This window comes from Zea mays, chromosome 10 (genome assembly GCF_902167145.1).
Source record: "Zea mays cultivar B73 chromosome 10, Zm-B73-REFERENCE-NAM-5.0, whole genome shotgun sequence".
Taxonomy (NCBI): domain Eukaryota; kingdom Viridiplantae; phylum Streptophyta; class Magnoliopsida; order Poales; family Poaceae; genus Zea; species Zea mays.
Window position 1 is genome coordinate 47,907,172 of NC_050105.1, and position 144,179 is coordinate 48,051,350.

At 45.9% G+C, this 144,179-nt stretch overlaps 2 long non-coding RNA genes across 2 annotated transcripts; both read right to left on the minus strand.

Annotated features, from left to right (window-relative positions):
• Positions 1–136,267: 136,267 nt before the first annotated feature.
• LOC109942991 (uncharacterized) lies at positions 136,268–136,702 on the minus strand. Its single transcript, XR_002265577.1, has 3 exons — positions 136,631–136,702; positions 136,475–136,543; positions 136,268–136,371 (listed from the first exon to the last, which is right to left on the minus strand). It is a non-coding gene; the product is annotated as an uncharacterized lncRNA (long non-coding RNA).
• Positions 136,703–136,805: 103 nt separating this feature from the next.
• LOC103641066 (uncharacterized) lies at positions 136,806–137,736 on the minus strand. Its single transcript, XR_002265844.3, has 5 exons — positions 137,649–137,736; positions 137,480–137,551; positions 137,171–137,332; positions 136,988–137,059; positions 136,806–136,887 (listed from the first exon to the last, which is right to left on the minus strand). It is a non-coding gene; the product is annotated as an uncharacterized lncRNA (long non-coding RNA).
• Positions 137,737–144,179: the final 6,443 nt, after the last annotated feature.

Genomic DNA, 144,179 nt, shown 5'->3' on the forward strand with positions numbered 1-144,179 from the left:
TATATTAACATGTTTCAAACACTTGTTGCAGTTAGATACACTATGCAACAACATGGATGTAAGGACCAAATCACATTTAGGGCTCACACCAACATATAACAAAATAACTCTCCATTATTTTAGTAAAGAGAAAAGAAAAGCAAGGAAAAGAGAGAGTAACACCTGAATTTTGAGTATAGAGCAAAGAAACTTTTATACCCTAAAATTCAGGGTTTACCAAAATGCGATCTTTGGAATATCCTAAGGTCTGATTCTAATTTGATGGTATCCCGATCTGAGATCAATCTTAGAAAATACCTTAGCCTTGGCTAGTTGATCAAACAAAATGTCGATACGAGGGAAGGTGTATTTGTTCTTGATAGTTACCGCTTTGAGGGGGCATTAGTCTACACACATTCGTTGCACACTTTACCCACGAGCTATGATTCCCTTTCTGCCCGAGGAGCGCTACTCCCCATTGATCACTTCCTAGTTGGTCTGATAAGGTATCACTATGTAGCCTTTACAAAGATTCTCCTGGTGTGTAGCCGTTCGTTAGGTTTCACTAGTCGTACAAACATAATACTCCTCCCTAAGGGGTGACTAACAAAACCAAATCGAATGAACCTCGGCACCCACCCTTAGTAGAGCAAGCACTATGCCCTAGCCCCCATTGATGGCACAACGGAGAAGCAAATTAGACCCCCAGATTCCTCCAATTGATCAGCTAAGGGCGTCCCATACCATCCTCATGGTTGTACTGTTTTCACGGATGGTCTCTCAATGAACAGATCCTTACAGATAGGTACTCAGGAAAAAACCCAAGCCCCTAAAATGCCACAAGCTCATAATCATAATCAAAATGAATCATCGTATCATAAAGCAATTCTCATCATGTTCGTTGATTAAAGTAAACACTAGCATGTAGTTGATCATAATAGCCTAACCCAAAAAAAGTAATCAAGGACATGATAAATAGAATGCTAGTCAATCCTTAGGTTTCTCATAGTATGAGGGACAATGATAAGTAAATAGGACATAATAGGTTAGAGGACAGTTCCCTTCACCAAACAGCTGCTGCTCAGAGGCTTCTCCTACATCTTCCTCGGACTCCGCGGACAGAACGGTATCTAGGCGAGTGCGAACATACATTCAACATTCTTGAAATAGTAAGGAACAGTACACCATACAAGGGAAAACATTAAAAAAACGCGCAACACGAAATAGAGCTTGCTTCTACGGTCACACGAGAAAAATAAATACCGAGATCGAAGCTACGATTGAGAAGTTATCGCGTTTACGTTATACAAATACGAACTAAAACATTTAATTCCATATTTATCAAATGTAAACTAGAGCTATTACCTAGTTTTGATTAATCCGCTACACTAACAGCTATCGGTTAAATAAGTAATTTAAATTATGTGAGTGATTCTAAGCGAGACGAATTAACGACGCAAGACAAAGTGACGCACGACATCACGCGAACAGCACGCACGAACGAAGCACGGTCAAACGTGACAAGCGAGGATTATTAAATAGATGACACATTTATACTAAATAATTATTAATAAAATAATATTTCAGCTACTATTAACCATGTTGATATTTATTTATAAAAGCATAAGTGGAAAACCCTAATTTCGATTTAATTGGAACGCTAATTTAATAACTGTTGGTCAAACAAACATTTAATATTTTTAACATGTAGACAAATTTAATATGAATTTAACATGACTTGAACGAAGCGAATCAGATTTATAACACAAAAGATATCACATTTTTAAATTAAACGAACATTATTGTCGGAGGGCCATAATTAGGGGTACCCCCAAGACTCCTAATCTCATCTGGTAACCCCCATCAGCACAAAGCTGCAAAGGCCTGATGGGTACGATTAAGTCAAGGCTCGGTCCGCTCAAGGGACACGATCTCGCCTCGCCCGAGCCCAGCCCCGGGCAAGGGCAGCCGACCCCGGAGGATTTACGTCTCGCCCGAGGGCCCCCTCAAGCAACGGACACACCTTCGGCTCGCCCGAGGCCCAGCCTTCGCCAAGAAGCAACCTTGGCCAAATCGCCACGGCGACCGACCGTATCACAGGAGCATTTAATGCAAGGAAGGCCTGACACCTTTTCCTGATGCGCGCCCTTCAGTCGACAGAGCCGAAGTGACCGCAGTCACTTCGCCGCTCCACTGACCTGCCTGACAAGAGGACAGCGCCACCTGTGCCGCTCCGACTGCTGTGCCACTCGGCAGAGTGAGGCTGACAGCAGCCAAGTCCGGCCTCGGGCGCCATAGGAAACTCCGCCTCGCTGGACCCCAGGTCTCGGACTCGGCCTCGGCCCCGGAAGACGACGAACTCTGCCTCGCCCGACCCCAGGGCTCGGACTTGGCCTCGGCCCCGGAAGACGACGAACTCCGCCTCACCCGACCCCAGGGCTCAGACTCGGCCTCGGCCTCGGCCCCGGAAGACGACGAACTCCGCCTCGCCCGACCCCAGGGCTCGGACTCAGCCCTGGCCTCAGCCGACGGTCTCCGCCTCGCCCGACCCCAGGGCTCGGACTCGACCTCGACCTCGATAGACAGACTCGACCTCGACCTCGGAGGAGCCTCCACCTCGCCCTACCCAGGGCTCGGACCGACCACGTCACAGGAGGGGCCATCATTACCCTACCCCTAGCTAGCTCTGGTTACGGGGAACAAGACCGGCGTCCCATCTGGCTCGCCCCGGTAAAACAAATAATGATGGCGCCCGCGTGCTCCATGACGACGGCGGCTCTCAGTCCCCTTACGGAAGCAAGGAGACGTCAACAAGGACTCGACAGCCCTGACAGCTGTCCTTCCGCAAGGCTCCAGCGCTCCTCCGACGGCCACGACATCACACGAACAGGGTGCCAAAACCTCTCCGGCTGCCACGACGGCATGTACTTAGGGCACTAGCTTTTCTCTGCTAGACACGTTAGCACACTGCTACATCTCCCATTGTACACCTGGACCCTCTCCTTACGCATATAAAAGTAAGGTCCAGGGCCCTCTTACAGAAGGTTGCCCGCGCGGGGAAGGACGAGACGGCGCGCGCGTAAGTCTCTCGCTCCCTCCCACGCGGACGCTTGTAACCCCCTACTGCAAGCGCACCCGACCTGGGCGCGGGACAAACACGAAGGCCGCGGGTTTCCCCTTTTACGCCTGTCTCCCTCCGGTTTTCCCCCCCTTCGCGCTCCGTCTTGCGCCGACCCATCTGGGCTGGGGCACGCGGCGACAATTTACTCATCGGTCCAGGGACTCCCCGGGGTCGAAACGCCGACAGTTGGCGCGCCAGGTAGGGGCCTGCTGCGTGTTGACGAACAGCTTCCCGTCAAGCTCCAGATGGGTAGTCTCCAGCGACCTTTCCAGCCCGGGACGGTGCTCCGTTTCGGGAGTCTTGAGTTCATGTCCCTCGACAGCCGCTACGACATGATACTCCTTCCCCGCCGCGCGACAGCGACAATGGCGGCCGACAACCCGCCCGCCGGCGGCGGAATCGACGACGTCTTCCCCACGTGGCGGAAGAACAACATTCGGGTTTGTCCCGTCGCCTCCCCCGCCGACGGAGGAGGAGGCGGGGCAACCAAGGCCAAGCAGGAGGCGGCACCTCGTCGGCTGTCGAGCGAGTCGACGACGCCGGCGCCCCAACGGGGGACACGTCGGGCATCGACCTCGCGTCTGAGACGAAGACGAGCGCCGTTTCCCCGCAACGCGCCGACTCCAAGCGGACGGACGACGCCAGCACGCTCGCAAAGGACTTGCTGGGTGTCACCTTCGTACCTGAGGCGACGGTGCAGTCTGCCCCTGACGTGACTTCGTCACCGCCCGTCGACCAAGAGGTACCGACCGATTCCCATCTCGTGCCTTTTGGATTCAGCCTCGACCCACCAAGCGACTTCGCTTCGGTGGACGCTTTCACAGAGGCGAGTCCAAACCCTCCGGGGTACGGTATGCGGTCACCCTAGGACCGGCTGACAGCCGTCTCGACTTACGGGCCCTTGGGTTCCGAGGAAGATGACGAGCCCGACTTTTGTTGGGATTTCTCCGAACTTGGTAACCCCAGTGCCATGCGGGACTTCATGACCGCATGCGACTACTGCCTTTCCGATTGTTCCGACGGTAGCCGCAGCTTCGGCGATGAGGACTGCGGCCCAAGTCGTGAATGTTTCCACGTCGATCTAGGGGGTCCCGGCGAAGGCAACCATCTTGGTATACCGGGAAACGGTGATCCCCCTAGGCCTGTGCCTCGGGTTGACATCCTTCGGGAGCTAGCTGTGGTCCCAATCCCTGCGGGGGGTCAGGACTCACAGCTCGAGCAAATCCGCGAGATGCAGGCCAAGCTCGACGAGAGAGCAGGAACACTTGAGCCGTTCCGCCGAGACATCGGGCAGGCCAACCTCCGGCCGGAGAAGCGCGTCATCCATCCCAGGGCATCCAGCACCGCATCGTCGACGATGTCAGGGAAAGGCTGCCACCGGCTTCCAGCGGGGTCGGCCAGAACCTGGCTGCAGCGGCAATACTTCTCCGCACGATGCCGGAACCATCAACCACCGAGGGGAGGCGTATCCAGGGAGAGCTCAAGAATCTCCTGGAGGATGCCGCGGTCCGACGGGTCGAAAGCTCTGCCTCCCGAAGGCAGGGGTACCCCTCGGAGCATCGCGCCGCGACTTCCCGATTCATGCGGGAAGCCTCGGTCCACACCGGGCGCACGCGCAACCCAGCGCCTGCGGCCTCGGGACGCCTCGGCAATGAGCACCATCACCGCAACCGTCGAGCCCACCTCGACGAAAAGGTGCGCCGAGGCTACCACCCCAGGTGTGGGGGACGCTACGACAGCGGGGAGGATCGGAGTCCCTCGCCAGAACCACCCGGTCCGCAGGCTTTCAGCCGGGCCATACCACAGGCGTCGTTCCCGACCCGGTTCCGAACCCCGACTACTATCACAAAGTACTCGGGGGAGACGAGGCCGGAACTGTGGCTCGCGGACTACCGGCTAGCCTGCCACCTGGGTGGAACGGACGATGACAACCTCATCATCCGCAACCTCCCCCTGTTCCTCTCCGACACCGCTCGGGCCTGGCTGGAGCATTTGCCTCTGGGGCAGATCTCCAACTGGGACGACCTTGTCCAAGCCTTCGCCGGCAACTTCCAGGGCACGTACGTGCGCCCTGGGAACTCCTGGGATCTCCGAAGCTGCCGCCAGCAGCCGGGAGAGTCTCTCCGGGACTACATCCGGTGATTCTCGAAGCAGCGCGCCGAGCTGCCCAACGTCACCGACTCGCTGGCACCACCTGCCGCGACCTGGTGAGCAAGCTGGGTCGCAAGACCCCCACCAGGGCGAGCGAGCTGATGGACATCGCCACCAAGTTCGCCTCTGGCCAGGAGGCGGTTGAGGCCATCTTCCGGAAGGACAAGCAGCCCCAGGGCTGCCAGCCGGAAGATGTCCCTGAGGCGTCCACTCAGCGCGGCACCAAGAAGAAAGGCAAGAAGAAGTCGCACGCGAAACACGACGCCGCCGACGCGGACCTTGTCGCCGCCGCTGAGTACAATAACCCTCGGAAACCTCCCGGAGGCGCCAATCTCTTCGACAAGATGCTCAAGGAGCCGTGCCCCTATCATCAGGGGCCCGTCAAGCACACCCTTGAGGAATGCGCCATGCTTCGGCGCCACTTTCACAAGGCCGGGCCACCTGCGGAAGGTGGCAGGGCCCACGACGATGATAAGAAGGAGGATCGCAAGGCAGGAGAGTTCCCCGAGGTCCATGACTGCTTCATGATCTACGGTGGGCAAGTGGCGAACGCCTCGGCTCGGCACCGCAAACAAGAGCGTCGGGAGGTCTGCTCGGTAAAGGTGGCGGCGCCAGTCTAACTAGACTGGCCCGACAAGCCCATCACCTTCGACCAGGGCGACCACCCCGACCGCGTGCCGAGTCCAGGGAAATACCCGCTCGTTGTCAACCCCATCATCGACAACGTCAGGCTCACCAAAGTCCTCATGGACGGAGGCAACAGCATCAACATCATCTACGCCGAGACCCTCGGGCTCCTACGGATCGATCTGTCCTTGGTCCGGGCAGGCGCGACGCCTTTCCACAGGATCATCCCCGGGAAACGCGTCCAGCCCCTCGGACAACTTGATCTACCCGTCTGCTTCGGGACTCCCTCCAACTTCCGAAGGGAAACCCTCACGTTCGAGGTGGTCGGGTTCCGAGGAACCTACCACGCAATGTTGGGGAGGCCATGCTACGCCAAGTTCATGGCCGTCCCCAACTACACCTACCTCAAGCTCAAGATGCCGGGCCCCAACAGGGTCATCACCGTCGGCCCCACGTACCGACACGCGTACGAATGCGACGTGGAGTGCGTGGAGTACGCCGAGGCCCTCGCCAAATCCAAGGCCCTCATCGTCGACCTGGAGAGCCTCTCCAAGGAGGCGCCAGACGTGAAGCGCCATGCCGGAAACTTCGAGCCAGCGGAGACGATTAAGTCCGTCCCTCTTGACCCCAGCAACGACACCTCCAAGCAGATCCGGATCGGCTCCGAGCTCAATCCCAAATAGGAAGCAGTGCTCGTCAACTTTGTCCACGCAAACGCCGATGTTTTCGCGTGGAGTCCCTCGGACATGCCCGGCATACCGAGGGATGTCGCTGAGCACTCGCTGGATATCCGAGCTGGGGCCCGACCCATGAAGCAGCCTCTGCGCCGATTCGACGAAGAAAAGAGCAGAGCCATAGGCGAGGAGATCCACAAGCTAATGGTGGCAGGGTTCATCAAAGAGGTATTCCACCCCGAATGGCTTGCCAACCCTGTGCTTGTGAGAAAGAAAGGAGGGAAATGGCGGATGTGTGTAGACTACACTGGTCTAAACAAAGCATGTCCAAAAGTTCCCTACCCTCTGCCTCGCATCGATCAAATCGTGGATTCCACTGCTGGGTGCGAAACCCTGTCTTTCCTCGATGCCTACTCAGGGTATCACCAAATCAGGATGAAAGAGTCCGACCAGCTCGCGACTTCTTTCATCACACCTTTCGGCATGTACTGCTATGTTACCATGCCGTTTGGTTTGAGGAATGCGGGTGCGACATACCAAAGGTGCATGAACCACGTGTTCGGCGAACACATTGGTCGAACGGTCGAGGCCTACATCGATGACATCGTAGTCAAGACAAGGAAAGCCTCTGACCTCCTTTCCGACCTTGAAACGAGATTCCGGTGTCTCAAGGCGAAAGGCGTAAAGCTCAATCCCGAGAAGTGCGTCTTCGGGGTCCCCCGAGGCATGCTCTTGGGGTTCATCGTCTCCGAGCGGGGCATCAAGGCCAACCCGGAGAAAATTGCGGCCATCACCAACATGGGGCCCATCAAGAACTTGAAAGGCGTACAGAGGGTCACGGGATGCCTTGCGGCTCTGAGCCGTTTCATCTCGCGCCTCGGCGAAAGAGGCCTGCCTCTGTACTGCCTCTTAAGAAAGGCCGAGTGCTTCACTTGGACCCCTGAGGCCGAGGAAGCCCTCGGGAACTTGAAGGCGCTCCTCACGAACGCGCCCATCTTGGTGCCCCCCGCTGCCGGAGAAGCCCTCTTGATCTACTTCGCCGCTACCACTTAGGTGGTCAGCGCCGCGATCGTGGTTGAGAGACGAGAAGAGGGGCATGCATTGCCCGTCTAGAGGCCAGTCTACTTCATCAGTGAGGTACTGTCCGAGACCAAGATCCGCTACCCACAAATTCAGAAGCTGCTGTACGCGGTTATCCTGACGCGGTAGAAGTTGCGACAGTACTTCGAGTCTCATCCGGTAACTGTGGTGTCATCCTTCCCCCTAGGGGAGATCATCCAGTGCCGAGAAGCCTCGGGTAGGATTGCAAAGTGGGCAGTGGAAATCATGGGCGAGACAATCTCGTTCGCCCCTCGGAAGGCCATCAAGTCCCAAGTCTTGGCGGACTTTGTGGCTGAATGGGTCGATACCCAGCTCCCAACAGCTCCGATCCAACCAGAACTCTGGACCATGTTTTTCGACGGGTCGCTGATGAAGACAAGGGCAGGCGCGGGCCTGCTCTTCATCTTGCCCCTCGGGAAGCACCTACGCTACGTGCTGCGCCTCCATTTCTCGGCGTCCAACAATGTGGCCGAGTACGAGGCTCTGGTCAACGGGTTGCGCATCGCCATCGAGCTAGGGGTCCAACGCCTCGACACTCGCGGTGACTCGCAGCTCGTCATTGACCAAGTCATGAAGAACTCCCACTGCCGCGACCCGAAGATGGAAGCCTACTGCGATGAGGTTCGGCGCCTGGAGGACAAGTTCTGCGAGCTCGAGCTCAACCACATCGTCCGATGGTACGAGACTGCGGACGAGCTGGCTAAGATAGCCTCGGGGTGGACAACGGTTCCCCCGGACGTCTTCTCCCGAGACCTGCATCAACCCTCCATCAAGACCGACGACGCGCCCGAGCCCGAGAAGGCCTCGGCTCAGCCCGAGGCACCCTCGGCTCAGCCTGAGGCACCCTCGGCTCAGCCCGAGGCACCCTCGGCCCCCGAGGGTGAGGCACTGCGCGCCGAGTAGGAGTGGAGCGGGGTCACGCCAAATCGAAACTGGCAGACCCCGTACCTGCAATATCTCCACCGAGGAGAGCTACCCCTCGACCGAGCCAAAGCTCGGTGGTTGGCGCGGCGCGCCAAGTCGTTCGTCTTGCTGGGGGACGGGAAGGAGCTCTACTACCGCAGCCCCTCAGGCATCCTCCAGCGATGCATATCCATCGCCGAAGGCCAAAAGCTCTTATAAGAAATACACTCGGGGGCTTGCGGTCATCACGTAGCGCCTCGAGCCCTTGTTGGAAACACCTTCCGACAAGGTTTCTACTGGCCGACCGCGGTGGCCGACGCCACTAGAATTGTCCGCACCTGCCAAGAGTGTCAGTTCTATGCGAGGCAGACACACTTGCCCACTCAGGCCCTGTAGACGATACCCATCACCTGGCCGTTTGCTGTGTGGGGGCTGGACCTCGTCGGCCCCTTGCAGAAGGCACCCGGGGGCTACACGCATCTGCTGGTCGCCATCGACAAATTCTCCAAGTGGATTGAGGTCCGACCCCTAAACAGCATCAGGTCCGAACAGGCGGTGGCGTTCTTCACCAACATCATCCATCGCTTTGGGGTCCCGAACTCCATCAACACCGACAACGGCACCCAGTTCACCGGCAGGAAGTTCCTGGACTTCTGCGAGGATCACCACATCCGGGTGGACTGGGCCGCCGTGGCTCACCCCATGACGAACGAGCAAGTAGAGCATGCCAACGGCATGATTCTGCAAGGGCTCAAGCCGCGGATCTACAACGACCTCAACAAGTTCGGCAAGCGATGGATGAAGGAGCTCCCCTCGGTGGTCTGGAGTCTGAGGACAACGCCGAGCCGAGCCACGGGCTTCACACCGTTCTTTCTAGTCTATGGGGCCGAGGCCATCTTGCCCACAGACTTAGAATACAGTTCCCCGAGGACGAGGGCCTACGACGACCAAAGCAATCGAGCTAACCTAGAGGACTCACTGGACCATCTGGAAGAGGCTCGGGACATGGCCTTACTACACTCGGCGCGGTACCAGTAGTCCCTACGACGCTACCACGCCCGAGGGGTTCGGTCCCGAGACTTCCAGGTGGGCGACTTGGTGCTTCGGCTGCGGAAAGACGCCCGAGGGCGACACAAGCTCATGCCTCCCTGGGAAGGGCCGTTCGTCATCGCCAAAGTTCTGAAGCCCGGGACGTACAAGCTGGCCAACAGTCAAGGCGAGGTCTACAACAACGCTTGGAACATCCGACAGCTACGTCGCTTCTACCCTTAAGATGCTTTCAAGTCGTTCGTACACCTCGTTCACACACAAAGTCTAATCATCAAGGAAGGGTCAGCCTTGCCTCGGCAAAGCCCGACCCTCCCTCGGGGGCTAGAAGGGGGGAACCCCCTCTCGACAAAATTTTCCTCGAAAAAAGTCTTCCATCAAAAATGTTTCCGCGTCTCCCAGCTATATCAGTAACAGGACCCCAAGAAACGAATAAGGGCGCATGTAAGTGGCAAGGCCGACCGAGCCGAGGGACTCCTACGCCTCTGGGATACGGATACCTCACTCGTCACCTACCACGAAAAATGACTCTTACTTGGGCAAGCTACCCTGCTACTGACAAACGGGTCCGGATACGCAAAACGGAAGGAAAAGGAGCACAACCTTATATTACGATAATAAAGTGTTCGGGCCTCGACGGCCGCAAAAGACACATATGCATTCAAAGAAAACTGCTCCGGTAGAGTCAGGCGTCACCCAGAGAAGGAGCCGCGCCCTCGGCTTCGTCCCCACCTTCGGCAAGGTCCGCCCCGGCCTCGGACGACGGCGCAGGCGGGAGGATCTCTGCCTCGAAGATGGATGCCAGCACCGCGCTTGGGCCCGCGGCGGCCGCGTCGAGCCTCTGGACTTCGGCTAGGGCAGCTTCATCTTCATCGGGGAGGCAATACCCCTCGCTGACTCGCTCCAGATCCACGACATAGTGGGAAGCAAGCACGGCGAAGGCCCGCCTAACGCCGTGATGCGGAGCCTCGCGGAGTCTGCCACGCACATGGTCGCCCAAGGCCTGCAGGCGACTTTGAGGAGAGCTTCCCGAGGGGACGTTGTCAAAGCCAAAGACCCGGCAGAAGGCCGAGATGGCCTCGGACATGGCCGCGTGCTCGGCCTCCCTCTGCTCGGACGCTTGAGCAAGCGCCTTGGTGGACTTACCAAGGGCAGACTCGAGCTCTGCGAACAGCCAAAGCGGAAGACCTCAAACACAAGATGAGGAACCGAGCTGAAACAAAAACTTAAAACAGCCAAGACATACCTCCGGCTCGGACACGCTGCTCTGAGGATGTGGCTTGGGCCACGGCTAGGTCTGCTGCAAGGGCTCCAACCCGAGCAGACACCTCCGCTAACTGGACTCCAAGAGCCTCAGCCCGGCTTTCGGCCTCGGCGGCCCGGCCCCGAGATTGGTCCCGCTCGCCGGTGACCTGGTCAAGCTCCGACTGCTGCCGCTGCGCCTCTACGCGTGCCGCTGCTGCCTCTGCTCCCAGATCAACACAGAGCAACCGAAGGTCTGCCACCTTGGCGCTCTGTTGGGAGAGGCGCACGGTAGCCCTGGCAAGCGTGGTCCTCAGGGACCGCAGCGAACCCTAGACATCGACCTCGTGGCGGATGAACGATGACTTGGCGGCGCTCAGATCCGTCAGGTCTTGAGGGAAGGAAGCGGGGCGTCACAAAGAATGCCTTGATCACGAGCAAGGTATGCCTGAAATCTTAGCTTGAGGATCTTGGGAACGTCCCTGCAAAGGACCTCCAAGGTCGACCGGAGCGACCCCGCAGTTGCCTCGGCACACTCACGAAGCCCGTCCCAAGACTGCTCCTCCCGCTCATCGTCAAGAACGAAGAGGGGATCCGAGGCCCCACGGGTCCGGAACCGAAGCAACTGGCGCCGCCCCTCGGAACTGCGCCGCGCGGGGACAAGGCTGCCGCTCGACGGGACGGGTCGTGGTCCCACGCCCCCCTCCTCCGAGGCACCAAGTAGCGACGCCTCGGCCATCTTAGCGTCGGCGGCGACGAGTGGCTCCACGGCCAGAATGGCAACGACCTTGGCAGCAGCAGGCGCCAGCGCCGGCAGCATGTCTGGTGGGCCCGAGGCCATGGCCGCGCCAGCAGCCTCTCCTAGCGCGACGGCCGCCTCGACAGAAGAGCTAGCCTCGGGAGCTCGCTCCACGGCAACTGGTGCCGCCTGAGCCCCCCCGCTGTGGGGCGTCTTGCGAGGAGGTCAGCTGGCCGGCGAGGCCCGGCGCGACACTAGCCGCGGAACCCGACACTGTCTTGAGGACCTTCCGGTGAGCCAGATCGGTCGGACCGTGACTCCACTTGCTAAGGAGAAAAGGAAAATCAGGGTCGGGACATACGAAGGAGGAGCAAGGATGAAGATATCCTAAGATACTTACCCACTCCGGGCCATAATCAACCGTGCCTGTGGGGAGGTCTCTCGAACCTCGACCCCGGAAGGTACCACCGAGGTCTGCCTCGCTGCCAGCTTCGGTACCATCCTCGCCTTGGGCGCCCGAGGCACCCGAGGGACGGACTGCCCAGAAGCAGCCACGACGACCCGAGGATCGCCCTCCTGCGCAGCCGGCACGGGCGACGGTTCTCGGGGAACAGGCAGCCCGGTCTGACTCCCCGGGGTCACCTCAACTTCCCCGGCCGAGGGGTCAAGTACCCCCTCGGTCTGCCCCCGCTCTTCGGACCGGGACCCCGACGTCCTGGCCCCGGATACCAACGGCACCAGCCCGCTCGGGGGCTGGCTTGACGACCCCTGGCCCAGCCTCAGATCCGGGCTGAGGCCAAGGCGGGCAGCCATATCGTCGTCTTCATCGTCGTCGTCGTCGTCAGGCGTCTCCAGCGACGGCTCCCTCGGGAGCCCATCCCTCTCCTGCCGACGACGGAGCTTTTCCAAGGTGCCCCGAGCCCGCATCCGCTCGCGGGCCCGAGCCTTCTTCGCGTCCTTTTTCTCCTTCCTCTTCTCCGCGGCAACCCTCCGCGCAGCTCGGTCCACCGTGTCCTCTGGGACCGGTGGCAGGAAAGGCTTGTGATGCTCTACCTCCTGGAGACAGACGAGAAGTCTCGGCTGCGAGGACCAAGAAGAATCCGACGCAAGGAGAAAGAAGGAGCGGACACTCACCAGGGACACACATCAGCGGTCAGGACGCATCAAGGGCTGGGAAAGGGCGCCGGCGTCCGGCTTCCCCAACGTGACGGCTACCCGCCTGTGGAGGTCGTCGACGGGAAGGGGATCCGAGGACATCCGCAAACCTTCCAAGTCGGCCTCCGGCGTCATCTTCCAAAGCGGCAGCCGCCGCTCCGTCAAGGGAAGCACCCTCCGGCGATGAATGGCGGCAACCACTCCCGTAGCGGTGAGCCCTCCTTTCCGCAACTCCCCCAGGGCCTTCAGAAGGGGCTGGAGATTCTTCTGTCTGTTGTGTGGGGTCCCGTAGCGCCAGTTATCGGCGGCGGTGGTCACCACTCATTGAGAAAACGATGGGAGCCTCCCGTCGTCATTTCGGAGATAGAACCACCGGCGTTGCCACCCTTTGTTCGAGGACGCAAGGATGGCGGGGATATACTGCGGCGCCCGCGACTGCCTCAGCTGGAGGATACAGCCACCAGCCTGCACTGCCGTGCGGACCCTTCTCTCCACCGTCGGCAAGGCAAAATGTTCCGCGGAGAAGACATGAGTCCACAGGTCCCAGTGAGGGTCAATCCCCAAGTATCCTTCACAAACCACCGCGAAGATGGCGGCTTGCGAGATGGAGTTAGGACTGAGGTTATGCAGCTCCACCCCGTAGACGTGCAGAATCGCCCGCATAAAACGGCTTGCCGGCACTCCGAACCCCCGCTCGTGAAAGGAGACGAAGCTCACGACATTCCCTGGCGGCAGGGACGGGGCGGCTCCGCTCGGGAGGGCATCCACTTCGGCTGCGGGTCACCAGAGAGAGGGCGAAGTAAACCCTCAGCAACGAGGACCTCCAGGTCATCCGCCGTGACGGTGGAGAAAGGCCACGGGTCGCGCGGCGGAACAATGGTCACCCAGTCAGCCATCACCAAGCAGAAGAGGTGGCGGTGGAAAGGACTGGGTGAGCGGTTTCCTTTCTCTGGCTATTCCCTCGGGTTGCGAAAACCTAAGAAGGAGGCAAGTAGCAGAGCAAAGAACCATCACCGGTCCCTCTCCCGAATATATAAAGGCCCAGGCGAGACCCATTCAACACTTCACCCGAACCCACCGTGGGATTCAAAACTCAAAGCGAAACACCCATTCCTCGAATGGCTTGCGCACGCGCAACGGCCGCCCCGTGAACCACTCGTCCCGTCGCATTAACTCTGCGGCAGGACGGGCGGCACCTTTGGTGGGCGAAGCCGGCGACGCTTCACATCCGCCATAATGACCGTGTCAAAAAAGGTGTGCCACGTCATTCGATTTCGTATCCTTTTCCTCTTTCTCTTTCTCTCTCTTACAACAAGGACCGGGAAAGGGGATACCCCGAAAGGGATCCTTCTCCGCGAAGGAAATGGGCCCCAAGCCCCCCTACTGATCAGAGGTTCGAAGGCTGGCCCCTCGGAGGGGTTCAACAGCCGCCTCAGAGCACTCGGGCTCCGCGCCCACTACTGGTCAGAGGTTCGAAGGCCGGCCCCTCGGAAGGGTTCAACGGCCGCCTCAGGCCACTCGGGCGCCGCGCCCACTACTGATCAGGGGTTCGTAGGCTAGCCCTTGAAGAGTTCGACAGCCGCCTCAGACGCAGAGCGAGGGATGACCCTGTAACACCCGAGGTGTTACTCAGGATGTCCATCCCAGGGTTACCCCTTTTACCCATTATCACATGGAGACTGAATTGGGTAAAGTATACCAAACTTGGAATTCTAGGTCCTAAGCAAGTGTAATCCACCTTGGATGTCATGCCCTAGTTTGTAATGCACATCTAAGTGGAGATCTCCCAGAACCCTAGAGCAAAACCCCCATTGGCAATTATAACCCTAATTGAAGCCATGATCAAAAGATCATGTAAACATCATGATCATGGGTTGGGCCAAATATAAAAGTTGTAATATACTTAATAACCTACAATTAATAGTAAGGAAGTACCCCCAAAAAGTTTTCAGAAAAGTCCTAAAAAGATCACCAAAGGTTGAACACAAGGGAAAAATGCAGATTTTGTCTAAGTCAAAAACCAACCCTTGAGCAAAGATCCCTCATGTTCACCTTGATCCCCTTTTCAAAACCAGTCGACCCAATTAACAAAGTGGCGCCAAATGAACCCTAGAATGCCCTGGAAAAGTTTGAACCCAAGCCAAAACCATTTGACACGAGTTGGCACTGGTTTTGTCTCGGTTTGCACAGGGCAGACAGACAAGACTTGGCGCTACCATATCTCCTCAACCAGACCACATCTACTCTTGGAACTTACATGAACTAGGTAGCCCTAGGTGCAGGGAAGAGATCTCCCACAGGCGGTAGGGCAAGATTCGTACGCCTGGCCGCTCAGCAGAGCGAAGAGCACGGGCAGAAGTAACGCGCCACGTGTTCGACGCGCTCTGAGCTCGCCAGGGCACGCCCGCGCGCGCCCCGCGTGCCCGCGTCGCGCCAAACGGTCGAACCGACGCCCCGGCCGCGTCCGCGTCTATAAAACCCGCCCCAGCACTCGGTTGCCTTCCCCATTGCTCCCTCCGTACCTCGCCGGACTCGCCCGAGCCAGCCGTTGCCTCCGGCGACCTCCCCGCAGCCCGCCAGTGCCGACCAAGAGCCACCGCCGTGGCCAACCCCTCTCCAGTCCCCCTCCGCTCGGTTCAAGCCCCCAGATAGCTTCCTGGTGAGACCGTGAGCCTTGCTCAAGCTTGAACCGAGGGCCCGCGTCACCGGAGAAGCCAAATCGTGCTCACCGGAGTTCAAGAACTCGCCAGCGCACGTGGACCGGGTAAACCCCTTCACCATTTCCCGATTCGTTGCGCGCATGGCCTCTGTGTCATCCCGTGAAGCTCCTCGTGCCCATTAATTGAACTCTCCCGCCGTGGTTTGGCCGGAGCAGGCGCCGCCGTCGATCCCCGCCGCCTGTGTTCGTGGCCAGGGGAGCTCCGACCACCTCTGACGCCGACCCGCACATCAACGTGACCGTCGCGACCTCCTAAACATCGCTGACCACCTCGCCGGAACTCCCTCGCCGCCGGTAAGCCGCGCCACCCTTTTCTTTCCCGCGACTACTGTTTCAGTTAAGGGAAGGACTGCGGGTGAGAGGGAGAGAAATCCAGGGGGTTAAGTGAAAAGTCAGAGACTCAAGTGAATAGTGGCGTAAGGGTAGATCTGCGAGGTTTGATTCGGTTTAAACCCAGGGACCTCGGCGCAAACTGTTTTTCCAGAAAAACTTAATTAAAACCTGATTTAGATTCAAACAGAAACTTTAAAAACCCATAACTTCTGTTTGGTTTATCCAAATTTGGTCAAACTAATTTTGCCAGACTCTAAATAATGTAACCTATCTAACAAAAATATAAAACCCCATAAGGTTATGATTTAATTACAGTTTGGACCAAAAGCTTAATAATAGCAAGAAAAATGGTTGTACTATTTAACTAAGGTTAGAAAAATTTGGAGAAGTTTATATCTACCTACTGACCTAGTTAAAAATGTTAAACCCCTCTGTCCATTATATTAAGTTAGTTTTAACCCCTTATTCCATAATATGCTTAAGTTTAAGAAAAATAGAAAAAGTGACATAAATAATGAACCAGAGGGCACCCCTATTTTTGTTGAGATACTTAGTCAATATAGTTCACTGGAAAAATGTATCATACGCTGTTGTAGTGTAAAATAAGAAAGCTACCTTTTAAATTAATAAAACAAGGATAACTTAGAAAAACCCTACAAAAATAACCCCAAGGTAAAAACACCCCCACCCTTGGGATAACTGTTGTTTTATTAAAAAGAACTTAGGAAAAATATGAAATCTGCTGTTTGACATTTTTCAAATAATGATGTAGTAGAAAGAGCCTTTTTGACATTAAACTTAAGAAAATCATAACTAAATAACCACCCCTTAGTTTTCTGTGATTTTTAGCACAGAGACCTATTATTACCAGAGGATGCCAACAAAAATAACCTTTAGGACAGAACCTACCCCTAACTAAGAGGTGTAGTGTGAAGTGGCCCATTTTGCCTAACTTTTGTTATTTTTGTTTAAAGCCTAAATTTTATACTTTAAGCCTCAAATTCTCAAAACAAGCTAAAATAGCCAGTGACAACCCACTGTAATTTTTACAGAATTTTTGAAAATTATTAAAACACTGTCGTAGTTCAAACCTACACTAGAAACCCTAATTGGAAATTAAGGAAAGGAAGATAAATAATGTAAATTAATGTCATCCTAAAACCTTTATATAAAATTGTCCACTGAAATCTATAAAGACAATACCAATCCACTATGTTATCCTAAAGGAAAACCTAAACCTAAAAGGTAATAAGTCTATGTATATGTATACCATTAGAAGCCCCACATAACCAGGAAACCCTAAGTTAATTCTTAACTTAGTTTCTTTTAGATTATGTTCTTAAATCTTGCATAATCATGACATCCATGTTCATTGCATTTTGATAGACTGTAATCTTGCTGACGGAGAGTACATCCTCGTGCCAGAGCAAGGAGCTGCTCAGGAGGTAGCCCCAGATCCAGCACCAGAGCCTGCACCAGAGGACCTGCCTGCCACTGCTTTGGAAGGCAAGCCCCGGTTTTATGCATAACCTGTTATTTATACTATTTTACTTCACTTAATGATTGTAGGATTGCTTGTGCACTTAGGTGTAGGAATTGTTTGAAACCCTAGTTGCATGATCTCAGGAATCCTTTTAAGATGAATACTAGTATGACAGGTCGAGTAGTTGCTTTACTTAATTAGGATCTCGGTAGAAGACGAGTGATTTTTCTAGCACTCGCGCGAGATCAGGAAATTGATTGTACCCACTTTTATACTGTCATGATACTAGTTGGTGGACAACAATCCATGGGGATTGGATGTTTACGAGATGGAAAATGGAATAAGGATTAACGTGCGGATACCTGTGTCAAGCATTTGAACGTACTAAGCACATGCTGAGAAATATGGTAAATCGGTAAGCCTAGTACCTGAGTGAACCCGGCAGTGGACATATCCCCTCACGCGTCCTGAGACGGGGTCTCCCATTCCGGTTATGGTGGGTACAAGTGCGGTCACTGCACGACGGCCAGTCGGGGTCAGTGGGGCATTGTACGCCAAGGCGGTGAGCCCTGATCTGCTGACGGGGAATCGATGGGGACGGTTGATGTGTGTGGGGACGGAGTGCCCCTGCATGTCGTGTGTTTAGGTTTACCTTGCAAGGATAAAAACTCGATTCGAATCGTCTGCTTCTCGCAGCTAATGAGACTGCTTGATCCATTGTACTGCATTGAGTAATAAGTGGAAGTATGATGAGTTGAGATAAGATGTTGATTGTTAATAATGTTTGCTACCATGTATGAGTAGATAGTTCACCTTTAGCCTTAAGAGAGTCACACTTAACTTTGATTAAGTTAAAATCTTGATTTAGAAACTCAGCTAGTGTTTTTGGCAACCAAACCCCACAGCCAAACAGCTGCATGTCTAGAGGTAGAGGAGTAGACTCCTCACACCGGGTAAGTCTAGCTGAGTATTAGTATACTTAGCCTTGCTTGTGGCATAATTTTTTACAGGTTCTCTAGAGGACATGGTTGCTGGAGTGACTTGGCCGTCCACCTTACCACCGGGTTGGACTGTTGAGTGGGACCCTGCCTCGGCTGAGGAGGAGCATGAGGAGTGATGGGACAGGCTTCCCCATCTCTCTGTTTAATGACCGTTAGTTTTATTCCGCTGCACTTCGAACAATGATGGATACTTTTGCAAAAACTCCGATGATGATAATGATGATGTAATAATTTAACATTGTGACATGTATGGTTTTATGCTTTATTGTATTTGCTCTGTGACTCACCCTCGAGTGAGATTGTGGTACTTGATCCTGTCCGTGGCCGTGTCGGACTAGATCCGAGGGATTGACGGGTTATTCTCATTTAAGTGTGGTCTAGCCTCTAAGGCAGGGCTTAGGCACTTAAGTCGGAATAATTCGGGCAGTTCCGCCACAGACCCTGGGTACGTTCGATACATAACCAAGGCTCGGGCTGCGCTCCCGAGGTACCCTAGGATATTTCTGAGACCAACGAGAACGATTTTGTAACGGAATCCCATCAGAGGGAGGCATCGAGCCCTCGGACCCCGTCAAAAGGGGACCGGGCCCGGCAAATCACCCGCAGGTACTTTTGGAGCGCGCCTCCGGGCCAGTAGCCGACCCCTAACAAACGGGGCACGGGCGTCCACTCGGATTACCCGTTAGCAGCTCACTGGAGACACCATGTTCGACGCCCTCCAAGGGCAACATGGCGCTTTTCCCCCCTCCTCCTTGAGGAAAGGCGACGCAGGGGCGTATGTAAAAAAGTCGAGTCTGTCCTTGACCGTCCTCTCGCTCTGTGCGGAGGCTCGGGGGCTGCTCTCGCAAACTCGGCTCCGGCCAAACCGTTGACAGCGTCAACATACCAGCCCGAGAACTTGGGACCCGATCGTGCACCCAGGCTACGACCAGCTCGCATGAGGGAACATCCAAACCGGCCGAAGCATCACGAAACGCGTTAAGACCTCGAAGGAGTCAAACCGCTCCTCCAAGGCCTCGAGGGCTACACCCGGCGGGTGCGCTCGCGCGCACCCACCGGAAAAAAACGCAACCGAGAAAGGTCGGTCCCCTTGCAAAAAAGTGCGACAAAAGCCTCCAAGCGAGTATTAACACTCCCTTCGAGGCTCGGGGGCTACTGTCGGGGACCATAATTAAGGGTACCCCCAAGACTCCTAATCTCAGCTGGTAACCCCCATCAGCACAAAGCTGCAAAGGACTGATGGGTACGATTAAGTCAAGGCTCGGTCCGCTCAAGGGACACGATCTCACCTCGCCTGAGCCCAGCCTTGGGCAAGGGCAGCCGACCCCGGAGGATTTACGTCTTGCCCGAGGGCCCCCTCAAGCAACGGACACACCTTCGGCTCGCCCGAGGTCCAGCCTTCGCCAAGAAGCAACCTTGGCCAAATCGCCACGGCGACCGACCGTATCACAAGAGCATTTAATGCAAGGAAGGCCTGACACCTTTTCCTGACGCGCGCCCTTCAGTCGACAGAGCCGAAGTGACCGCAGTCACTTCGCTGCTCTACTGACTGGTCTGACAAGAGGACAGCGCCGCCTGCGCCGCTCCGACTGCTGCGCCACTCGGCAGAGTGAGGCTGACAGCAGCCAAGTCTAGCCTCGGGCGCCATAGGAAACTCCGCCTCGCCCGACCCCAGGGCTCGGACTCGGCCTCAGCCCCGGAAGACGACGAACTCCGCCTCGCCCGACCCCAGGGCTCGGACTCGGCCTCGGCCCCGGAAGACGACGAACTCTGCCTCGCCCGACCCCAGGGCTTGGACTCAGCCCTGGCCTCAGCCGACGGTCTCCGCCTCGCCCGACCCCAGGGCTCGGACTCGACCTCAACCTCGGAAGACAGACTCGACCTCAACCTCGGAGGAGCCTCCGCCTCGCCCTACCCAGGGCTCGGACCGACCACGTCACAGGAGGGGCCATCATTACCCTACCCCTAGCTAGCTCTGGCTATGGGGAACAAGACCGGCGTCCCATCTGGCTCGCCCCGGTAAAACAAATAATGATGCTGCCTCGCGTGCTCCATGACGACGGCGGCTCTCAGCCCCTTACGGAAGCAAGGAGACGTCAGCAAGGACTCGACAGCCCCGACAGCTGTCCTTCCGCAAGGCTCCAGCGCTCCTCCGACGGCCACGACATCACACGAACAGGGTGCCAAAACCTCTCCGGCTGCCACAACGGCATGTACTTAGGGCACTAGCTTTTCTCTGCTAGACACGTTAGCACACTTCTACATCTCCCATTGTAGACCTGGACCCTCTCCTTACGCCTATAAAAGGAAGGTCCAGGGCCCTCTTACAGAAGGTTGGCCGCGCGGGGAAGGATGGGACGGCGCGCGCGTAAGCCTCTCGCTCCCTCCCACGCGGACGCTTGTAACCCCCTACTGCAAGCGCACCCGACCTGGGCGCGGGACAAACATGAAGGCCGCGGGTTTCCCCTTTTACGCCTGTCTCCCTCCGGTTTTCCCCCCCTTTGCGCTCCGTCTCGCGCTGACCCATCTGGGTTGGGGCACGAGGCGACAATTTACTCGTCGGTCCAGGGACCCCCCGGGGTCGAAACGCCGACAATTATGCGCCCAGTTTCCCAAAATCCCACGGGTTATTTTGCAAAAACTCCATCTCCAACCTCCTCTACAGCCGCCATGGGTAAGAGAGGAGGGAGGCTCGGCCACCGGCCATGGGCAGGACGAGGCGAGAAGGCAGGGTAGGGCCGCGGCATGGCCGTTGGCCGCCGGATGTTGCCACCCCACCGCTGAGTGGGAGGGAGCGCGAGGGAGAGAGAGGGGAAGAGAAGGAGAGGGGCGCGTGGGGGAGAGAGAGAGGGGACGGGAGAGAGAGAGAGGGCTGTGACCTTGCCACGGAAAAAACAAAGAACGAGGAGGGAAACAATGGTGTTTGTTCACCGGAGGGGACGAAGTTCGCCGGAGTCAAGAAGAAAATCGTCGATTGATGGCGAATCAGAGGTCCGATCGACGAACCGAAAGCACCAGGACGAAGCCCTCGATGAGGCAAACACAACTGTACTCTTGGATTTTGCCAATGACGCACGAATTGAAAGTAATTGCTCGCCGGAGTTGTCACCGGATATGGAACCGCCCCGAACTTTGGCGAGCAATTCCGGGAATTGTGTATCGAATCTGGGGAAACGGTTTCGAGATTTCGAAAGGGCTCATCGTGAGGCTTCCAGCCAAATATATATTGCAAGGGTTTGAAGATATTTTATTTTATCGTAATAAAATCAATTTTAAAATTAAAATAATTTTAGAAAAAGGATGAAATCGTATTTAATGTCTGAAAAATATCTCGAAGGCTCCAAAAATTCTAGGAAAATTCCTAGAAATGATTTGGCACCCAATTAACTCAAAAACATTTTTAGTGCTTTTGAAAATGTTTTTGAGTGCCTCAAATAAATAGATTTTAGTTCTCGGAAAATAAAAAAATATTAAAAAATATATGAAAATTTCTCGAAAACTTCTACAAGGTATATTAACATGTTTCAAACACTTTTTGCACTTAGATACATTATGCAACAACATGGATGTAACGACCAAATCACATTTAGGGCTCACACCAACATATAACAAAATAACTCTCCATTATTTTAGTAAAGAGAAAAGAAAAACAAGGAAAAGAGAGAGTAACACCTGAATTTTGAGTATAGAGCAAAGAAATTTTTATACCTAAAATTCAAGGTGTTACCAAAATGCGGTCTTTGGAATATCCTAAGGTCTGATTCTAATTTGATGATATCCCGATTCGAGATCAATCTTAGAAAATACCTTAGCCTTAGCTAGTTGATCAAACAGAATGTCGATACGAGGCAAGGGGTATTTGTTCTTGATAGTTACTGCATTGAGGGGGCATTAGTCTACACATATTCGTAAGGATTGATTCTTCTTTACAAATAAAGCCAGATGTTGGGGGCCTTCTTCTGCGCCGAAGGTCCTCTAAGTAAAAACACCTTCGACAGGACAATATGCACGCAAACATAACACGAAGGTATATGCTGAAGCTACAACCAAGAAATCTTCAGCATAACGACGCGCCTTGAGACGAAGGGCGGCACCGACTTAAAGAGGAAATGACCGTTCAGTCCCTGATAATTTGTGTCATGTTTGTAATTTGTTATCAAGGACATAAATATAATTTCTAACGGGCTGCGTCCCGCGCCTATAAATAGGTGAACAGTAACCCTGTACTGTTCATGCTAACTTGTATTTGCTCGCACGTCATATGTGGATTCTCACCTTCTGTCAAGCCAAAGGTATAAATATAATTCAATATTGTTCATGTCTATTCATGATGATATAATAAAAATATCTTAATGATGCCATATGATTATCCATGTTGTTTTCCATGTTTCATATATTTCTACTTTCATTATGATATACTGAGATGATGAAGGTACGTCCTTCATGACCTTCGTCTGAAGATCATTATATCCTAAGGGAGATAATTCTTCGAAGGATGAAGGTCTTTAACCATTAATATTTTGTGTTGCATTGTTCTTATCTCATAGCATTTGAGAACAAGTCCCCAACATTGGCGCCCATCTCCGGTGAACTCACTTCCATTGTTGAGATGATGGCTTCATTCAACAACCAAGCTGTAGCACCTTCGGTCACAAAGCTGGTGCTCCCAATCACGGGCGATTCAAGTTCAGAGCCAGCCAACAAGAAGCAGAAGAAGGAAGTGCAGAGAAGAGTACACCATGTTGGGGTGCAAGGACCCTTCGTTCCAAGTGGTCCCACATCCCAATTACCTTCTCCCAGGAGGATCTTCAGCTAAAAGACTATCCTCACAATGATGCTATGGTTATATCTTGTGTCATCAAGGGATTTCTGGTCCACAATGTCCTTGTTGACACAGGCAGTGCAGCGGACATTATATTTGCAAAGGCTTTCAAGCAGATGCAAGAACCAGAGGACAAGATTCATGATGCTACACACCCTCTTTGTGGCTTCGGAGGACGGCAGATTGTGGCACTTGGAAAAAATCACAATGTTAGTCACCTTTGGTTATGTCCACAACACAAGAACTGAGCAAGTTGTTTTTGACATTGTCGATATGGAATACCCGTACAATGCAATCATTGGTCGAGGAACACTTAATGCCTTTGAAGCAATACTTCATCCAACATACTTATGCATGAAGATACCTTCGGAGCAAGGGCCCATTGCCATCCATGGAAGTCAAGAAGCTGCCAGAAGGGCCGAAGGGAGCTGGACAGATTCAAAGGCAATCCACAACATAGATGGGGCCGAAGCTTGTCAATAATATAAGCACAAAAGAGAGAAGGCTGCTTCGGCAGATCAGCCGAAGCCTATGCTTCTATGTGAAGATATAGCAGATCAAAGGGTAATGCTGGGATCTCAGCTATCTGATGAGCAAGAAAAAAAACTCTGATAAGGTTTTTGTTCAACAACAAAGCTGTCTTTGCTTGGACAGCCAATGATCTTTGTGGTGTCAACAGAGATGTCATTGAGCATTCACTTAATGTGGATCCATCTTTCAGGCCAAGGAAACAAAGACTTCGGAAGATGTCTGATGATAAAGTTGAAGGTGCTCGGAATGAAGTAAAGAGACTTCTCAGTGCTGGTGTTATCAGAGAAGTAACATATCCAGAATGGCTAGCTAACATTGTTATGGTGAAGAAGGCTAATGGCAAATGGAGAATGTGTATTGATTTCACAGATCTCAACAAAGCATGCCCAAAGGACGAGTTCCCATTACCAAGAATAGACTCCCTTGTAGATGCAGCAGCTTCTTCAGAGCTCATGAGTCTATTGGACTGCTACTCAGGCTATCATCAAATTTGGATGAAGAAGGAATATGAGCCAAAACTAGCTTCAAAACTCCTAGTGGCACTTATTGCTACCTTCGGATGCCTGAGGGGCTCAAGAATGCTGGAGAAAGCTTCAGTAAGAATGACAGCCAAGGTCCTTCACTCTCAAATAGGCAGGAATGTGCTGACTTATGTTACTGACATCATAGTAAAAAGCACGAAGCAGGCGAATCATATTGCTGACTTACAGGAGACATTTGCCAATTTCAGGCAAGCTGGTCTAAAATTAAATCCATAAAAGTGTGTTTTTGGAGTAAAGAAGGGCAATTTCCTTGGCTATCTGGTATCAACGAAGGGAATCGAAGCTAACCCAAATAAGATCGAAGCTATCCTTCGGATGGAGCCACCAAATACAAAGAAGGGGACCCAAAGAATGGCAGGAAGGCTGGCATCATGAAATAGATTCATATCTAGATCAGCAGAAAGGAATCTACCATTCTTTAAAATATTTAAGTCAGCCGAAGTTTTCCAATGGGGACTGGCTCAGCAAAAGGCTTTCGAAGAGTTAAAGCAATACTTGATAGACTTGACAACTCTAACTCCACCTTCGCCAGGGGCTCCATTATTCTTATATGTAGCAGCCTCCCACTCTGCAGTCAGTGCGGCGCTTGTACAGGAGAAGCAAGATGGCCAGGTCAAGAAACAAGCACTAGTATATTTTGTCTCCGAAGTTCTAAGCTTATCAAAGAAAAATCATACAGAATTGGAGAAGGTGTTATATGCTGTTTTGATGGCCTCCAGGAAGCTTCAGCATTATTTTCAAGCATATCATATAATTGTTCCTTCATCGCAATCTTTGAAAGACATAATGAGGAATGGAGAAGCTACTGGGAGGATCGGAAAATGGGCTATTGAGCTCAATGAATTCTCTATTGACTATGTACACAGATCCTCAATTCAGTCTCAGGCCTTAGCGGACTTCATCGCTGATTGGACGCCAGGGGCTCAGGAAGAAGAAGTAACAAAAGACACCAAAGCCTGGACAGTCTTCTGTGACGGTTCTTGGGGAACCTTCGACGCAGGAGCGGCCGCTGTCTTAATAGCGCCCTCTAAAGTCAGAACATGCTATGCAGCAAGGCTGTATTTTAGTTGTACAAATAACATTGCTGAATATGAAGCCCTTCTATTGGGGCTTCGGAAGCTAACGGTGATTGGAATAAGAAGGGCGATCCTTAAACCTGACTCCCAAGTCATCTCTGGCCATGTAGATAAAAGCAGCAAGGCAAGGGATCCGAAGCTTGAAAAATATTTGGACACAGTCCGAAGGCTGGAGGCCTCTTTCGAAGGTTTTTTTTGTAAAAAATATTCCAAGAGGGGAAAATGAGCATGCAGACCTACTAGCCAAGTCAGCAGCACAGGGGCTCCCTTTACCTTCGGAAGTATTCTTTGAAACAATAAAAGCACCTTCGGTTGAACTTATGGAAAGAGCAGTGCTCATAATATCACCTGTACACAGTGAAGATTGGAGGACTGAAATCATATCTTTCCTCTAAGGTAATTGTCTTTCGGATGACGAAGTTTATAATAAAAAAATGGAAGCAAGGACAAGACCATATGTCATAATAGAAGGGGAGCTGTACAAACATGGAGTTTGCTCTCCACTTCTCAAGTGTTTATCCAGAACCGAAGGTGTAGAGCTAATGAAGGAGATACATGCAGGTTTGTGTGGAGGCCTTTGCTTGGAAAGGTTTTTAGACAAGGATTTTATTGGTCGAAGGCAGCTTCGGATGCAGCAGATCTTGCTCAAAAATGCGAAAATTGTCAAAAATGTGCAAGAGATCAGAAACAACCTTCGTCGCTAACTCAGTTAATACAGCCAACCTGGCCATTGCAAAGATGGGGCCTAGATTTGTTGGGTCCACTCCCACCAGCACAAGGCAACTCGAAGTATGTTGTAGTGGCAGTGGAATATTTTTCCAAGTGGATTGAGGCGAAGCCCTTGGCAACAATAACTTTGGCTACGGTCCAAAAATTCTTCTGGCCGAATATAGTTTGTCGCTTCGGTGTGTCAAAGGCAATAACCATGGACAATGGTACACAATTTGATGCCGAAACATTCAAAGATTTCTGTGACCAAATTGGTACGAAGATCCATTTTGCATCAGTTAGGCATCCAGAGTCAAATGGGCTGGTAGAAAGAGCAAATGGTATTATAATGACAGGAATAATGAAGTTAGTCTTCAACCAGCCCAGAGGAAAGTGGCCAGACGAGCTGATTAAAGTGGTGTGGAGCCACAACAAGATTGTGTCAAGGTCAACAGGATTTACACCCTTCAAGCTCTTATTTGGCGACGAAGCAATAACTCAAGAAGAAGCAAAAGCAGGGTCAATAAGAATAATAGCTTCGGTAGAAGACAAAGCTAATTATCAAGTAACAAAAGATACTATAGAGGGGACCAGACTTCAGGCAATAGAGCACATCAATAAATATCAGGACAAAACAATAAAATGGCGTGACAGAAAAGTTCGATTGAAAAATATCAGGCCAGGGCATCTGGTGCGTCGGAGAGTGGCCAACCCAGACACAGTGGGCAAGTTGCAACAGAAGTGGGAAGGTCCTTTTCTGGTAGTATCTTCGTCAAGGTCCGGTTCTTATAGATTGAAGGATATGAACAGCAACGACATACCCAGATCTTGGAATGCAGATGAGCTTCGGCGATATTATGTGTAATACGATGTAATCTTTTTCAGTTTTTCTATGGCACCCTTTTCCTTTCAAGAGGGGAGAAATGTTTTTAATGGGGCCATAGTTTGTAATTTTTCATTCTTATTTAGCCCTACAAGGGCAGAATCCCCCAAAAAGATGTAATATATAAAATCTGAGTATGCACTATCGAGTGCAAAAAGAAAAACAAGGAGAAGCTCAAAAGACGTCCCCAAGGGGATGCAGAGCATGATAAAGCTGCAAAAAGTCGTTCCTAAGGGAGCGCAGCGTAAGTTTTCTGCTCAAAAGTCGTTCATAAGGGAATGCAGAGCCAAAAGCATGATAGAGCTGCAAGAAAGTCATTCCTAAGGGAGCGCAGAGTAAGTTTTCTGCTCAAAAGTCGTTCCAAAGGGAATGCAGAGCCAAATACCACCAAAATAAAAGGTGAAGAATTTCAAAAGTCGTTCCTAAGGGGATGCAGAACTTAAATGCCACCGAAATAGAAGGTGAAGAAGCTCAAAAGTCGTTCCTAAGGGGATGCAGAGCTTAAGACTCAAAAGTCGTTCCTAAGGGAATGCATAGTCTGGGTGTGAATTTGTGTGTGTTTGGACATTCATTTGCACGTTACATTACATCATTCATTGCATTCATATACATTCATGTAGACATTTGTAGGATCATCATCATCATAACATAAAGCACAAACATAAAGCAAAGATATGCTTCGTTGTGTACAAAAAGAAGGGAAGGTGTTTTTCACCTTCGGCTCAAAATATACAAGTTTCGTCCACAGCAAAGCAATTTATACACGGATGGAAAGGTAATAATATATTACAAGGTATGGACAAATATACAGAATAATGTTTAATTCTCGATTACAATGTTTTTTACAAAGATAATACAAATACTTCTAAGATCTATGCAGGCAGGCCTAAAAACAGCTTCAGCGGCCTTCGGAATCTGCTTCGGATTATTAATCTTCGGCATCATCATCCTACACACAATAAAGCCGTTTAAGGTAAAAGGTAATCACAAGAAAAGGTAAGCAACAACTATAAGTTTTATACCGGCTTAAGTAAGCTTCGGGCCTCGTCACCAGCCAAATCCCGACCACCCTTCGCCCAAATTTGTGTTATAAATCTGCTTCCTATGCTTCGGGCTTCGCCGGGAATATCATCCAAATCTGTCGAAGATAGGCTGAAGGTAGGTCTGTTCACTATCTTCGCGTGCGTACAACCAGCTTTTAGAAATGCTGCAGCTGTACAACGAGAAGCTAGCAGGACACAAAAGTCGCCATGCCCCGCTATTACTTCGTCAAGCGCCTCGACTTTGCCTTCAATGTGTTCGAAGGTAATCGATATGTTTTTGGCTGAAGGAGTAAACTTTTCAGCACTGGCTCCAACTGAGTTGAAAACCTTCTTCAATCGCTGTACGCAGCGACTGCCAAAATCTAGACACATGTTCTGAAGCTCTTTCAAAGATTGTTTTAGCTTCGTATTTTCGACAACTTCAGCTTCGAATTTTGTCTGCTAATTTTTTCTTTCTTGTTCGAAGCTATCTGATTTTTGGAGAAGCTCCCTGTTTAATCTAGCATTTTCCGTTTGTGCTTCTGCCAGGGAACCTTCCATTGCTTGTAGTAGGAAATCTTTCTTTTCAAGAGAAGCTTCGTATTCTTTAATCTTGTTCTCTAGACCCTCGATTATAATTTCGTTCTTTTTATCCTCGAGGTCTTGTTGCATTTGCAGCGCTTTGCTCAGCAGCATACTCTGTACAAATAGACCTTCATCAGCAAACTTGCTTCGTTGCAAAAATAAGTAAAATTTTGCTTCATCACAAGAATTTTACCTTAATGTTGGAATAAAACAAACTACCGACGATATGTTGTCGTCGGTAGATGCTAATATTGGCTTCGAGCTTCGGAAAACCGACACTCTTCGATAGAGTGCCGATTACCTTCGCCCCGGTACGGTCGCGAACGCATCCCAAGGCGTCTTCATCGATTCCGCCAAAGAGCATGGCTCCTGGCTGGTAGCCACAGGAAATGTCGTATTCTTGTAGCTCCTTCTTTTCGGCCTCAGATAGTTCTTGTCCGATCAGGTTCCGAAGCTCGAAATCTTTTTCTTCCAAAGCAGCTTCGGCAATTTTCTTTCCTTTGTCAGGCACTTGGGTCATGACCTATTTTGCAGCTGCAACTGTTTCTTCTGTAGGGATATCCAATAGTGAAAGGGAAATGTGCCTTTGGGCCATTTCTAAGTATTTTGGTGATTTAGTGTCCAACACAAGTGCCTAAGTGTAAAATGGTGGACAAAGTACAAATCAAGGATAAAGGTATGTTTCTCAGACTTAGTACATTGTTTTAGAGACTAATGTATTGTGTCTAAGTGCTGGAAATAGGAAAAATCGAATTGGAAATGAGATGGCTTTGTTCAGCCAAGTCTGCTCAGTCGGGAGCACCGGACTGTCCGGTGGTGCACCGGACAGTGTCCGGTGCGCCAGGCTGGCTCGAGCAGAGTGGCCGCTCTCGGGAATTCACCAGCGACGTACGGCTATAATTCACCGGACTGTCCGGTGTGCACCGGACTGTCCGGTGAGTCAACGGTCGGCCGGGCCAACGGTCGGCCGCGCGATCTGCGCGGGACACGTGGCCGAGCCAACGACTAGAAGGGGGCACCGGACTGTCCGGTGTGCACCGGACATGTCCGGTGTGCCAATGGCTCTCTGGCTGCCAACGGTCGGCTGCGCCGTTTTAGGAAAGAAATCGGGCACCGGACAGTGTCCGGTGTGCACCGGACTGTCCGGTGCGCCAGACGGCAGAAGGCAAGAATTGCCTTCCCAGATTGCTCTCAACGGCTCCTAGCTGCCTTGGGGCTATAAAAGGGACCCCTAGGCGCATGGAGGAGTACACCAAGCATTCCTACAACATTCCTAAGCTCCAAGACATCGATTCCGCGCCTTTGATTCTTTGCGATAGCAATTAGAGCTCTAGTTGAGTAGTGAACTCTTTGAGTTGTGTTGTGAGCTCTCGTTGCGACTTGTGTGCGTGGTGTTGCTGTGATTTCTCGTCTTGAGTGCGTTGCTAATCCCTCCCTTGCTCCGTGCTTCTTTGTGAATTTCAAGTGTAAGGGCGAGAGGCTCCAAGTTGTGGAGATTCCTCGCAAACGGGATTGAGAAAAAGCAAGCAAAACACCATGGTATTCAAGTGGGTCTTTGGACCGCTTGAGAGGGGTTGATTGCAACCCTCGTCCGTTGGGACGCCACAACGTGGAGTAGGCAAGCATTGGTCTTGGCCGAACCACGGGATAACCACCGTGCCATCTCTGTGATTGATTTCTTGTGGTTATTGTGTTTTGACTCCTCTCCAGCCACTTGGCAATTATTGTGCTAACGATTAACCAAGTTTTGTGGCTTAAGTTTTCAAGTTTCACAGGATCACCTATTCACCCCCCCTCTAGGTGCTCTCAATTGGTATCAAAGCCGTTCTCTTCACAAAGGGACTAACCGCCCGAAGAGATGGATCCTAAGGGAAAGGGGATGTTGGTCAACAACAACGAGAAGGAGTCTATTTTCAACGAGCCGAAGGATGACAAACCTACCGACTCGGGCTCAAGCCACAAGCGCAAAGACGGGAATAAGAAGAAGACAAGGCGCATCAAGGAGATCATCTACTACGACAGCGACGAATCTTCCTCTTCCCAAAAGGACGACGACGACTACGAGAAAAGGAAAACGGTCAATTCAAACTTTTCTTTTGATTACTCTCGTATTCCTCAAAGTACAAATGCTCATTTATTATCTATTCCACTTGGTAAACCTCCTCATTTTGATGGAGAGGACTACGGATTTTGGAGTCACAAAATGCGTAGTCACTTGTTCTCTCTCCATCCTAGTATATGGGAGATTGTAGAGAGTGGAATGCACTTTGATAGTTCGGATAGTCCCATGTTCATTAATGAGCAAATTCATAAGAATGCACAAGCTAATACTGTTCTTCTAGCTTCATTGTGCAGGGATGAATATCACAAAGTGAGTGGCTTGGATAACGCCAAGCAGATCTGGGACACCCTCAAGATTTCACATGAGGGGAACGACGTCACCTTGCTCACCAAGATGGAGTTGGTGGAGGGCGAGCTTGGACGATTCGCGATGATAAGGGGCGAGGAGCCGACACAAACATACAACCGGCTCAAGACCCTTATCAACAAAATAAGGAGCTACGGAAGCACGCGATGGACGGACCACGACGTCGTCCGATTGATGCTAAGGTCCTTTACCGTTCTTGATCCTCATTTGGTGAATAACATTCGTGAGAATCCCAGGTACACCAAAATGTCGCCCGAAGAAGTCCTTGGAAAATTCGTAAGCGGGCGAATGATGATCAAGGAAGCGAGGTACGTGGACGACGCTCTAAACGGTCCAATCAATGAGCCTCAACCCGTTGCTCTCAAGGCAACAAGGAGCAAGGAGACGTTACCCAGCAAGATAGCACAAATTGAGGCCACCGAACTTAATGATGAAGAGATGGCCCTCATCATCAAGAGATTCAAGACGGCGCTTAAGGGTCGCAAGGGATAGCCAAGCAAGACCAAAGCCAAGGGGAAGCGCTCATGCTTCAAATGCGGTAAGATTGGTCATTTTATTGCTAACTGTCCCGATAATGAAAGTGACCAGGAACACGGGAGCAAGAGGGAAAAGAAGAAAAATTACAAGAAGGCTAAGGGCGAGGCACATCTAGGAAAGGAGTGGGACTCGGATTGCTCCTCCTCCGACTCCGACAATGAAGGACTCGCCGCCACCGCCTTCAACAAGTCATCCCTCTTCCCCAACGAGCGTCACACATGCCTTATGGCAAGGGAGAAGAAGGTATGTAGTCGAAACTCTACTTATGCTTCTTCAAGTGAGGACGAATCTAGTGATGAGGATGAAATAGATTATTCATGTTTGTTTAAGGGCCTAGATAGAACCAAGGTAGATAAAATTAATGAACTAATTGATGCCTTGAATGATAAGAATAGGCTTTTAGAAAAACAAGAAGATTTGTTGTATGAAGAACATGACAAATTTGTAGAGGCACAAAAATCTCATGCTTTAGAAGTTAAAAGAAATGAAATGCTTTCTTGTGAATTATCTTCTTGCCATGAGACGATTTCTAGCTTAAGGAGCATTAATGATGATTTGAATGTTAAGATAGAAATAGCTAGTAAATCAACAACTTGTGTAGAAAATGTTGTTATTTGCAATAGATGTAAAGACTTTGATATTGATGCTTGTAGTGAACACATAGCTTCTATTGCAAAGTTAAATGATGAAATGGCTAGTCTTAATGCCCAACTTAAGGCTAGCAAAAGTGATTTTGATAAACTAAGATTTGCTAGGGATGCCTACACGATTGGTAGACACCCCTCAATTAAGGATGGGCTTGGCTTCAAGAGGGAAGCCAAGAACTTAACAAGCCATAAGGCTCCCATCTCCGCCAAGGAGAAAGGGAAGGCCCCTATGGCAAGTAGTACTAAAAAGAACCATGCTTTTATGTACAATGATAGAAGACAGTCTCATAGGAGTTGTAATACTTTTGATTCACATGCCTATGACTCTTATGCTATGTATGCTTCCAGTTCTTCCTATATGCATGGTAGAGATATGCCTAGGAAAAATATTCATCATGTGCGTAGGAAGAATATTGTTCATGTTCCTAGAAAAGTTATGAATGGTCCCTCTACAGTTTATCATGCTTTAAATGCTTCCTTTGCTATTTGTAGAAAGGATAGGAAGATAGTTGCTAGGAAATTAGGGGCAAAATGCAAGAGTGATAAAGCTTGCATTTGGGTCCCTAAGGAAATTGTGACTAACATTGTAGGACCCAACAAGAGTTGGGTACCTAAGACCCAAGCCTAAATTTGTCTTGCAGGTTTATGCATCCGGGGGCTCAAGCTGGATTATCGACAGCGGATGCACAAACCATATGACGGGGGAGAAGAAGATGTTCACCTCCTACGTCAAGAATAAGGATTCCCAAGATTCAATCATATTCGGTGATGGGAACCAAGGCAAGGTGAAAGGTTTAGGCAAGATTGCAATATCCAATGAGCACTCTATCTCTAATGTGTTTTTAGTTGAGTCTCTTGGATATAATTTACTATCTGTCAGTCAATTATGCAATATGGGATATAATTGTCTATTTACAAATGTAGATGTGTCTGTCTTTAGAAGAAGTGATGGTTCGCTAGCATTTAAGGGTGTACTAGACGGCAAACTTTATTTAGTTGATTTTGCAAAAGAGGAGGCCGGTCTAGATGCATGCTTAATCGCTAAGACTAGCATGGGCTGGCTGTGGCATCGCCGCTTAGCACATGTGGGGATGAAGAACCTTCACAAGCTTCTAAAGGGAGAACACGTGATAGGTTTGACTAACGTGCAATTCAAAAAAGATAGACCTTGTGCAGCTTGTCAAGCAGGTAAACAAGTGGGAGGAGCACATCACAGCAAGAATGTGATGACCACTTCAAGACCTCTGGAGCTGCTGCATATGGACCTCTTCGGACCCGTCGCCTATCTGAGCATAGGAAGTAGTAAGTATGGTCTAGTTATTGTTGATGACTTTTCCCGCTTCACTTGGGTGTTCTTTTTGCAGGATAAGTCTGAAACCCAAGGGACCCTCAAGCGCTTCCTCAGGAGAGCTCAAAATGAGTTTGAGCTCAAGGTGAAGAAGATAAGGAGCGACAACGGGTCCGAATTCAAGAATCTTCAAGTGGAGGAGTTTCTTGAGGAGGAGGGGATCAAGCACGAGTTCTCCGCTCCCTACACACCTCAGCAAAATGGTGTGGTAGAGAGGAAGAACAGGACGCTCATTGATATGGCGAGGACTATGCTTGGAGAGTTCAAGACCCCCGAGTGTTTTTGGTCAGAAGCCATAAACACGGCTTGCCACGCCATCAACAGGGTCTATCTTCACCGCCTCCTCAAGAAGACCTCATACGAGCTGCTAACTGGTAACAAACCCAATGTATCGTACTTTCGTGTATTTGGGAGTAAATGCTACATTCTAGTGAAGAAGGGTAGGAATTCCAAATTTGCTCCCAAAGCTGTAGAAGGGTTTTTATTAGGTTATGACTCAAATACAAAGGCGTATAGGGTCTTCAACAAATCATCGGGTTTGGTTGAAGTCTCTAGCAACGTTGTATTTGATGTGACTAATGGCTCTCCAAGAGAGCAAGTTGTTGATCTTGATGATGTAGATGAAGAAGACGTTCCAACGGCCGCGATACGCACCATGACGATTGGAGATGTACAGCCTCGGGAACAATTGGAGCAAGATCAACCGTCTTCCTCAACTATGGTGCATCCCCCAACCCAAGATGACGAACAGGCACCTCAAATGGAGGCGCATGATCAAGGGGGAGCACAAGATGGTCAAGTTGAAGAGGAAGAAGCACCTCAGGCACCTCCAACCCAAGTTCGAGCGACGATCCAAAGGGATCATCCCGTCGATCAGATATTGGGTGATATTAGCAAGGGAGTAACTACTCGTTCAAGATTAGTTAATTTTTGTGAGCATTACTCCTTTGTCTCTTCTATTGAGCCTTTCAGGGTAGAAGAGGCCTTGCTAGATCCGGACTGGGTGTTGGCCATGCACGAGGAGCTCAACAACTTCAAGAGAAATGAAGTTTGGACACTGGTGCCTCGTCCCAAGCAAAACGTTGTGGGAACCAAGTGGGTGTTCCGCAACAAACAGGACGAGCACGGGGTGGTGACGAGGAACAAGGCTCGACTTGTGGCAAAAGGTTATGCCCAAGTCGTAGGTTTGGACTTTGAGGAGACTTTTGCTCCTGTGGCTAGGCTAGAGTCCATTCGTATTTTGCTAGCATATGCCGCTCACCATTCTTTCAGGTTGTTCCAAATGGATGTGAAGAGCGCTTTCCTCAATGGGCCAATCAAGGAGGAGGTGTACGTGGAGCAACCCCCTGGCTTCGAGGATGAACTGTACCCCGACCATGTGTGTAAGCTCTCTAAGGCGCTCTATGGACTTAAGCAAGCTCCAAGAGCATGGTATGAATGCCTTAGAGACTTTTTAATTGCTAATGCTTTCAAGGTTGGGAAAGCCGATCCAACTCTTTTCACTAAGACTTGCGATGGTGATCTTTTTGTGTGCCAAATTTATGTCGATGACATAATATTTGGTTCTACTAATAAAAAGTCTTGTGAAGAATTTAGCAGGGTGATGACGCAGAAATTCGAGATGTCAATGATGGGCGAGTTGAACTACTTCCTTGGGTTCCAAGTGAAGCAACTCAAGGACGGCACCTTCATCTCCCAAACGAAGTATACGCAAGACTTGCTAAAGCAGTTTGGGATGAAGGATGCCAAGCCCGCAAAGACCCCGATGGGGACCGACGGACACACCGACCTCAACAAAGGAGGTAAGTCCGTTGATCAAAAGGCATACCGGTCAATGATAGGGTCATTACTTTAGTTATGTGCTAGTAGACTGGATATTATGCTTAGCGTATGCATGTGTGCTAGATTTCAATCCGATCCTAAGGAGTGACACTTAGTGGCGGTGAAGCGAATCCTTAGATATTTAGTTGCTACGCCCTGCTTCGGGCTCTGGTATCCAAAGGGGTCTACCTTTGACTTAATTGGATATTCAGATTCCGACTATGTTGGATGTAAGGTCGATAGGAAGAGTACATCGGGGACGTGCCAATTCTTAGGAAGGTCCCTAGTGTCATGGAACTCTAAGAAACAAACTTCTGTTGCCCTATCCACCGCTGAGGCCGAGTATGTTGCCGCAGGATAGTGTTGCGCGCAACTACTTTGGATGAGGCAAACCCTCAGGGACTTTGGCTACAATCTAAGCAAAGTCCCACTCCTATGTGATAATGAGAGTGCTATCCGCATGGCGGAAAATCCTGTTGAACACAGCCGCACAAAGCACATAGACATCCGGCATCACTTTTTGAGAGACCACCATCAAAAGGGAGATATCGAAGTGTTTCATGTTAGCACCGAGAACCAGCTAGCCGATATCTTTACCAAGCCTCTAGATGAGAAGACCTTTTGCAGGTTGCGTAGTGAGCTAAATGTCCTAGATTCACGGAACTTGGATTGATTTATAGCATACATGTGTTTATGCTTGTGATCATGTTCCTTCTGCATTTTGTTGCTTAATAATGGTGCTCAAGTTGTACAAACACTCCCTGGACCTCACAAGTCCGTTGCAAAGTGATGCACATGTTTAGGGGGAGATGTGTTACAACTTGACCCTTTGAGACTAACCATGTGCTTGAGTTTGCTTGTTTTAGTCTCAAAGGAGGTTTGAAAGGGAAAAGGTGGACTTGGACCATGAAAGACTTCCACTGCACTCCGATGAGAGGGTAACTTATTCCAAGTTCATCTCATGTACTCTTATTGCTTTTGTATTCTTATTGAAGATTTTGGTGAGGCAATGGGGTTCTATGGCCACGATTGATCCCGTTTTGGTGCTTGATGCCAAAGGGGGAGAAAATAAAGTCCAAAGCAATAGATGGATCAGCTACCACTTGAGAAATTTTGAAAATAGTAGATCCACTTGAGAAATTTTGAAAATAGTAGATTAGAGCTTTTGGTTTGTCAAAACTCTTTTGTTGTCTCTTATGTCAAAAGTTGGCCTCTTGTGGGGAGAAATGTTGATTATGGGAAAAAGGGGGAGTTTTTGAATCTTGACTCAATTTCTCTTGGAATGACACTCCTTATGTTTTAACTAGTGTGTTTGACTTAGAGATAGAAATTTGAGGTTGATTTGCAAAAAACAAACCAAGTGGTGGCATAGAGTGATCCATATATGTCAAATTTGATTCAAAACGATTTGAGTTCTTACTTGAATTGATTTTGTAGTTGTTCTACTTGCTTTATATTGTGTTGGCATAAATCACCAAAAAGGGGGAGATTGAAAGGGAAATGTGCCTTTGGGCCATTTCTAAGTATTTTGGTGATTTAGTGTCCAACACAAGTGCCTAAGTGTAAAATGGTGGACAAAGTACAAATCAAGGATAAAGGTATGTTTCTCAGACTTAGTACATTGTTTTAGAGACTAATGTATTGTGTCTAAGTGCTGGAAACAGGAAAAATCGAATTGGAAATGAGATGGCTTTGTTCAGCCAAGTCTGCTCAGTCTGGGAGCACCGGACTGTCCGGTGGTGCACTGGACAGTGTCCGGTGCGCCAGGCTGGCTCGAGCAGAGTGGCCGCTCTCGGGAATTCACCGGCGACATATGGCTATAATTCACCGGACTGTCCGGTGTGCACCGGACTGTCCGGTGAGCCAACGGTCGGCCGGGCCAACGGTCGGCCGCGCGATCTGCGCGGGACACGTGGCCGAGCCAACGGCTAGAAGGGGGCACCGGACTGTCCGATGTGCACCGGACATGTCCGGTGTGCCAACGGCTCTCTGGCTGCCAACGGTCGGCTGCGCCGTTTTTGGAAAGAAATCGGGCACCGGACAGTGTCCGGTGTGCACCGGACTATCCGGTGCGCCAGACGGCAGAAGGCAAGAATTGCCTTCCTAGATTGCTCTCAACGGCTCCTAGCTGCCTTGGGGCTATAAAAGGGACCCTTAGGCGCATGAAGGAGTACACCAAACATTCCTACAACATTTCTAAGCACCAAGACATTGATTCCGCGCCTTTGATTCTTTGCGATAGCAATTAGAGCTCTAGTTGAGTAGTGAACTCTTTGAGTTGTGTTGTGAGCTCTCGTTGCGACTTGTGTGCGTGGTGTTGCTGTGATTTCTCGTCTTGAGTGCATTGCTAATCCCTCCCTTGCTCCGTGCTTCTTTGTGAATTTCAAGTGTAAGGGCGAGAGGCTCCAAGTTGTGGAGATTCCTCGCAAACGGGATTGAGAAAAAGCAAGCAAAACACCGTGGTATTCAAGTGGGTCTTTGGACCGCTTGAGAGGGGTTGATTGCAACCCTCGTCCGTTGGGACGCCACAACGTGGAGTAGGCAAGCATTGGTCTTGGCTGAACCACGGGATAACCACCGTGCCATCTCTGTGATTGATTTCTTGTGGTTATTGTGTTTTGACTCCTCTCCAGCCACTTGGCAATTATTGTGTTAACGATTAACCAAGTTTTGTGGCTTAAGTTTTCAAGTTTCACAGGATCACCTATTCACCCCCCCCTCTAGGTGCTCTCAAATAGCAATTTATCAATTCCAGATAAGGGACCTCCAAGTTGGTAGTTTCGGTGGCAGCTGCAGCTTCGGCCGATATGTTTGCTTCGGCAGAGGCCTCGGCGCTTACAATAGGTGCTATCTTAGATGCCGAGGCCAATGGTGGCGTCTTTTCTATGGCTTGCATTACACTACCAATTCATCGCTTCTTCAGCCCATCTGCCTTCTTTGTAGCCGAAGGTTATTCTTTCTTCTGAAAAAGCTTTGTTAGTTCCGGTCTCAGAGGGCTTAGCAGCTTGATAGGTAGAGATTCAGTCATTACCTTTAAAATTTCTGCCACTTTGTCAGCTGGAGGTGTTGAGGGAGTCTCTTCTTCCTCTTCAGTCATCTTCGGTTCTGGGGATTTAGTTTTTCTTTTCTTTAAAGTTGCTACCTTCGGCTCAGGAGAGGATTTTCTCTTCTTTAAAATCTTCTCATCGTCCTTCACCATCCTGGCATCTTGTCTGCTCAGAACGCTAACAATCCTTTTTCTTTTTGCCCCTTCAGCACCCTTGTTGAGCCGTTCATAATCAGGGTTTTCAAATTTTAGAGCGTCCATTACCCGGTTTAACCTTCGTTTTGGCCGGGTGCCGAAGGCTGCTGTCATTAATTGGTCTTCTTTTTTAGTGTAGTTCCCCAAAATTTCATTGCACATAGTTTCAATCATTTCCAGCCATTCTTGGCAAGGCTGCTTGAACTGTTTCTCAAACTTAAAACGATAAGGTAATCGAACAAGTTCATATTTCTTCTTTGTTCCCTTTAGCTTCGGCATGCCCCAATCACTTGACGTTGGAGATGTCCTGTTGGCCAGGTATTCTTGTACTAGGTCTCTAGTGCTGATCTGTTCAGCCACCACCCTGAATTCTACTGCGGCCAGTTGGCATGGTGACCCTAGCTGCATGTTGCACAGGGGACGGGTCATTCCGAAGTTTAGAGATAGCGGGCACATAACCATCGTCTCAGTTCCCCCTTTTCTTCTCATCAGCCTTGATATAGAACCATTCACCTTTCCAGTCAGTTGGCCATTTGGTGCGATAGCTGAGAACTGGAGCCTTCGTATCCTTGCGATACGCAAAATTGTAGCAACCAAAATTTTCATGTAAACCGTCTGCCCTGGCCTTCGTCTGGTAGTGTAACTCGTGCACTCGGTAGAATGCTTCGGCATCTGGGTCCATCCCTTGGCTTCGGAGGGCCTAGATGAAGATGCTGAGCCTAACGATAGTGTTAGGGGTCAGCTCATGAAGATAAATTTCAAAAAATTTCAAAACTTCTCCTATCATCTTGTTCAGTTGAAACCGTAATCCTGCTCTGAAAAAACTTTTGAAAACCACTACTTCATCATCCTTCGGTGCAGGGGTGGTTTCTTCTCCGCCAAAACAAACAAGTTTCCTTTCAGCTTCTCCAATGTAGCCCAGCTTCATCATCATGGGCACGTCAGCTTCAGATACAGTAGATTTCTCAAAATCTAGGTGGTTGGGTTTTGATGGGATCAAAATGCTATAATCCTCCTCTTTTTCATCAGCATTTTCTTCTACAATATTAGCTTGTTCAGCTTCGGCAGCAGGTGTACCTTCGTCAATGGTTCCCCATGTCGCAACTAAACCCGACTGTCTCATGACTTCGGAAATTGGAGCTGTCTCGGTGGCCTCGGTCTCCTCTCCTTCATGAGTCACCCTTGCAGTCGAGCGCACTCTGGCCATTTGATGGATTTTTTCTCGGTTTATATGAAGATTGATGGTTCTTGTGTAGTTTTGACGAAGCTCACTCTTCTGACGAAGTTAACTTTAAACGATGAAGTGATTGCTTGAGAGTGCAGTAAAAAAGCTTCGGCTATGGTTAAATTTTTTAACAGCACAACAGTGCAATGGCAATGAATGCTGTGGTAACTCTGCACCAACCCATCTGTTTATATAGTGCTGCAGGTGGGAAGGTGAACCATCAAACCTCCCATACTCGCTGAACGGTGGACCACTCGGCACTCGGAACGCGAACCGCCAGATCGTCTGCATTCGCTGAGCGGTGGACCACTTGACGCCTGCAGTATTTTAATCGTTTCTCGGCAACGAGCTCAGGGAAGGTGTTTTTCGGACCTTCGGCATTCTGAAGCCTTTGAGATTTTTCATGGATCGAGCTTGTTATGAAAAACGATCCAGCACCGTAAAGGGGCTACTATTGGGGGCCTTCTTCTGCGCCGAAGGTCCTCTAAGCAAAAACAACTTCAGTAGGACGATATGCACGCAAACATAACACGAAGGTATATGCCAAAGCTACAACCCAGAAAGCTTCGGTATAACGACGCGCCTTGAGACGAAGGGCGGCACCGACTTAAAGAGGAAAAGACCGTTCAGTCCCTGATAATTTGTGTCATGTTTGTAATTTGTTATCAAGGACATAAATGTAATTTCTACTGGGCTGCGTCCCGCGCCTATAAATAGGTGAACAGTAACCATGTACTGTTCATGCTAACTTGTATTCGCTCGCACGTCATATCTGGATTCTCACCTTCTCTCAAGCCGAAGGTATAAATGTAATTCAATATTGTTCATGTTTATTCATGATGATATAATAAAAATATCTTAATGATGCCATATGATTGATTATCCATGTTGTTTTCCATGTTTCATATGTTTCTACTTTCATTATGATATACTGAGATGATGAAGGTACATCCTTCATGACCTTCGTCTGAAGATCATTATATCCTAAGGGAGATAATGCTTCGAAGGACGAAGGTCTTTAACCATTAATATTTTGTGTTGCCTTGTTCTTATCTCATAGCATTTGAGAACAAGTCCCCAACACCAGACTACCCCATTCCGAGGTGCTGGGTTTGATCAAACCCTTATCCGACAATTCCTTTAGTTGGACTTTCAATTCTACCAGTTCATTGAGTGGCATCTTATAGGGTCTTCGAGAGATTGGTGCGGTGCCGGGTACCAATTATATGGCAAATTTCACATCTCACTTACGTGGGAGTCCCAGTAAATCTTTAAGAAAAGCGTCAGGAAATTCACATACTACTGGGATTTCTACTATGGTGGTCACATGGGTTGCAAAAGATACACTAGTCAACTCGAGGCGACGAGGTAAGGTTACCCAAAACAATTCGGTTTGTGGTGTCGAGGATGACATCCCAATTCCTCATCCAATTAATTCCCATGATTACTGTGACACCCCAAGTGTCTGTTTCGTGTTATGTCGGTAGATTTATCCTAGTCTCATATGCTCAGTGAAAATTTATATTTCTCGATCGCATCTATCTCTTTTTATCAAATTACTTGTGAAGGTTTCACCGATTGTTGAAGTTATTCGCTCGTGAGAAACAACTCAATTTGGAGCATGTTAAAACTTTTTTTGTTTCTCGAAGAAAACGCAAATTCGAAAGTCAATCTTGTCTCGCAAGTCCCATCCACACTCATTTATTCGAACTATTGACCGTTGTTATCCAGTCTATGTCCAAATACGTAGTCCGAATCCGCATGCTCCAGCGGAATCTCTGTTGTGCAAACCTCTAATTAATTCTTACACAAATCGACTTGTTATATCTATATCATCATTCATCTCTATCTATCAAGTGTATCTAAAGATTTCTAGAAGTTTGAACCAAATACACACATGAAAGGACAAATCTTATACATGCTTGAAACTGCTCAATTAAGTAAAAGCAAATTTAGAAATTCAAAAAAGTTATGCCAACTTTCCCAAAACACTCTATATCAACTCTACAACAACAATTATTAAGGATTCATGTAGATAAAACGCCAAGGAAATGTCGAGAAAGTATCCTGATTGTCTTAAAAATATAAATTGAAGCTTTATAATGATACTACTTTGACCAAAGTGAAACTTCGATTTATATTTAAGATATGAGGTTTGACCTTTAATAAACATTGTAGAACCTGTGTTATATAACAAAGTTTATATTTAAACTAAGCCTTGATTCAATCTCTAAGTATCTCAAACAGTGCCATCAAGATAGAATAAAAATATGATTTCAGGATTCGAATTCTTCCAAGTCTGGAATCAGTGTCATTCGGGTCGACGTCTCACGTTCCCTAAAATTTGTTAAACAACTTGAGTTTCCCCAAATATAAAAGTTCTTAATAACTAATGGAGGCACATCATATCAAAAGATGGCATTCATCCGAACCATTTTGACAAGGTTTGACATCCATTCTTTAGGTGAAATTAACCCTCTAACAATAGCAACTTTGGACTTAATCTTGTTGGCAAATGGCTGAGAACCCTTAATCAAACTTGTAGTGTATCGCGTGGGAAATATCTTTGCTACAGTGACCCATGTCCGAATCCAAGCAGAAGATGCCAAAAATGGCCGCCCAATGTTGCTACTTTAGCACTCGCCACGTGTTCGACGAATTGCTGCAATAGAGAAACGTGACAGCCATGCTCTGGAGCTCTCTCTCCATTTATACAGCTCCCTGCCTCACCAATAGTCCAGCAGCAAGCTCGCCCAGTTCCTTTCCTGCTCGCCCCCTCCTCCTCGGTGCGAGCTCGGCACCTCTCTGATGCGGAGGCCGCGCCCAGGGACAGCAGCGCCATGCGCCACCGACATCTCTCCCCGCCGAGCATGGCTCTGTGTGTGCTGCTCCATTCATCACCGTCGAGTCCTCGAAGGCTGCCCCCTTCCTTCCTCTCCACCACCTCCCTCCTCCACCTCCCATTTGACGCCCTTGTCTGGTTTTGGACAGCAGCCGCAGCCACATGCAGCAGCGGCAAATCTGCTATGCGTGCACATTCCAGAGATAGAAGAAGATAACTCTCTGAGCCAATGACAGGTGGGCCCAAGGCGAGATGTGAGTACACAATTTGCAGATTTTTGTGTTGTGTTCAAAAATTCATATCTTGAGTTTTAGAGCTCCTAAAATTGTGAAATTTGTTTTGTTGGCTTCCTTATGAAATGCTCTAACTATTGGATCTATATGTTGGTATGTTTTAGTGGAAAAGTTTTTCTGTAGAAATTCGTATTTAAAACTAGTTTAAAAAATAAATGAACGTGCTTCTCTCTGTAGTTTTATTTATAAAAATCCAAAAATGATGAAACTTATTTTTTTTGTTAGATGTTGTCATACTCCATCTAAGAAAAATATAAAACTTATATGTTGTTTACTGTTTTCTTGGTGTGTTAATTAAAACAAGTTAAATAGAGAAAAGAATATTGATTTTCTTGTTATTTTTGGATCTGTAGCTCTATTGCTCCAAATGAATTCAAAATTTTACAGTAGACTCTTGGTGTCATGCCTGGTGACTGGTAGAAATATCATCAATTTTGGTGCATGTATGATTATGTTAGTTATTTAACTTGTTTGATGCATATTTTGTAGTTTTAAATAGTCTAAATATAATGTATAGATGTAAAAATGGAAAATGGTGTTCCACTGTACTTGCATGATATTATAGTAGCCTAAGAAAATTTAATATAGTCATGCATCCACAGAAAATAATTAGTTTTAGATTTAACTTGCTCTCACATGCTTTATTGCATTAACAATTTGTTATTTTTGTAGTAAATACTATATAAAATCTGAGCATGTGAAATTTATACATTATTCATCATCTGTCATTACCTATGCCTCATAAAAATTCCATCCCAAATTAGATAGTTTCGTATGGTGCTAAATTAACATCCATTTTATAATTACAAGACTTAGTGAAAAATTAGGAGTAAACGAAATCATGCATGTTCATGGAATTCTTGGGTTACACCTTAAAACCAATTAGAGGTTAAATGGTTATATCATGGTGGTCTAAAGCTAAATATTAGTAGTGCTTCATCATAATTTTGTGTGATGTCGGACATGTGTGCCGAAGTGCTTTATTTTGGGGAATGCGTTTGTTAATTGTGTGGTAATTCTAGCGCACGAAATGACTTGGATAAAATTTATAAGTCGACTTGTTGGTCCTCTTTTGTTTGTTTTCACTCTAACCAATGGTAAAGTGTTAGGGCAATTCAAGTCTCTAGAACATGACAATTCTTGAAGTAAATAGGAGCTAAAATTTATTAGTTGTTGTATTAGGCTGCGCGCACTATTTTTTCTGTGCTGTGGCCTACGTGTTTAATGAACTAAATCATGTTTTCTGTAGAAAACGTCATGTAGAAGAGTTGTAGATAACTTTATTAACTTATTTGTGTTAAAATCTGACCGTCATAAACCTGATCGATTAGAAGTTATGCTTTTTATAAGTTCAGTAACTGAATATGTCCAATTTCGGTACATATTTCAGAGATTGCATTGTTTGTTTAAGTTTAGTTTAGAATCAGTCGTTGTCAATTATAAGGAAGTTGTAGATAATTTCATTATCTTGCTTGTGTTAAATGTTCATGACAATAAACCTGATAGTTTGAGAGTTATAAATTTTATAAGATGATTGTTGTATTCTATCCACTGCCTGAACAAATTTCGAAAACTATATTGTTTGATTTGGTTAAATATAGAATCACTTCTTGGTGATTATATAAGTTATGTAGTGCTTTTACTAAGCTTTCCGAAAAGTCTTAGATCATTCTTTTTGGTGGTCTAGAGCTCAGGTTATAGATGTTTAAAGTGTGAAGACTGAATCTATCCAAATCTGGACAGCAAAGCCTTCTAGTGTCTTTTATCCTAAATTGCATATTGAATCACCTTGAGATGTCCATAAATGATTTGTAGATAATTTCATTATCTTTTCAGAAAGTCTAGGTTCACTTTGTTTGGATGTCTAAATCTCTAGTTATGAATTTTTGAATTCGCAAGTCTGAATCTGTCCAAATCTGAATAAAGCTGTCGTTTATCACTATTTAACCTTGTTAAGTGTCTAATCACCTTGAGATGACAATACCAAAGTTGTAAAGACTTTTTAGACTTTCCAAAAAGTCTTTGATCACTATTTTAGATGAATATCTTGTGAGTTACGACTGAAACAAGTAAATGTTGTGCTGCTGTCCTAATCTTGTTGATTGTGATTGATTGCTCTACTCTCTTATCTTGCTTGAGTATGATTGATAGTGTTATCTCATGATCCCTATATTAGTAGATTATATAATTGGAGATAGACAAGTAACTAGTGCAGTAGTAAATTAAATGGTTGACGTCTAGTAAGAAATTAGCTTCGATCAACATCAATTTAGCAAGTGTCACTATATGGGCGAGAAACAAAATTAATGATATGTTACCATTTCTAATAATTGTGCTGCTAATCTGAGTATTACTAAATAACCAACCTCAATAGATTACTATAATAAGCAGTGTGATTAGGCTATCACTTTCTTGTGTGCCCTTGGATGTATGCTTGCATTAGAGTATTGCGAACAATTATAAAACCCGATTAAGTGACTATTCCTTTTTAACTATGTTTGTCTATATATAAGTCCTAGCAAATTGATGTGTACTTAACTAGTATAATAATAAAGGAACCAATAAAAAATTAGAGCGAATGTGATAAATTCTTGCACGTGTGATGCCGTGTTGCGCTGATTAATTCTAGAAAGTAATTGTCGTCTTTCTAATGATATTGATTATGTATGCCCGATGACGTGTAGATAACTAATGCTAGCGTGTGGTTGTTTACCGTGTATTTGTATATCTTGTGATATTTTTTATTATATTCATACATATGCATCTTGCATCTCATTTAGGACCGAGAGATGATGATCGTGCAAGTGATGTGGTGCCAACTACAAGATGCAGTTGGTGGACGACCCAAAGAAGGATGGACTTAACAGTGGATGCTCGCCAAGCGAGTGTCATCTAGAAAACACTATCTAGTGTTGAATTCCAGGCAAGCCCCGGTTTTATGCATAACCGTTATATATGCTATTTTACCGCACTTAATGTTTGTAGGCTTGTACTATGCACTTAAGTGTAGGAGTTGGTTGAAACCCTAGTTGCATGAACTCAGGATTCCTTTTGAAATGGATACTAGTATGCTAGGTCGAGTAGCTGCTTTACTAGTTAGGGATCTCGGTAGAAGTCGAGTGATTTTTCTAGCACTCACGTGAGGTTAGGAATTGGTTGTATCCATTTTGATAACAGAATTACGATGGTCTATGGACACGGATCCATGGGGATGAGCTGTCTACAAGACGAAATTGGAATAAGGATTAACGTGTGGATACCTGTGTCAAGCGTTTGAACGTACTAAACACGTGTCGAGAAATATGGTAACCGGTAAGCCTAGTACCTGAGTGAAGCCGGGCGCAGACTTTCCTCCTCACTTGTCCTGAGACGTGGTCTCCCATTCTGGATATGGTGGGTACAAGTGTGGTCACTGCGCGGCGGCAGCCGGGGTCAGTGGAGCATTGTATGCCAAGGCGGTGAGCCCTGGCCGCGAATGGGGGATCGATGGGGATGGTTGATGTGTGTGGGGATGGAGTGCCCCTAAATGTCGTGTGTTTAGGTTTACCTTGCAAGGTTAAAACTCGATTCGAATCGTCTGCTTCTCGCAGCTAATGAGACTGCTTGATCCATTGTACTGCATTGAGTAATAAGTGGAAATGAGGTTACATTCAAAAGATGTTGATTGATGTAATGTTTCATACCATGTATGAATAGCTAGGTACTCATCTAGTCTAAATTATTATTCTACAAATTGAAAAGCTAAAACTTGTTTTTAGACTCAGCTAGTGCTTTTGGGAAATCAAATCCCTTAGCCAAACAACTTCATGGTCTAGAGGTAGAGGAGTAGACTCCTCACACCGGGTAAGTCTAGCTGAGTATTAGTATACTTAGCCTTGCTTGTGGCATAAATTTTGCAGGTACTACTTGGATGATTTGATTGCTGGTGTGACTTGGCCTTCATCCCTGCCACCGGGATACATGGTTGAGAGGGGTACTGCTTCCGCAGGAGAGGACCAGGAGGAGTAGCGTGGCTAGGCTTCGCCATGTTACTCAATTTTCTCCGTTAGTTATTTCCGCTGCATTAAAAACTATGGTTACTGCTTTTGAAACTCCGATAATGTAATCACTTTTGATACTTCTTAAATTTGTGGTATTATGCTTTATTGTATTTTTCTGTGCCTCACCTTCAAGTGAGCTAGTGGTATTCGATCCTTGGTAAGTGGCTTTATCAGACTAGATCCGAGGAATTGTCAGTTTATTCCGATTTAAGTGTGTCGTTGCCTCTAAGGCGTGACATGGGCACTTAAGCTGGAATAATCTGGCGATACCGCCTATGAATCTTCTAGGCCCCTTAGTGATGTTTTGGTAATTAATGACTACTGTTTGTGGACTAACGGTTCTTGGAGAAATAAGAATGCCGGGTTGGACCACATAGAACAAAAAATCTTGGAGATTTATAAGCATTGGTTGTGGATCAAGTGAAGGCAAAGGTATAACATAGGTTTTGTTTTTGCCGGTCTCCAGGAGTTTAGAGAAGTTATTTGACCGGATTAGTAGGCTAGATGGTCGTACTATTAAGAGGGGTCAATGACGTTTGTCTGTGTCAAACTTAGTGCCTCATAGAGCATCTATGGTTGCATTTGCATGAGGACTAATAGCGTTTCCAATTTCAAGAGTTAAAAATCTTTTCAAAAGCGTGTTTGAAAATTGATAAGTCTTGGGATAGGCGGACCATCCGGGCCATGTGGGCGGACCGTCCGCGATCCTCCAGTGGGGTCCCAAGTATGTTTACTTCGGACTGGTCCTGTTCATTTGTACTGCGGACCGTCCGGGCCTTGGGACCGGACCGTTTGCTGTCCTGACCAGAGAAGGCTGCTCTCGACACAATCCCTGTATTATTGTGCGGACCGTCCGGCCTTGTAGGGCGGACTGTCCGCAGGAGCCAAATTGGTTTGGGCAGGGACTGTGTGGTTTTTGGGATTTGTACTACAGACTGTCTGGAGGATAAGCCCAGACAGTACAGTCTCCCAGGTCACGGACCGTCCAACCTTGTAGGGCGGACAGTCCACATGTGTTAACTCCTCTTGGTCAGAGCTCTGGTGCTCCAAGTTGCCAGGTCGCGGACGGTCCGACCATGGTTGGCGGACTGTCCGGACCTCACTTTTCTAACAGCTCTGACAGATTTCAAACGAGAAAAATAGTCGTTATGTGTACGGCGGACCGTCCGGCCTTAGGGCGCGGACCGTCCGCGTGTGCGCAGAAAATGTGCAAGTTGTACATAACGGTTGGATTTGAGTGGTGTGCTATAAATAGAAGGGGAGCTCGTGTGTGAGGTCCCTCTTGGCCATTCCTTGCACACATTGATCTCATTTGTGATCCTCCCACTCACTCTCTCACACTCTTTGCTTGAGATTGCATTCTAGTGAGAGATTGAGAGTTCCTAGTTCATTTGCATCCATTGGTGATTCTTGAGGCACTAGGTGGTACACTGAGCAAGCGTCATCGGGTTGTTACTCTTGGAGGTTGCCGCCTCCTAGACGGCTTGGGTGTTGTCTCCGTCGAGCTCTCCAAGAAGATTGTGGAGGAGCCGCGGTGTCGATTGTGGGGGGTTCACGCCTACCTCACCGGAGCGGCAAAGGTGACATTAATGGAAACGAGGTATTGAGTGATTTCTTGTCCACTTGGCTCAAAGATCAAGCCGTGTCTTGATAGAGGAGCAAGTGAGAGCTTGAAGTCCACCTCAACGTGGATTAGGGGTGATCGGCAAATCAACGATACCACGGGATAAAATCCGGTGTCTTTATTTTCTTGCATTACTTATTACCTTGCAAGTGATTAATATTTTGCATATTGTTCTTCAAGTATACTATCACCTTAGTTGATTCTCATAGATTGTTTACTTGTTATCACTAGAGAATTTATACCTCTTATCGTATTGATTAAATTTCTCTAGTGTTTTTTTATTTTAGTCAAAACCGTCTATTCACCCCCCCTCTAGTCGGTGTCCTAGATCCTACAAGTGGTATCAGAGTCGAGGACTCAATTGTTTGTGGATCTAATCATCCTAGAGTGGGACAAAATGGCTAGTAACAACAATGTGCACATTGGGAAGCCACCGCATTTTGATGGGAATAACTACGACTATTGGAAAATAAGAATGTCAATGCATCTTAGAGCAATGGGTGGAAAAATTTGGCCAATTGTCAAGGATGGATTTGTTGTGTTGAAAGAAGATGAACTGTCGGCTAGTGACAACGAAAACATTCTTACAAATGATAAAGTCATGAATGTATTCTATGATGCTCTTGATATAAATGAGTTCAACCGTATCAAGAATCTCACAACCGCTCATGAGATTTGGATTAAGCTAATGAAAATTCATGAAGGAACTACAATTGTGAAGAGTGCTAAGCTATATGTGTGCAAAGGAAAATTCGAGCAATTCATTATGAAAGAAGATGAAAGTGTATCCGATATGTTCAACCAGTTAAATGAGATAGTGAATGAACTCAAGGGACTTGGTTTTAATGTACCGGATGTGGATTTCACTCATAAGTTTCTTAGATCTCTTCCGGAGAAGTATGAGACCATTGTGACCATGTTAGTAAGAAGTGATCTATCTACAACTTCTCCAACCAAAGTATTGGGGGAAATTCTTACTCAAGATATATTCAAGAAATCTCAAGTTGATGCTATAAGTTTGGCAAAGAAAGTGAAGAATGAATCAATCGCTCTCAAAGCTAAAGCCTCTAAGGCAATTGAAAAAGAAGATAGTGATGATGAAGAAAATGAAAGTGAGAGTGATGGAGATATGGCTCTATTTGTAACGAAATTCAACAAATTCATGAAGATGAAGAGAGGTCAACCTAGAAGAGGCCAAACATCAAGAAGAAATGCTTTCAATGATAGAAAATGTTTTGAGTGTGGGGAACCCGGTCACATTGCCATGAATTGCCCTAACAAGAAGAAGAAGGGCAAAGATGGAGATGATAAGAAGAATTAGAGATTCTACAACAAGAAGAAATATGGCAAAGCCTACCTAGTTGAATGGGATTCAGATGATAGCTCGGATGATGATGATGAAGACACCTCATTCAAGCTTAATGCCGAAATTGCCATCAAGGAAGCTCCTTCACTTTTCTCATCCCCTCATTGTCTCATGGTAAAGGGAGATGCTAAGGTAAAAATCATCACTGATTTAAATGATATAAATGATGATGATGATGTTGATGATGATGGCTATTCATATGATGATCTTGTTAGAATGTTAGGTGAGGCCGATGACTACATGCACAAAGAAAAAGAAAAATTTAAGACCTTGAAGGAATTGTATAAAAACCTCCAAGTGTCTTTTGAGGAGCTCAAGACCTCTCACAACAATCTAAAAGAGAATTGTGAGAAGCTTGCGGAAGCTCAAAACTCATCTATTGTGCATGAAGTTGTGGTGGTCACCGAGGATGTTGGAGTCACTTGTGACTTACTTGATAGTCCTACAAGTGAACCACTACCTACTAACTCTATTTGTGATAAATGCAAAATTTCTTTTATGAATGATAATATTGCTCTTGATGAATCACAAATCATTGTTGAGAATGAAGTGTTAGTAGATAGAGTAAATGCTCTAACTCATGATCTAGAGAAGGCATATGGTGGAAAGGCTAAATTGGATTTCATATTGGGAAGTCAACGGTGCTCATTTAACCGTGAGGGTCTTGGATATGTTCCCAAGAAAGGAAATAATGCTTTTATAAAGCAAAAGACATTGTTTGTGAAAGAATGTGACAAAGTGTGTCACAAATGTCACAAGAAGGGACATATCAAGAAGAATTGTCCTAAGCTCAAGAATGTATCCTCTACTTGTTTTGAGCATTGTTATATTTTTTCTCATAATGAAAAATGTGTTCATGCTAAATTTGTTGGTACTTCAATTGTTGGCAACAAAAAGAAAGCTATTTGGGTGCCAAAGACCTTAGTCACTAACATCCAAGGACCCAAGCGAGTTTGGTACCTAAAAGAGATATTTCCTTTTGTAGGTGAACTACAAGGCGGGAGGGAATCATTGGGTGTTGGATAGTGGATGCACTCAACACATGACCGGAGATATGAAAATGTTCACCCAAATGAGTGAGGAAGATTGCTCAAATTATGATAGTATCACATTTGGAGATAATCGCAAAGGAAAGGTTAAAGGTTTGGGTGCTATTTCAAATGATCATTCCATATCAAATGTGCTTTTAGTTGAGTCTTTGAATTTTAATTTACTATCCGTAGCTCAATTATGTGATTTAGGATTTAGTTGCAATTTCACCGTTGATGATGTTGTTATCTCTAGTGTTGATGGTAGCAATCTTAAGTTTAAAGGTTTTAGATATAAAAATCTTTACCTTGTTGATTTCTCATCTAGTGAGGCAAAGCTCACAACTTGCTTATTCTCAAAGGCTTCACTAGGTTGGTTATGGCATATAAGACTTGGTCATGTTGGAATGAAGCAACTCAATCATTTAACCAAACATAATTTAGTATGTGGCTTGAAAGATGTGAAATTTGAGAAGAACAAATTGTGTAGCTCTTGTCAAGCCGGGAAGCAAGTGGCAAATACTCATCCAAATAAAAGTCAAATGTTTACTCATTGGCCTTTGGAATTACTTCACATGGATTTATTTGGGCCAACATCGTTTGTGAGTATCGGTGGTAATTCCTATTGCCTTGTGATTGTGGATGATTATTCTAGATTCACTTGGGTTTACTTTCTTCGAGATAAATCTAATGTGTTTGAAACATTCAAGTCATTTGCTATATTGGCTCAAAACCAATTTGATTTTGATATCAAGAAAGTTAGAAGTGATAATGGGTCGGAATTCAAAAATTCAAGAATTGATGAATATTGTGATGACAAGGGTATTAAACATGAATTTTCTTCCAAATATAATCTGGAACAAAATGGTATTGTTGAAAGAAAGAATAGGACTCTCATTGATATGGCTAGGTCTATGTTAGCGGAATATAATGTGTCGGATTCTTATTGGGCCGAAGCAATAAACACCGCATGTAACTCATCAAATAGGCTATATTGTCACAAGCTTTTGAAGAAAACTCCCTATGAATTGCTCATTGGTAGAAAGCCAAACATCTCATATTTTAGAGTATTCTGTTGCAAATGCTATATTTTGAGAAAGGGAAGTCGGCTCTCTAAATTTGAGAAGAAATGTGATGAGGGTTTTCTACTTGGATATTCATCAAATAGTAAGGCTTATATAGTTTTCAACAAGACTCATGGTATTATTGAAGAAGCATACGATGTTGAGTTTGATGAAACTAATGGGTCTCAAGATGAAAGTGATAATCTTGATGATGTTGGTGGAACTCAATTGAAAAATGCGATGAAGACAATGGCCATTTGTGAAATAAAGCCAAAGGAAGATGATGATGAAAATAGTGTGGTTGTCATTCCATCCTCTTCAACCCTAAATGAAGAAGATCACCAAAGCCAACAAAATGATGAAATTATGGATACTCATGATCAAGATACTTCAAGTCATTCGGTTCCTCCTCATGCTTCAACTAGCAATTATCAAACGGTATCAAGAATTCATCATTCTATTGTGAAGGATCACCTGTGTTGGAACTTGCTCTCTGCTGCAAGTAGGCCAACGAGGGTGAACAATGGGGACAACAGGGTTACGTGCACGGGGGCAATAGCTCTGTTCATCTAGCCTCTCACGGGCACTGTGCGGGGGTATTTATAGGTGTCTGAGTGCCCAGCGTCTTGTGTTAAGGACGCATGTGCCCTCAGACGCCTAGTTTATCCCCGGAATATTCCCATAAAGCAGGGTTACAAGCTGTAATTACAAGTATGCCTTTACAAGTTGGGCCCGTAATACAGAGGCGGCCACGCGGGGCCCGTTACAATGGGCCAGATCACACGTGGGCCTTGGGGCTGAACGAGGCCGCGCCGTGTGAGGACGTCGCCGCAGGCCTTCGTCAAAGTGCCGAGTCCTGCGAAGGGTGTCCCTGTCCGCTTTGCCTCCGTCGGACCAGCGGCTGCAGCGAAGGCCTCGAGAGAAGGGTGGCATCTTTGCCTTCGCCCCAACATTTGCCCTCCGAGGGACCAGTTCGACAAAGTCACCTGGTGCCGAAGACGTCGCTAGATGGCGGAGACGCTGCCCTCGCTCGAAGTGGTTCCGCGGGGGTTTTTGATGTGACCGTTGATGGACGGCGTACTGTTGGATTGCGGGTTTCCCGAAGCGTCGCGGCCTGTCGGGTTGTGGGTTTCCCGAGGAGCCGCGCCCTGCCTATAAAAGGGGGCGGGGGCGGCGCTGTTTGAATTCTGCTTTCCGCGCTCCGTAAAACCCTAGCCGCCCGCCGTCTTGCTGCTCCTTTTCCTCCGCTGCTCCCTTTGCTCGCCGTCGTTCTGGCTCGAGTGAAGCAAACCGCCCGCCGCCGCCGACGGTACGTAGCAATGCCATCCTCTTCTTCTTCCGCCACCGCCACGCCGCCGGCCGCCGCCTCGTCTGAGGAGACGTTGAGTAACGTGATGGTGGAAGAGTTGCGCGCCGGCGACTCTGTTGAATTCGGTGTGTCACGGATGACGTCAGGCCGTATTGAAGATATGCAGCGATTGGGCTACTTTGGCGGCGGAGTCGCTCGTGCTCCGGGGACGGAGGAAGTCCCCGAGCCGGAGGGCGAGTTGGTTGTTTTCGAGGCGTTCTTCGCCGCCGGACTCCGCTTGCCTGCGCACCGGTTTGTCGGCGAAGTCCTGCGCAGATTCAGCGTTCAAATACATCAGCTTACACCGAACGCCATAGTGGCGCTGGCGAAGTATGTCTGGGCGACGACTTCGTACGGCGGGCAGCCGTCGGTTGAAGTTTTCGCGAAGAATTATTGCTTGCATTGGCAGAAAAGGGTGGTTGAGGGCGGAGTTGCGCAGTTCGGGTCGTGCACTTTCACGCCGAAGACCGGCAAGACCACGATGCCAGTAGTGGAGTTGGTCCCGTGCGCCCGCAACAAGTGGGGCAGTTGGAATGAGTTTTGGTTTTATGTTGCTGAGGCTACTGTCGAAGGCCATCAAGGGCTCCCCGTGTCCGAAATGTGCTCTCACTATTACTCTGCGTATCCGCCTTTCGAAGTGGCAGAAGAGGATACAGACGAAGGGGCCCTTCGGTACGCGGCCGGTCAGAGCAGCGGGCGTGATTTGGTTGAGGAGTTTGCGGCGTACGGGGTCTGGCCCTTGGCGCACGGCTGGGCGCTGGGCGAAGTATGCCCTCGCCAGATGCCCTTTCACGGAGGAAGGGAGGTGCGAAGTCCTGCCTTCGCACTGAGTTTGCGGAACCGTGACCCGGCCGCCTTTGTGCGTGATGCAGAAGACTTGGCGGTGCGACTCGTGGGGCGCTACGTGCCGAAGACGGAGGGCCAGCGCAGTTTTGATATCCATGGGTCAAACGATCGCTTGAACAGGGTCTTTGAATTAAATCAACTGCCGTACGACGGCTACCCTGGTCAGGACGAAGCAGACCGCCGCGGGAAGAAACCGGCGGTGGAGGCCGGAGGCGACCCTGCGCCGGCGGCCGCCACCTCTTCGAAAAAGAGAAAATTAGGTACTGCGATGGGAGGGCTTGGGGTGTCTGATAGTTTCGCTAGAGAGTTAATGAGGACGTGTGCGGCCCCGGGGGAGAGGATGTCTTCGCCCGAGCTCCGGGAGTCTTCGGCTCGGATGCTGAGGGTTACCGGGGGTTGTTGGCCTAAAAGCATTCCTATCCCCTGGGATGAAGAGGACTGTTTTACATCTCGTATGGCTCGTCGGTGGAAAGTTTTTCCTTATGGGCGAAATATCGGTCATGTTGTGTGGGCAGTGATGGACAAGGATCGCCAAGTGGCGGCGCGGAAACGCCAGGCGACCGTGAGGGTTCACGAAGCCCGGCCGAAAAGGCAGCGGGGAGCATCGAAGGCTGAGGCCTCCGGCGGAGGCAAGCCGCCATTGCCGGCGAAGGCGGGCGCCTCCGCGCCTGGCAAGGCGCCGGAGGCGACGGTGGGCGCCGGAGGCCCCAAGCTGTCGAAGGTGGTGCCGTCCGCCAGCGGAGTGGCGGAGGCTGCGAAGGCGGCCCGATCGCTACCGCCGCCCGGCAAACGCGTTGCCGACTTCGGCACCGAGATTGACGTGGAGGATTATCTTGGGGGTGAGTCTATATGTATACACACATTTTTTTTTTAAAAATCTGTTGATGCGTTGCAGGGTTGGACGAGGGCCCACTTGCTCTAGTTGTGCCTGGCGCGGCGGTCGCGACGGCTGCGCCAGCGCCGAAGGCGGGGGTAGAGACCCTTGGCGCTGGAGGCGAGGTGACTGCCCTCGCGCTGGTCAGAGACGAGGCGGACGCGGCGACCCGCCGGCTGAAAGGAGCGATGGAGGCGCTGAGTCAGGTCTGCCGAGCTATACTTTTTTTTTTAACACGGGCCTTATGTGTGTTCTGCAGGTGGCTGACTTCACCAGCCGTACTGCGTCGGGGGCCCTTACGGCGGCGTTGTCTGCCGAGGTCGAGAGACTTCGGACGCAACATGCGGACGCTGTCCGTGAGAAGTCGGCCTCCGACAGCAAGTGCCGCAAGCTGGCGGAGAAGGTGGCCGCCCTTGAGAAGGAGAAGGCAGACCTCCGGCGCCAGCTGATGGAGGAGAGAAGGGAGGCCAACGAAGCCATCGCCAAGGAGCAGTCTGCGCAGGCGGAGGCCAGGCTGGCGCGGGCGGAGGGTAATATCGCCAAGGAGCTCGCCGGGGAGCTGCAGCGGCGGCTTGCTGCCTTCGAGAGCCGCGCGGAGGGGGCCGAGGCCGCGGCGCGAGCGGAGGCCGAACGGACGCGCACGCAGCTCATGACTTCATATCGCGAGCTGGGTGTGCGGACGAGCGACTTCGAGGTGCCGGAGCAAGAGGCCGGACTTCGCTGTCTGGAGTGGGTGCAGGAGGAACTGCAGGAGCTCCCCACTGTCTTGGCGGGGTTGATGTCGTTCACCTCCCTGGTCACCTGCGAGGCAGCGATGAACGCGCTCTCTCGCGAAGGCTGCCGGCACTTTGAGGCCCTCGACCAGGTGGATGAGGATTTTGGGCGAGATATCTTTGAGGTCGAAGACCCCGTGGTGAAGGAGTCCGCCGGGGCCCTCTATGACCGGATGTGGGGTTCATACGGTCGAGAGGTGGTCCGGGCGCGGGCCGAGGCTGCGAGGGCTCAGGTAACGTTGTCGTTTACTCGGTGCTTGCTGGATGCGGTCTGTGCGTGTGTTTGCTGAATTTTTGTGCGTTTTGTCTTAGGCGGAGCGCGGCGAGCGGGTGGACGATTTTGGGGCGCTGAACAGCGCGCCGCCTGAGCCGGAGACCACCCCTGCGGAGGCCGCCACTGGAGTCGCCCCGGGACTGACCCCGGTGACCGCGGAAGATGCACCAGGCGCCCTTGTACCTGCTGCGGCCGGCGAAGGCCTTCTCCCAAGGGTGGCCGAAGGCGCGCCTGATGCCCCCGCAGCTGCTGTGCCGGGCGCTGAAGATCCAGCGGAGGCAACGGCGGAGGCGGCGGCGGAGGCTCCCGCAGCAGCAGGGCCTTCGCAGGTGGCGTAGGTGGTGTTTAGGGTTGAGGGATTTTTGGATGATGTACTGAATTTTGGTTGCTGCGCAGGTTCAAGATTTTGGGCCTGCGCACGCAACCGCTACTACTGGGTTTTTGGCGGCTTCGACCGCGGAAGGTGGAAATGAATGTGGTGGGTCTGTTTCTGAGTTTTTTGATTTTACTGACTCTGGGAGCTCGGTTGAATGGACCGAGGAGTCGTCGGAGGAGGACTTGGACTATTTTGCGGCCCTGGACGTGGCTGCGGCGGAGGCTGCGCTACATGCTGCGGACGCGCCAGGCGTGCCCGGTCCTAGCACCGGGCACCGACGACGAAGGGCGGTTGCGAAGCGTAGGATTAGTGCGGAGGAAGGGGCTCGGCTTCGCGTTAGTAGGGTTGGTCGGCAGGAGCTGCTGTCTTTGCCGGCCGTCTCGGGTGTGGGGGAAGGGGAGCTGCGAAGCCTTTTTGCGGGTGAGGAGCTTAGGATAATGTTATTTAATTATAGAGAGATGGGGATTATTCCTAAGGTTGAGCCGATGTAGGGCGTGGTGCCCTCGCTTGTGTATGTGCAAGGGTTTGTAAAATGGAGTAGTGTGCCCTCGCGTGCTTGTGCCTGCGAGGGCGCTGTGTACTTTGACTGGTGTGATTGATTGTGGTGTGCCAGTGTGATTATAATTGGTCTTGCTGTCGTTTCTGCTTTTGCCATACTGGGTCGGCTGCGCCCTTGGGCGGTTTTTGCGATAGGCTCCGGCTGCGCCTTTTAGGCGACTTCTGCGCGAAAAGCCTTCGCGATAGACTTTGATTTTTGCGCACTTGTGGTGCTAAGTCCGGCTGCACCCTTGGGCGACTTCTGCGTGGTTAGTCTTCGCGATAGACTTCGATTCTTGCGCACTTGTTGTGCTAAGTCCGGCTGCACCCTTAGGCGACTTCTGCGCGGATAGTCTTCGCGATAGACTTCGGATTTTTTCCGCACTTGTTGTGCTAAGTCCGGCTGCACCCTTAGGCGACTTCTGCGCGGATAGTCTTCGCGATAGACTTTGATTTTTGCGCACTTGTTGTGCTAAGTCCGGCTGCACCCTTAGGCGACTTCTGCGCGGATAGTCTTCGCGATAGACTTCGGATTTTTTCCGCACTTGTTGTGCTAAGTCCGGCTGCACCCTTAGGCGACTTCTGCGCGGATAGTCTTCGCGATAGACTTTGATTTTTGCGCACTTGTTGTGCTAAGTCCGGCTGCACCCTTAGGCGACTTCTGCGCGGATAGTCTTCGCGATAGACTTTGATTTTTGCGCACTTGTTGTGCTAAGTCCGGCTGCACCCTTAGGCGACTTCTGCGCGGATAGTCTTCGCGATAGACTTTGATTTTTGCGCACTTGTTGTGCTAAGTCCGGCTGCACCCTTAGGCGACTTCTGCGCGGATTGGTCGCACGCGAGGGTTGCTAGTGCTTAGCCTCGCGGTGACTTCGAATTGGTCGAATGCCGAAGACCGTTGTCGCGGTCTTTTTTCGACACATGCTTTTGCGGGGGATTTTTCTCACATATATTACATGGCTCCGCCTCGTTAAAAACCTCACCCCCCGGGAGGAAAAGAGTGCGGGCCGGTACAAGATTGTTTGCGGTGAATTACAAGGGCGAACTCAGCCCTAGGAATTAAACAAAAAATTTACGAAGGTTGTCAATGTTCCAGGAGTGCTCCAGGTCCTCGCCATCTGGCGTTGCGAGCCTGTAAGCGCTGGGGGAAGCTTTTGTTTTGACTATGAAGGGGCCCTCCCATTTGGGCTCCAACTTGCCCTTGGACTCCGTCCGAGCTGTTCGGATGAGTACGAGGTCCCCCGCGCTGAACTCCTTTGGGATGACTGCGCGGTCGCGCCATGCTTTGGTCTGGGCTTGGTATTTGTTTAAGGCCTGCAGGGCGAAGACCCGGTCTCCGTCAATGAGATCTTTGGAGGTTGGCTCATCCACGTCAGGGGTGGCTGACGGAGCTGTGCGCGGAGACCCATGTTTTATTTCTTGCGGGGTCATTGCCTCTGATCCGTATAGAAGGCGGAAAGGAGTGAACCCGGTCGCCCTGCACTCGGTTGTGTTTAGCGCCCAGACTGCCTCCGGTAATAAGTCGGTCCATCTGCCTTTTTTCTCGTCGAGGAGCATCTTCTTGATGGCTGTGAAGATTTTCCCATTGGCACGCTCCACGACTCCGTTGGACTGCGGATGATAGACTGAAGCGAAGGCAAGCTTGGTGCCGATGGAAAAACAGAAATCCTTGAAATCTTGATTGTCAAACTGCTTGCCGTTGTCAACTGTTAGCTCGGACGGTACTCCGAAGCGGCAAACAATGTTCTGCCAAAAGAATTTTTGGGCAGTCTTTGATGTGATTGTGGACACAGCCCTCGCTTCAATCCACTTGGTGAAGTATTCGACGGCTACGAAGGCGAACTTGAGGTTCCCCTGAGCGGTGGGCAAGGGCCCGACAATGTCCAGGCCCCAGCGCTGAAGAGGCCATGTATGGGCGATCAGCTTTGTGTATTGCGAGGGGTTGCCTGACCGAGGAGAGAACTTCTGGCAGGCTTCGCAGGACCTTGTGACTCGATTTGCGGCGCAGATCATTGCAGGCCAGTAAAACCCTTGTCGGATCACCTTAGCAGCCAGGGCCCTTGGCCCCGCGTGCGAGCCGCACGTGCCACTGTGGACCTCGCGCAAGATTTGGATGCCTTCGGTCTTGGTGACGCATTTAAGCATTGGCTGACTGACCCCCTTCTTGTATAATTGGCCCTCGATTAGTGCGAAGTCCCGGCTTCGATGTTCGAGGCGCTTCGCCTCACTGACGTCGGTTGGGTGATAGTATCCCTGTAGAAACAGGGTTATTGGGGCCCGCCAGTCTTCGGTCATGATTAGGTGGACTATACGGTGGCCCTCGCTGTCATTGGTTATTTGGAGCCCTTCGGGGCTCCGGACGGCTGGCGTGCCGATGGTGTGAAAGAATACGTCGGAGGGCAAGGGCTCGCCCCTGGCGGCAGCCTTGGCTAATGCATCGGCCTCCTCATTCTTGGCCCTGTCCACATGCTGTAGGGTGAATCCCTTGAACTGCCTCTCGAGACTTCGGATAGCCGCAAGGTATTGCATGAGCGCGGGGTCTTTTGCTGCATAGTCTTTTTCGACCTGACCGGCGACTATCTTGGAGTCTGTTTTGATGATGCATGTGGTGACTCCGAGGGCCCTTAGCTTGCGGAGGCCGAGGATGACTGCTTCATACTCTGCTATGTTGTTTGTACATTTGTCGGATTCCAGAGCGAAGCTGAGGCGTGCTGCATATCTGTGTTTGACTCCGGCTGGTGAGGTGATTACTGCAGCGACGCCTGCCCCCGCATGACACCATGCACCGTCGCAATGGATAGACCAGACCTTTTCTGCGGATGGGTCCGGCTGTGTTACTGGCCCGGTCCAGTCGACGACGAAGTCTGCCAGGACTTGCGATTTGATGGCTGTCCTGGGCTCGAAGCTAATGTGGTAGCCGGAGAGCTCGGCTGCCCACTTGGCAATTCTCACTGATGCCTCCGGGTTCCTGAATAGCTCGCCGAGCCCCCTGTCTGAGGTGACTCGGACCTTGAATGCTTCAAAATAATGGCGCAGCTTGCGCGAGGACATAACAACTGCGTAAGCAATCTTCTCCAGCTCTGTCATGTTGCATTTGGATGGTGTTAGGACTTCGGAGACATAGTAAACAGGGCACTGTCTGACTGCGCCTTCGACTGTCTGCTCCTGTACCAGTGCCGCGCTGACCGCGTGCGGCGAAGCCGCGACGTAGAGCAATAAGGGGAGCGAGGAGTCTGGGCTTGTGAGGATGGCCAGCTCCGCCAGGTACTGTTTTAATGAGGCGAAGGCCGCTGCTTGCTCCGGTCCCCAAGCGAAGTCCTTCGCGCCGCGGAGTGTTTTGAGGAAGGGGAGACTTCGCTCGGCGGACCTGGAGATGAATCTATTGAGGGCGGCCATCCTGCCTGTCAGGCGCTGGACGTCCCTGGCGGACTGCGGAGGCGACATATCGACGATGGCCTGGATCTTGGTTGGGTTGGCCTCGATGCCTCGGCGGGACACCAGGTAGCCCAACATCTTGCCCTGGCAAACACCGAAAACGCACTTTTCCGGGTTTAGGCGGAGTCGTGCATCTCGCATGTTCGCGAATGTTTCCGCCAGGTCGGCGAGGTGGTCCTCCTTATTTTTGCTGGCGACGATGATGTCGTCCACATATGTGAATACATTTCTGCCGACCTGCCCTTCGAGCACCGTTTTGGTGAGTCTGGAGAAGGTGGACCCGGCATTCTTGAGACCCTCCGGCATTCTGACAAAGCAATAAGTGCCGAAGGGTGTTATAAAGCTGGTGCTAGCCTTGTCTTCCTCCTTCATGTATATCTGGTGATAGCCGGAGAAGCAGTCGAGGAGGGACATGACCTCGCATCCGGCCGCGCTATCGACTATTTTGTCGATCCGTGGCAACGGGAAATTGTCCTTTGGGCAGGACTTATTGAGACTGGTGAAGTCTATGCACATGCGCCATTTTCCGCTTTTCTTCTGCACCATCACAACATTGGAGAGCCACGTGGGGTAAGCCACTGGCTCGATGAATTTAGCCTCCAGGAGGCGATGCACCTCCGCCTTGGCGGCTTCTGTCTTTTCGTCTGACATCTTGCGAAGCTTCTGCTTTTTGGGTCGCACCGAAGGGTCAATCCCCAAGCTGTGTTCAATTATGGCTCGGCTGACTCCGACCAGATCGAGGGCAGACCAGGCGAAGACATCTTTATTCTTGGCCAGGCAGCAGAGAAGTTTCTCTTCTTCAAGTGAGGTGAGGTCTTCGCTGATAGTTACAGTCTGCTTGGGCGTGGCCTGATCGAGGGGGACAGTCTTGGTCCCGTCTTGGCACTGCAACTGTGCCTTGTCGTGCTGCTTGTCGGTTGGGCTGGCCGGCGCAGGGACTTCGCGCTGGGTCGTGAGACAGTGTACATTTCTTTGACCGGGCACGAAGTCCCGCTCTATGTTGCGCGCCGTCTGCTGGTTGCCGTAGATTGTGATGGCGCCCAGCGGGCCTGGTATCTTCATACATAGGTACAACCCGTGGATGGCGGCTTCGAATTTGTTGATGGAGCCTCGGCCCATGATGGCGTTGTATGGATATACCATGTCGACAATGTCGAAGGTTATTTGCTCACTTCGGGCATTGGGTGCTACACCGAAGGAGAGGGGCAACTCTATCTTGCCAACTGGAAAGGTGCCCTTGCCGCCGAAACCATACAACGGGTTGTCCGAAGGCTTCAGCAAGCTGTGGCTTATACCCATGCGGTCGAAGGCGTGGAGGAAGATGATGTCCGCCTGACTGCCGTTGTCGACTAGGACTTTGTGTAAGTCCCAACCTGCCACGCTGCAGTTGATGACCATTGCGTCGATGTGGGGGGCGCTGCGCAGGTCGACGTCTCGCGCGTCGAAGGTTAGCGGTATGTGGGACCACTTCGTCTGCACGACTGGGCCAGTGACGGCGACATGGTTGATGCTGCGGTAGTGGTCCCGCTTCTGCCGCTTGGTGTCGAAGTCGGTGCTCGACCCCCCTGTTATCATGTGAATGACTCCGCGATATGGTTGATCGGCGAAGTCTTCTTGCTTTGGGGCATGGGGAATGTTTTGGTGTTGCTGGTGTGGTGGTGGGGGTGGAGGAGGTACGATTTGTACTTCCTGATGATGTTGGTAAGCGTGGTGCGGTGGATGCGGAGCGGGGGCGTGGATGTATGGTGGAGGGGGTGGCTGGTAATTATGCGCGACAATTCTGGGATTGTCGGCTGGCTGCGCCCTTGCCATTCTGTCTCTGGTGGCCTTCGTCTCGGGGCAGTCTTTGGTCTGGTGGGCACAGTCTTCGCCGTGGAAGAGGCAATAGAACCGGCGCGGCGGCTGCGGCGCCCGCCCTCGTCCCCTGCCGCGAGTTCCATTTCCGCGGCCCTGGGGGGGATATTCCTGGCGGCAAGGGGGGTCAGCAGCAGGCTGTTGGTTGACGATGTTGTGGACTTGCTGCTGACTGCGGCCGTCTCGACTGGAGTCTGGCTGCGAAGTCCTTGTCCACGTGCGGCTGGACTGCGGAGTCTGACTGTTGGGTTTCCGTTGTGACTCGACCTTGCGCTGGTGGAGCTCTTCGGATTTGGCATATTTTTCGAAGAGCTGATATAGCTCCTGCAAGCTCTTGGGTGGATCTCTGATACAATGGCTGTAGAGGACGCCGGCCCGAAGGCCATTGATGGCGTAGTGGATAGCGATCTGATCGTCGACAGAGGGCAGCTGTGACTTGAGTGTTAAGAACTTGCGGTAATATTCCCGCAGGGTCTCCTTTTCCAGCTGTTTGCAAAGCGAGAGCTCGGCCAAAGCGTCGGTGTCTGGACGGTACCCTTGAAAGTTGAGGAGGAACTTGTCCCTGAGACTTCTCCACGAATCAATGGACAGCGGGGGCAATCTGGTGAACCAGGTGAGTGCTGGGCCCTCTAGGGCGATGATGAAAGACTTTGCCATTGTGGCGTCGTCCCCTCCGGCTGATGCAATGGCGACTTGGTAACTCATGATGTATTGCGCCGGGTCAGTGCTGCCGTTGTACTTGGGGTATGCCCCTGCTCGAAAGTTGGCTGGCCAAGGCGTCACCTGCAGGTGTGGCGCCAGGGGACTTCGCTCGTCGAGGTAGTTGACCCCTTGGAATGGCGCGCCGTGCTGGGGGGCGTAGTCATGCTGGGGGAAACGCGGGTTCTCCGGCTGCGCCCGGTGCTGCAGGGGTTGGCCATGCTGCCGGCCGAGGTAGCCTTCGCGCATGTCCTCCGGCTGAGCGCGTTGTTGGAGGGGTGGCTCTTGCTGTAAACCGAGGTGGCCTTCGCGCTGCATCAGCGCGATCTCGCGCTCGAGGTCTTGGGCTTTCTGCTCCTCGTCGCGTATCATTTGCCGCACTTTGGCTAATGCGGAAACACGCTGGCGCTTGGCCTCCAGTATCTCTTTCTGCCTCTGGAGATTGCGGTTCCTGAGGCGCAGGGCGCGCAGCTGCAGCTGTTCTTCTGTTGAGACGCCGAGGGCCTCACCGTCCTCGGTGAGGTCGGCGCCTTCCAGTGGGGCGAAGCCTGGGGGCGGCTGCGACTGTCCTTCGGTTCCGCAGGTGCGGAAGGTGTCGTCTTCGCCGGTGTGGGGAACATTGTCTTCAATGGGCTCTTGGTGGGTGGATTGGGTGAGGGCGAGGGCCTTGCCCTTTCTTGCGGCCAGCAGTGCTGCCTTCGCAGCCTCGTCAGCCTTGGGGTTAGCTCTCTTGGGTGCCATCGCGGGTGGTTTAGTCGTAGCACGAACGGTGGGCGCCAAATGTTGGAACTTGCTCTCTGCTGCAAGTAGGCCAACGAGGGTGAACAATGGGGACAACAGGGTTACGTGCACGGGGGCAATAGCTCTGTTCATCTAGCCTCTCACGGGCACTGTGCGGGGGTATTTATAGGTGTCTGAGTGCCCAGCGTCTTGTGTTAAGGACGCATGTGCCCTCAGACGCCTAGTTTATCCCCGGAATATTCCCATAAAGCAGGGTTACAAGCTGTAATTACAAGTATGCCTTTACAAGTTGGGCCCGTAATACAGAGGCGGCCACGCGGGGCCCGTTACAATGGGCCAGATCACACGTGGGCCTTGGGGCTGAACGAGGCCGCGCCGTGTGAGGACGTCGCCGCAGGCCTTCGTCAAAGTGCCGAGTCCTGCGAAGGGTGTCCCTGTCCGCTTTGCCTCCGTCGGACCAGCGGCTGCAGCGAAGGCCTCGAGAGAAGGGTGGCGTCTTTGCCTTCGCCCCAACAACCTGGTTGATCAAATTGTGGGTGATATTAGTAAGGGTGTTCAAACTCGCTCTCGTATAGCTTCATTTTGTGAACATTTCTCTTTTGTATCTTGTATGGAACCTAACTGTGTAGATGAAGCTCTACTTGATGTTGATTGGGTGAATGCAATGCATGAAGAATTAAATAACTTCACTCAAAATGAAGTTTGGGAGCTTGTTGAGAGACCAAAGAACCACAATGTTATTGGTACAAAATGGGTGTTTCGCAACAAGCACAATGAAGATGAATTAGTAGTAAGGAACAAGGCAAGATTAGTTGCACAAGGGTCTACTCAAATAGAGGGATTGGATTTTGGTGAGACATTTGCTCCCGTGGCAAGATTGGAAGCAATTCGGATCCTTCTTGCTTATGCTTGTGCTCATAATATCAAGCTCTATCAAATGGATGTAAAGAGTGCCTTTCTAAATTGTAAGATTAGTGAACTAGTGTATGTTGAACATCCTCCCGGTTTTGAGGACCCCAAAAGACCTAACCACGTGTTCAAGCTTTCTAAAGCTCTCTATGGGCTTAAGCAAGCCCCACGCGCTTGGTACGAAAGGCTTAGGGATTTCTTGCTTTCCAAAGACTTTAAAATTGAGAAGGCTGACACTATCCTATTCACTAAAAGAACTGACAAAGATTTATTTGTTTGTCAAATTTATGTTGATGATATTATTTTTGGATCTACTAATGAATTGTTTTGTGAGGAATTTGGAAAAATGATGTCAAAAGAATTTAAAATGTCTATGATAGGAGAATTGAACTTCTTCCATGGTCTTCAAATCAAACAATTGAAATATGGAATCTTCATAAGTCAATCAAAATATTTGAAGGATATGCTCAAGAAGTTTGGCTTAGAGAATGCAAAGTCTATCAAGACTCCTATGGCAACAAATGGTCATCTAGACTTAGATGAGGGAGGTACTATGGTTGATCAAAAACTTTTTCGCTCAATAATTGGTAGTTTACTTTATATTACTGCATCTAGGCCCGATGTTATGTTTAGTGTTTGCATGTGTGCTCGATTTCAAGCTTCACCTAGAGAGATTCACATGAAGGCCGCAAAAACAATTCTAAGATATTTAAAGTATACTCCCAATATTGGTCTATGGTATCCCAAAGGTGCTCAATTTTAACTAATTGGATATTCGGATTCGGATTACGCGGGTTGCAAAGTTGATAGGAAGAGCACCTCCGGTTGTTGTCAATTTCTTGGAAGATCTCTTGTTTCATGGTCTTCTAAAAAGCAAAATTCCGTTGCTCTCTATACCGCCGAGGCGGAATATATATCTGCCAATAATTGTTGTGCTCAATTATTATGGATGAAACAAACTCTATTGGATTATGGGATCATTTTTAAGAATGTGCCTCTCATGTGTGATAATGAGAGTGCGGTAAAATTGGCTACAAATCTAGTCCAACACTCAAGAACTAAGCATATTGATATAAGGCATCACTTTTTGAGGGATCATGTTGGAAAGGGAGACATCTCTATATATTCAATTGGCACGGATGATCAATTGGCCGATATATTTACAAAGCCATTGGATGAAACAAGATTTTGCACATTAAGAAGTGAAATGAATGTGATAGATCTCTCAAATGTGGCTTGAGGTTGAACACACATGTTTAGTATTGCATTTCGCTTCTAAATATGCTCTCTAGGCTATTTATTGGCTATTTTTGATGAATTTTTCATTCTCGTTTGATCTAAGTAGTTTGATATGAAAATGTGTATTCCTCAAATACATAATGTGTATATGCATGCATACTAACCCTTGGATTGGTCGAAATGTCCATATATGAGCATCAAATCAGATTTGAAATTCAAAATCAGAAAGTGAACAAAGTTTGAAGATTTGAGTATTAGGCCGCGGACCGTCCACCTATGGACTGCGGACCGTCCGCCGTATCAGGATCTGGACAGTCCGAGTCAGCAGAGCAGGCAGTCTGAGTTACCAGGGCATGGACCGTCCGCCGCCCCTGCACGGACCGTTTGCTATAGGCAGTTAAATCGGGCAGAGGCAGTCAACTTGTCACTTTCATCTGATGCCTCTCCTCTCACACTCTCCACGCGCCTAAAGGTCACTTTTGTCGATTGTGAGCGGACGATGAAGTGAAGTTGCGCACGGACTGTCCGGAAGCTTGTGGGAAATTCATCAATCATGTCTTCATCCCAGTATTTCATAATCTCATGGATTTCATCTGATTTCTTCAAATTTGGGGATTCTTCGCATTTTCTCTCTGATCTAGAATTAAGCAATGGATTCACAAATCTGATTGGTGGAATTGCTAGTGCTACTCATTGTGAATGTTGTGCAAAAATTTGAACAAGTTTGGATGGTTATTTTCTGCCGAATCGTTGACTGAATGATCGGGGCGGCTAGAGTTCTAGAGAATTGCCCCTGGGTGGTCGCGGACTGTCCGCCATGTTGGCGCAGACAGTCCGGCCCTCTAGCGTGGACGGTCTGGCCCCTGACAGAGAGTTACACTTACTTTCTCTATGTTATGGCGTTATCAACAATTCACCTATGGTTATTTCTCACATATATTGCAGTGGTCTGGGTGGTCTTCGGAAGAAGATTGCCGGTCGTTTCAAATCAAAGCGCGCTCATGGAGACGATGCAGACTATAATCCAACCACAGACTCAGAGGCCCAATCTTCAGCTAGGGGTAGTGTCTCTATGGACACAGAAGATGTTCTGCATGCTCATCCTGACTATCCGATTGACATCATAGGGTGGACTTATCCAAAGAGGAGATTCTCTATGGCAGAATATTGCTCCAGGAGGACTATCAATCAATATGCTCTGCCCTTAGACACCAATATTTAGTTCTTTCACACTATCAATCAATTTGATGTTTTCTGGGGCACACTGAAGGATACCAACTTTCACAAGCATCAAGTGATAGATTGGACTTTTATGCTGGGTCAATCAGTTATGAAAGACCTGATTCCAAAATTTGAGGCATGTGTGTGACAGAACCTCCCAAGTCATTAGGCCCACCTACAATTGTTCATGTCCATCGGACCTCGGACAACCCTACAGGTGCACCTGATCACTTGACAAGTTCGGTATCTGAATTCTTTACCTTGCCCAAGAGCATTTCACCCATCACGCAAACATTACAACACATCGGAGGTACGAGAATGCGGAAGCAGTTATAATAACTTACTTTATTTTAAAGTAAGAAAGAGTAGAATTATTACAGACCAGAGCAAATATAGGAGTGCTGAAGTAATATTATTACATAACCTGGGAGGCAAAAACCCCTCCCGATAAACAGTAAAAAGTTTTTCTTAAAGGAGGACACTTGCTCCCGTGGCTTTAGTCTTGATTTTCTTCTTTAGGCACCACCTTTGAACAGAAGCAACAAAAATTTGCTGCTTCTTCACCTAAAACAACATGGGACAAAGCCCTAAGTACGAAGTGTACTTTCATAAGTCTTACCCATCAAAATAAAAGACTTTGAAGGATATGCTGGCCTTTGGGAGTCAAGGTATGGCTTATCAATAATCAAAGACTCTATTTGCAGAAATGCTTACTAATAGCGGATCCTTAAAAGTCCAGTTTTATTAGCAAGTTAAGTCATTACCTGAGTTCTAGAGTTCTTTCTACCCTAGTTCAATCACTTGACCTATACTAGCAAATTTCTTATCAACCCTTCTTATTCACTATAATGCTACGTGAAAGTCAGTGACCAAGTCTTCATGTCCGTGAAGTTACGACGATCCGAATCGATTATACTCAGCTAAGGATCTCCAATCACACGACATATGTAGCACTTAAACCTTGCATATGTCAACTCGCCACCGGGGTTCTTAAGACCAGATCAGGTTCACGCCAACCGAGAGCACAGATACACCACCGTCCAGCCTCTTGCCACAGAGGGTACACACTATACTCGCCATCTCTCCACTCCCATTGCGTGTTATCTTATTTTGGTATTAGTCTGCCCGAGGCAAAGCTTACCCATGACAAGGCATGTGACCAGTTAAAGGGTCCTCGGTCAGCAGGCCTCCATCGACAAGGTCCTTAATCGACTCTGATGGAGACACTACACCGAGACTCCCTTCTCGTGCAAGTCACTCGCCCAGTCTCAGCTTTATCATTTCAAACCCAAAGTTTGGTACCTGGCAGAGGTACATCTTTTCCGATGTCGAACCCATCATGGCCATGATGGATTCACCATCAATTTTTTTTAAACATCCCACCCACCTTGAAGCATCATCTTTTGTCAAAACAAAACATTTTGTTTTCTAGAGCAAAGCTAAGCAGAAGAAAAACCTTTTTGTAAATCAAGGGATTAAGGAGAAGTAATCAAATCAAAGGAAGGAAATGCAGCAACTGGTTTAGCACACAACTCCTATCACCTAATGCATCAAGTAAGTGAGAAAGATTTTAAAATAGCAAGGAGGTGGCAAATGCACCGGGGCTTGCCTTGTGTGATAGGTGAGTGAGGCTCTGCTCCACAGATATCAAAGTAAAAGCAGTTTCCTGCCTGAGGTTCTTCAGGTGGTGGTGTAGTCCTTGCTTCTTCAACTTCTATCTCTTCCTCGTTTTCTATATATAGCCATATATAATCATGAATGCTCATGTAATGCTCATGGAAGTGCAAAGATAACAAAAATACATTATCTAATGTCTTGAATATAATTTTCCTTCACGGATCTCCGGGAAACTAGAGTTTTTGGAGTTTATAGTGAAGTTCATAGGGCAAGGGACTAGGGTTTTGGGTTCTAGATACCAAACATGGTCCAAATCATGCCAAATTTTACCCAAGGCTTTTAAATAATATTTGAAGCTTATCTAAAAAGTTTGGTGATTTTTGGGTTTATTAATAACTCTCTAAAATTCCAGAAGTATGGGTTTTGGCTATTTTAAATATCCCATAATTCTCTATTGGAACTAAAAATCATGAAACTATTTTTATTAAATACTATAGAAAATTGGAGGCCTAGCAAAATTGGTCTTGTATTTTTAGCATTTTTCTGTAATTTTCTAGAAATTATTTAGTCCTGGTAGAAAAAGAAAAGAAGAAAGATGCTATAGTTTTGGGCTAAATCTGGCCCGAGCCGGCCCATACACTGGCGAAAACACGCCCGCGCGCGCCCACGCTGTTGGTTTTGCAGAAACGCCCCTACCGATTGAAAAATCAGAACGACAGTCCTTGGCACTATTCACACGTCTCACTAACACTTTATATTGAGGTCCTCCACTTTCTATTTCTTCTCCAGAACAAACCCTGGCCACGATGCGCACGCTGTCGGTCACCCTGTTGCTCGGACTGACCATGACCGGCGGTGGCTGCTCAAATTAACTAATGGGCAAGCATTACTGACCCAAGACGAACCTAGAACAAGCTTTAATTGGGTTATTATGACCCCGGCTAAGCCCGATCATGGTGACCGCGGATACCGGATACAATTTCAAGCGTTCCGATTGATTGAGTGTGGTTAAGCGTAAAAGGGTTGAACCGATAAGTATCACGAGTATGCACTGGTGCTAAAACACAATTAAAAAGAGCAGGAGTAGACCTGGGATCGGCTGGCCACGGAGCGCGGAGGATTATGCTCACCGGCGTCTGAGAAGGGGGAAATTTGGTGTCGCGACGGGCTCTAGTGAAATTAGGAGGTGAGATTGGGGCTACACGGTCGCAAAGTGCTACTGATTCACTGGGTACACTTAATTTGGGGAGAGGAGGAGGAGGCAGTGCGAATTTTGGCTTCAATCATGCTCACTGATGAAGTTGTGAGTGCCTCGCCGTGGTTCATGGTGCTATTTATAGGCACGGTCATCCGGCTAACGATCCACGGCCGCGGATTGCATTGTTCATGCATGGTTACCACGTAAAGAAGAGGCACAGTAAGGGGGAAGCGAGGCATGAGCGACACGGCGGCGGAAGTGATCGAGCCACGGCGACCGCCAGTGGAATATCTCCGGCCACGCACGGCTAGGTTTGTGGGATGGTGCCACGTCTGAAGTTATCTCCCCGCGATCGATTCCCTTCACCAGATCACTCAAACATATCAAGTTCTACAGTGCCTCAGATCTTTATCAGCGTTCTTTAGATATTTACATTGTTTTGATCTTCAGTGTTTTACTGAACCGACCACCTTTCACCCTCCCATACTCTTGATTCTTGTTAAGAACAGGGTAATCTCCATTAATAAAGTTTGTTCACTAAACAACAGTCTTCAAACCTAGTATAGGGTCCTTGGGTCAAAACTGAATGAATTCAAAGATATGGCGCATCCAATTAGGCCCCATTCCACTGTGACCATTCCTGTTCTAGAATTTAGTTTTAGTTTCTCAACACAGTTCTGACAGAGCAACTTTGGGCTATTGTTTCTTCGATTTTTGTACAACAACCGAAGAAGATGACTATACCAAAGTTACTCTCCTATAATCCAAGTTTAATCTTGCTACAAGGGTCATAGACAAATACCCACTAAATTGAGCTCCAACAAATCTTGAAGTTGGCCCAGTACCACTGGCTTTTCTGAACCACACAGATTTTCACCCTGACAGTCATACTTTGGTTCCAATTATCTCCAAATTTCTCATGACATCTGGGCTCAATTCCTATAGCAAAGTTGTTCTCCATACATAGCTCTACAAATTTGATGTGCTGACCTAGGGAAAATCCTTATAGTTTTGAAGGTACAGGGCTTCAAAGTTGATACCATTCACTGAAATTCAGACTTAGTCTTATTAAAGGAATTGAATGGCTTTTTGCAAATAAGCCCAATTCACACCTTTTGGCTTGTAAATCTTCAAACATGTGAACCATTTGACATGAGGTACTCTATTTCCATGATTTTTGTACTTAGGTCCAAAATGTGCACAATTTTACAGATAACCCCCTAAGGTTTCAGTCCAGGGTTTTGCAGGGTCTATTTGGGGTTTTTGGTACTTCTAGGGTTTGGATGCTACTTAAGTCCATCCATTGTGACATTTTATGATCATTACAAATAAGTTTTGAAGTTTTATGTTATTTAGACTTTGTTTGCTCTTTTAAGCCTAGTTTAGGGTTAAGTACTGTATCCTAGGGTTTTACTCATGACATGTCACATCAATAGAACTTATTTGAAATTTTTGCCTAGTGAATGCATTCAAGTGTGACAAACACATGATATGCTGATGCTCATGATGTTATGCTCAAGTTTTAGTGATAGTAACACCAGGGGTGTTACATCCTTCCCCCCATAAAAGAATCTCGTCCCGAGATTAAAAGTCCTAGGGCAAGTAGTGGAAAAGGAAACGCGACATATTTTTATTTCCTTCTTTCTTGTACAAGGCAGGGATGGCGGGGTTTATTCCTCCTTTACAACAATTGTACATATTTCATAATTTACATGAAGCTAAAAAGTCTGGGAAATTCTTTTCTAGAAAATCTTGAGTTTCCCAAGTAGCCTCATCTTCCGTGTGTTGGTTCCACTGTATCTTATACAACTTGAGAGTTCTCCTTCGGGTAATCCTGTCCTTTTAGTCCAAGACTCGAATAGGATGTTCGGAATATGTCAAGTCTGGTTCTAAGGCAACCTTCGTTACTTCAACAGCTCGATCTGGAACCCGAAGACACTTCTTCAATTGAGATACGTGGAACACATTATGCACAACAGACAATGTTTCGGGTAACTGGAGTCGGTAAGCCACTGGTCCGCATTGTTCAAGAACAGGAAAAGGACCAATGCACCGGGGTGCAAGCTTCCCTTTTACCCCGAAACGTGATACACCCTTCATTGGTGAGACTTTCAGGTAGACATAATCTTCGACTTGAAAGTACAAGGGTTTACGTTGCTTGTCTGCATAACTTTTTTGGCGAGCTTGAGCTTCTTTCAAATTATGTATTATTCGTTGAACCTTTTCTTCTGTTTCTTTTACCATATCGGGCCTGAAAAACCATCGCTCTCCTGGTTCAGACCAAATTAACGGAGTATGACACCGTCGTCCATACAAGGCTTCAAAGGGTGCCATTTTGATGCTCTCTTGATAGCTATTATTGTATGAGAACTTCGCTAATGGTAAACAGTCATCCCATTTATGTGGAAATTCCAAAACACATGCTCGCAACATATCTTCAAGTATCTGATTTACCCTCTCAGTCTGCCCACTGGTTTGGGGATGGTAGGCCGAACTGTGAAGCAACTTGGTACCCAGGGATTTATGAAGTGCTTCCCAAAACTTGGCTACAAATTGCGGTCCACGATCCGGCACTATGGTCTTTGGGACCCCATGCAGGCTAAGAATATGAGCAATATATAATTGGGCATAGACAACAACTGGATGATCTGGCTTGACTGGTAGAAAATGGGCTATCTTGGTAAGTCGATCAATTATAACCCAAATAGAATCATATCCTTTTGCTGTCCTGGGCAATCCCACAATAAAGTCCATGCTGATATCCTCCCATTTCCATGTTGGGATAGGTAAAGATTGCAATGGACCAGCAGTTTTCATATGTATGGCCTTGACACGTCTGCAAGTGTCACATCTTGCCACATAACATGCAATTTCAATCTTCATCTTCGTCCACCAATAATGCTGTTTTAGATCATGATACATCTTAGTGCTTCCAGGATGAATAGAATAGCGACTAAGATGTGCTTCATCTAGAATTTGCTGGTGGATCTCATCATTCTTGGGCACCACTATGCGGTTGTTAAACCATACAACGCCTTGATCATCTTTTCTGAAGCAGTTGGCTTTACCGGCCTCCATTTTCTCATGAATTTGTTTCATACCCTCCTCATTTCTTTGTGCATCAATTATCCTTTGTAGGAAGACTGACTCAAGCTTCAAGTGATTTGAAGTTCCATGTTGAATCATTCCTAGGTTCAACTTCTCCATTTCTTGGCATAACATAATGTCAGAAGTCTTCATTGTAAGACGATGACAGAAAGCCTTGCGACTTAACGCATGTGCCACTACATTAGCCTTGCCTGGGTGATAATGAATTTCCAATTCATAATCTTTAATCAGTTCAAGCCATCTCCTCTGCCTCATATTCAGCTCTGACTGGGTAAAGATGTACTTCAAGCTTTTATGATCTGTATAAATATGACAGATATTCCCCAGCAGATAATGACACCATATTTTCAGGGCATGAACCATAGCAGCTAATTCCAGGTCATGAGTTGGATAATGTTCCTCATGCCGTCGTAACTGCCTTGAAGCGTAAGCTATCACTCGGCCTTCTTGCATTAGAACACAGCCTAGACCACTGCCTGATGCGTCACAAAACACATCAAAGGGCTTTTCAATGTCCGGTTGAGCTAATACCGGAGCAGTGGTCAATAACACTTTCAGCTGCTCGAAGGCTTCATTGCATCTTAAAGACCAATTAAATTTGGTATCATTCTTTAATAAACTTGTGATTGGCTTCACAAGCTTGGAAAAATCTGGAATAAATCGGCGGTAATAACCAGCCAGTCTAAGGAAACTTCAGACTTGATGTACCGTGGTTGGTGGTTTCCATTCCAAAATATCCTTGACTTTGCTGGGATCCACCTCAATTCCCTTGGCAGATAATATGTGTCCCAGAAATTGAATTTCCTCCAGCTAGAACGCGCATTTACTAAATTTGGCATATAGTTGATGCTCCCTTAAGCGCGTTAATACGACCCGCAAATGTCGAGCATGCTCCTCTTCATTCTTGGAATATATCAAAATATCATCAATGAAGACCACCACGAATTTATCCAACTCGGGCATGAATACTGAGTTCATCAGATATGTGAAGTGGGCAGGAGCATTTGTTAATCCAAAAGACATAACCAGATATTCAAATAATCCATACTGCGTAGTGAATGCGGTCTTGGGTATATCTTCGGGTCGGATACAGATCTAATGGTAACCCGACCTGAGGTCAATCTTGGAAAATATCCGAGCTCCGGTAGTTGATCAAATAAGATATCAATCCGGGGAAGAGGGTACTTATTTTTTACTGTGACCTCGTTAAGGGGTCTATAATCCACGCACATCCGAAGTGTTTGGTCCTTCTTTTTGACAAAGATGGCTGGACAACCCCAAGGTGATGAGCTTGGTCGCATGAATCCCTTTTCTAGTAGATCTTGTAATTGGGTCTTGAGTTCTGCCAACTCATTCGGAGGCATTCGGTACGACCTTCTAGAAAAAGGAGCCGTACCGGGCTTCAACTCAATCACAAATTCTACGTCTCTCTCTGGAGGCAATCCAGGCAGATCTTCCTGAAAGACGTCCAGGAATTCACATACTACCGGAATATCTTGGATCTCCGGTATAATGGCTTCATATACTCTGCCAAATGGTTTAGCTGTAGTAGCTACGGGAATGGACAAGAGAACCTCTTTCTAGCCATAACTCAACCTGATGGTTCTCAGATCAGTGTTGAGGATAGCTTTATGCTGGGCTAACCAATTCATGCCCAGAATTACATCTATATCTTGGCCTTTCAGAACAATCATATTTGTGGGAAAGTCCCGTCCAGCCAATGTTACGGGCACATGGAAAGCCACTTCTTTAGTGAATTTTTGTCCCCCAGGCGAATGAATTATAAACCCTTCCCTTGATTCATTGTATGGAATGTAATGCTTCTCCACAAACTTCTTGCTTATGAATGTATGTGAAGCACCAGAATAAAAAAGAATGACTGCAGGGTGATTGGCCATGAGAAACATACCCATCATGACCGGCTCTCCTTCCGGCGTCGTGGCCACTTGCGTATAATAAATTCGCCCAGTTTTCTTCATATTTTTGCCCGTTGTATTATTCGCCGGGTTTCCCTTGCCTTGGATGGAACTCCCAGAACTCTACTGATTATTTGATCTATTCTACTTTGGATATGGGCAGTCGTTGATAAAATGTCCGGACTTCCCATAATTAAAGCAGCCTGTTGAGGAGCTTGGGAGGGCGGGGAAACGAGTACCAGGGGCACTCGGCTGAGTTTTTGAGGTGGGGGCAGTGGCGGGGCGTATAAAGACAGGTTGTTTAAAGGGATAGGAGGGTGGACATGGTGAAGAACAGTTTTGATTAAAAGGTCAGATCACCAACCTTTGTCTCTTCTCAGGCCCCTGGTTAGACCTGTCACCTCCATAGCCCTTTGACTTTCCTGGGCCTGCATATTTGGCTTCAACTGCCAGCGCCGTGCTGACAGCCCTGCTATAGGAGAGGTCGAGGCAGGTGGCCATTTTCCGCTGCAGTTTGTCATTAAAGCCCCTCATAAAACAATTTCTCTTCTTTAGATCAGTGTTGACCTGATCAATGGCATACTCGGACAAATGGTTGAACTTGTTGAGATACTGTGTAACAGTATCTCCACCTTGTTTAAGCTTCATAAATTCTTCTTGTTTCATATGGAGCACCCCTTCTAGAATGTAGTGCTCCCAAAATGCCAATTTAAATTCATCCGAGGTAACTTGATGACCAGCAGGTTGGATAGCCACATAATTTCCCCACCAGGTACTGGCAGGGCCTCTTAACTGTTGTGCCGCAAACAAGGGCTTCTGAGTCTCCATGCATCGGAGAAGCCCAAACTTTTGCTCAATAACCCGGATCCACTCGTCCGCTTCAAGGGGATCTTCAGCCTTGACAAATAGCGGGGGACGCGTTTCTGAGAAATCCAAATAAGAAGTTTCGCGGGGTCCTTGCCGATAAGCTCGCCCGCCTTGTTGCTGATATTGCTGTCCCGCCATTTCGTGAAGGAAGCGGGTGTTATCGGCTATTGCATTGACTAAGGTAGCGATAGCCTCAGCCAAGGTTGGGGGTACTGGTGGTGGATTAGGAGTAGTCTCCTGTCCACGGGAGGTTCCCGCACCATCCTGTCCACGAGTTCTAGACGGCATCTGAGGCAAAGAAACATTTGGAAAATATAATATGCCAAAGCACACCATCTTTTTACATTACTTAAAAGGTAATGATACAGACTCGAATTTACAACAGGACTACATTACCTATTATACATCATCACATCTAAACTACACTACTCTAGCTTCTTATCACTTTTGGTAGCTTCACTGTCGGGTGTAGGGGACCATTCATCAGCCAGATTCATTGAAGGAGGGGGCCTAAAAAGGTCTAGTTCCCCACCAAGGGCTTCTCCCGCTGTTCCAGAAGGTCTGGCTCCCATTCCCACAGGATCTGCAGGTACGTTAGGGTGCAGTCGCGAATACAATACATGAACTTCCTCATGTAGTGTATTACAGTACACCTGCAAGTTGTCCACGACTGTGCTAAGCTCCTCCACACGGGCTCGAGCTTTGGCTTCCTTGGCCCAAGCAAGTGAACGTGAGTTAATAGCTCAATCGAGTGCTAAATCTCGTTCAGCAAGTTGGTCTTGCAGATGTCGGATGTCAGTTCTTAACTCATTTATTCGCTGACCATCCTCGACCCACACATTGTTCCTATCACGGTGCTCCGTTCGAAGCTGCTCTACCTGAGCTTCCAGATCTCCGATGGGATCATTGATACCACTACTACTATCCTCATGCCTTGGAGCTAGTTGATGGCAAGGCACGCCAATTGGTCCGGTAGACTTGCACGCGATTTTCCTTGTACGCGGCGGCATATCTCCATAAGGGGGAAATCTTATTAGTATAGTTTTTCGTATGATGCATGCATAATTACAAAATCAAACTTAGTTGATTCACAAACTTCTATACATTGCACTCTACTATCTGGTCTTTAAAATAAGTACTTCAGAAGGTAGTTAGATAAGAAGGAAAGAAATTTTCTAGATAAGCCTTTGAAAATTCTTATTCAAAATGTCTCATAACATCTACAGAGATGGGCTTTGCTCTGATACCAGCTGTGACAGAACCTCCCAAGTCATTAGGCCCACCTACAAATGTCCTTGTCCATCGGACCTCGGACATCCCTACAGGTGCACCTGATCACTTGACAAGTTTGGTATCTGAATTCTTTACCTTGCCTAAGAGCGTTTCACCCGTCACGCAGACATTAAAACACATCGGACGTACGAGAATGCGGAAGCATTTACAATAACTTACTTTATTTTAAAGTAAGAAAGAGTAGAATTATTACAGACCAGAGCAAATATAGAAGTGTTGAAGTAATATTATTACATAACGTGGGAGGCAAAAACCCCTCCCGATAAACAGTAAAAAGTTTTTTTGAAAGGAGGACACTTCCTCCCACGACTTTAGTCTTGATTTTCTTCTTTAGGCACCACCTTGGAATAGAAGCAACAAAAATTTGCTGCTTCTTCACCTAAAATAACATGGGACAAAGCCCTGAGTACGAAGTGTACTTTCGATAGTCTTACCCGTCAAAATAAAAGACTCTCAAGGATATGCTGGCCTTTGGGAGTCAAGGTATGGCTTATCAATAATCAAAGACTCTGTTTGCAGAAATGCTTACTAATAGTGGATCCTTAAAAGTCCAGTTTTATTAGCAAGTTAAGTCATTACTTGAGTTCTAGAGTTCTTTCTACCCTAGTTCAATCACTTGACCTATACTAGCCAATTTCTTATCAATCCTTCTTATTCACTAGAATGCTACGTGTAAGTCAGTGACCAAGTCTTCATGTCCTCGAAGTTACGACAATCCGAATCGATTATACTCAGCTAAGGATCTCCAATCACATGACATATGTAGCACTTAACCCTTGCATATGTCAACTCGCCACCGGGGTTCTTAAGACCAGATCAGGTTCACGCCAACCGAGAGCAAAGATACACCACCGTCCAGCCTCTTGCCACGGAGGGTACACACTACTCTCGCCATCTCTCCACTCCCATTGCGTGTTATCTTATTCTGGTATTAGTCTGCCCGAGGCAAAGCTTACCCATGATGAGGCATGTGATCAGTTAAAGGGTCCTCGGTCAGCAGGCCTACATCGACTCAGACGGAGACACTACACCGAGACTCTCTTCTCGTGCAAGTCACCCGCCCTGTCTCAGCTTTATCATTTCAAACCCAAAGTTTAGTACCTGGTAGAGGTACATCTTTTCCGATGTTGAACCCATCATGGCCATGATGGATTCACCATCAAATTTTATTTTTTTAAAAAAACATCCCACCCACCTTGAAGCATCATCTTTTGTCAAAACAAAACATTTTGTTTTCTAGAGCAAAGCTAAGCAGAAGAAAAATCTTTTTGTAAATCAGGGGAATAAGGAGAAGTAATCAAATCCAAGGAAGGAAATGCAACAACTGGTTTAGCACACAACTCCTATCACCGAATGCATCAAGTAAGTGAGAAAGATTTTAAAATAGCAAGGAGGTGGCAAATGCACCGGGGCTTGCCTTGTGTGATAGGTGAGTCAGGCTCTGCTCCACAGATATCAAAGTAAAAGCAGTTTACTGCATGAGGTTCTTCAGGTGGTGGTGTAGTCCTTACTTCTTCAACTTCCATCTCTTCCTCGTTTTATATATATAGCCATATATAATCATGAATGCTCATGTAATGCTCATGGAAGTGCAAAGATAATAAAAGTACATTATCTAATGTCTTGAATATAATTTTCCTTCACGGATCTCTGGGAAACTAGAGTTTTTGGAGTTTATAGTGAGGTTCATAGGGCAGGGGACTAGGGTTTTGGGTTCTAGATACCAAACATGGTCCAAATCATGCCAAATTTTACCCAAGGCTTTTAAATAATATTTAAAGCTTATCTAAAAAGTTTGGTGATTTTTTGGTTTATTAATTACTCTCTAAAATTCCAGAAGTATGGGTTTTGGCTATTTTAAATATCCCATAATTCTCTATTGGAACTAAAAATCATGAAACTATTTTTATTAAATACTATAGAAAATTGGGGGCCTAGCAAAATTGGACTTGTATTTTTAGCATTTTTTGTAATTTTCTAGAAATTATTTAGTCCTGGTAGAAAAAGAAAAGAAGAAAGATGCTATAGTTTTGGGCTAAATCTGGCCCGAGCAGGCCCATACACTGGTGAAAACGCGCCCACACGCGCCCTCGCTGGTGGTTTTGCAGAAACGCCCCTACCGGTTCAAAAATCAAAACGACAGTCCTCGACACTATTCACACTTCTCACTTACACTTTATATTCAGGTCCTCCACTCTCTATTTCTTCTCCACAACAGACCCTGGCCACGATGCACACGCCGTCGGTCACCCTGTTGCTCGGACCGGCCATGACCGGCGGTGGCTGCTCAAATTAACTAATGGGCAAGCATTACTGACCCAATATGGACCTAGAACAAGCTTTAATTGGGTTATTATGACCCCGGCTAAGCCTGACCATGGTGACGGCGGATACAAGATACAATTTCAAGCGTTCCGGTTGATTGAGTGTGGTTAAGCGTAAAGGGTTGAACCGATAAGTATCATGAGTATGCACTGGTGCTAAAACACGATTAAAAAGAGCAGGAGTGGACCTAGGATCGGCTGGCCACGGAGCACGATGGATTCTGCTCACCGGTGTCTGAGAAGGGGGAAATTTGGTGCCGCGACGGGATCTAGTGAAATTAGGAGGTGAGATTGGGGCTACATGGTCGCAAAGTGCTACTGATTCACCGGGTACACTTAATTTGGGGAGAGGAGGAGGCAGTGCGAATTTTGGCTTCAATCGTGCTCACTGATGAAGTTGTGAGTGCCTCGCCGTGGTTCATGGTGCTATTTATAAGCACGGTGATCCGGCTAACGATCCATAGCCGCGGATTGCATTGTTCACGCATGGTTACCACGTAAAGAAGAGGCACAGTAAGGGGGAAGCGAGGCATGAGCGACACCGCGGCGGAAGTGATCGAGCCACGGCGATCACTGGTGGAATATCTCCGGACACGCATGGCTAGGTTCGCGGGATGGTGCCACGTTTGAAGTTATCTCCCCGTGATCGATTCCCTTCACCAGATCACTCGAACACATCCAGTTCTACAGTGCCTCAAATCTTTATCTGCGTTCTTCAGATATTTACAGTGTTTTGATCTTCAGTGTTTTACTGAACCGACCACCTTTCACCCTCCCATTCTCTTGATTCTTGTTAAGAACTGGGTAATCTCCATTAATAAAGTTTGTTCACTAAACAATAGTCTTCAATCTTAATATAGGGTCCTCGGGTCAAAACCGAATGAATTCAAAGATATGGCGCATCCAATTCGGCCCCATTCCTCTGTGACCATTCCTGTTCTAGAATTTAGTTTGAGTTTCTCAACACAGTTCTCACAGAGCAACTTTGGGCTGCTGTTTCTTCGATTTTTGTACAACAACCGAAGAAGATGACTGTACCAAAGTTACTCTCCTATAATCCAAGTTTAATCCTGCTACAAGGGTCTTAGCCAAATACCCAGTAAATTGAGCTCCACAAAATCTTGAAGTTGGACCAGTACCACTGGCTTTTCTGAACCACACAGATTTTCAGCCTAACAGTCATAGTTTGGTTCCAATTATCTCCAAATTTCTTATGACATCAAGGCTCAATTCCTATAGCAAAGTTGTTCTCCTTACATAGCTCTACAAATTTGATGTGCTGACCTAGGGCAAAATCCTTATAGTTTTGAATGTACAGGGCTTCAAAGTTGATCCCATTCACTGAAATTCAGACTTAGTCTTATTAAAGGAATTGAATGGCTTTTTGCAAATAAGCCTAATTCACACCTTTTGGCTTGTAAATCTTCAAACATGTGAACCATTTGACATGAGGTACTCTATTTCCATGATTTTTGTACTTAGGTCCAAAATGTGCACATTTTTATAGATAACCCCCTAAGGTTTCAGTCCAGGGTTTTCCAGGGGTCTATTTGGGGTTTTTGTACTTCTAGGGTTTGGATGCTACTTAAGTCCATCCATGGTGACATTTTATGATCATTACAAATAAGTTTTGAAGTTTTCTGTTATTTAGACTTTGTTTGCTCTTTTAAGCCTAGTTTAGGGTTAAGTACTGTACCCTAGGGTTTTACTCATGACATGTCACATCAATAGAACTTATTTGAAATTTTTGCCTAGTGAATGCATTCTAAGTGTGACAGATACATGATATGCTGATGCTCATGATGTTATGCTCAAGTTATAGTGATAGTAACACCAGGGGTGTTACAATGCGGTCTATATCACTTTATGGGTTAGAGGACTGATTTCAGTGAGATGGTTGTAAAGCAATTCCTAGCCACTGCTGAGATTGATATCGATGAGCAATCCATCACATGGATGATTGGTTTCAAGAGATATTCTGTAACTTTTGCTGAATTTGCTACTGCCAACAGTCTGGATTATGATACAATTTCAGCTGGGATTGATTTGTACACTGAAGATAACTTTGAAGAATTTGTGCAATTCTATGAGCCAACAAGGCTGGGAATTCCTAGGAGGTTTGGTGAGACAACAGGACTGAGGCATCATCCTGCTGTGATTAACAAAATTGCCAGAGTCACAATACTTCCCAAGAGTGGAGACAAGAGCAAAATTAGAGACAAGTTCTGGAACATTATCCACCATGTCATGAATGGTGAGGTAATGAATGTTGTGCTATTCATGATGAGACAATTAAATGACCTCAAAATGGACAAGAACCAGAACTTAGCCTATGCTCCATACATTATGGCTCTCATTAAAGCCAAGACCAGATTTGAGGGGCACTATGAGATAGTTCACACACCTTTTAGGCCCTTCAAGAATGAGACTGGGTTCCTCACCAGGCCTCTTACTCCCTTTCCAGATGATGAGGAAGAAGCTGGTGATGATGCAGGAGAAGCTCCTGATGCTGATGCAGAGCAGATGCCTCCTCTTCCACCTCCTCCTCAGCCTCAGCAGTACTGGCAGCCTGGTCCAGGCTATTTTGACCCTTACTTTCAGAACATGCAGCAAGGGCTCCAGACCCACAAGGATGGCCGCTTCCAGGGCATGATATCTCATATGGACCGGCGCATGGATAGGATGCAGGCTCGCTTTGATGATAACTTGGATGTGATAAACTCTGAGCTTTCGGAATTTCGCAGTCACATCCAAGACCATGTCACTGATCCCATCATGACCAGACTAAACAACATGCAGCAGAGTTTTCAGGACAATATGGGGGCTCTGTCTAGTCAGTTTGATAATCTATCTACCAATGAAAGCATTCAAGATATAAGTCAGAGGCAGCAGCAGCTCCAGCAGGACTTTGGGCAGTTCTCATCTCTCTTTGACACCTTCAGCACTCACTATTATAGCATGTATCCTCCACCTGGTGGTCAGTGGGGCCCCTCCTTTGTGGCAATTGATGCCAAAGGGGGAGAGAAGAGAGAGAAGTTGGAAATATCATATTCAGGGGGAGCTCGCTCATGTGGACATTAAGACTATGCTTATGCATGTTTACTATGTTATGTCTTATGCACTTGGTTACAATTTGAACTTTATGTCTCATGCGATTGGTGAACTACGTCTTATGGTTGTGGACAAATATTTGTAATATTCTGTGGGTTGAACTATGTGTGTTGAATCTTATGTTTAAATCAGTTTGAATTATTCTGTGAATGGTTGATCGAGGAGTGATTAAATTTGTTGCGCTTACTTTACATATTTCTTCTTGTATGCCTCGATAACCATGACTGTAGGAAGATCTCCATCAAAACTCCGATCGATTATGTGTGTTGTATCTTCAACTAGAAATATCATGCACACACATAGGGGGAGCTATTCCTACATTCTGAGTTTTATTGGGATTTATCCATCTCTCGGACGGAACTTCAAATCAAGATAAGTCTTATGAAACTCATCTCTAAATTCCTTCTTATACCTAAGGTATGAGGGAAATTTGAAAAACAAAACTTCTCTTGGATATAATGTGTAGTGTTGTCAACAATTACCAAAAAGGGAGAGATTCTGAATCATCTAGGCCCCTTAGTGATGTTTTGGTAATTAATGACTACTGTTTGTGGACTAACGGTTCTTGGAGAAATAAGAATGCAGGGTTGGACCACATAGAACAGAAAATCTTGGAGATTTATAAGCATTGGTTGTGGATCAAGTGAAGGCAAAGGTATAACATAGGTTTTGTTTTTGTCGGTCTCCAGGAGTTTAGAGAAGTTATTTGACCGGATTAGTAGGCTAGATGGCCGTACTATTAAGAGGGGTCAATGACGTTTGTCTGTGTCAAACTTAGTGCCTCATAGAGCATCTAGTGGTTGCATTTGCATGAGGACTAACAGTGTTTCCAATTTCAAGAGTTAAAAATCTTTTCAAAAGCTTGTTTCAAAATTGATAAGTCTTGGGATAGGCGGACCGTCCGGGCCATGTGGGCGAACCATCCGTGATCCTCCAGTGGGGTCCCAAGTATGTTTACTTCGGACTGGTCCTGTTCATTTGTACTGCAGACCGTCCGGGCCTTGGGGCCGGACCGTCCCCGGTCCTGACCAGAGAAGGCTACTCTCGGCACAGTCCCTGTATTATTATGTGGACCGTCCGACCTTGTAGGGCGGACTATCCGCAGGAGCCAAATTGGTTTGGACAGGGACTGTGTGGTTTTTGGGATTTGTACTATGGACTATCCGGAGGATAAGCCCGGACAGTACAGTCTCCCAGGTCACGGACCGTCCGGCCTTGTAGGGCGGACGGTCCGCATGTGTTAACTCCTCTTGGTCAGAGTTCTGGTGCTCCAAGTTTCCAGGTCGCGGACGGTCCGCCAAGGTTGGCGGACTGTCCGGACCTCACTTTTCTGACAGCTCTAGCAGATTTCAAACGCGAAAAATTGTCGTTATGTGTACGGCGGACCGTCCGGCCTTAGGGCGCGGACCATCCGCGTGTGCGCAGAAAATGTGCAAGTTGCACATAACGGTTGGATTTGAGTGGTGTGCTATAAATAGAAGGGGAGCTCATGTGTGAGGGCCCTCTTGACCATTCCTTGCACACATTGAGCTCATTTGTGATCCTCCCACTCACTCTCTCACACTCTTTGCTTCAGATTGCATTCTAGTGACAGATTGAGAGTTCCTAGTGCATTTGCATCCATTGGTGATTCTTGAGGCACTAGGTGGTACTCCGAGCAAGCGTCATCGGCTTGTTACTCTTGGAGGTTGTCGCCTCCTAGACGGCTCGGGTGTTGTCTCCGTCGAGCTCTCCAAGAAGATTGTGGAGGAGCCACGGTGTCGATTGTGAGGGGTTCGCGCCTACCTCGCCGGAGCGGCAAAGGTGACATTAGTGGAAACGAGGTATTGAGTGATTTTTTGTCCACTTGGCTCAAAGATCAAGTCGTGTCTTGATAGAGGAGCAAGTGAGAGCTTGAAGTCCACCTCAACGTGGATTAGGGGTGATCGGCAAATCACCGATACCACGGGATAAAATCCGGTGTCTTTATTTTCTTGCATTACTTATTGTCCTGCAAGTGATTAATATTTTGCATATTGTTCTTCAAGTATACTATCACCTTAGTTGATTCTCATAGATTGTTTACTTGTTATCACTAGAGAATTTATACCTCTTGTCGTATTGATTAAATTTCTCTGGTGCTTTTGATTTTAGTCAAAACCGTCTATTCACCCCCCTCTAGCCAGTGTCCTAGATCCTACACCGCCACAATTACATCCAAGGAAAATTCTGACATAACTATCAAATGTGCTCAGAAATCTCTTCCTTCAATCCTAAGGGTTGCCCCTCGGACTACACAATTGGTGAAAACTTCAGCCCCAGCTTCTACTGATGATTGGTTAAATCGATGAGCAAAAGTAGTACTCATAAAAGAATGAGAAGATCTGGAATCAAACAATACAACTGCAGGGTGATTATTCACAAGAAACGTACCAGCCATAATAGGTTCTCCATCAATGGCCTCATATGATGTGGTAAGATGCCCATGAGCGGGATAAACATCGTTCTTCTTAGGACAAGGGCAGAACTTTGCAAAGTTACCCATTTGTCCATAGTTGTAGCATGGTCATTTGACTTGGGTTGTACTTCCAGTTGAGCTTCCTTGTCTAGTCTTTACACAAGGTAAAGCCACTTTAAAAGTTTTCTGACACCTGAATCCCTGTTGTTGGGTCTTCTTTTGAGGAGGGCAAAATCTTGCTCCTGGTAGCATTGCCTTGAAATTTTCTTTAGCCATCACTATGGTTCTAGGCTACGACATTCCAGACTCCAAGGTTCTCTTATGCCGCTTTGATACAGTGTAGGGTTTGTTGTTGTTCTCCTGAGTCAAACAATCACTGACGAAATCATTGAAAGATGTACAAGACGAGATTTCCATACTCTTCATCATCTTTGGGCTTATGCCCCTCTTGAAACTAGCAAATATTTTGGCCTCCGTGTACACATAGTCAAGCGCGTAGCGAGACAAGCTGTTGAAAGCATGTAGATACTCTATCACTAACTGGGTGTCCTAAGTTAATCTCATGAATTCCGACACCTTCATTGCCATTAGACCAGGCGGAATATAACTCCCTCAGAAGCTGTAGTGAACTATTGCCAAGCGATGGGTGCATTTTCAGGGTAGGCGGTGTGGTAATGAGACCATTACATTCCTGCGGGTCCCTATAACTGATGTGTTGCATACTCGATCTTAAGATCTCCCATAAGTCTCAACAAATGAAACTTCTGCTCCATAGTCTTAATCCACTCATCTTCCTCTAAGGGTTCTGCTACCCCTTGAATATAGGCGGTCTAGTGCCCATGAAATCCTTGAAAATGCTATACTGAATGACTCCATATGCGTCCTGAGGCTGCCCATGGCTAGTGTTGTCAACAATGTTGTGAAGCTTTACTTCCATGTTTTGCTGCAAGTTCTCCATATTCCTTTGAGCTCCCATAAATTGCGCAAAACATTGCTCAGACGTGTATGGTGGAGGTGGAGGAAGAGGTACTTCTTGATTACCCTTCTGGTTATCACCACCAGATGTCCCAGCGGCTCCCGGGTTGATATGGTGGGTAGTCACCATCTGCACATTTTTATTATGGGTAGGTGGTGAGACATGTTGGAACTTTATGTGAAAGAAGTAAACTATGCCATGTAAGATCTCCTAGAAGAAAGCTTCATGTGAAAATCATAAAGGCCAGAATCACATTCCAAGCACACTCAACACTTTCATCAAATACTTCATAATATAAAATGCACATATAATCCAAATGTTTTTGCCCACATACACATACAAAACAAAATAGTGTTCTCCACACACACATCAGAAGCCATGACATTACAGGCCTTACACCATATGTCACGTTCCTACTCCTAGGAATGATAACCATATTAGTCTAGCACCTAACGACGGGCTAATTGACTAATTCTGCGCACTGCCGACCTCAGAGACTGCACTTCTGTTGCCTGTTGCTGCTGCATCTGCTTCCTCAAGTTCTGGTAGGTTAACTGGGTTTAGCTGAGCATGTAACTGATGGACCTCTTCATGCAGGTTAGCATTCCATGCCTTTGCATTGTTCAGCTGTTGCATCAGGTTGACTTGGGTTGCCCTAAGCTGAGTTGTCTCGGACCAGGCTGCATTCCTTTCCATGATGATATCTACTACCATGTCCTGGTAGTCCTGGCATTCACCAATCCACAACACATTATCAATCACACCCACATCCCTGACCTAAATTGCCTCATCCTTCTCTAAGGTGACCTGGGCTAGCTCTGCCTGGGCTTGAGCCAATTCTATAGCATGTGCCTCACGAGTCTAGTGCAACTCGTTCTAAGACACAACAAGAGAGCTGTTGACCAACCCCAAGTTGCGCTCAGAGTTGTTATATAGTTGCATAACTGCAAACATAGTACTTGAGGCTACAGTGTGCTACTGCTCACTGTCACCTCCTGCCAGAGCACTACCCTTAGGCTGGTCCCACTTAGGGTTGAAGGGATCACCCCTAGGAAAGTCCCTAGGCATGGCAATAATGCTCTCTTTAGGAAAACGACCCATCAAGTCCCGAAGTATATTGTATGCTGTTGTGCTTGTCCCTTCCTTGGCTGTGCGGCCTGACGATCCAAAGTGCCAGCCACCCATAGTTGAATCTTCACCTCAAGGCTTCACCATAGCTGTCACCCCAGATGCCTTCCCCATCAGAGTGTGGTCTTCTCTCCTAGAAGTAACGTGGTTTCTCTCCCTCGAGGTACCCCAAAGTGAAGAGAACACGCCACAACAGGGTGGACAAACATAGGTCAATTTAGTCAGATCAAAGTATTACATTATTTATATTCAGAAAAGCTAATCCCATAAACATAGGTTAAATAAATATCTAATTATAAAAACATGTGGTACGTCTAATTAATGTGTGTTACTGCATGGTAAATATCCATACGAATCCAATGCAACTTGAACGGGTCAAATCAGAGCTAAAATGAGGGAGATATGATTTCCAAGGTTTTTAGAATTATTTTCACATTAAAAATCTATTTCTGGTGTTATTTTATATAATTCGAATATACCTTAGGTTGCGAGCGATATTTATAAATTCCTCGGGGTCCAACATGTAAATTTCAGTACCTTCTTACTCTACTCTTTGAACTAAGGGTACGACAGGTTGGTTCTAGGGATCTTTAGGGTTTTTCTGCAATTTTGGTACGACAGCGAAGGCGGGATCACCTTCGGCTAACCAGATCAGATCTAATGGCTCAAAATAAAAGGTGAACCGGTATACGTTATGAGACCTTAGATCACAAATTAATGGCCAGGAAACACCCAATCCTCGACCAAACTCTGTCCGATCGCTCGCCGATTAGCGGCTCTAACTTAAATTACGAAGGGGTACGTAGGTGTTCTAATCTCCGTTGTCCAACTCAAATCGGACAACATACACCATTCCTGCTTCCTTGCGCCTGCTTGGGCGGCGCCGCCCGCCCATGACGGCGGTAACCACACCGGTGCCAGCCGAAACGGACCCCCTGTGTCCATTACTTGACCCAAAACGGTCCTATTCCTAGGGGTGACATAGGCGGACGTAGAGGAGATTGCCTTACCTCAAATTATGGCGTCCAGAGTCCTACCCACGGTACGGTACGGCTTGGCAGCACTTCATCAAGTCCGGCGAGTAATCCCGGATACACCAGCCTCCAATCTTCCCTGGCGAGGCCATAACCATCACGCATGGGACTCCATGGAGCCTCTAGACCGACGCTCGTGTCCTGAATAGGCTAGGTTCCATGGCGGTAGATCTTGTCTCCCTTCTTCTCTGTTTCTTCATGCGGCGGCTTTAGTTCATGCTACCCGGCCGTGAGAAGATAGCCTGGCTTCGATTGGATGAGTCAAGGGGATTGCGGGGATTCCTATTTATACCCCAACGACGCCCTGAGAACGAGCGAGGGACGACTGGCGGGGTCTCTGGGTGAGCTATTGTGGCGGTTTCGGTTTGTTACCGAGAAGCAAGGAGGACCTGACGAGGCAAACCCATGGTACTGCGAGGTGGCTGCATTGCGCGGAGGGGCAGTGGGGGCTGACGAGCAGACCCTACGGGTCAGAGGGGGAGCAATGCCCTCCAACACACGCAGCTGAAGATGTGGGCCCACATGTCGGCGCCAGTTGAGTGCGCTGGGCTGGTATTGCTGTGAAGTAGGGCTGGCGGGGCTCAGTTGGGCCGAGGTCGAGGGATTTGGCCCATAAACAGGTTTGCCCATCTCATTTTCTTTTTCTATTCCTAGATTTCAGTTTTGAAAACTCAATTTCAATTTTCATCCAAAGGTTGAACATAAGACTTCAAAATGCACAAAAATAAACTCTAGCATGAAGAGTAGATTTTTTTATATTATTTATTTATTTATTAATGCATCCATGAAATGCTCTTAAATAGATAATTCATACACCGTAAAATAGTTGCTTAAGAAAACAATTCCTAGTCTATATCCATTATTAAAAGAGGACTTAACTAAAATTCTTAGGTAGTACTTATAATTATATAATTCAACATAGGGATAACTAAACTCATACAGAGATGCTTTATTTAACATTTTCATCTATGCAAATGCTCTTTAAGCATACAGAAACAATAATTTATTTACTATAGGCAATTAATCCATGAGGTGTAGTATTCATTAAAGGATACTTGAATCCATACTTTATAGAGAATGACTCCAAATGTATCATTTACTATTCTACACAAGGATCCCCTCATATTTCCTACTTCCTTTGATCACAAAAGAAAGTTCTGACTTAAGTTTCATCTATATTTTTTCCCTGAGAGCAACTTTGATAGAAAATTCTTATTAGAATGTTAAAATTTCCCAAAAGGAAATTTTGGGTGTTACAACAAGCCACTTGAACACTTTGCTAAGATACAAACAATATTTAGAAATACCATGGCCACAGGTAAGTTTGCAAAAGAAGAGGTTATGGCACATGCTTCCACTAAAAGGCAATTCGGTTGTGATGATTGAAAGGGAAATAGGCTTACACCTTTTCCTATATGAATTTTGGTGGTTGAATTGCCCAACACAAATTAATTGGGCTAACTAGTTTGCTCTAGATTATAAGTTTTACAGGCGCCAAAGGTTCACAACAAACCAATAAAAAGACCAAGAAAGGGTTCAAACAAAAAGAGCAAAAGACAACCCAAAGGCAGCCCTGGTCTGGCGAAGTGTCCGGTGTGCCACCGGACAGTGTCCGGTGCACCAGGGAACCCAGCTCCAAACTTGCCACCTTCGGGAATTCTGGGAGCCACTCCGCTATAATTCACCGGACTGTCTGGTGTAGCACTGGACAGTCCGGTGCACCAAACGGAGCAATGGCTCCAAGCGCCAACGGTAGTCTGCAACGGTACAGGAATAGTGAACAGTGTTCACTGCGCGTGTAGAAGTCAGAGCAGACGTCAGAAGGTGCACCAGACAGTGAATAGGACCTGTCCGGTGCACCACTGGGTTGTCCGGTGACCCAGTTGTCAGAAGCTCCAACGGTCAGAACCCAACGGCCTGGTGACGTGGCTGGCGCACCAGACTGTCCGGTGTGCCATACGACAGAAGCCTTCACCAACGGTCAACTTGGTGGTTGGGGCTATAAATACCCCCCAACCACCACACTTCAAGGCATCCAAGTTTTCAGCCATCAAACCTCATACAAGAGCTCTAGACTTCATTCAAAGACACAACCAAAGAGATCAAATCCTCTCCCAAGTTCGGAATCACTCCTAACAAATTAGTGACTAGAGAGAGAGAGACATTTGTGTTCATTTGAGCTCTTGCGCTTGGATTGCTTTTCTTCTTCCTTCTTTCTTGTTTCCAACTCAATTGTAATCAAGGCAAGAGACACCAATTGTGTGGTGGTCCTTGTGGGGACTTAGTGTCCCGATTGATTGAGAAGAGAAGCTCACTCGGTCTAGGTGACTGTTTGAGAGAGGGAAAGGGTTGAAAGAGACCCGGTCTTTGTGACCACCTCAACGGGGAGTAGGTTTGCAAGAACCGAACCTCGGTAAAACAAATCACCGTGTCATTCTCTCTTATTCGCTTGTGATTTGTTTTCGCCCTCTCTTTCGGACTCGATTATATTTCTAACGCTAACCCCAGCTTGTAGTTGTGCTTAAACTTTATAAATTTCAGATTCGCCTATTCACCCCCCCCCCTCTAGGCGACTTTGAATTGGTATCAGAACTGGTACTTCATTAGAGCCTAACCGCTCGAAGTGATGTCGGGAGCATCCGCCATGAGGGAGATTGGGACCGGTGACAAGTCCGCAAGCTCGGGGTGAACGCACTCAAGGGAGTCCGCCCACAAGCACAAGGAGGAATCCTCTTCCTCCATCAAGTCCCAACGGAAGGGTGACAAGAAGAAAAAGATGAAGAAAGTGGTCTACTACGAGACCGACTCTTCGTCACCCTCCACCTCCGGCTCGGAATCGGCATCCGCCACTTCTAAGCGCCATGAGCGCAAGAAGTATAGTAAGATGACCCTTCGCTATCCTCGTATTTCAAAACGCACTCCATTACTTTCCGTCCCATTAGGCAAACCACCTATGTTTGATGGTGAAGATTATTCTATGTGGAGTGATAAAATGAGACATCACCTTACCTCACTCCACAAAAGTATATGGGATATTGTTGAGTATGGAGCGCATGTACCGAAGAAGGGGGACAAGGATTATGATTCGAAGGAGGTCGAACAAATCCAACACTTCAACTCCCAAGCCACCACTATACTCCTCGCCTCTCTAAGTCGAGAGGAGTATAATAAGGTGCAAGGGTTGAAGAGTGCAAAGGAGATTTGGGACGTGCTCAAGACCGCGCACGAAGGAGACGAGGTGACCAAGATCACCAAGAGGGAAACGATCGAGGGGGAGCTCGGTCGATTCATGCTTCACCAAGGGGAGGAGCCACAAGCAATGTACAACCGGCTCAAGACCTTGGTGAACCAAGTGCGCAACCTCGGGAGCACCAAATGGGATGACCATGAAATGGTCAAGGTTATTCTTAGATCACTCGTATTTCTTAACCCCACTCAAGTTCAATTAATTCGTGGTGATCCTAGATATAAACTAATGTCTCCCGAGGAAGTGATAGGAAAATTTGTGAGCTTTGAATTGATGATCAAAGGCTCCAAGAAAATCATCGAGCAAGGCACCACCTCAACACCCGAGGTGCAACCCGTCGCATTCAAGGCGACTGAAGAAGAAAAGAAGGATTCTACACCAAGTAGGATTCCCATCGATGCCTCCAAGCTCGACAACGAGAAAATGGCACTCATCATCAAGAGCTTCCGCCAAATCCTCAAGCAAAGGAGGGGGAAGGATTACAAACCCCGCTCCAAGAAGGTTTGCTACAAATGTGTTAAGCCCGATCATTTTATCGTTAAATGTCCTTTGTCTAGTGATAGTGACAGGGGCGATGACAAGAAGGGAAAGAGAAGAGAAAAGAAGAGGTACTACAAGAAGAAGGGCGGCGATGCCCATGTTTGCCGGGAGTGGGACTCCGACGAGAGCTCCACCGACTCCTCCTCCGACGAGGACGCCGCAAACATCGCCATCACCAAAGGCCTTCTCTTCCCAACGTCGGCCACAAGTGTCTCATGGCAAAGGACGGCAAGAAGAAGAAGGTAAAATCTAGATCCTCCACTAAGTATGCAACTTCTAGTGATGAGGATAATTCTAGTGATGATGAGGATAACTTGCTCACTCTTTTTGCCAATCTTAACATGCAACAAAAGGAAAAATTAAATGAATTGATTAGTGCTATTCATGAGAAGGATGAACTCTTGGATAGCCAAGAGGACTTCCTTATTAAGGAAAACAAAAAGCATGTTAAGACTAAAAATGCTTATGCTCAGGAGGTAGAGAAAAAAGAAAAATTAACTAGTGAGCTAAGTACTTGCCATGACACTATCTCCAACCTTAGAATTGAGATTGCTAATTTGATTGCTAAGGTTGAGAAGTCAAACATTAGTGATGATTCAATTACAAATCTTAGAAATGATAATGTTAGTCTAATTGCTAAGATTCAAAAATTGAATGCCTCTCTTTTTCTAGCCTTAAGTTTGAGAATGATAAATTAATTGCTAAGGCTAAGGAATTATATGTTTGCAATGTTTCTATTTCCAATCTTAAAGATGAAAATGCTATTTTACATGCTAAGATTGTAGAATCAAATACTTGCAAACCCTCTACATCTACCGTTGAGCATGTTACTATTTGCACTAGATGTAAAGATATTAATGTTGATGCTATCCATGATCACCTAGCTTTAATTAAGAAACAAAATGATCACATAGCTCAACTTAGTGCCAAAATTAATGAGCATGACTTAGAAAATGAAAAATTTAAATTTGCTAGAAGCATGCTCTATAGCGGGAGACGCCCTGGCATTAAGGATGGCATTGGCTTCCAATAGGGAGGCAATGTCAAACTCAATGCCCCTAAAAAATTGTCCAACTTTGTTAAGGGCAAGGCTCCTGTGGTTCAGGATAACGAGGGTTACATTTTATACCCTGCCGGTTATCCTGAACACAAAATTAGGAGAATTCACTCTAGGAAGTCTCACTCTGGCTCTCATCATGGTTTCATGTATAAGAGTGAGGCATCTAGTTCTAGGCAATCAACTCATACCAAATTGCCTAAGAAGAAAACTCCTATTGCATCAAATGAACCTAATATTTCATTTAAAACTTTTGATGCTTCTTATGTGCTCACTAACAAATCAGGCAAAGTAGTTGCCAAATATGTTGGGGGCAAACACAAGGGGTCAAAGACTTGTGTTTGGGTACCCAAGGTGCTTGTTTCTAATGTGAAAGGACCCAAGACCATTTGGGTACCTAAGAACAAGGCCTAAAATTGTTTTTGTAGGTTTATGCATCCGGGGGCTCAAGTTCGATCATCGACAGCGGGTGCACAAACCACATGACAGGGGAGAAAAGGATGTTCTCCTCCTATGAGAAAAACCAAGATCCCCAACAAGCTATCACATTCGGGGATGGAAATCAAGGTTTGGTCAAAGGACTTGGTAAAATTGCAATATCACTTGACCATTCTGTTTCCAATGTTTTTCTTGTAGATTCTTTAGATTACAACTTGCTTTCTTTTTCTCAATTATGTAAAATGGGTTACAACTGTCTTTTTACGGATATAGGTGTTATTGTCTTTAGAAGAAGTGATGATTCAGTAGCATTTAAGGGAGTGTTAGAGGGTCAGCTATACTTAGTTGATTTTAATAGAGCTAAACTCGACACTTACTTAATTGCTAAGACTAACATGGGTCGGCTCTGGCATCGCCGACTAGCCCATGTTGGGATGAAGAATCTTCATAAGCTTCTAAAGAGAGAGGACATTTTGGGACTAACCAATGTTCATTTTGAGAAAGACAGGGTTTGTAGTGCATGTCAAGCAGGGAAGCAAGTTGGTGTTCATCATCCACACAAGAACATCATGACGACCGATAGGCCGCTTGAGTTACGCCACATGGATCTATTCGGCCCGATCGCTTACATAAGCATCGGCGGGAGTAAGTATTGTCTTGTAATTATGGATGGTTATTCTCGATTCACTTGGGTGTTATTTTTGCAGGAAAAATCACAAACCCAAGAGACATTAAAGGGATTCTTGAGACAGGCTCAAAATGAGTTCGGCTTAAGGATCAAAAAGATTAGAAGCGACAATGGGACAGAGTTCAAGAACTCACAAATCGAAGGCTTTCTTGAGGAGGAGGGCATCAAGCATGAGTTCTCTTCTCCCTACACGCCACAACAAAATGGTGTAGTGGAGAGGAAGAATAGAACTCTATTGGACATGGCAAGGACCATGCTTGATGAATACAAGACTTTGTATCGGTTTTGGGCCGAGGCAGTCAACACCGCTTGCTACGCCATCAACCGGTTATATCTTCACTGAATCCTCAAGAAGACATCTTATGAACTCCTAACTGGTAAAAAGCCAAATGTTTCATATTTTATAGTCTTTGGTAGCAAATGTTTTATTATTGTTAAAAGAGGTAGAAAATCTAAATTTGCTCCTAAGGCTGTAGAAGGCTTTTTACTAGGATATGATTCAAACACAAGGGCATATAGAGTCTTTAACAAGTCCACTGGACTAGTTGAAGTTTCTTGTGACATTGTGTTTGATGAGACTAACGACTCTCAAGTAGAGCAAGTGGATCTTGATGAGCTAGATGATGAAGAGGCTTCGTGCGTCGTGCTAAGGAACATGTCCATTGGGGATGTGTGTCCTAAGGAATCTGAAGAGCCTCCACAAGCACAAGATCAACCATCTTCCTCCATGCAAGCATCTCCACCAACTCAAGATGAGGATGGGTTTCAAAATGATGAAGGAGACAATCAAGAAGATGAGCCACCTCAAGAAGAGGACAATGATCAAGGGGGAGATGCCCATAATCAAGACAAGGAAGATGAACAAGATACAAGACCGCCTCACCCAAGAGTCCACCAAGCAATACAACGAGATCACCCGTGAACACCATCCTCGGCGATATTCATAAGGGGGTAACCACTCGATCTCGTGTTGCTCATTTTTGTGAACATTACTCTTTTGTTTCCTCTATTGAACCACACAGGGTAGAGGAGGCACTTCAAGATTCGGATTGGGTGCTGGCAATGCAAGAGGAGCTCAACAACTTCACGGGGAATGAGGTATGGCATTTAGTTCCACGTCCTAACCAAAATGTTGTAGGAACCAAGTGGGTCTTCCGCAACAAACAAGATGAGCATGGTGTGGTGACAAGGAACAAAGCCTGACTTGTGGCCAAGGGGTATTCACAAGTCGAAGGTTTGGATTTCGGTGAAACCTATGCACCCGTAGCTAGGCTTGAGTCAATTCGTATATTACTTGCCTATGCTACTTACCATGGCTTTAAGCTTTATCAAATGGACGTGAAAAGTGCCTTCCTCAATGGACCAATCAAGGAGGAGGTCTATGTTGAGCAACCTCCCGGCTTTGAAGATAGTGAGTATCCTAACCATGTCTATAAACTCTCTAAGGCGCTTTATAGGCTCAAGCAAGCCCCAAGAGCATGGTATGAATGCCTAAGAGATTTTCTTATCGCTAATGGCTTCAAAGTCGGAAAAGACGATCCCACTCTCTTTACTAAAACAATTGGCAATGATTTGTTTGTATGCCAAATTTATGTTGATGATATTATATTTGGGTCTACTAACAAATCTACTTGTGAAGAGTTTAGTAGGATCATGGTGCAAAAATTCGAGATGTCAATGATGGGGGAGTTGAAGTATTTTCTAGTCTTTCAAGTCAAGCAACTCCAAGAAGGCACCTTCATTAGCCAAACGAAGTACATTCAAGACATTCATGCAAAGTTTGGGATGAAGGATGCGAAGCCCATCAAGACACCCATGGGAACCAATGGGCATCTCAACCTCGACACGGGAGGTAAATCTGTAGATCAAAAGGTATACCGGTCGATGATAGGATCTTTACTCTATTTATGTGCTTCACGACTGGATATTATGCTTTTCGTATGCATGTGTGCAAGATTCCAAGCCGATCCTAAGGAAGTTCACCTTAGGGCTGTAAAACAAATCTTGAGATATTTAGCTTATACTCCTAAGTTTCGCCTTTGGTACCCAGGGGATCCACTTTTCATTTACTTGGTTATTCAGATGCTGATTGGGCAGGGTGTAAAATTGATAGAAAGAGCACATCAGGGACTTGCCAGTTCTTGGGAAGATCTCTGGTGTCTTGGGCTTCTAGGAAACAAAATTTTGTAGCTCTTTCTACCGCCGAAGCCGAGTATATTGCCGCAGGCCACTGTTGCGCTCAATTGCTTTGGATGAGGCAAACCCTTAGGGACTATGGTTACAAATTAACCAAAGTTCCTCTCCTATGTGATAATGAGAGTGCAATACGCATGGCGGATAATCCCGTTGAGCATAGCCGCACTAAACACATAGCCATTCAGTATCACTTTTTGAGGGATCACCAACAACGGGGGGATATCGAGATCGCTTATATTAACACCAAAGAACAATTAGCCGATATCTTCACCAAGACACTAGATGAGAAAACTTTTACCAAACTTAGGCATGAGCTAAATATTCTTGATTCTAGGAATTTTGATTGATATTTTGCACACATAGCTCATTGATATACCTTTGATCATGTCTCTTTCATGTGCTATTACTAATGTGTTTTCAAGTGAATATTATGTTAAGTCGTAGATTGAAAGGGAAATGGAGTCCTCGGCAAAGACATCAAATTATTCATCCTTCACCGTCGCTCCACAACACTCTCCAATTTGGTATAATCTTCACTCCTATATTATTTACCAAAAGGGGAGAAAGTTTGAAAAAGGGCTTCTATTTCACTCCCAAGTATCCGTTTTTGGCGATTCATGCCAAAGGGGGAGAAAGTATTAGCCCAAAGCAAAAGGACCGCAACCGCACCACCACCAATTTCAAAAATGTAGTCTTTCAAATTTGGGTTAAGAAAATATTTTTCAATTGGTATCTTATTTTTGATATAATTTCAAACTGGTATACCCTCTTCAAAAAATTAACATCTAAAACCCTCTTGAACACTAAGAGGAGGATTTCATTAAGGGGGAGTTTTGTTTAGTCAAAGGAAAAGCATTTGAAACAGGGGGAGAAAATTTCAAATCTTGAAAATGCTTCTCAAAATCTTATTCATATACCTTTGACTATTTGCAAAAGATTTTGAAAAAGAATTTCCAAAACATTGCAAAACAAAACAAGTGGTGCAAGCGTGGTCCAAAATTTTAATAAGAAGAAAACCATCCATGCATATCTAGTAGAAATAATAATTGGTTTCATTCCAAGCAACCTTTGCACTTACCTTATGCAAACTAGTTCAATTTTGCACTTTTATATTTGCTTTGGTTTGTGTTGGCATCAATCACCAAAAAGGGGGAGATTGAAAGGGAAACAGGCTTACACCTTTTCCTATATGAATTTTGGTGGTTTAATTGCCCAACACAAATTAATTGGACTAACTAGTTTGCTCTAGATTATAAGTTTTATAGACGCCAAAGGTTCACAACAAACCAATAAAAAGACCAAGAAAGGGTTCAAACAAAGAGAGCAAAAGACAACCCAAAGGCAGCCCTGGTCTGGTTCACCGGACTGTCCGGTGTGCCACCGGACAGTGTCCAGTGCACCATCGGACAGTGTCCGGTGCACTAGGGAACCCAGCTCCAAACTTGCCACCTTCGGGAATTCTGGGAGCCACTCCGCTATAATTCACCGGACTGTTCGGTGTAGCACCGGAATGTCCGGTGCACCAAATGGAGCAACGACTCCAAGCGCCAACGGTCGTCTGCAACGGTACAGGAACAGTGAACAGTGTTCACTGCGCGCGCAGAAGTCAGAGCAGGCGTCAGAAGGGGCACCGGACAGTGAACAGGACCTGTCCGATGCACCACCGGACTGTCCGGTGGCCCAGTTGTCAGAAGCTCCAACGGTCGGAACCCAACAGCCTGGTGACGTGGCTGGCGCACCGGACTGTCCGGTGCGCCATACGACAGAAGCCTTCACCAACGGTCAACTTGGTGGTTGGGGCTATAAATACCCCCCAACCACCACACTTCAAGGCATCCAAGTTTTCAGCCATCAAACCTCATACAAGAGCTCTAGACTTCATTCAAAGACACAATCAAAGAGATCAAATCCTCTCCCAAGTCCGGAATCACTCCAAACAAATTAGTGACTAGAGAGAGAGCCATTTGTGTTCATTTGAGCTCTTGCGCTTGGATTGCTTTTCTTCTTCCTTCTTTCTTGTTTCCAACTCAATTGTAATCAAGGCAAGAGACACCAATTGTGTGGTGGTCCTTGTGGGGACTTAGTGTCCCGATTGATTGAGAAGAGAAGCTCACTCGGTCTAGGTGACCGTTTGAGAGAGGGAAAGGGTTGAAAGAGACCCGGTCTTTGTGACCACCTCAACGGGAAGTAGGTTTGCAAGAACCGAACCTCGGTAAAACAAATCACCATGTCATTCTCTCTTATTCGCTTGTGATTTGTTTTCGCCCCCTCTTTCGGACTCGATTATAATTCTAACGCTAACCCGGGCTTGTAGTTGTGCTTAAACTTTATAAATTTCTGATTCGCCTATTCACCCCCCCTCTAGGCGACTTTCAATGATAATGCCCCAACATCTTCATCTAGAACGACCAACAAGAAGGCAAAAAACGTCACAATGAAGATGAGGGATTGATTACTACATTCAAAAGTGTCGGGGATAAACTATCCAATGCTATTGAGAAGGTTGCCACATAGAAACTGATGTGCCAAATGACCTTTTTGACAATTTGCTAAACCTTCCAAGTGTGTGTGCTCTGCTGCTCTTATTAAGACTTTAAAATTTCTAGTTGACCAAACAATATGTTTTAACAAAAATTCAAAGCTAGCTGAACACAATTCAGTAATGCTACCATCCTTCAGTAAAGTTACTAATCTGCACTCGATTGTGCATATCTAGCAAGAGTTCACATTCTGTTTCCTAGGCTATTTTTTCTACATATATGATTGTAGTCACGGCTAATGGGCTCATCAATGGTAACATGTGAACTAAAAATTGATGTTATACTTGAAGATTCAGTGGTTTGTTATGAGGAGACAAAAGTTTAGGTTTTCAGGAGACCCATATGTCGCTGTATTTCAATTATCTGGTTGGGAACCCTCATATTGCTAGAGCCTTCAACAAGTGGCGTTTGACCACAAGTTAGTTTGGGCTCACAATTTTGTCATTGAGAAGTTCCTAGGAGTGTGAGGGTAATTAGTATGAAGACTTGGATGGATACTGGTTTTGTGTCTCAGCTGATAGTGCTTTTGTGTCTCAGTTGTTAGTGCTTTTGTGTCTCAGCTACAAGTGCTTTTTTGTCCGAACTAGTAGTGCTTTTGTGTCTCAGCTATTTCTTTTAAGAAGACAAATATTTCTATCCTAACTATTTTGTGCTAAGCAGACAAATATTTCTATCTCAGCTATTTGTGTTAAGAAAACAAATGAGTAAAGTGCGCTGGTGGTCCTAAACTTGTTCAGGTGTGTCAAGTCGGTCTCTAAACTCTCAAAACAACCGATTAGAGCCCTAAGCTTTGTTCTAGTGTCATTTTGGTCCAATCGGACCTGAACATAACCTGGTTAGCGGACGTGGCCTTGCCACCATGTAATCCACGTGGCATGGCCTTACCACAAGGCCGCCTCCTTGTCCTTGTCATGTCCTGCTTCGACGATGCCATGCCACGTGGACGCCATGGTTGCAAGGCCACATCAGCTAAGCAGGTCTTGTTCATAGTTGATTGGACTAAAATGACACTAGAACAAAGTTTAGGGGCCTAATCGGTTGTTATGAGAGTTTAGGGACTGACTTGACATACCTGAACAAGTTTAGAGACCACCATTGCACTTTACTCAAAACAAATATTTGTATCATCTATTTGTGCTAGGAAAACAAAATTTTCTGTCTCAACAACAGCGTCAAGTTTTGGATAATGGTTTGCCTCCATTTTTTTCTTCACTAGCATGGTTTCTAAAAAAAGAATTAACTTTTTGTTTCCACTAAGCTCGGTGGCATCATAATGATTCAAGAACAACAAGCGAAAATACCAAAATCTGGACACTCTATTCTCCAACCAAACAGAAGACATGTTCAATCAATCCACATTTATCTCTTAAACCAAACAAAAAACAAGGGCCATCATGTCCCTCCAACCAAACATTATTAGGGATCATTCTATCTATCAAACTAGGGACCATCCTATTCTGTTCTAATGTGTCCCGCAACCAAACACTACCTAAGTTTCCATGGGAGTACCTACTGGAGCCTCTCAGTCGATACTCTAGTAGGAGACACATCGTGCTACATGTTCACAGCAGACACCTCATTTTTTAATAATTGTTCTACAATAAAGTTGGTGGAGGAGTATAGTTAGCGGTGAGAATGGATGACGATGCAAATATTTCTTCACGGTTCGTTTGAGCCTTTATTAATTTTATTTCAAAAATAAATAGAGATAGGGTCTGATTTTAATAGGATCTAATACTTAAATTTTATAGGGTAAATTTAGAGTCTATTGCCACCCTAAGTGCAGTGCAGGCTAGGGGCGAATACAAACCAGGGCCAGGTGGCCCAGGACATGATCCATACATCTCTATATACCTGAATTACTTTTAGATAAAAATTTATTAAAACTAAGTACATTAAATGATAGGGCCTAGGACGTGAACAGATCCGGGGTCCGCCCCTAGGGAAGGCCTTATATAGCACTCCGAGCGAAGCCATGTAAACACTGTGTTATGCTACCGTTGGAAATAATAGCAATTTAGTGATGAACAAATTGATTTCGATAATAATAAATGAACAACAACATATTTTGCATATCTATAATTCACTAGCAGTTCATAAACTAGTGCTAGTGATTGAATGAATACAAATATACACATGCATGTGCTTACAGTGGAGTTGTCGACGCTAGAGTAGCGCAATAGTAGACGACCAGTCGTGACGGCGCTTCTCAAAAACCTTATACGACCCCTATCTCGTGCACGGACACGAGGGGACATAGGCTTCAAAGATCCTGCTTCTCTCAACCCCGATAACACCTCGGCAGCGGGATGAGAAAGACGAAGGCAGAGCAACAATTTGGAACGGGGAGGAGTCTGTGTTATGATCACAGCACTAACATGATTGACTCACAATCAATTAAATCAATCACAATTAATACGAGAATAATGTAGTCGCACACCCGCAAGGGCAGAGACGAGAAATCATCGGACCATTCATACGTTATCCGGCGCCCATTGGCGGCCTGGCCCGGCTTGGCGAGACGAGCGAGCGCGTGTGTGCTACCTACCTTTACTCCTCCTTAATAGCTTCAACTAGATGGAGATAACTCAACTATTTAAGTTAGCTTCACTCCACCTAAGGGCTTGTTCGGTTAGCTCTCAATCCATGTGGATTGAGCGGGATTTGATGAGTTTGAATCCCAAACAAGTCAAACTTCTTCACAATTTTTTCCAATCTCATCCAATCCATGTGTATTGGGAATAACCGAACAAGCCCTAAAGTAACAACGTAATATTAATGCTACTATCATACTATGCATGTGTGAGTGGATCTTTAGGATCCACTGAATTTATTATTTTGGCCAGACCCAAATTCTCTAACAGCTACTACACAGCCTGGAGAAATGAAAGGCGAAGTAAGCCGACGAACAGAGCACTGTACTGTTCATGCATTCTTTGCATGTAGCCGCGATACGCGTGTTGCACAGTGCCATCGTTGGAGTCACGGGACAGGCAACGACACTGGACTACTGGAGCAAGGCGTTCCGGGACCAAGACACGACGACGACAACCTACCCCGGCACGAGCTATCCGCCTGTAACAAATGGAATGGCGCTCTGCTTGTCGTCATCCGCCGGAAGCCACAGTACTTGCCAGACGACACGATCAAGATTGATGAATGGATCTGTTGTGAACCAGTCCATCCATCGTAATATCGTACGTGTATGTGTAATGCGTTGTCCGACACTCACACTGTCACACACTGGCACACGTCACACTGCACATGATAATCGATGCTAGTACGGTACTACTATGCCGTATGCGCACGAGATGATGCATTGATGGATATAGTTGCTTGTTCAGTGCTGTCTGGCACTGGATTATTATTAGCTTCTACTCCTTCTATTCCAAATTAGTATTCATTTTAGGTCATTATTTTTATATCTGTAATTAAATAAATAATGATAAATCTAGACACATATACAAAACATATATATATCAATTATTATATGAATTGATTAATATTCTAAAACAAATTTTAATTTGTGACATAGGGAGTACATTTTATGGTATATATATATATATTTATATATATATATATATATGTGTGTGAATCTTTAATGCATTAGTTAAACTTGCATGCCATTGGAGCATCTTGAGCAGTTCTCCAATAATTTATCTCTAGTATGTATGTATTGAAGTAGTTATTTATGCCAATGTTAGGGAATTTGCTCTAGCATTATTCCAATATATCTCTTATAATACTTATATGAAAGATGGTTCTCGTAGAAGTATAATAGAAAACATGGCTGGAAAATGGTAGTTGGGATGGTTCTCATAGTATTGGGGGAGATACGTACAAAACTCATTTATTTAGGCTATGTTTGGATATTCTAGTATTCACTCCAATACACATGGATTGAGGGAGATTGTGGTGTAAAACCCATGTGTATTAGGGTATACTAAAGTATCCAAAGAAGCCCTTAAGACCTATTTTGGATACTTTAGTATTGACCTCAATCCACATGTATTGAGATGGATTGAGTGTAACTTACAACAACAACAACAAAGCATTTTTGTCCCAAGCACATTGGGGTAGGCTAGTGATGAAACCCCATATGAAAACCTTAGAGCTCAACCCCTAAAGAAAAGAAAAGGGAGACAAAGGCAAAGGAGAACCGAAAAACGACGAAACAGGGGAACACATAAAAAGAGATAAAATCCACAAAAACCAGCAAGATCTAAAGGGGCACAAGAAAAGGTCAAACGATTAAGGAGAAAAAGCGAAACTACAAATCAGGGTTCTGGCACGTGAAATTGCACACTTCCATCCCTTCCTATCCACGGCGAGCTCTTTATCAATATTCCACTCCTTCAGGTCTCTCTTCACAGCCTCTGTCCACGTCAAGGTTGGTCGACCTCTACCTCTCTTCACATTCTCGGGACACCTAATTATTCTGATATGCACTGGTGCCTCTTCAGGTCTTCGTTGGATATGTCCAAACCATCTCAAACGATGTTGCATAAGCTTCTCCTCAATTGGCGCCACTCCTACTCTCTCTCGTATATCATCATTCCGGACTCGATCTCTCCTTTTGTGGCCACATATCCAGCGCAACATACGCATCTCAGCCACACATAGTTGGGTGTAACTTAAACTCATTTATACTCTAATCCACCTCAACACATGTGAATTGAGATTGATACTAGAGTACCTAAACAAAACCTAAGGAGATATGAATGAAATATTGACAACCACTAAAAACCAAGAGGTATTCAGAAACCAAACTCGTGCATCAAGAAAAAAATATATAATTTTAGAGGTAATTCAGAAACCAAACTCGTGCATCAACAAAACCTAAGGGTGTGTTTGGTTGCAATGACAGGACGGGTTGGGACGGGACGATCCCTCAAATATGGTTGTTTGGTTCAGGATCAGGGGTTGGGACAGGACTATCCCAGTGTTGTCCCCAGTTATCCCTCAAAATTAGAGGGACGAGAGAGGACGACAGGGGACATCCCTGTCCTGGTTGTCCCGCAACCAAACACACCTTAGAGGATCAGAGAAGATATTGTTGATCTACTCGAGATGCAAAGGTAACCTAATACTTCCTCCTATCCCCGTAAAATTACTATATTAAGGATAACTATATATACTTTTTCTCTCTAGTAATTCTCCAATCTCATTGATTTTTTGTGGCCACCAATATTTCACGTATCTATCCTCAAAAGGAAATTGTATCCCCCAACAGAATGGGGAATATCTCAACTACATTTTCAGCTATCTTTTTTTTCTACGTAGTTGTTGGACCAAACGTTCATATAGGTGTTATATAGGGAGATATATTGGGTACTTCTCAAGTAACTTCCCCAATGATCATAGAAATAATACTACCCCCATTCTCGAATATTTGTCGCCGACTAGTTTATTTTGAACTAAAACGCGACAAATAAAAAAACGGAGGTAGTATTTAGTAATCTTGTTAGAAATTTAGATATTTTCATTTTATACTTAATCCAGAAATGCATGCAAGATTTATGATGATGTTGGGGTCTTGTTCTCAAATGCTATGAAATAAGAACAAGAAAACACAAAATATTAATGGTTAAAGCTCTTCGTCCTTCGAAGCATTATCTCCCTTAGAATATAATGATCTTCAGACGAAGGTCATGAAGGACGTACCTTCATCGTTGCAGTATATGTTTACGACAGAAGAAGCATATGAAGCATAAGAAATAACATGAATATTCACATGGTATTATTGATATATCTTTATTATATCATTATGAATGAACACGAACAATATTGAATTACATTTGTACCTTCGGCTTGACAGAAGGCAAAAGATCAAGCGTGATGCACGAGCGAATAGGTCAGCGTGAACAGTACACGGGTACTGTTCACCTATTTATAGGCATGGGGCGCAGGTCGGTCACAATTACATTTATGTCCTTTATAACTAGTTACAATCATGACACAAACTATAATGGACTGATCGATCTTTTCCTTTTTAAGTCGGTGCAGACCTTCGTCTCAAGACACGCCACTATGCCGAAGCTCCTTGGATGGTAGCTTCGCGCTATATTTGATTATACGCTGATCTTACATAGGTGTTTCTTCTTAAATGACCTTCGGCGCTGAAGCAGGCCCCCAACAGTAGCCCCTTCGCAGTGCTAGATCGTTTTTCGTAATGAGCTTGATCCGTGAAAAATCTTCAAGGCTTCGGAATACCGAAGGTCCGAAAAACACCTTCCCTGAGCTCGTTGCCGAGAAACGATTAAAGTATTTCGGGCACGAGGTGACCCACCACGCGGTGGGGTAATGGTCCACCGTTTTACAGGTGCGAGCGACTGTTCAGCGGGTGCGGGCGGCTTGGTGGTTCACCTTCCCACCTGCAGCACTATATAAACAGACGGGTAGATGTGAAGTTACCACAACATTCATTGACATTGCACTGTTGTGCTGTTGAAAAATTTAACCATAGCCGAAGCTTTTTTTACTGTATTCTCGAGCGAATCGCCACTTTGAATTAGCTTCGTCAAAAGAAAGAGCTTCGTCAAAATTGTAAAAAAACATCAGCTTCGTAAAAACCACACAAGATTCATCATCAGATGGCCAGAGTACGCTCGACTACGAGGGTTAGCCGTGAAGGAGAGGAGACTGAAGCCACTGAGACAGCTCCGATCTCCGAAGTCATGAGACAATCTAGATTAGTTGTGACGGAGGGAGCCATTAACGAAGGTACTTCTGGTGTTGAAGCTGAGCAAGCTGATATTGAGGAAGAAGAAAATGCTGATGAGGAAGAAGAAGATTATAGCACCATGATCCCATCAAAACCCAGCCACCTGGATTTTGAGAAATCTACTATATCTGAAGCCGATGTGCCCATGATGATGAAGTTGGGCTACTTCAGAGAAGCTGAAAGAAAACTTATTCGTTTTGCCAGGAAACCACTCTGATGCCGAAGGATGATGAAGTGATAGTTTTCAAAAGCTTTTTCAGAGCAGGACTACGGTTTCCTCTGAACGAGATGATTGGAGAAGTTTTGGATAATTATGAAATTTACCTTCATCAGCTGACTCCTAATGCTATCGTTAGGCTCAGTATCTACATTTGGGCCTTCGAAGCCATGGGATGGACCCAAATGCCGAAGCATTCTGTCGAGTGCACGAATTGCACTATCAAACGAAGGCCAGAGCTGACGAGCTGCATGAGAATTTTGCCTGCTATAACTTTGCGTATCACAAGGATATGAAGGCTCCGGTTCTTAGCTACCGTACGAAGTGGCCGACCGGCTGCAAGAGTGAATGGTTTTATTTCAAGGCCGATGAGAAGAAGAGAGAGAAGTTGATGCAAATGGTTGAGTCCGCTAACTCTAAGCTTCGGACTGACAAGGCCCCTGTGCCGCATGACGTCGGGGTCATCATGCCAACGAGCTGTGGCAGAATTTAGGGTGGTGGCTGAACAGATCAGCACTAGAGATCTAGTTCAATAATACCTGGCCAACAGGGTATCTCCAACGCTGAGTGAATGGAGTATGCCGAAGCTAAAAGGAACAAAGAAGGAGGATGAGCTTGTTCGATTACCCTATCGTTTCAAGTTTGAGAAACAGTTTAAAAAGCCTTGCCAAGAATGGCTGGAGATGATTGAGACTATATGCTATGAAATTTTGGGTAATTATACCAAAAAAGAAGATCAGCTAATGACTGCAGCCTTTTGCACCCGACAAAAACGAAGGTTGAATCGGGTAATGGTCGCTTTAAACTTTGACTACCCTGATTTTGAACGATTAAGCAAGGGTGCTAAAGGGACAAAGAGAAAAAGGGTTGTCAGTGTTCTGAGCAGACAGGCTGCTAGGATGGTGAAAGAGGACGAAAAAATTCTGAAGAAGAAAAACCCGGTCCTGAGCCGAAGGTGGCGACTTCGAAGAAGAGAAAAACTGCAACTCCAGAGCCGAAGATGGCTGAGATAGGAGAAGAAGCTCCTTCAACGCCTTATGTTGCCAAAGTAGAAGAAAATTTAAAGGTAATGACTGAATCCTTACTTATCAAGCTGTTAAGTCCTCTGGGGACGCATCTGACGAAGCTTTTATAGAAAAAGGACGATCCTTCGGCAGATCCTTCGGCAGCGAAAAATGTGGTTGGACCGAAAAAGCGAAGAATTGTTACTGTTATGCAAGCTATTGAGGAAACGCCACCGCCGACTTCGGCATCAAAGATGACACCAGCTGCCGAAGCAGACACTTTTGCCGAAGCTGCAAACGCCGAAGCCACCAATCTGGAGAGTACATTATCTGCTATTGACAAAGTGCTATTGGATATAGCCGTAGAGGAGACTGCTGCGACTACAGAAGAAGTTACGGCCGCAGTGCCTAAGAAAGAAAAAGAAATTGTCGAAGACACTTTGGAAGGGAAAGACTTCAGCTTCCTAAATCTAGTTGGTCAAGAATTATCCAAGGCCGAGAAGGAGGAGCTACAGGAGTATGCTATATCCTGTGGCTACCAGCCAAGAGCCATGCTCTTTAGCGGAATTAATGAAGAAGCCTTAGGATGTATTCGAGATCGCACTGGGGCGAAGATTATCAGCACTCTGTCGAAGAGTGTTGGTTTTCCGAAGCTTGAAGCTGACATTAGCAGCTACCGGCGATAGCATATCGTCGGCAGCTTATTCTATTCCAATTTTAAGGTAAAGTTTTTTTCCTCAGCTTTTTATTCTTTTGATGAAGCGAAGGTTTCTGATGAAGGTTATTTTGCACAGAGTATGCTACTAAGCAAAGCCTTGAGAATGCAACAAGACTTCGAAGATAAAAAGAATGAGATTATAATCGAGGGCTTGGAAAAGAAAATCAAAGATCATGAAGCTTCTCTAGAAAAGAAAGACTTCCTTCTTCAAACAATGAAGGGCTCATTGGCAGAAACCCAAGCCGAAGTTGCCAGATTAAACGATGACCTCCTCCGAAAAACAGAAATCTTCGAACAAGAAAGGAAAAGCTCTGATGCAAGGCTTGAAGCCGAACTCGAGAAAAATTCAAAATTGCAAGAATCCCTAAAAGAGCTTCGGAATATTTCCTTAAACCTCGGCAACCGCTGCGTGCAACGGCTAAAGCAGGTCTTCAACTCGGTGGGAGCCAGCTCTGAGAAATTTGAACCTTTGGTTGAAGACTTGGCAAGCACCTTCGAGCATATTGAAAGCGAAGTTGAGGCGCTTGACGAAGTCATAGCTTGGCATGGCGACTTCTGTGCCCTGCTGGCTTCTCGCGGCACAGCTGTAGCTTTTATGAAGGCTGGTTGCACGCACGGAAAGATTGTAAACAGACCAAACTTCAGTCTATCACCGGCGAACCTAGCTGATATCCCCAGCCTAGCCCGAAGTATTGGGAATAGGTTTATAACACAAATTTGGACGAAGGGTGGGCGGGACTTAGCTGGTGATGAAGCACAAAGTCATCTTAAACCGGTATAAAACTTATACCTGTTGTTTACCTTCTCTTGTAGTTGCTTTTTACCTTATACTACTTTGTTGTGTACAGGATGACGATGCCGAAGGTCAGTAATCTGAAGCTCAACGAAGATTGATGAAGGTGTTGCATAAAGCTTTAGAGACATTTGAACTATCTTTGTAAAAGATATTGTAATTTAAGAATCAAACACTACTCTGTAAATTTGTTCATACCTTGTAATATATTTTTACCTTTTCATCTGTGTGTGAATTGCTTTGATGTGGACGAAACTTGTATTTTTTGAGCGGAAGGCGAAAAGCACCTTCCCTTCTTTTCGTACACAACGAAGCATATCTTTGCTTCTTTATACTTATCGAAGCATTGTCATCAAAGCCGAAGCATCTGTTTGTACTCTATGGTATGATGATGATGATCCTACGAATGTCTACATGAATGTGTATGAATGCAATGAATGATGTAATGTAATATGAAAATGAATGTCCAAACACACGCACACGAAGCCACACCCAGACTCTGCATCCCCTTAGGAACGTCTTTTGAGGCTTAAGCTCTACATCCCCTTAGGAACGTCTTTGGAGCTTTTCCACCTTCTATTTCGGTGGTATAAGTTCTGCATCCCCTTAGGAACGACTTTGGAACTTCTTCGCCTTATATTTCGGCGGTATAAGCTCTTCATCCCCTTAGGAACGACTTTGGAGCTTCTTCGCCTTATATTTCGGCGGTATTTGGCTCTGCATTCCCTTAGGAACGACTTTTGAGCAGAAAACTTACGCTGCACTCCCTTAGGAACGACTTTTTGTAGCTTCGTCATGCTCTGCATCCCCTTGGGGACGACTTTTGAGCTTCTCCCTTCTTTTCCCCCTTGTTTCTCTATTTGCACTCGATGGTGCATGCTCAAGTTTTACATTTTACATCCTTTTGGGGGATTTGGCTCTCATGGAGCTAAATAAGAAAGGAAAAATTACAAGCTATGGCCCATTAAAAACCTTTCTCCCCCTTTTGAAAGGAAAAGGGTGCCATAGAAAAAAATGAAAAAAGATTACATCAAATTATACATAATATCGCCGCAGCTCATCCGCATTCCAGGATCTAGGAATGTCGTTGCCGTCCATATCCTTCAACCTGTATGAACCGGGCCTTGACAAAGATACAACCAGAAAAGGACCTTCCCACTTCAGCTGTAATTTTCCCACTGTGTCTGGATTGGCCACTCTTCGAAGTACCAAATGTCCTGGCCTGATATTTTTCAGTCAAACTTTTCTGTCATGCCATTTTATTGTTTCGGCTTGATATTTATTGATGTTCTCCACAGCCTGAAGTCTGGTCCCCACTATAGTATCTTTTGCTACGTGATAATCAGCTTCGTCTTCTGCCGAAGCTACTGTTCTTATTGATCCTTCTTTAGCTTCTTCTGGGGTTATAGCTTCGTCACCAAATAATAGTTTGAAAGGTGTGAATCCTGTTGATCTTGAAATGGTTGTATTGTGGCTCCATACCACCTTAATCAAATCATCTGGCCACTTTCCTCTGGGCTGATTGAAGATTAGCTTCATTATTCCTGTCATTATAATACCATTTGCTCTTTCTACCAATCCGTTTGATTCTGGGTGCCTTACTGATGCAAAATGAATCTTCGTGCCAATTTGGTCACAGAAATCTTTGAACGTTTTAGCATCAAACTGTGTTCCATTGTCCACAGTTATAGCCTTCAGCACGCCGAAGCGACAAACAATATTTTGCCAAAAGAATTTTTGGACTGTGGCCGAAGTTATTGTAGCCAAAGGCTTTGCTTCAATCCACTTAGAAAAGTATTCTACAACCACCACAACATACTTCAAATTACCTTGTGTCGGTGGAAGTGGACCCAACAAATCCAGGCCCCATCTTTGTAATGGCCAACTAGGCTGTATCAGCTGTGTGAGAGATGAATGTTGCTTCTTATCTCTTGCACATTTTTGACAATTCTTGCACTTTTGAACTAACTCCGCTGCATCCGAAGCTGCCTTCGGCTAATAAAATTCTTGCCTAAACACTTTTCCCAGCAAGGGCCTAGACCCAATATGAGATCCACACCGACCTGCATGTATCTCCTTCATTAACTCTATACCTTCGGTTCTAGATAAACACTTGAGGAGTGGAGAACAGACTCCATGTTTGTATAATTCCCCTTCTATTATCACATACGGTCTTGTCCTTGCCTGCATTCTCTTATTATAGGCTTCGTCATCCGAAAGGCAACTACCTTGGAGGAAAGATATAATTTCAGTCCTCCAATCTTCGCTATGCACAGGGGATATTGCAAGCACTTCTCTCTCCATGAGTTCAACCGAATGTGCTTTTAATGTTTCAAAAAATACTTCCGAAGGTAGAGGGAGCCCCTGTGCCGCTGACTTGGCTAGCAGATCTGCATGCTCATTTTCTCCCCTTGGAATATTCTTGACAGAAAAACCTTCGAAAGAAGCCTCCAGCCTTTGAACTGTATCCAGATATTTTTCAAGCTTTGGGTCTCTTGCCTTACTACTTTTGTCTACATGGCTAGAAATGACTTGAGAATCGGTTTTTAGGATGGCCCTTCTTATTCCCATTGCCCTTAACTTCCGAAGCCCCAACAGAAGTGCTTCGTATTCAGCAATATTATTTGTACAACTGAAATCAAGCTTTGCTGCATAACATGTTCTGATTTTGGAAGGCGCAACTAGGACAGCTGCTGCTCCTGCACCGAAGGTTCCCCAAGAACCATCGCAGAACACTGTCCAAGCTTCGATGTCTTTATTTGTTTCTTCTTCCTGAGCCCCTGACGTCCAATCAACAATGAAGTCTGCTAACGCCTAGGACTGAATTGAGGATCTATGTACATAATCAATGCTAAACTCATTGAGCTCCGCAGCCTATTTTCCAATCCTTCTAGTAACTTCTCTGTTCCTCATTATGTCCTTCAGAGGCTGTGACGAAGGAACAATTATGTGATATGCTTGAAAATAATGACGAAGCTTTCTGGAGGCCATTAACACAACATACAACACCTTCTCCAATTCCGTGTAATTTTTCTTTGATAAACTTATAACTTCGGAGACGAAGTATACTGGGGCCTGCTTTTTGATTTGGCCATCTAGCTTCTCCTGTACAAGCACCAAGCTGCCACATATAAAAGCAATGGAGCCCCTAGCGAAGGTGGAGTTAGTGTTGTTAGATCGATCAAATATTGCTTCAACTCTTCGAAAGCTTTTTGCTAAGCCGGACCCCATTGAAAAACTTCGGCTGACTTTAGTATTTCAAAGAATGGCAGATTTCTTTCTGCTGATCTAGATATGAATCTGTTTAATGATGCTAGTCTTCCTGCCAGCCGTTGGGCTCCCTTCTTTGTGCTTGGCGGCTCCATCCGAAGGATAGCTTTAATCTTGCTCGGGATGGCTTCAATTCCCTTCGTTGATACCAAACAGCCAAGGAACTTGCCCTTCTTCACCCCAAAGACACTTTTCTGGATTTAACTTCAGGCCAGCTTGCCTGAAATTGGCAAATGTCTCTTGCAAATCAGCGATGTGATTTTCTTGCTTCGTGCTTTTCACTATGATATTGTCAACATAGGTCAGTACATTCCTACCTATTTGAGAATGCAGGACCTTGGTTGTCATTATGTTGAAGCTTCCTCTAACATTCTTGAGCCCCTCAGGCATCCAAAGATAGCAATACGTGCCATTGGGAGTTATGAAGCTAATCTTTGGCTCGTCATTCTTCTTCATCCAAATTTGATGATAGCCTGAGTAACAATCCAGTAGACTCATGAGCTCTGAAGAAGCTGCTGCATCTACTAGAGAGTCTATTCTTGACAATGGGAACTTGTCCTTTGGGCATGCCTTGTTTAGATCTATGAAATCAATACACATTCTCCATTTGCCATTGGCCTTCTTCACCATAACAGTGTTTGCTAGCCATTCTGGGTATTTCACCTCTCTAATGACACCGACACAAAGAAGTCTCTTTACTTCGTTCCGAGCACCTTCAACTTTGTCTTCAGACATCTTCCGAAGCCTTTGTTTTCTTGGCCTGAAAGACGAATCCACATTGAGTGAATGTTCAATAACATCTCTGTTGACACCATAGAGATCATTAGCTGACAAGGCAAAAACATCTTTGTTGTTGAATAGAAATCTTAACAAAGTCTTCTCTTGTTCATCAAATAACTAAGACCCCAACAATACCCTTTGTTCTTCTATGTCTTCACATAGAAGCATAGGCTTCGGCTGATCCGCCGAAGCAGCCTTCTCTCTTTTGTATTTATACTACTGACAGGCTTTGACTCCATATATGTTATGGATTGCCTTTGAATCTGTCCAGCTTCCTTCAGCCCTTCTGGCAGCTTCTTGACTCCCATGAATAGCAATGGGCCCTTGTTCCGAAGGTATCTTCATGCATAAATATGCTGGATGAAGTATTGCTTCGAAGGCGTTGAGTGTCCCTCGACCAATGATTGCATTGTAGGGGTACTCCATGTCAACAATGTCAAAGACAACCTGTTCAGCCCTTGTGTTGTGGACAAAGCCGAAGGTCACTGGCATTGTGATTTTGCCGAGTGCCACAATCTGCCGTCCTCCGAAGCCACAAAGAGGATGTGTAGAATCATGAATTTTGTCTTCTGGCTCTTGCATCTCTCTGAAGGCCTTAGCAAATATGATATCCACTGCACTACCCGTGTCAAACAAAACATTATGGACTAGAAATCCCTTGATGACACAAGATATGACCATAGCATCATTGTGAGGGTAATCTTTAAGTTGAAGGTCCTCCTAGGAGAAGGTGATTGCAATGTGGGACAACTTAGACTTGATGAAGGGTCCCTGCACTCCAACATGATGCACCCTTCTCTGCGCTTCCTTCTTCTGCTTCTTGTTGGCTGGTTCTGCAGTTGAACCACCCGTGATTGAGAGCACCAGCTTCGTAGCCGAAGGTGCTACAACTTGGTTGTTGAACGAAGCCATCAGCTCAATTGTGGAAGTGAGTTCACCGGAGGTAGGTGCCAATGTTGGGGTCTTGTTCTCAAATGCTATGAATTAAGAACAAGGCAACACAAAATGTTAATGGTTAAAGCCCTTCGTCCTTCGAAGCATTATCTCCCTTAGGATATAATGATCTTCAGACAAAGGTCATGAAGGACGTACCATCATCATCGCAGTATATGTTAACGATAGAAGAAGCTTATGAAATATAAGAAATAACATGAATATTCACATAACATTATTGATATATCTTTATTATATCATTATGAATGAACATGAGCAATATTGAATTACATTTGTACCTTCGGCTTGACAGAAGGCAAAAGATCAAGCGTGATGCACGAGCGAATACAGGTCCGCGTGAACAGTAGAGGGGTACTGTTCACTTATTTATAGGAACGGGACACAGCCCGGTCACAATTACATTTATGTCCTTGATAACTAGTTACAATCATGACACAAACTATCATGGACTGATCGGTCGTTTCCTCTTTAAGTCGGTGCAGACCTTCGTCTCAAGACGCGCCACTATGCCGAAGCTCCTTGGATGGTAGCTTCGCGCTGTGTTTGATTATATGCTGATCTTTCGAAGGTGTTTCTTCTTAAATGACCTTCGGCGCCGAAGCAGGCCCCCAACAAAAAGCATTGCATTCCTTGCACTGAATCAAGGGAAGGATTTATTATTCATTCACCTAGGGGACAAATATTTACTAAGGAAGTAGCCTTCCATGTGCCAGTAACATTGGCTGAACGGGAATTTCCCACCAACATGATTGTTTTAAAAGGCCAAGACATAGATGTAATTCTGGGTATGAATTGGTTAGCCCAGCATAAAGCTATCCTCAACACTGACTTAAGGACTATTAAGTTGAGCCATGGCCATGAAGAGGTTCTCTTGTCCATCCCTGTAGCTATTCCAGCCAAACCATTTGGACAGGTCTATGAAGCTGTCGTGCCAGAACTCCAGGATATTCCGGTAGTATGTGAATTCTCGGATGTCTTTCCTGAAGTTTTGCCTGGATTGCCTCCAGAAAGGGATGTAGAATTAGTGATCGAACTGAATCCCGGTACAGCTCCTATTTCTAGAAGGTCGTACCGGATGCCACCAAATGAATTAGCAGAGCTCAAGACTCAATTACAAGACTTGCTTGAGAAGGGATTCATTCGGCCCAGTTCATCACCTTGGGGATGTCCCGCAATTTTTGTCAAGAAGAAGGATCAAACACTTCGAATGTGCGTGGACTATAGACCCCTTAATGAGGTCACTATCAAGAACAAGTACCCTCTTCCCCGGATCGATATCTTGTTCGATCAACTTACTGGAGCTCAGGTATTCTCCAAGATTGACCTCAGATAAGGTTATCACCAGATCCGTATTCGACCCAAAGATATACCCAAGACCGCATTTACTACGCGGTATGGATTATTTGAATATCTGGTTATGTCCTTCGGATTGACAAATGCTCCAGCCCACTTCACGTATTTAATTAACTCGGTGTTTATGCCCGAGTTGGATAAATTTGTGGTGGTCTTCATTGATGACATCTTAATCTATTCCAAAAATGAAAAGGAGCATGCTAAACACTTACGGATCATATTAATGCGCTTAATAGAACACCAGTTATATGCTAAATTCAGCAAATGCGCGTTCTGGTTGGAGGAAATCCAAATTTTAGGGCATGTATTGTCTACAAATGGGATTGTGGTTGACCCCAGCAAGGTCAAGGATATTCTAGAGTGGAAACCGCCGACCACAGTACATCATGTTTGAAGCTTCCTTGGACTAGTTGGCTATTACCGCAGATTCATTCCAGATTTCTCCAAGATTGTGAAACCAATCACAAGTTTGTTAAAGAATGATACAAAGTTTGACTGGTCCTCAAAATGCAATGAAGCCTTCGAGCAGCTAAAGATATTATTGACCACTGCTCCAGTATTGGCTCAACCGGACATTGAAAAGCCTTTTGATGTGTACAGTGACACATCCGGCAGTTGACTTGGGTGTGCCTTAATGCAGGAGGGCCGAGTCATAGCCTATGCTTCAAGATAGTTACGCCGGCATGAGGAACACTATCCAACTCATGACTTGGAATTAGCTGTTGTGGTTCACGCCCTTAAATATGGCATCATTATCTGCTGGGAAATATCTGCCACTTGTATACAGATCATAAAAGTCTGAAGTATATTTTTACCCTGTTAGAACTAAACATGAGGCAGAGAAGATGGCTTGAGCTGATTAAGGATTACGCTTTAGAAATCCATTATCACCCAGGAAAGGCCAATGTGGTGGCAGATGCACTAAGTCGCAAGGCTTCCTGCCATTGTCTTACAGTAAAGACCTCTGACATCACATTATGTCAAGAAATGGAGAAGTTAAATCTGGGAATGATACAACTTGGAACCTTGACCCAATTAAAGCTTGAGTCAGTTCTTCTGCAAAATATTATTGATGCTCAAAGAAGTGACAAGGGTATGAAACATATTCATGAGAAAATAGAAGCCGGCAAAGCTAATTGCATCAGAAAGGATGATCAAGGCATAGTATGGTTTAATAATTGCATAGTTGTGCCTAAAGTTACTGATGTCCGCCAACAAACTTTGGATGAAGCTCATCTTAGTCGATATTCCATTCATCCCGGAAGCACTAAGATGTATCAAGATTTAAAGCAACACTATTGGTGGACAAAAATGAAGATTGAGATTGCACGCTATGTGGTGAGGTGTGACACCTGTAGACGTGTCAAAGCAATACATATGAAGACTGCAGGACCATTGCAATCTTTGCCCATCCCAACTTGGAAATGGGAGGACATTAGCATGGACTTCATTGTAGGATTACCCAGGACAACAAAAGGATTTGATTCTATCTGGGTTATAATTGATCGGCTTACCAAGATAGCCCATTTTCTACCCGTCAAGATAGATCAGCCAGTTGCTGTCTATGCCCAGATATATATTGCTCGTATTCTTAGTCTGCACGGAGTTCCAAAGACAATAGTGTCGGATCGCGGACCGCAATTTGTATCCAAGTTTTGGGAAGAACTACATAAGTCCATGGGTACTAAGTTGCTCCACAGTTCGGCATATCATCCTCAAACAAGTGGACAGACTGAGAGAGTAAATCAAATACTTGAAGACATGTTGCGGGCATGCGTTCTGGAATTTCCACAGAAATGGGATGGTTGTCTGCCATTGGCAAAATTCTCGTATAATAACAGTTATCAAGAGAGCATCAAGATGGCACCATTTGAAGCCTTGTATGGGTGACGATGTCGGACACCCTTAAATTGGTCAGAACCTAGAGAAAGGTGGTTTTTTAGGCCATGGTTAAAGAGATGGAATAGACCCCATACCACTCCCTGCTTTGTACGACAAACAAGGAAATAAAGATATGACGTGTTTCCTTTTCCACTACTCACCCTGACCTTAAATCTCGGGACGAGATTCTTTTATGGGGGGAAAGATGTAACACCCCTGGTGTTACTAGTACTAAAATTTGAGCATAACATCATGTGAATTAACATTTCATTTGTTTGATACACCTAGAATCCATTTACTAGGTAAAAATTTCAAAGGAGTTGTGATGATAGGGCTTGGTGTGCTATAAACCCTAGGGTAGGGTACTTAACCCTGAATTAGGACTTATGGGTGAAAGTGAAACCTAAATGAGTAAAAATCTCATGAGACATGAGAAATGATCACAAGGTATCACATTTGATGGACTTGAGTGGCACCAAAACCCTAATGTGCCTAAAACACTAAAAGCAAGCTCTAGAAACCCTAATTAAAACCCTAGGGGGTAGATGCAAATTTTGTGCACTTTTGGACCAAAGTGCAAAAACCAAAGTAATAGAACATCACAGATCATATGTTTTTCATATTTGAGGATTTTCAAGTTTAATAGTGGGATTTGGACTTATTTGCAAAAAGTACCCCATGAGCCCCATATGTTTAAGTCTGAATTCATTTGAATGGGGTCAACTTTGGAGCTCTACATCTCAGAATTCTTGAGGATTTTGCTCTTGGTCAATATAGCAAACCTGTAGAGCTATGTAAGGAGAATACATTTGATTAAGTGAGTAAGCCCTAGTGTTACATAAAAGTGGTAGAAAAATAGACCTGAAGTTGGTTTGTCAGTCGAGTGTAGCTCTGAAATTGAACTGACAGTGAACCAGAACCAAGTTTAGGAGCTATTTTGGGTATGAATCAGTGAGAATTTAAGTATAGTTGCTATAGCAAGATAAAAGTTGGATTGTAGATCAACAACTTTGTTACAGGAGGCTTAACAAGTTGTCATATAAAAATCTGAGATCTGGGCCCTGCAAATCGGTCTGTCAAACGCTCTGATGAAGGTCTGATAGTATAGTAAACTGAATAAGATCTCAGGTTCAGCCCCCCTTGCCGCCGATGATCTCGCGCCCGGATTCGCGCCAGCATCGCGATTCATGCCTAGTTAAACGCAGATAACGATCCTCGGGTGAAAAATCTGGCGCTAGGGAAGAGCTTGGGACACTGTTTCGCCCTGGCCGTCGTACCCACTCGCCTTACGGCCGGTCCAGATAACCTCGCCGGAGTTGGCCGCCTGCTGCTCGGGTGCCACGTGTCTAGGTGCTCTACCACGTCTCAGTGAATTGCCATAGTATGTCCGTTCATCGCTGGTGGTCATGCCACGGTGAAAGCCACGAATCACTTGCGCCAGTGACCTCCCTTCTCTCCGGCCGCAACGCGCCATTCCAAAATTGGGTGCCACCGCCCATGGACGCTATAAATTGGTGCCCCAGCCTGCTCCACTAAGTACTTGTGCACCCAGTGAACCAGCCCTCACCTCCAATCGTCCCCCACAGCTCCCCAATTTGGGACTTCCCTCAATTATGTTCTCTGCGCCGCCGTGAGTGAGCTCGCCATGGCCAGCTTTCTGTAGGTCCGTTCACACCCTCCTCGCTCTTGTTTCAGCACTCTTGTGTGCTCTTGATGCTTCTTGACCTAGCCAATTGAGCTAGACCACGTAGGATCACCGGGAACACCTTGAATTGTCCTCGGTTGGCGCCATCACCGTGAACAGAAAGATTTCATGCTCAAATCGTGCAATTAGTTGAGGGATTAGTGTCACCGAGAGTGGAATTAGGTGTCAGCCAAACTAGGGGTCCGGTCTTTGCGTTTTCTGGCCGGTATAAGCTCGCCGGAGCCACTGCTCCGCCGTCCACGGTCGAGGATTACACCTTGCGAAGGAATAGAAAGGGAAGGGCCTATCTGCGAATGTTAGTGACACAGAGAAATAGTGCAATGGCCTCTTTAAGGTTTTTTTTCAAATAACCAGGGTCCTCTGTGTATACCTGACACCGCGGGCATGCACGGGCGCGCTTTCGCCTGTACGTGGGCCGACTTGGGCTAGTTTCAGCCAATTGCAAGTCACCTTTTTCCTTTTTCTTTTTCTACTAGACTTAGGAAATTCATAGAAAATTATAGAAAAACTATAAAAATATGAGATCAATTTTGTTGGACTCATAAATTTATCTAGTATTTAATAAAAATAGTTCCAAGAATTTTAGTCCAAACTAGGAATTATGTAGTATTTAAGAAGGCAAAAACATAAACTTTTGGAATTTTAGAAATTATTTGAAGACTCCAAAAATCATAAAACTTTTTGGATAAACTTAATTTGATAATTAGAACCCATGGGTGAAATTTGAAATGTGTTGGACATTGGTTGATTCCCAAACCCAAAACCCTAGCTCCTTAGGGTAAAACTGTCTAACCCTACTAGGGTGTTGACCTAGAAGACCATAGTTTCCCTCGTGCACCGTGAAGGAAAGTTGTATTCAAGATACAACTTGATGTATCTCTTCTATCATTGCATTTTCATAAGCATTACATGAGCATTCATGGTTATATGGTTATGTATAGAGAACGAGGAAGAAATAAATGTTGAAGAAGAGGAGACTGCTCCATCAACAGAAAATCCACCTGCCGGGAACTGTTTTTATTTTGATATCTGTGGAATAGAGCCTGACTCCCCTACAACACAAGGCAAGCCCCAGTGCATTTGCCACCTCCTTGCTGTTTAAAATCTTTTATCACCTTGTTTGATGCATTAGGTGATAGGAGTTGGGTGATAAACAATTGATGCATTTCCTTCCTTGAAAGTTGATTACCATTCATTGATTACCTGTTTATTTAAAAGGGTTTTCTAATGCTTAGTTCGGCTTTAGACAAACAAATGTTTTGTTTTAAAACAAAAGGTGATGCTTCATAGTGGATGGGATGTTTTTTTAAAAATAAAACTTGATGGTGGATCCATCATGGCCATGATGGGTTCAACATCGGATAAGATGTACCTCTGCCAGGTGCCAAACTTTGGGTTTTTAAATGATAAAGCTGAGACCGGGCGGGTGACTTGCACGAGAAGAGAGTCTCGATGTAGTGTCTCCATCTGAGTCGACTAAGGACCATGTCGATGTAGGCCTGCTGACCGAGGACCCTTTAACTGGTCACATGCCTCGTCATGGGTAAGCTTTGCCTCGGGCAGACTAATACCAGAAAGGCCAACATGCAATGGGAGTGGAGTGATGGCGAGAGTAGCGTGTACCCTCCGTGGCAAGAGGCTGGACGGTGGTGTATCTGTGCTCTCGGTTGGCGTGAACCAGGTCTGGTCTTAAGAAACCCGGTGGCGAGTTGACATATGGAAGGGTTAAGTGCTACATATGTCGTGTTATTGGAAATCCTTAGCTGAGTATTAATCGATTCGAATCGCCGTTACTTCTGGGACATGAAGACTTGGTCACTGACTTACACGTAGCATTCCAGTGAACTAAAGGGGTTGATAAAAGACTACTAGTGTAGGTCAAGTGCTTAAACTAGGGTAGAAAGAACTCTAGTTATAGGTAATAACTTAACTTGCTAATAAAACTGGATTTTTAAGGATCCACTTTTAGTAAGCATTTCTGCAAAACAGAGTCTTTGATACTTGATCAGCCTTACCTTGACTCCCTCAAACCAGCATGTCCTTGAGAGTCTTTTCTTTTGATGGCTAAGACTTGCGAAAGTACACTCCGTACTCAGGGTTTTCAAACCCATGTTGTTGTAGGTGAGGAAACGACAGACTTTTGCTGTCTTTGCTCTAAGGTGGTGCCCAAAGAAGAACCTCAGCAGTGAAGCCGTGGGAGGATGTTGGCCTCCCACTTGAAAAACAATGTACTTTTATGCGGGAGGGGTTTTTGCCTCCCAAGTCTGTAATAATAATATTCTATGCACTCTTATAACCTGGTAGTGTAATAATAACACTCTCTTTATATTTTGATGAATGTAAATTGAGTTATTGTAATTTGCTTCCGCTTATTTGTTCCTCCGATGTGTTGTAATATCTGCGTGACAGGTGAAACGCTCTTGGGCGAGGAAATAAGGATACAGATACCGAACTTGTCGAGTGATTATGTGCATCTACAGGGTTGTCCAAGGTCCGTTGGACAAGAACAACTGTAGGTGGGCCTAATAACTTGGGAGGTTCTGTCACAGTCGATCCAGCTATGGAGGGCTAAGATTAGGAGCTAGGTACCGTTTCGGTGTGAATGCTGCCGAACCGTCCGATTCGAATCGTGCGCCTAGATCTCGACCCTAGATATTTTAAATCTTGTCCATTGGTTTTGATCTAGCAATCACGGGCGCATGTTGTATTATTTCGGCCCAGACCTAATATGGCGCATCCATATCTGATCGGCGGCCGAGAGCTACGGTTACCTCTTCGCTGCGCCAATTTTACAAAAGAAACCATATATTTTTTGGATATCAACCCGCAGTCCTGGCGACTAAGGATTTGAGTCTAGTAAATTTTGCTCCAGAGACCCTGGCCTTCCCGGTAATTGACGCATAGTATGGGGAGTTAGAAAATCAGAGAAATTGATATATAAATTGATTTTAATGTAAAAATAATTGCTAGAATTTGTATAATCCCTAGAAAATTCATGTTAAGTCCAAATTGACCCATACCAGTTCCTATAATTTTGTAATAATATTGTTCATCACATAGTGTCTCTGTTTTGACATGAAAACAGTATTAAAATTTATCTCTCAATTGATCTTGTATCAGATACCTAAAACCTTTAGAAATTCATAACTTAAAATCCATAAATCCAAATTTAATAATTCTTTTTCATATGATCTTATTTTAATGTGTGGATTATTAATATATATTTTGTATACATGTTTCGTATGATGTTAATTTATCCTTGTACTATGCTTGTTTGCATTGTGGTGAGTAGAATGGGGAGTAGATGCCTAAAATCAACAAGTCATCCTATAGTCAACATTTCCTCTGATACCACTTCTGTCACACCCGGATTTAAGGGATAAAGCCAGATGCATCTCATATATTAGCCAAAGAAGACAACACATATAATAACAGAGTGTATAGAGATAAATGTCACAATATCATAAAAGTATTTATTACATAGAGGAAGTTTACATAGAGGAAGTTTACATAGAGGAAGTCTTACAAATGGGGAGTAGATGCCTAAAATCAACAAGTCGTCCTATAGTCAACATTTCCTCTGATACCACTTCTGTCACACCCGGATTTAAGGGATAAAGCCAGGTGCATCTCATATATGAGCCAAAGAAGACAACACATATAATAACAGAGTGAATAGAGATAAATGACACAATATCATAAAAGTACTATGCTTGTTTGCATTGTGGCGAGTAGAAGAGCCAGTGGCCGAGGATCCCAGTGTTCAACAGGTAGAAGTTGCTGAGCAGGAGCTCATTGAAGGCAAGTTGTACCCTTGACCACTTTTTACCCAATAATGTTCTTTAATATCACTTATTCATGCATAGGTTTAATTTTGATGGGAAACAATAGGTCACCCTAGTCTGCTTATCTTTTACCTTGTTCACTAGGAATCATTTGGGTAGTATTGCTATTGCTCTATATGGTTTTGGGTTAAATATTACATTATCTTCATGTTCCAATTATACTGTTATTTTATTTATGTTCATGTCAAAATCATTATTTTCAATTGGAACATGGAGCTTAACTTGAGAAATAGGTGCCACCACAAGGGTGGAATGGGACGCCCTTGGCTGACTAACTAGGAAAGCTAGTGGAGGACTACCTTACCTGATAGGGGCAAGGGCAGTAGGGGAGTAGGCGTGTAGGGAGGTTCTTGGGTTGATTTTGCTACGATAGCGGTTAGACGGGGGATTCCTGTATTGCTCTTCCTAGAAACTGTAGCGGGTTTTCTGAAGCTAGTGGAACTAGGTAAAGACCTCGTAGTGTTACCCTGTCTCGCTTCCTTGGTAGAGGTGTATGGGGCCCGTACAACCCCGTGGCAGATGGGTAACATGACTTGTGGGTACATGGTACAACCTCTGCAAAGTGTAAAACTGGTATACTAGTCGTGCTCGCGGTCATGAGCGGCTCAGGACTCACGCATGTTTAATTTATGGAACTAAATTCAATTTTTCATTTGCATTACATTGGATTATTTATTAATTTTGTTCTAATCTTATTATGGTTTGGTATTTACTTACATCTAGTAATTGCTAATAAAATTTGACCAACTTATTAAAAGCAATGCTCAGCTTTAACCCCTGTTGTTGATTAGCCTTACACTTCACATGAACTCCCACCTTTGGTGACTTCATGCACATTATTCCCCACGACTTGTTGAGTTATGATCTTTTGTGATCTCACACTTGTGATATATAAACCCCCCACAGGAGAAGAACAGGTGGCCCAGGAGGAGCCGCATAACGAGGAGTTTGACTTGATCTAGGTGGTGTCTCCCAGTCGACTTTATGGCGCCAAGGATGGACTTTAGTTTGCTTTATGTTTATCTTTTATTTTGTAAGACTTCCTCTATGTAATAAATACTTTTATGATATTGTGACATTTATCTCTATACACTCTGTTATTATATGTGTTGTCTTCTTTGGCTCATATATGAGATGCACCTGGCTTTATCCCTTAAATCCGGGTGTGACAGAAGTGGTATCAGAGGAAATGTTGAATATAGGACGAAACCTAGATAGAAATGGACAAAACCCTTACCCACTTATCTTACTCTGATTCTTTCTATACTTATCTTGATCATGTCTCACCTTTTGCTGTTATACTCTGATTACTCTTATCTTTTCTACTCTAAGGCAACATGGATTTCACACCTTGGAATCCTACATTTATGACCTTTTTAAGAGATAGGACACCTAAGACAAAATCAAAACTATTTTCTCAATTTAAAAATGTTGGTTTATTGTTCTGATGATAAATGCCTGATTTGCTTCTTTGATTAATTGAAACATTATAGTTGGGCATCTTAGCATGTTTCACCATAAGGTAATGTATTAGCTTTAGTAGGTGACACACTAATCTACTTAGCTAATAAATCCACCCAAAGTAACATACCTCGTAATTAACCACCTCGTCTACAATTCTTTCTTACCATATGTTTCTAACTCAGATGGTCAATACCAGGAAGCGAGGAGGAATTGATCTACCCCCAATCGACACAATCGGAGGGTACTTAGACAACAACAACAACAAGCAGAGATGGATCCTCCAAATCCTCCACCAGTCGGGGCTGATCCAGCAGTTGCAGCCCAGATGTAGATAATGCAACAGATGGCTGATACTATGTGTTGGAACTTGCTCTCAGCAGCAAGGAAGCCAACAAGGGTGAACGGTGGCGACAACAGGGTTACGTGCACGGGGGCAATAGCTCTGTTGATCTAGCCTCTCACGGGCACTGTGCGGGGGTATTTATAGGTATCTGAGTGCCCAGCGCCTTGTGTTAAGGACGCATGTGCCCTCAGACACCTAGTTTATCCCTAGAATATTCCCATAAAGCGGGGTTACAAGCCGTAATTACAAGAATGCCTTTACAAACTAGGCCCGTAACACAAAGGCGGCCACGCGGGGCCTGTTACAATGGGCCAGATCACACGTGGGCCTCAGAGCAGGACGAGGCCGTGCTACGGGGAGACGTCACCGCAGGCCTTCGTCTGGTGCTGAATGAAGCGAAGGGTGTCCCTGCCCGTTTTGTCTTCGTCAAACCAGCGACTGCAGCGAGAGACGACGAGCGAAGGGTGGCGTCTTTGCCTTCGCCCCAACATTTGCCCTCCGAGGGACCAGTTCGACAAAGTCACCTGGTGCCGAAGACGTCGCTAGATGGCGGAGACGCTGCCCTCGCTCGAAGTGGTTCCGCGGGGGTTTTCGACATGACCGTTGATGGACGGCGTACTGTTGGATTGCGGGTTTCCCGAAGCGCCGCGCCTTGTCGGATTGCGGGTTTCCCGAAGAGCCGCGCCCTGCCTATAAAAGGGGGCAGGGGTCGGTGCTTTTTGAACTTTGCCTTCCGCGCACCACGAAAACCCTAGCCGCCCGCCGACTTGCTGTTCGTCTGCCCGCCGACTCTTGATCGCCGGAGATCTGGCTCGAGTGAAGCAGACCGCCCGCCGCCGCCGACGGTACGTAGCAATGTCGTCCTCTTCTTCTTCCGCCGACACCACGCCGCCGGCGGCCGCCTCGTCTGAGGAGACGTTGAGTAGCTTGGTGGTGGAGGAGTTGCGCGCCGGCGACTCTGTTGATTTTGGTGTGTCACGGATGACGTCAGCCCGCGTTGAAGATATGCAGCGGTTGGGCTACTTTGGCGGCGGAGTTGCTCGTGCTCCGGGGACGGAGGAAGTCCCCGAGCTGGAGGGTGAGTTGGTCGTTTTCGAGGCGTTCTTCGCCGCCGGTCTCCGCTTGCCTGCGCACCGGTTTGTTGGCGAAGTCCTGCGTAGATTCAATGTTCAAATACATCAGCTGACACCGAATGCCATGGTGGCGCTGGCGAAGTATGTCTGGGCGACGACTTCGTACGGCAGGCAGCCGTCTGTTGAAGTTTTTGCGAAGAATTATTGTCTGCATTGGCAGAAGAGGATGGTTGGGGACGGAGTTGCCCAGTTCGGGTCATGCACATTCACGCCGAAGACCGGCAAGACCACAATGCCAGTAGTGGAGTTGGTTCCGTGCGCCCGTAACAAGTGGGGCAGTTGGAATGAATTTTGGTTTTACGTTGCTGAGGGTACTGTCGAAGGCCATCAGGGACTCCCCGTGTCTGAGATGTGCTCTCATTATTATTCTGCGTATCCGCCTTTTGAAGTGGCAGAAGAGGATGCAGACGAAGGGGCCCTCCGATGCGCCGCCGGTCAGAGCAGTGGGCGTGATTTAGTTGAAGAGTTCGTGGCATACGGGGTCTGGCCCTTGGCGCACGGCTGGGCGTTGGGCGAAGTGTGCCCTCGCCAGATGCCCTTTCACGGTGGAAGGGTGGTGCGAAGTCCTGCCTTCGCACTGAACTTGCGAAATCGTGACCCGGCCGCCTTTGTGCGTGATGCGGAGGACTTGGCGGTGCGGCTCGTGGGACGTTACGTGCCGAGGACTGAAGGCCAGCGCAGCTTTGATATCCGCGGGTCAAATGAGCGCTTGAACAGGGTCTTCGAATTAAATCAATTGTCGTACGACGGCTATCCTGGTCAAGACGAAGCGGACCGCCGTGGGAAGAAACCGGCGGTGGAGACTGGAGGCGACCCTGCGCTGGCGGCCGCCCCCTCCTCAAAAAAGAGAAAATTAGGAACTGCGATGGGGGGACTTGGGGTGTCTGATAGTTTTGCTAGAGAGTTAATTAGGACGTGTGCGGCCCCGGGGGAAAGGATGTCTTCGCCCGAGCTCCGGGAGTCTTCGGCTCGGATGCTGAGGGTTACCGGGGGTTGCTGGCCGAAAAATGTTCCTATCCCCTGCGCGGCTGAGGAGGACTGTTTTACATCTCGTATGGTTCATCGGTGGAGAGTTTTTCCTTACGGGCGAAATATTGTGGCGGAACCGCCCGAATTATTCCAGCTTAAGTGCCCAAGTCACACCCTTAAGGGCAGCAACACACTTAAACAGGAATAACCCGTCAGTCACTCGGATCTAGTCCGATAAAGCCACTTATCCAGGATCGAATACCACTAGCTCACTCGAAGGTGAGGCACAGAGAAATACAATAAAACATAATACCACAATTTAATAAGTATCATTAGTGATTACATTATCGGAGTTTCAAAAATGATAAACATAAATTTGTTGCAGCGGAAATAACTAACGGAGAAAACCGAGTAACATGGCGAAGCCTGGCCACGCTACTCCTCCTGGTCCTCTCCCGCAGAAGCAATAACCCACTCGGCCGTCTATCCCGGTGGCTGGGATGAAGGCCAAGTCACACCATCAACAAATCAACCTAAGAAGTACCTGCAAAAATTATGCCACAAGCAAGGCTGAGTATACTAATACTCAGCTAGACTTACCCGGTGTGAGGAGTCTACTCCTCTACCTCTAGACATGCAGCTGTTTGGCTGTGGGGTTTGGTTGCCAAAAGCACTAGCTGAGTCTAAAAATCAAGTTTTAGCTTTGTCAAGTTTAAGTGTGACTCTCTTAAGACTAGAGGTGTACTATCTACTCATTCATGGTATCAAGCAAATTTAGCAATCAACATCTTTTGTCAACTCATCACATTTCCACTTGTTACTCAATGCAGTACAATGGATCAAGCAGTCTCATTAGCTGCGAGAAGCAGACGATTCGAATCGAGTTTTTATCCTTGCAAGGTAAACCTAAACACACGACATGTAGGGGCACTCCGTCCCCACACACATCAACCGTCCCCATCGATTCCCTGGCAACAGATCAGGGCTCACCGCCTTGGCGTACAATGCCCCACTGACCCCGACTGGCCGTCGTGCAGTGACCGCACTTGTACCCACCATAACCGGAATGGGAGACCTCGTCTCAGGTCGCGTGAGGGGATATGTCTGCGGGCAGGTTCACTCAGGTACTAGGCTTACCGATTTACCATATTTCTCGGTATGTGTTTAGTACGTTCAAACGCTTGACACAGGTATCCGCACGTTAATCCTTATTCCAATTTTCCTCTCGTAGACCACGCGTCCCCATGGACCCGTGTCCACAGACCATCACCATTCTGTTATCAAAGTGGATACAACCAATTCCTGACCTCGCGCGAGTGCTAGAAAAATCACTCGACTTCTACCGAGATCCCTAATTAGTAAAGCAGCTACTCGACCTAGCATACTAGTATCCATCTCAAAGGTATCCTGAGTTCATGCAACTAGGGTTTCAGGCAACTCCTACACTTAAGTGCACAGTACAAGCCTACAAACATTAAGTGCAGTAAAATAGCATATATAACGGTTATGCATAAAACCGGGGCTTGCCTTTATTTTAACACTTAGATAGTGTTTGCTGGGGAGGTACTCGCTTGGCGAGCATCCACTGGATAAGTCCATTCTTCAGGTCGTCCACCAACTGCATCTTGTGGTTGGTACCACATCAGTTGCTCGATCATCATCTCTCGGTCCTATATGAGATGCAAGATGCATATATATGACTATAATGGAATATCACAAGATACTTTAAGTACACGCTAGCGAATTAAACACTAAGTAGCGAGACTTCACAAGCAACCGCACTCACTAGTGTTAGCTAACTACATATCGTCGAGCGCACAACATTACACCACTAAAAAGACGACAAACATTTTGGATATTTACGCCACAATACTACATCACAATTAACTAGAGAAAGAAACGTATAAAAACATGACACATATGTTATCTCAAGCTTAGCCAATGACAATTCTATATTACTTAGGTGTTTACCAAACATTTTTAGCAAATAGGGTGAACTAAACAATCAAATGAGTGCTTGCAGATTTTTGGGACAGCAGCACAACAGTTACTTGTTTTTCTCATAACTTTTCAAATATTAATGCAAACATAGCAAACTAGGACTTTCTGGAAAGCTTAAAATGTTCTCTACAACTTTGGTATTTTCATCTCAACAAGATTCCACACTTAGCAAGGTTAAAAATGCTAACACAACAGATCTGTCCAGATTTGGACAGATTCAGACTTGCAACTTCAAAAATTCACAACTGAAGATTCAGACATCCAAACAAAGTGATCTTGGACTTTCTGGAAAGGTAATAAAATTTTCTACATATCATTTATAAACATCTCAAGGTGATCCAATGTTTTACTAAGGATAAACACCACTAAAAGACTTTGCTGTCCAGAACTGGACAGATTCAGTCCTCATATTTGAAGCATTCATAACTTAAGTTTCAGACCACCAAAAAGAGTGATCTAAGACTTTTTGGAAAGCTCAGCAAAAGTACTAAATAACTTTTATAATCACTAAGAAGTGATTCAATGTTTAATTAAATCAAACAACACAGTTTTCAAAATCTATTCTGACGGTGGACAGAACACAGCAAGCAGTTTGTAAAATTCATAACTCTTAAACCGTCAGGCCTATAGTTATGAAATTCTAACACAAGCAAGATAAGAAAAGCATCTACAACTTTCTTATAACGACCATAAACAGATTGCAACATTAAATTAGGCAAACAATGCAGTTTCTGAAATCTGTACAGAATTTGGACAGATTCAGTTACTGAACTTGTAAACAGCATAACTCCTAAACTGTCAGACCTATGGCTGTCAAATTTTAACACCAGCAAGATAATAAAGTTATCTACCACTTTTCTATAGCACATATCTACAGAAAACACAACTTAGTTCATCAAACATATAGCACACCGAAAACAGTACGTGCAGCCCAAAACAGCAATCAACACATTTCATCTCTATACAATTTAAGAATTGTCGCGTTCTAGAGACTTGAATTATTCTAACACTTTACCATTTGTTAGAGTTAAATAAATCAAATAAGGACTAACAAGTAGACTTACTAATTTTTATCAAGTCATTTCGTGCACTAAAACTAACATACACATTTAATCACGCATTCACCACAATCATCAATTTCGGCATATATGTATATCAACGCGCTTTTCACCCACTAGTTCGCATTTTAATTTAGACACCACATGAGCACTACAGATTTTTACCCGCGATCATAACCATGCGCATTTAGACTACAACAAGTAATTTAAAGTGACTACAAGCTTAACTAAAGTCATCTAACGAGTCGGCTAGCTAGAGCAACGACACAGCCCGCTAGACAGCATACACGTCGGCTTGCCTATTATTATCACAATTAGTGACACAACATATATATAACAATCACTTAACACAATCAACTCCTACCTGACATGAGTTGGCTAGTGACGTGACTATTTCCCAATTACCATCACACACCACCTTTCGCCATTTTTGGATGACCGGCACGACACACAACTATTGTAATACATTTCAAGTTCGTTCAACCCATTTTAGGCATTGCGACTCAAAACATGGGTGGGAGCAAATTAATTGGCTTCTCTTAATCATTGCCCGACTTAAATTGGTTAACACACAAGTCACTTAACACACCATATTTTAGGAGACCTCACATGTCGAGCATCAATTTATAACCCAAGTGACTCAACCTCTATCATGTTGGACACCTACCACATCACTCGATTTATCTATTTGAAACACCGCCTGCTTAGCGTACTACTAGTATCCTGCATTTTGGCTCGACTTATAAACATAGAGGAGGCGATGACTACTTCGACATGTCACCACCTCTCTATTTAAGCAAAGACAATTTCCACCTACAACGACTGAACATTTATGTCGAGCACACTTTATTTTACCCTGTCTCGCATACAACCATGTTGTGGCGTGCACTCGAGACTCTTCGATTCAACTTAACGAAATCACTACTACAACGCAATTCGACATACACGTTTGATAATATCGTGCTCAGACAACCCACACTTCCAGTCTACTTATCGCAGCCAACCACACCACGTGACCACTGCATTCTTATAACCAATTTTAGCACAATTATCTATGACAACACTTAGCGACTAGACGAGTGAAACACCAACTGATTATTCGTACATCCGCCTTTAAAACACTAATCATATGTGACATAATTTTATATTTTCAACCCACTCTAACCTACACCATGATGAATACATAAAATATATTTACATAGACTAACTCATTAGCCGACTGCGAAAATCACCAAACATGCTTTACGTTTTATTAGATTTACCACGACTAACACACTGCTTTATGACGAAGTATTTTAACAAACGACTAATACCATCCACGAACCATCCTCGTGACACATAAATGAATCATCGCAGCCACATATATTCAAACACCAATACACACCACATCGACCAAAACGTATTTAGACAAACTACAAATCGCACACAGCAAACAACTTCTTGTTCTCCAACCGCAAATGCGAACCTACTAATGCGTATAACCAAAACATTTTACACACATCCACACATATACGTGCACTGCATGACATCAACCAAATCATACGTATGGTAAACTATAAATCAATCAACCTGAATGGGATCGGATTTGAGTTGTGCATGCATGTGGTTCACCCGACCGGTCTTGTATCGAACACGCGTGCGCGACGAATGGCATTGACGGCTAGCTGCGATTAGACATACACACAACCGTTCAACAGTTTTACCGAGCACAAAAATACAAATATAATAGCAGCAAGGGCAGCGAGGGTTTTCTCACCACGGGTTTTGACGGCGTCGCGGAGGGGGCTGCGCAAAAACAGCGAACACACGGCGGCACACGGCGTGCTGTAACAACACATCTCCCTCGACATTATGCCGAACACTTGGCATGCGCGCAGCGGTGGCAGCGAGACGAAACAAGATCGGCATAGGGTCTGCTGTTTTGTGGGGAAGAGAGGAGGAGGTTGGGGCTGTCCACGGGAAAGGGGCTCGGCCTACAGCCACCATGGCTGGGCGCTGCGGCGTCGAGCAGATCCCTGCGCGCTCACGCCCTTGGAGTAGGGGGCTGGACAACCATGGGAGAGAGGGCAGAGCTGCTGCGTTCCAGGGATCCAAGCGCCAGGGGGTGAGCTCGGGCTTGAGCTATGGAGCAGGGAGGGCGCTGCTTGGGGGCTCGGCTGGGGGAGTTTGGCTGTGGGATTTTTCTGGGCGCCATGGCTGCCAGCGGCCGAGAGCAGAGAGCTCGCCGGGAGAAACACAGCAGGGGCGCGCACCGGCCATGGGGACCTCCTGCTCAGCAAATCCCGCGCACGAGCAGAGAGGGTCACGGCGCTCTGCAGAGGAAGAAGCACCGGCGTTGGGGAGGAGCGGTGCCACGGAGGAGAGCAGAGGCATCGTGGATCCAGGCGTCTAGGAGGGGTCGCCGGTCCTGGGACCTAGCGCCGAGCAGGAAGACCAAGGAATGGAGCTCGGGCGCCATGGTGAAGGTCGCGTGGCCTAGTGGTTAAAGACGAACCGAGCAGGGGAATGGAGGCTAGGGGATAAAGAGCTACTGCTCCCCTGCGCCATGGGCAGTCGAGGGAGTTCGGGCGTTTCCTGGCGTGCATACACAGCCTACTGCATGGACCTCGGTGAAGGAGCAGAAGAGCTGTGATCCAAGGAGGCCGAGCGCCATGGAGGGAGCTCGGATGGGGAGGTTTCCTGCGCCATGAACAGGGGAAAAGGGGATGAGTGGCGTGTGGGAGGGGAGGAAGAAGGCTGTGGCGGCTAGGGAAAATGCAGGGGTGGGAGTGAAAAACTGCCAAGTGAGCACCCCTATTTATAGAAGCAGCCCTAGGGTTAGGGTTTCTTAGTGGGCCTATTGGGCTGGGCTGGATTTGGCCCAAAACGCGAAATCGAGTTGCGCTAAATATTTTCCGGAATAAAAATGCTCCTGCGGAATTTGTTTCAACGGAGAACAGAGCGAATTAGAATTTCGGCGAACGGACGATTGAGCGATTAATTCGGCCGAGAGTTGGATTTGATTTCGCTCGAAAATAATTTTCTACGCGTGATTCGAAATTAAATTGCCCTGAGATTTTAGTCGGAGAAATCGGATCGTGACATTTTAAAATTGTCGTCGATACGGGGTTTTGAGTTCGGTTCGGACATGAGATATTTGGCCGAGTCGGATAAAATTGATTAGAGGATGATATGTTGAGTATTCCGTTTGTGAATACGGATCCAAATAAAATAGTCGTACATAGATCGAAGTTCGAGGAATTGGATTCGAGCACAGCTCGACTAGCAAATGTCGAGTGTTTGATTAAATGAGCTTTTGACAGGATTTATAAATCGAGAATGATTAACGAGTTGGCATTCGAGCCGAGAAATAAAAAGTTTTAACAGGCTCCAAAATTGGTTGTTTCTCGTGATCGAATAACTCTGAATTCTGTGAACTTCCAAGAGAAAGCCTGATAAACAGAGATAGGCACGATCGAGAATAGAAATTTTTACTAAGCATTCGCGTTCAGGACAAATCTCCCGACGTAGCACGAAACTGACACCTGGGGTGTCACAGCCTTCCCCCCTTAAAAAGAATCTCGTCCCGAGATTCGAATGAGGATCTTTAAGGGTGGAGAAGCAAGTGACTCCCAGACTGAAGATAGATGCAAATTCATGAGATGAGATCTGACAAGATACTGTCGATAGCTTTGGATAGATTATCGCGATATGTCGAGACAAAATGCAGCGATCACTTTGAGAGAATATCCACAAAAGATAGCACACCAATATAGTCTCATAATGGATCACGACTATTAACCGCGATACCAGCGCGTGCCGAGCAGCTCAACCATGTGTGCACCATAGTAGGCTCTCGGTCTCGTCGCGGCACCATCAGTCGTTAGTCATGACATCATTACCAAACGCAACCAATATGAAATTCACATAGCACAGATAGATGGAGCCCATGAGAGTATGGCTCAGAAAATAAGAATGTGATCGGAGTTGAAACAGAGATTGCTGGCAAAAGAGCATCACATGAGAATTTTCTTTAACTCAGAGAAATATTTTATGATCATCACGAGGATTATTAGCCAACGATCAATACGATATTTAATATGAGGATGAACTAACCATGAGATCGAGATTGATAAGCTTTTAGAGACATGAGTGATCCAAAGATAACAGCAACATCAATTAATCCACATGGATATGTCATTTAGAGATAAGTTGATAAAATGACGTCATGATCCTTGGAGAAAGAGTATGAGAATAATTAGAATGAGAGATTTAGGCAAGATCAACATTCAATACTTGAGAACGGGTTATAGCAGATAACCAGCTAACGGGGCCGAGTCGATAGGGGATCCCGAGATTCGGATGACAAAGCCAACATGATTCACAAGAAAAAGGATTACCAGATCCAGGCAAAAGGAGAGGTAGGCAAACAGGATCAGCCAGGATGATTAACAGAAATGCTATGAAGTTTTAGGGGCAAGGATTTATGGAAAGAAACATGGCCTTGATAGGGTTTGCGCAATTAGACATCAACCAATTTTTTTTTGACACATAAGTGCACAAGAGACTTGGGTTGGTCTAGCGGTCAAGCTACGAGCATCTCTAGCTGTGCAGGTGTAACTTCAAAGGTAAAACACACAAGGGCTAGAAAACGCCAACACAAGCATATTTTTTTAAAGAGGGTTCACTTGCTAAACTCAAGGTTGTTTGGGCGGGGGTCTTTTCATGAGGAAACAAACAACTTTTTTTTGGCAAAAAGGGTTAAACAATTGTAATACCACCTAGATAGCAAGACAAGAGAAGCACATAACACAACCTAGTCAAGACTATCATGACACACAGGATAAGACATTTTTTTGCAGTTCATAGCAATACAACACATTATTCACAATTTCTTATTATTGGAATATAGGTGAGAGAGGCATGTTGATGCACAAGAGACAATTATAATGCGACAATCAGGATGCATGCTCATTCTAGTCGTCTTCTCAGACCTAACTAATTTTTCGGGTGCTTCTACAACATCCTTATTAATAATAGTAGTAGCCTTTATGGCCTATATAAATAGCCACCTAGCTACCCATCTATGTCCTAAGGCTTCACGTCCTAGGTCTAACCTTATCGTTCTGACGATCTATCCAACTTGGTTTCTAAGCAAGTTTTACTTTTGAAAATGTTGGAAATTATGACTTATTGACTTCTCTGTGATGGTATTCGCTCCGATACCAACTGTGGCGGAACCGCCCGAATTATTCCAGCTTAAGTGCCCAAGTCACACCCTTAAGGGCAGCAACACACTTAAACAGGAATAACCCGTCAGTCCCTCGGATCTAGTCCGATAAAGCCACTTATCCAGGATCGAATACCACTAGCTCACTCGAAGGTGAGGCACAGAGAAATACAATAAAACATAATACCACAATTTAATAAGTATCATTAGTGATTACATTATCGGAGTTTCAAAAATGATAAACATAAATTTGTTGCAGCGGAAATAACTAACGGAGAAAACCGAGTAACATGGCGAAGCCTGGCCACGCTACTCCTCCTGGTCCTCTCCCGCAGAAGCAATAACCCACTCGGCCGTCTATCCCGGTGGCTGGGATGAAGGCCAAGTCACACCATCAACAAATCAACCTAAGAAGTACCTGCAAAAATTATGCCACAAGCAAGGCTGAGTATACTAATACTCAGCTAGACTTACCCGGTGTGAGGAGTCTACTCCTCTACCTCTAGACATGCAGCTGTTTGGCTGTGGGGTTTGGTTGCCAAAAGCACTAGCTGAGTCTAAAAATCAAGTTTTAGCTTTGTCAAGTTTAAGTGTGCACTACAAGAAACTGGTTAAAGAACGTGGGTGAAAAACCGTCGAACTTAATGTAATAGGCCGTCGAACTTACCATAAGAACGTGGGTTTACCGACGAATATAGCCGACGGCGATTTTTGGACGAACTTAAAGAAGTAAGTTCGACGGCCCCCACGTTCTTAATGTTAAGAACGTGGGTACCGTCGAACTTAACATTAAGAACGTGGGTACCGTCGAACTTACGGTTAAGAACGTGGGTTTTTAAGTTCGACGGGGGCCGTCGAATTTTTTCCTGTATGTTCGACGGCACCCACGTTCTTAACGTTAAGTTCGACGGGTCCAGGTGGCCGTCGAACTTATGGGTCCTGCGTGGGTCGGCGAGGGCTGCCCATTAAGTTCGACGGTACCCACGTTCTTAACGTTAAGAACGTGAGTACCCACGTTCTTAACCCTTTTCTAGAAAAAAATAAAAAATACAGAAATAAAAAATTAGACACACATAATAACATATACAACACAGAATATCACATACAATACAAATTTCAAACACATGGATATATGTACATATCACAAATTCACACAAGTCCAAATACATAAGTTCACAAATTCACACAAGTCCAAATACATAAGTTCACAAATTCACACAAGTCCAAATACATAAGTTCACAAATTCACATAAGTATAAATACATAAGTTCATATCCATAGTTCTCATTTTTAGTTCACAAGTTCAAACATTAGCTCCATCGCTCTCGATCAGGACATCAGATTGTTGTTCGTAGCTCCACCACTAGAATTGAGACATCTGTCCGCAAAGTCAGCGTGAGGGGTTCTTTTGTGGCTTTCATGTGCTTTATGGTGAAAGAAAATATGTGTACAAAGTACAGGCATATAAGATAAGAAGAAAAAACATGTACATGCACAGTGTTAGAAATAGTAGAATGTACCTGGGCAAGGTGAGCCCAACAGTCAAGGAAACTCTCATCACACCTTAAACCAATGAGATGCTCATCTTCAGCACGCTTGTACTATCCAAGTGCTGAAAGAGTGAGAGACTGAAAAATTGAGGAAATGATTACAGTGTCCACATATAAAATTAATATGGGGAAAATAAATTTGTGTGCAGTGAGAGATCAGGTAATTAAGACAGTAATTTATGCATGCTATGTGATAGCACATAGTAAATCTAATTTTTTTAGTCACGCCAGTAGCTTGAATATAGAAAGTTTCACTCATTAGTAATCTTCAGTTTATCGCCTTTGAATTGGTAAGGAAATTCAGAATAATGATAACTCTAGATATTTAAGAATGAACTAATCCAACTGAGAATGACTGAGATTCAGGATAACATGGACCTGGACCCAATATGAGCATGTCAAATTTGTCATTTGTGTACATTCAACGCCGTCCAGTGATGCAAGATTCCGCTTATATGCAAAATCAAACAACTTTTTTGTGAGGCAACCATTCTCACGAACCTGGAAAGAGATGAACTCATGGATGTATTAGTTGATCTCCAACGTCTCAGCTGCTTTATTCAAATCAGTTTGGGGCTGCTGAAACGGTGAAGGAGTTGTTGCTTAAATCCCTGGTTATGAAGCAACCGATTTTTCATCAGTAATCATACACAATAAAAAAAGATTGGTATGATCCGACAAAGCAGCATGGTGTCACTACAGTTAGTTTCTTACACGACATTCAATTTGGTCATGCTGCTTAGATCTGGCAACTGTCTAGTGAGCTGGTTGCTGGCCAAGTTCCTGCAGGAGGTTACATTTCTTTAATTGAATAATGGTGCTTGGTACCAACTAAGGCAGCTGGTTGTTTAAAGATCATGGGCCACTTACAGCTCGTTCAGATTGACCAAGTTGCTGATGTTAGGAGGAACCGTTCCCTTAAGGCTGTTCCTATCTAGTAGGCTGCCAAAGATGCGAATCAAGTTAATAAAGAGGAGGGGGTAAAATACAATAAACCAACGTTTGTGAAGAAGAAGAAAAATATCGTGTTTCCGTAGATCTTGTGAGATACTTACAGAACTTGGAGCGATGAAATGCCCCCTAGCTCCTCTGGTATCGGGCCAGTCAGTTGATTGCTGTCGAACAGTCTAACAAGGGTAGCAGCAAGACGAGTTAGCAGGGCGAGGGCGTGTTTTATCCATGCCTTGTGAACTGTATATATAGAGTGAAAGTCTCGCGGTCGCTTACATGTGGATCAGGCTCATGTTGGAGTTGAAGAGGCCTGTGAGTGTTCCAGACAGCTGGTTCTTGTTGAAGTGGCTGCTCATACATCAGAAGTTCAGAACATAGGAGTATTTACAGAAAATGAAAACGGTGGCATTGGGTACATTTTGATACGAAAATCACAAACCAAGATTGACATTGACTTACAAGTGCTTCATGTGGGTAAGTTGGTCGAGCCCCAACGTTGTTGCTGTGGAGACCGGGATATATCCAGTGAGCTGATTGTCAGCCAGATCCAGCCAGAAGAGGTTCGAGAGTAAACCGAGCGTAGGGGGTATTGTGCCAGTAAACTTGTTTGAATTCAACGCCCTAGAGAGAATGTGCGGCAAAACCACCAGTTCAGACGTTCAGTCTATGCTCCAACAAATCACAAGGACTGAAGACAGAACATATCTTTTTTTCTCTCTATGGATTTTCCATTAGAACAAATAATCAGGGTAGTAGTTAGTTGATTACAGGAGCGAGAGCTACTGCAGGTTGCCGAGTTGTTGTGGGATGCCTCCGGTGAAGCTACAGCCTGCCAGGATCCTGAGATATATATAGTTCAGTTAAGCTATGGTGATTTTGTGTGTTAAGGTAAGGGAAAGCAGGATCAGAAATGGAGAGTAGTGTAGTAGCGCCATACAGCGTGGTGAGCTGCGCGAGGTTCCCAATTGTAGCAGACATTCGGCCGTTGAGACCGAGGTTGAAGGAAACGTCCCTGCAGGTGGCTATGCTGTGAGATAGAACACTTTTTTCCTTCCTCGCTATTGTTAAAGTAATTCATAGCATTAACCACTAATCTGGCTATAGCTCGAGCGTAGGCCACAAGAGTTGCAACATCTACTCCCTTAACTCTCTATGCATCTCTAGTTCAAGCTCCAATTGCTCTGCTTCCTCCCTTAGGACCCGCTTCCTCCTTCAGGATCCAGAACCTGCAGGAACACAGACTTGTGTAACCAAAACTGAGCAATAACAACAATAAATATCAAACTGAAAGAATAGATTCTGGAGTTGTAGACTGAGGAGCACCACCATATTCCATCAGAGTGGAGGCAACAAAAGATCTGGATTAGCCAAATCTCTTCTCCAAGCTCATTTGAGACATACGAAGTGATTTCTCATCATCACGTCTAGCTCCTGCCATATTATACCCTGCATTGCAACAGTTTCTATATATTATATAAATAAATCTTATTTAAATAAGATAGTTGTTCAAACATGTTCTAATTTGGGAGGTAGATCCACTCCTCTCCTTTGCTTTGTTTAACAATGAACGGATGGTCCTAAACTGAAACTGCAGGTTCAGGATAACAGAAAGTATGAATGTAGATAAACTTGCCTATAAAAGACTACTATAATATAAATAAACTTGTGTATGTCACATTAGACGGTAAAGAAAAAAACATGAAAAGGAATCTATCAAGTATCAAGTAGTAGGTTTGAATTAGTAGTCCATTAAAACTAAGATTGCAGATATGATATTATATATGTAGCCGGAAATGATCTATAACATCGATCTCACTTTTCATCAATATGGTTAAAGGAGCCAAGCAGATTAAAGGAATGTTCATGTTCCAAATACACCTTACCTGAATGCATCAGAAGTACTATAGAATTAAGCTATCATATCACAACTTCACTATTTTCCTTTGAAAACTATCATAAACTATAGTAATGAACGCTGGGCACAATTGGAGTTTACATTTTTTTATTAAAAATGTTTCAGATATGAACTTAGGCATATCTATCACACGATGGTGTGCGCATGTAACTTCTGACTATTTGTTCCTCGTTTAGCATTCTGCTCGAATGCTCCCGATTAATCAATTAAAGGTGGGCGCCACCCCCGTTTATTTCAAAAAAACTTAGGCATATCAGCCAGGGTGGGTCCAAGTTGAAAGACCAAAGTATTCCAAGAATAGACAGATATGGATGCATTCGCAGAATGTGGTATTCCAGCTCTTCTATAAATAACTCAATAGTCAATACTACGCCACAATTTCCTAGCATGTCTAGAAGCACTGAAGCAATCATGCTCATGGTTTAGACTTCAAATTATGTAAACCGTCTCTAAAATGATCTTCAATTGCACCTGAACAACTCAATGAAGTCTAAGAAAAACAGAACCATGCCTGAATCTGAAAACTGTTATCCAAGTAGGCTACAAAATATCTCTGCTATAGTGCTACTTTATTTTTTTTCCAAAAAATAGTGCGACTCTCAAATGACAGACCGATAATTTGGTCAAACAATTCATTACTTCATATTAAGCACAGAGCCAAGTATCATACTCATAAAATGTGTAACACCAAAATGCCACTTTGCAATTTAGTAGAGATGAAAGAGACATGAACTTGTACCTTCACTATCACAGTGAGAATATGTTGGGGCATCAACACCGTTCAAGTATGCTTTCACCTCTAGAATTCGGATCTGGCAGCCGCAGGCGCCACATACACCTCAATACCGCGGGTCCTGCCATATAGAAACCAAAACGGTGGCCGGGGACGGGCGCCGCCACGGCAGCCGCGCGGAAGGGGGACGGGCCGGAGACAGGAAAGGACGGGAACGAGAGGCGGCTGACGGCTGCGGAGGAAGGATCTGGACACCGGGGATGGGCGCCGCCACGGCAGCCGCGCGGAAGGGGGATGGGCCGGAGACGGGCAAGGACGGGAGTGAGATGTGGCAGAGGTCCACCTCGCCGAAGGTGAAGTACAGCAGCGGTCCGGCGGTGCGGGTCCGGAGGTCCGGCGGCGCGGCTTGCGAGTCTGTGTTTGGCGGCGGCGGCGTGGAGGGGATGAGAGCGTGTGAGAGACAGTGTCCGCGGGTTAGGGGTTTTGGTTTTTTTAGTTAAGTTCGACGGTTTCCTGCTGGCCCACGAACTTAAATTAGAAACGTGGGTACCCACGTTTTTAATACGTTAAGTTCGACGGTTTTAGCCAGGCCGCACGAACTTAAATTAAAAACGTGGGTACCCACGTTCTTCGTCAAACCCATGAACTTAACTCAAATAAGAACGTCGGTACCCACGTTCTTAGTTTGCCCCACGAACTTTTGTCAGTTTCTTGTAGTGGTGACTCTCTTAAGACTAGAGGTGTACTATCTACTCATTCATGGTATCAAGCAAATTTAGCAATCAACATCTTTTGTCAACTCATCACATTTCCACTTGTTACTCAATGCAGTACAATGGATCAAGCAGTCTCATTAGCTGCGAGAAGCAGACGATTCGAATCGAGTTTTTATCCTTGCAAGGTAAACCTAAACACACGACATGTAGGGGCACTCCGTCCCCACACACATCAACCGTCCCCATCGATTCCCTGGCAACAGATCAGGGCTCACCGCCTTGGCGTACAATGCCCCACTGACCCCGACTGGCCGTCGTGCAGTGACCGCACTTGTACCCACCATAACCGGAATGGGAGACCTCGTCTCAGGTCGCGTGAGGGGATATGTCTGCGGGCAGGTTCACTCAGGTACTAGGCTTACCGATTTACCATATTTCTCGGTATGTGTTTAGTACGTTCAAACGCTTGACACAGGTATCCGCACGTTAATCCTTATTCCAATTTTCCTCTCGTAGACCACGCGTCCCCATGGACCCGTGTCCACAGACCATCACCATTCTGTTATCAAAGTGGATACAACCAATTCCTGACCTCGCGCGAGTGCTAGAAAAATCACTCGACTTCTACCGAGATCCCTAATTAGTAAAGCAGCTACTCGACCTAGCATACTAGTATCCATCTCAAAGGTATCCTGAGTTCATGCAACTAGGGTTTCAGGCAACTCCTACACTTAAGTGCACAGTACAAGCCTACAAACATTAAGTGCAGTAAAATAGCATATATAACGGTTATGCATAAAACCGGGGCTTGCCTTTATTTTAACACTTAGATAGTGTTTGCTGGGGAGGTACTCGCTTGGCGAGCATCCACTGGATAAGTCCATTCTTCAGGTCGTCCACCAACTGCATCTTGTGGTTGGTACCACATCAGTTGCTCGATCATCATCTCTCGGTCCTATATGAGATGCAAGATGCATATATATGACTATAATGGAATATCACAAGATACTTTAAGTACACGCTAGCGAATTAAACACTAAGTAGCGAGACTTCACAAGCAACCGCACTCACTAGTGTTAGCTAACTACATATCGTCGAGCGCACAACATTACACCACTAAAAAGACGACAAACATTTTGGATATTTACGCCACAATACTACATCACAATTAACTAGAGAAAGAAACGTATAAAAACATGACACATATGTTATCTCAAGCTTAGCCAATGACAATTCTATATTACTTAGGTGTTTACCAAACATTTTTAGCAAATAGGGTGAACTAAACAATCAAATGAGTGCTTGCAGATTTTTGGGACAGCAGCACAACAGTTACTTGTTTTTCTCATAACTTTTCAAATATTAATGCAAACATAGCAAACTAGGACTTTCTGGAAAGCTTAAAATGTTCTCTACAACTTTGGTATTTTCATCTCAACAAGATTCCACACTTAGCAAGGTTAAAAATGCTAACACAACAGATCTGTCCAGATTTGGACAGATTCAGACTTGCAACTTCAAAAATTCACAACTGAAGATTCAGACATCCAAACAAAGTGATCTTGGACTTTCTGGAAAGGTAATAAAATTTTCTACATATCATTTATAAACATCTCAAGGTGATCCAATGTTTTACTAAGGATAAACACCAATAAAAGACTTTGCTGTCCAGAACTGGACAGATTCAGTCCTCATATTTGAAGCATTCATAACTTAAGTTTCAGACCACCAAAAAGAGTGATCTAAGACTTTTTGGAAAGCTCAGCAAAAGTACTAAATAACTTTTATAATCACTAAGAAGTGATTCAATGTTTAATTAAATCAAACAACACAGTTTTCAAAATCTATTCTGACGGTGGACAGAACACAGCAAGCAGTTTGTAAAATTCATAACTCTTAAACCGTCAGGCCTATAGTTATGAAATTCTAACACAAGCAAGATAAGAAAAGCATCTACAACTTTCTTATAACGACCATAAACAGATTGCAACATTAAATTAGGCAAACAATGCAGTTTCTGAAATCTGTACAGAATTTGGACAGATTCAGTTACTGAACTTGTAAACAGCATAACTCCTAAACTGTCAGACCTATGGCTGTCAAATTTTAACACCAGCAAGATAATAAAGTTATCTACCACTTTTCTATAGCACATATCTACAGAAAACACAACTTAGTTCATCAAACATATAGCACACCGAAAACAGTACGTGCAGCCCAAAACAGCAATCAACACATTTCAGCTCTATACAATTTAAGAATTGTCGCGTTCTAGAGACTTGAATTATTCTAACACTTTACCATTTGTTAGAGTTAAATAAATCAAATAAGGACTAACAAGTAGACTTACTAATTTTTATCAAGTCATTTCGTGCACTAAAACTAACATACACATTTAATCACGCATTCACCACAATCATCAATTTCGGCATATATGTATATCAACGCGCTTTTCACCCACTAGTTCGCATTTTAATTTAGACACCACATGAGCACTACAGATTTTTACCCGCGATCATAACCATGCGCATTTAGACTACAACAAGTAATTTAAAGTGACTACAAGCTTAACTAAAGTCATCTAACAAGTCGGCTAGCTAGAGCAACGACACAGCCCGCTAGACAGCATACACGTCGGCTTGCCTATTATTATCACAATTAGTGACACAACATATATATAACAATCACTTAACACAATCAACTCCTACCTGACATGAGTTGGCTAGTGACGTGACTATTTCCCAATTACCATCACACACCACCTTTCGCCATTTTTGGATGACCGGCACGACACACAGCTATTGTAATACATTTCAAGTTCGTTCAACCCATTTTAGGCATTGCGACTCAAAACATGGGTGGGAGCAAATTAATTGGCTTCTCTTAATCATTGCCCGACTTAAATTGGTTAACACACAAGTCACTTAACACACCATATTTTAGGAGACCTCACATGTCGAGCATCAATTTATAACCTAAGTGACTCAACCTCTATCATGTTGGACACCTACCACATCACTCGATTTATCTATTTGAAACACCGCCTGCTTAGCGTACTACTAGTATCCTGCATTTTGGCTCGACTTATAAACATAGAGGAGGCGATGACTACTTCGACATGTCACCACCTCTCTATTTAAGCAAAGACAATTTCCACCTACAACGACTGAACATTTATGTCGAGCACACTTTATTTTACCATGTCTCGCATACAACCATGTTGTGGCGTGCACTCGAGACTCTTCGATTCAACTTAACGAAATCACTACTACAACGCAATTCGACATACACGTTTGATAATATCGTGCTCAGACAACCCACACTTCCAGTCTACTTATCGCAGCCAACCACACCACGTGACCACTGCATTCTTATAACCAATTTTAGCACAATTATCTATGACAACACTTAGCGACTAGACGAGTGAAACACCAACTGATTATTCGTACATCCGCCTTTAAAACACTAATCATATGTGACATAATTTTATATTTTCAACCCACTCTAACCTACACCATGATGAATACATAAAATATATTTACATAGACTAACTCATTAGCCGACTGCGAAAATCACCAAACATGCTTTACGTTTTATTAGATTTACCACGACTAACACACTGCTTTATGACGAAGTATTTTAACAAACGACTAATACCATCCACGAACCATCCTCGTGACACATAAATGAATCATCGCAGCCACATATATTCAAACACCAATACACACCACATCGACCAAAACGTATTTAGACAAACTACAAATCGCACACAGCAAACAACTTCTTGTTCTCCAACCGCAAATGCGAACCTACTAATGCGTATAACCAAAACATTTTACACACATCCACACATATACGTGCACTGCATGACATCAACCAAATCATACGTATGGTAAACTATAAATCAATCAACCTGAATGGGATCGGATTTGAGTTGTGCATGCATGTGGTTCACCCGACCGGTCTTGTATCGAACACGCGTGCGCGACGAATGGCATTGACGGCTAGCTGCGATTAGACATACACACAACCGTTCAACAGTTTTACCGAGCACAAAAATACAAATATAATAGCAGCAAGGGCAGCGAGGGTTTTCTCACCACG